The sequence below is a fragment of the Anabrus simplex genome, chromosome 13, assembly GCF_040414725.1.
Source record: "Anabrus simplex isolate iqAnaSimp1 chromosome 13, ASM4041472v1, whole genome shotgun sequence".
Classification (NCBI taxonomy): domain Eukaryota; kingdom Metazoa; phylum Arthropoda; class Insecta; order Orthoptera; family Tettigoniidae; genus Anabrus; species Anabrus simplex.
Window position 1 is genome coordinate 30,434,997 of NC_090277.1, and position 144,179 is coordinate 30,579,175.

The 144,179-nt window shown below is 40.3% G+C and overlaps 1 protein-coding gene across 1 annotated transcript; it reads left to right on the forward strand.

Annotated features, from left to right (window-relative positions):
* The first annotated feature begins 27,985 nt into the window (after positions 1–27,985).
* LOC137502904 (uncharacterized) lies at positions 27,986–106,175 on the forward strand. Its single transcript, XM_068230095.1, has 5 exons — positions 27,986–28,112; positions 80,281–80,361; positions 98,432–98,514; positions 105,850–105,956; positions 106,091–106,175. The coding sequence occupies exons 1-5, from the start codon at positions 28,047–28,049 to the stop codon at positions 106,117–106,119; spliced, it is 366 nt and encodes a 121-aa protein (XP_068086196.1). The 5' UTR covers positions 27,986–28,046; the 3' UTR covers positions 106,120–106,175.
* Positions 106,176–144,179: the final 38,004 nt, after the last annotated feature.

The following is a 144,179-nucleotide window of genomic DNA, read 5'->3' on the forward strand; positions in this document are numbered from 1 at the left end:
TCGTTTTTCTTCTGATAACACTGCAGCTTGAGCAATAGCCTCCCAAATCTCAGATTTTTCGCAGCTTTCCTCCTTAATTGCAATGATCTCCTCGATTCTCATGATCAATTCCGGCTTTATTTCTATGCTAAGATCCTTTTCTTCTAGTCCATGGCTCTCTCCGTCCAATAGATCCACTTCCTTTCCCACGATCTTCAACCATTCGTTCCCTTCAAGCGTGTCATTAAGTTGGATTCTTTCCACGGTTCTATTTCCATCATTTTCTACTACCGGAAATCGAACTTCACATTTTTCCATATCAATCGTCATCCTTGAACTTACCGTGAAGTCTATCCCAAATATGATGTTGTATTTTATTTTTTTTCATAACCATGAACGGGTGCTCGAATTCGTGTTTTCCGATCTTTATACTTAAGTAAGCTTGTATCTTGCACTCTACTGACTTGTCCGGAATGATACCTCGTATTTTTACGCCAGATACAGGTATGGTCGGTATCTCTATTTTCTGGCTTAGTTCTAGGAATAAGGTATGTGACATCACACTTATGCTGGCTCCAGAGTCCACTAAACAGTACAGCCTGATGTCAAACACTCTCACGACTATTACTGGTAACTTGAATGTAGGTTGGGTTTCATGACAGGTATCCTCTCTAATTAAGTCCTCGGGCTGGATGTCCCAGTGATATATCTGAGCTACTACCCAACTGCGAATTTTGACAATATTTTCCAATGGTCCATTATTTACACTTTCCTGATTCGTTAATTCGCCATCGGCGTTTATTCCCGCTCAGATGGCTGGGAGTTGTCTGTGTTCCCTTGGCTCTCAGTCTCCCCCAGCCTTCTTCTTGTCTCCTCCGTTTATAATTTTGGAGCTCCAGACTTTCTGCGCCTTCGGGGTCGCCGTTTATATCCTTGTCTTTGATGGCTTCCTCCCATCGGCTCCTACTTTGTCTTTGCTCCCTGAGCTCTTGGATATAACGTCTATTCTCTTCGTTCTGATTATATTGGGCTGGTCCTCGCCTCTCATTGTATCGCCTCCTGTTCCTGTGGTATGGTCGACTTCTGTCGGTGCCATTACGAGTATTATTCCTGTACTGAAAGCTATTTCTATTTCCTATTTGCCCACATCTTCCATGCTGCTCCCCACTGTACTGGCAATAACATCTCCTCGATTCCTTATCTTGGGCTCTGATACAATTTTCTGCCCTAATCTCATCAGCCTTATCTACTCTGCGGTTGGTGATTTCGGGACTAATTGTATTTATCGCCTCGATTTGCCTATGATTCCTGGGGTTCCTCTCTATTAGACACGTTGACGTTAGGTCAATCTGCCTCAATCGTTTCTCCATGTCAATGGCAGTTTGTATGTCAGAGGCCGCTAGTAATCTCTGTACTTCAAGTGGCAATTGCCTCTGAATGGTCTTAATCGCTTGCAGTTCACTAGACGGAGAGTCTAAGTCTTGAAATCGATGGAATTGGAACGAAAAGAAGTCGCTGTAGCGAGTTTGGCCAGCAGTTGAGAACTTCCTCGAATACAGCTCTAATCTTAGCTGTTGCTGAATCTCAGGACACCAGAACTTTCTCAGGAAGGCTACCTTAAACTCATCATAGTTGTGTAAGGTACACTTGAAAGCCTGGAACCAAATGTTTGGGTTCCCGTCCAGATGTTTTTCAATAATACGCAGTTTCTTTTCTTCTTCAATTTTTCCTTCTTTAATGTATTCCTCAATGTCCCTAAGGAATTGCTTCGGTGAGTTCTTAGGCGAGCCGTCGAAATGTTTCGGGCGGTCATCGTAGTTTCTAATGATATTGATTATTGTGCTTCCCTCACTCTGGTTACTTCCGTTTAACATTTCGATATCTCTCCTAGTTGGGTCACTTATCCCTGAAGGTGCGTTCTCTCTCTCACTAATTTGTACTTCAATTGCTCTTTGCTGTCGCTAGAGTTTGAAGCCATAGATTTCGCTGAGTGTGTTTCCACCTTCATCTCCTGTATTTCCTTTCTAATCTGTTTCATCTCTTCTTCTGTCGTCTCGATTTTCCGTTCCGATTCAACCTTGTTGTCTTCTATCTTCTGTTTCAGTTCGTCTACTTTCTGAGCTACTTTGCTTGCAGCTTGGTCATATTTCTCATCTAAGTCTTGTTGCCTTAGATTTAATCCTTGCATGCCAGTTGCTAAATCATTTATCTTCTCTTCTTCCAATTTTCTGATGGTTTCTGGCTCTCTGTTACCTTTTCATTTATCTTATTTATTTCCTCGCGCATCTCTCTATTTCTATTTTCCACGGTTTCGGTCAACCTAGTCTGCATATTTTCAATTTCGTTCTTAACTTCATAAATTTCCGATCATGTTTTCGCAGTTTCTTCAGTCGCTTCTTCTTGTTTCTTGTTTAATTCTTCGATCATCCCTTTGTGTTTATCTTCTATTTTCCTAACGAATTCTTCTAAAGATTCCTTCTGTTTCTGCTGATCTTCTCTTCTTTCCTCTCTCATTTCCACGATGCATCTCTGGAATCTTGATTCCCGTTCCTGTTCTTTCTCCTCTTCCTTCTGTTGCCATTGTTCTTGTTTCTTATGCAACTCTTGCATCAGTTCATAATGTTCCTTCCTTCTTTCCTCGCGTTGTTCTTGTTGCCATTCTTCTTGTTTCTTTTCTTGTTCCTTTTGAAATTCCCTGAACCATTCTTGTTGTTTTCGTTCCTTTTCTGTCCGTCTTCTTTCCTTCTCTTCTTTCTCCTTCTGTCTTTCTTCTTCCAGCTTTTTCTCCTTCTCTTCTTGCTTCTTCTCTTTCTCTTCAGGTTCCTGTTTCTCCTTCTGTCTTTCTTCTTCCAGCTTCTTCTCTTTCTCTTCTTGCTTCTTCTCTTTCTCTTCTTGCTTCTTCTCTTTCTCTTCTTGCGTTTTCAAATATTCTTGGAACCATAATGGAGCTTCATCCTGCTTTTCTTGAGCTCTTCTCATTTTCTCTTCCTGTTCCCTTCTAGTCTGTACTCCTCCCTGTGTTGTCATCTTTTTGTGGAGTTCAAATATATTCGGTACGATCTATCTAAATTCCTAATAAGTTCTCAATTTTGGTAAAAATTCTCTAATTTCCCTAACATTTCTCTAAGTTCATAAAATATTACATATAATATCACACAGACAACAATTTCTTAGTCTACTAAGTTCAAAACAGTTCAAAGTTTCCACCTTCTGCACTAGTTTAAAATTTTTCTTTTGCAATGAATGATAATATGGATGGACCTTCCTGGAGATCGGCACCATCCCACCAGATAGACCATCGACAACCGGACCACGAGTTCAGATTTATGATTTTGATCTCATTTCGGAATATGTTACGAGAAAAGGAGAATAATTCTGCATTCTTTCTGTTGGTAGTTTAATGTTCCTCGTGAAAGTGATCCTATTCACCCCATTTTACGGTGTGCAAAATGTTTGTTCGCAAATTTATATACAGCCTATACCTTATTATAGTGAAGAAAATATATCTCCTATGTAGGCTAAATCAGTCGTAGGAAAGTACACAATAACCAGTTCCCAATTAAACAACCCTATGTACGGCGTACACGAGTACAGGCCAGAGTTTGCTGTCTCACTCTCTGTCAGCACTCCGGTTCACTACTTCTTACTCGCTACTCTAGTTGACTTCATCACGCGCATATGTGTGCCACGACTTTCCGTCTCCAATAAAAATAATAACAGCCGAGAGAATGAGGATGATTCATTTGCAGATTTGTTTGGAAAAACTAGAGGTGAAGGGTTGGGTCCTTGTTAAGTCTGCTGGAGGTCAAATCCACCAGTTTCGTCTATTAGATTTCTATTCAAGTTAAGGAAATGAGGGAAAGGAAATTGGACACACGGTGGATCTCCAAAAACACAAAAAGCAGATAAAAGTGCGCAAAAATATTTTTTATTATTGCACTGGTGGAAATAAAATACAAAAAACCGAGATGGGGTTCCATAAGAAACTTAATGTCCACTGAAAATACAGCATAACATTTAGGGTTCAAAAAACACACGAATATGAAAATTTGTGACAAACTATATATACTTAATATACCTATCTGTTAATAATACTACTAAAAATGAACATAACAATTATCAGTAACGGAAGCAAAATGTAACACGTAAGTAACACTTAGAGAAGTCCCAACTGGTCACATTCTATAGTTTGTTCTGCCTTTATCAACAAATCACTGTAAATCTGGAATTAGCAATTGCAATTCCGTTGTCTTCTTCTTCCTGTCCTTTAATAAATTAGCTGTTGAATTGAAGATTACTCTTTATCACAAAATCGTCACATTCATCACTGTAGATCCTATTTACCGAATAAATGAACGCCGTAAGAGCTTCGGAACTTAAACCACAGGAAATAACCTTCTCAGCGTCTTGGAGAGAATAAGGTACGGCAACGGTCGGGACGGGCCAGAGAGACCATCTGGCACTTTGCAGAAGTGCTAGAAAAAGACTAACAAATAAAGCTAATAGATAAGAGCTGCATTGCATTCCCATCGCAATTACCGGAGGGTACACAGACGACCAGCCCTCGGAATGCTGAGGCCTTGATGTAATTGCAAAATGTCATACTGCTGAGTCTCAGGGGCCACGCCTGAACATTGTAGGATTAATAGTTGTCAAACAAGATGAGACTTCAGACATAAGCATATCTACATGATCCTCATTAAGGATCTTCCGGATTTCTCTTTTCGTGGTTGGCAGGTATGCATGTATTTTCTGTCCTGTGGTCTGAGTGTGATGAGTGGTCTTGGTTGTCCGAGATGTAGGGATGGTCTGCGACGGAGTCGCGAAGAGTCGAGACTGCTACCTCTGGAACCGACACTCTCAACTCCAGTGTCGACTCCACTGATGCACTAAAGCCATCTAACAACTATCGTCGGAACTGCTTGGAATTATAGTTCCACGTTCCTCCCTTGATAACTTGCGATACGATGAATACAAGATGATTATTAGCCAGCAAATATTAAATATTGTTTCAGGATTTTATCATCGTTAGTGTCAATGTTGTAGGTCTATTTTGGCGACGACGATGATGATGACAATAATAGTAGTGATAATAACAATATGACAGTATACTTTTACATAATCGCCAATATTAACTTCAACAAGTCCAGCCCCGCGGTGTAGGGGGCAATTGCGTCCGCCTGTCACGCGTCGGACCCGGGTTCGATTCCCGGCCAGGTCAGGGTTCTTTAATTGTAAGTGATTAAGCGCATAGCCGACTACAGTTACAAGCTGGGGTCATGTAAGTTTGGCAACGTCTAGTGGAGGCCAAGGTGAAAGCGCGGATCTATCCGTGTATGTTGATGTCTAGTGAACTTCGTTTCGTGTTTCGTTTAATTTTTCACGAATATGTTCGAGTGCCTATATATAACACATAAGTGATAGAACAAGCATACGTAGAGCCTGTTATCGAAATAATGTGAAGGCTATGCAGGGCTGTAGAGCTGGCTTTCTAAGCCCAGCTCAGTCCGGTGGTATTTGAAGGTGCTCAAATACGTCAGCCTCGTGTCAGTAGATTTACTGGCACGTTAAAGAACTCCTCCGGGACAAAATTCCAGCATCTCGGCGTCTCCCAAAAACCGTGAAAGTAGTTAGTGGGACGTTAAATCAATAACGTTATTATTTGTGATGGTGCGGACTAAATTTAGCTTATTAATAAAATATTTCGTGTATTTGCAGATGCCCAGAAAATGTTGTGTTCCCGTGTATCGTAACAACTATAGCGTTAAAAAGTGTTTTTTTACCTGGTTTAGTTTTCCTTCAGGCGAGGAATTAAAACAAAAATGGATTTGTCATTTTAAACGGGATAATTGGGAACCTGGGAAGGATTCAGTCGTATGCATAAAACATGTCGCACACGAAAGTTTATCAACAGGGGAAAACATTTGTGACAGTAAAGTAAACGTAACTATACTACCGCCTAAACCTAATGAGCTTCTCCCTGATGCATTCCAATTATTTTCCCAAATTTTCCAAAATATTTATCATCGAAAAGTGTTAAAAGAAAAGATCCTGAAGGTAGGAGCCTGTAAATATAGAGTACGGTAAACAAGAAAATGGATGATATGCCAAATGCAACCCATTTACTCATAATTCTCCACGATATGAATGTCACTGTATATGTTATCAGGTGTTGGTAAAAGAAATGACATGCTTAGCAAATGGTAAAATATCTTCTTTTTTTGTGCTATTTGCTTTACGTCACACAGACACAGATATGTCTTATGGTGACGATGGGATAGTAAAGGCCTAGGAATTGAAAGGAAGCGGCCGTGGCCTTAATTAAGGTACAGCCCCAGCATTTGCCCGGTGTGAAAATGGAAAACTACAGGAAACCATCTTCAGGACTGCCGAGAGTGGGGTTCGAACCCACTATTTTCCGACTACTGGATACTGGCCGCACTTAAGCGACTGCAGCTATCGAGCTTGGTGGTAAATTGTTAAAGTGGTCCCAACTAAATGCATATTTATTAAATTATACAGTATAATAACCACTTCTTGTAGTGTTAATGTTAAATGTGTACAAATACACATCTATTAAAATGCTACATTATCTCATAGAGTAGCCTATCGTGAGGTAAGAAGTGAAAGCACACTCTTTGTCTTGCCTCATATGTTTATTGGAACAATTCAACTTTCCACTAAAAGGTCCGGGGTGAGTGGCTCAGACGGTTGAGGCGGTGGGCTTCTGACCCCAACGTGGCTGGTTCGATCCTGTCTCAGTTCGGTAGTACTTGAAGGAGCTCAAATACGTCAGCCTCGTGTCGGTAGATTTATTGGCACGTAAAAGAACTCTTGAGGGGCTTGCAATTTGGTGTCTCCAAAAACCACAAAGGTACTTATTATTATTATTATTATTATTATTATTGTTATTATTATTATTATTATTATTATTATTATTATTATTATTATTATTATTATTATTATTATTATTATTACGGAGATATCCGTGGTAGTAAGAGGTGAAAGAAGGTGCGGGCAGGAATAGGTCTCAATACAAGTCCGAAAGATGAATTTAAAATTTGAATAAAGGTTATATTTTCAATAGACAACAAGGTGTAACAATTTTCACAAGGTGAAATAACAAATCAGGTACACAGTAATATTACAAATCTGGTTTACGATCCCCACAATTATAATCCTTGAGCCATTAGCCCAGCTTTACCAGAATTAGAACAAAGGGGCAGAAAACAGAAATCAAGGAGCCCTTGCTCCAAATTACAATGTCAAGCCTCCTAGAGGCACTTTTCAAAATACCAAAAGAGCAAAATCGCCCTCAACCTAACAAGCCTATCAAAGGCCGCAACACAATTTTCTACGGATTGCCATCAAGGCACACTTACAAAACAGGGGTAGCATGTACCCAACCTACAGGGCCTTCGCATGGAGGAAAACAAAAGACAACAGGTTAAGTTACTGGCCCAACATACCAAATTGAATGCAGGCGTAGCTTGCACTCCTAATACACCTTTAAAACCTACTTGGCTCTAGGCCGATATACAGGGGCTAATCCCAAGCTAAGGAGGTGACCCGTATGAGAAGACTTTAATACATTAAAATTGAGTAGAACGGTTACGAAAACGTGGTCACCTTAATTCCAAAATGAAAGGGGAGCTCGAGAGGGTGAAGCACTCTCTATCCCCGATTTACCGTGAAATATGTTTGTAGTGTTTACATAACCAGAAGAGGAATTTACATTTTAAGGTAGTGGGTTACATATAAAAGGGTTTCGAACCCTCCCCGAGAGTTAAACTGCTGAGCTAGCGAAGACTAAAGATGTTAAAAGTCTATTACCTTGTAGAAGAACGGCTGCTTGAAGAAAGAGGCGCTTCCCGCCCCCTGCTACATATTCACACACTAAGAGAGATGTTACTGAAGTGGCACTGAGACAAGAAAATCAGCAGTTTTTATACCCTCGTGGAGAGTTCGAGGCTTTTCAGGAATAAATAGACACACCCACACGCTTTTATTGGGTAGCTAATAGCAGCATATCCATATCGAAGAAGACATACATGATTGGCTGAAAATTAATTAAAGAATTTTGGGATTGGCTGAGTTCAAACTTGGCGGACTGAAGGATTAATATAGCCAACCCAAACAATAAAAGAAAGAAATTTAACAAAGAACAAACTTATGAATACAAGGTTTCTTCAAGAGAGTACATTCCTTTACACCAGAGTGCGTTATCATAGATCTGGTAGGGACATCTGTTAGGGAATGTCCAAACTTCTTGATACGGAGCAAACAAACACAAATCGAAATAAACACAGTTCAGAACACTTCGAAATTACCAGATTGACAGTGGTGACATCTTCCGAGAAACTGTTGAGTTAATACAGTTTATTAAAGTTCAGGTTTTCTCCTGGAGAGGAGTTTCAACTGGCGCAATATTTGAATTAGCGGCGTGGAGGTGTACCGACCGGTACAATTATTATTATTATTATTATTATTTGCACTAAAAGGAAAAAGAGTTAGGCCCTACTCAAAAAGTTTCGTTTGGAACTGTGAAAGGAAATTATTTACTGTCAAGAAACTTTCAAAGTGATAACTTAGAAAGAAGGATTAGTCAGTACTTATAGCTTATTGGTTGTAACTACAATGTTACTGCACCTCAAGTCCTAGAAAGTAAGATGAAAATTAGGATCAAGGATGTTCTAGGGTTGCGGTGGTGGTGATGGTATCGAAAGGTGAGGTTTGGCTGTAGCCAATTAGAGATGTCTGATTCCATCAAAACAGATGTTATTGGGCTCAATATAGAAACAATAAATAAATTAGACTGCTATTTATCATGTGAACGTTTTGGTGGGCATTTTGAGATATCAGAGATAATATGCTGTACATTTCTGGGTATACACTAAGGACAATATCCAGAGCGATAAGCTGTGGCACTTGTTTAGGTCTCCTGCAGAGTAATGAAACAGGTGATCCCTATTTTGAAGAATTTCAGAGAGGTGGCTTAGTGGTGCCATCACATTGTATTGTGTGTGTCTGCAGAACAGTGGTATGCGAAGACCATCTGGGTTGTGAAAATTATAAAGAATTTCTGTTCTCTCTATCCTGAGCTGCTTTAGGAAGAGATAACAATCAACAGTTCTGGTTTGAACGCCGTCATTGTGGGCGTGACAATAATGGTACGATAGATTGTTTATTGTCTACATTTGTCTTAAATAAGTGCTGAAAGCAGATGAAGAACACGAGTTATGTCAGCAATGAGGATAAAAACACTAAGCGGAGGAAGCTGTCAACGCTCCAGAATAATCGAGATTGTGAGTATTGTTCTTAAAGTGTTGTGTTTTTATTCATGTAAAATGTGTATATGTAACTTCAGTGAATGTATTTTCTGATGTGTGTGTTTCTTAGTACCATTTTATGAAGTGTGTGCATTTTTCACAATCATCGTATTGGTCTAAATGTAGTGAATATGGGTGAAGTCATTCAAAATCGAACACGTCCCCTTTTCTTTCGGCCTCCGCTTGACAGATAAGCGTACCTTGCGGCTTTAATTGTAGATGGCTCTGCTTAAGTGGAAAACTTTTAACAACACGCGCACGCGTAACAGTCTTGAGACATAATGAAAAAGGACGGCAAGAGGGGGAGAATTATAAACAATATTAATACAAGTCAAATACAGTAGAAACTCGATGCATCGTACCCGGAACTGTCGTTTTCCCGTATTCATCGTTGAATTGTCCGACTCCATGGCTAAATGGTTAGTGTGCTGGCCCTTGATCACAGGGGTACCGGGTTTGATTCCCGGCATGGTCGGGAATTTTAACCTTAATTGGTTAATTCGCTGGCACTGGGGCTGGGTGTATGTGTCCTCATCACGACGCGTAGGTCGCCTGCACCTGGCGAGCCGAACTTGTCCTCGGACACTCCCGGCATACGCCATTTCATTTCATTTTTCATCGTTGAATTTATTCGGTCCCAAAAATGATCCATATAAATCAATATTTCTCGAACTATCGTTTTATCGCATCGATCGTCAAAAAATTATTTGTCCTCGGTCACAATTTTCCCGCATGATCGTACGTAAGAAAAATATACGCAAAAGTTGTTTTTGAATTTAGAGGGACTGCCCAATAATCTTAGCATAGAATGTACCAGCAATGTATTCGGAGTTGCTAGTCTTGAACAAGGATTTTGTAGGCTGGAGTACTTTGCGCAGGTTATTCACGCGTAACCTCACTACGAGCCTCGTGGTGCCACTAACCGACCCCTAGAAATATTCTTATTTACAAGAATTAAAACATAGACAGCGTAAAACTCACATTTGCCACCATTTTCCGTGTTCGTTCAAAAAAAAAGATAAGATCACGCAGTGCGCCAGATAAGTTTTAAGTAGTCACAGGGTGATTAATCGCGTCGTACCTTGTGGAGTGTGTGTGACCGCTTTGTTGCCCTCTGCCCGATAGCCTTCTTACAAGGCAGGTTATCGCTGTAATATCCACGTATATCTTCAATTTGGAATAACAGAACTGAACTTCAGGGTTTTCAATGATTATGAAATGTGTAAAGAAAAGTGAAACGAAACGGCGTAAAAATCACGCTTTTTATTTTCACCTCGTAGGCCTATATCATGGTTGGAATATTTCGATACCGTTATGTATAGTATGAGCTATATGGTTAGCACGTGTTGGCCTTAGGTTCAAGGGGTCTCAACTGGGTCGAGGATTTTAACTTTCCTTGATTAATTCCAACGGTTCGGGGGCTGTCTGTTTGCCGAGTTAAACATTAGAATTCATCTTAGGTAGGGCCGCATTTTCATATGAGCGAAGATCGCCTGCACACGGCTCCGGAGGCTAGGCGCCATTATTGTTGTTCTTATAATAATAATAATAATAATAATAATAATAATAATAATAATAATAATAATAATAATAACAATAATAATAATAATAATAATAATAATAATAATAATAATAATAATAATAATAATAATAATAATATATTTGCATAACGAAAAATGTCCCTGTATTTTATTATTTTGCTTTCAGTGGCGGCTCGAGGCTGTAAAGTATGGTGAAGAGCTATTACCCGTTCGGTTTCGAGCGATAGATTTAGGAACTTCTTTCTTTCCTTCTTAATCTGCTTACCCTCCAGGGTTGGTTTTTCCCTCGGACTCAGCGAGGGATTCTACCTCTACCGCCTCAAGGACAGAGTCTTGGCGCTTCAGACTCTGGGTCGGGGATACAACTGCGGAGGATGACCAGTACCTCGCCCAGGCGGCCTCACATGCTATGCTGAACAGGGGCCTTGATGGTGGATGGGAAGATTGAAAGGGATAGACAAGGAAGAGGGATGAGGGCGGTTGTGGCCTTAAGTTAGGTACCATCCCGGTACCATCGAGGAGAAGTGGGAAACCACGGAAAACCACTTCCAGGATTGCTGCGGTGGGAATCGAGACCACCTATACTCAGTTGATCTCCCGAGGCTGAGTGGACCCCGTTCCAGCCCTCGTACCACTTTTCAAATTTCGTGGCTGAGCCGGGAATCGAACCCGGGTCTCCGGGGTGGCAGCTAATCACACTAACCACTACACCACAGAGGAGGACAAGATTTAGGAACTACGTGTTGTTTTGTACTCGTACCTCGTACCTGTGACTGGCGGAGGGTCCAGCACGTGACCACGATTCATTGAATTTAATGTTTCGTCATGACCACAAAAAGCTAGTTCTTGCTTACTTAAATAGAGCACTGCATCAATTACCAACTGAAGGAAAAGCCTATTTAAATGTACATTTTCACTGAACTGTACAATTACAATATACAGTCGTGCATTTTCCTTCAGGACGTCAGAGATCGTATTTTGGTTTGTTTCCAATGTCTTAAAATCTAGCTGCCGTATTTTATGTTCTGCAGAGTCTGAGTGCTTATGTAAAGAACGTGTTATGTTCAAAAGGGCTGAATATCCTTCTTTATTCCAAACGTTATTTTTATTGATAAAAGGCAAGCAGGCCCAACAAAACAACTTCTGTAGAGCTGGAGAGGAGCACAACCATGGAAATTCCTTAAACCACGATCGTTTGAAACTAAGATTGTAAGATTTACCGGAATGTTTCACTTCTTTTGTAGCACAAATTTGCAGTGATTCAGTAGGGCGATCAAAACGTAGAAATTCATTCTGATCTTCGTTTCTCCAACGTGAAAATGGTGTTTATAATAAAATGCACACTATGTCATAAATAGGATACATATTTAAATAAAACAGCACAACACTACGAATGAACCACGATGCGTAAGTACTCGTACTTCGCACAGGATTACGCAGGGAAGACGAAATATTCCGCTCCTCCGACAACTTCACTAGCACATTCCGCTATGTGGAAAGTACGCGGGTGACGTCACGGTTGTCATGGCAACCGCCAAGGCCAAGCACTAGGAGGGAGCACTTGGGAGGTAGAGGGAGCTCGGAATCTCTCGTCTTCACTCAGTCTCACGCGCCGTACTGTGGCCGATAGCCGGTGCTTTCGTGAGTTCCCCTGGTTCTCATCAGGTGATGAGGTGCTCCAAACGCCGTACAATAAAACATTTTCTTTCCGTAAAATCAACAAATGTCATAAGAAAAATAAATTTAAGTAATTCATTATGGTAAAAATAAGTGTTGAAGTGGCACTTCACCTGAAAAACCGCCCCTGTCTTAAGATAACCTATGTGTACTCAATGCAGTACCGTAGTCTCGTGTCGATTACCATGTGATAAAATGCTTTTGCTACTCCGCTGCAAGTGCGTGTAATTCCGTTGTGCTTCATGTTGTTGAAATTGATTATTTTGTGTGTAGACAAAGTCTATTTATTTACCAGTGCGCGTGTATAATTCCCACAACTGTCGTGTATCATGGAACGGTTACAGTAGGCCCACGTAAGTGCTAGACTGTAAACAGGTTTTTATTTTATTCCTAATGTTTTGAGAGGTAAACTAGCGACATTATTGTATTGTGAACCGTATCTCGCATAAGATCGGACTCGAACAAACATGAGCTCAGCAGTGGCGTATGCTGCTATCACTAGACTTAGGTTACCCATTTTCGATAGTTGGTTTAGTGAACGTCAAGCCTTAAGGGTTTTGAGCTGCACCTAATAGCCATCGGAGAAACCTGCTGTGTTAAGGATGATTCACAGGCCCAAGCCTCTGCTACTGTAGATGGTAGCTAAAGTATCAGCCTCCTCGTACTCTTAATTCCCCTAGCTCGGGGACTGGGTGCTTATGACGTCTTCACCATTCATTTCATCAGGTCACCATCAAGCCTTTCCAGAGGCTATGCATATTATTATTATTATTATTATTATTATTGTTATTTCTTAATGCGTTTGTCCTCCAAGGTTAGTTTTCCCTCGTACTCAGCGAGAAATCCCACCTCTATACTCAAGGCCAATGTCCTGCAACGTGAGACTTTGGGCTGTGGGATACAACTGTGAAGGAGGACCAGTACCTCGTCCAGGCAGCCTTGCCTGCTATGTTGAACAGGGACCTTGTGGGGGATGGCCGAGGCGGTAAAGGCGTGCTCGGTTCGCCCGGAAGGACGTGGGTTCGAATCCCCGTCAGGAAGTCATAAAATTTAAGAAACGAGATTTCCACTTCCGGAGGTGCACTGAGGTTCACTCAGCCTACCCAAAAAATGAGTACCAGGTTAATTCCTGGGGGCAAAGGCGGCCGGGCGTAGAGCTAACCACTCTACTAACAATGGTGGAAGCCTTTACCTTCCACTCCTCCAAGGGCCTCCATGTACGGAAGTGACTTCGCTTGCCGGCCTCGTGGTGTAGGGGCAGCGTGCCTGCCTCTTACCCGGAGGCCCCGGGTTCGATTCCCGGCCAGGCCACGGATTACACACGGTTCAGCCATTCAGATAAACTAAAATTGTTCTGAGATCAACTGAAATATACCAATAATTTCCAACTATAAGCAACACGTAAGATGTTCTGCACATGCAAAAACAAACTCGTGATACTGTAGCACATGGGTGAATCCCATCAATTCGGACACTTCCGGAGAACTTCGAGTCTTTGGGCCTTCTTTTTCCACCGCTGTCTCTCTCGTTAGCGGCGGCGATTTGACGGACCAAAACTGAAGGTTAGTATCCCCTCGTTCCCCGCACCATTCCGATATTCGCCAGCAAGCCTCGCGGGGCGGGTCGAGGGGAGCGGGCCGAAGGCCTGGGCTGCGATATTAGTCTCCGATGCCTTGCTCTCAGAAATACGAGCGACGTTCTTTCACAATGCTTTCAAGTTTTGTAAATGGAAGAATGTGTCAGATGCTTACATTATAGGCTTTAAGGCTTGGGCTTCACTGATAGCCTTGGTAGCCCTCAATATACGCGACTGGAGCTCAGTTATAAATAGCAGGCAAGAACGACATTCTGCAAACTTGGAATTTGATTGTCGTCTTTCGGGGCTCCTAGCACGAACAGAAAACAGTACTCAATGCACAGCGCCGCCGCCAGTTTGAACTAGTAAATGGCATTTTTGAACCGTATCAACGAATTGTTACAAAACTTTTAACGATGGACGATGGAAGACCTCACTATTCCAATGAGAAGAACTGCATGCACTGTATAGTACGCGCACCTTTTAGTGATGCATGCACACCCTAGTGTTGAATCGGTCGACCGCGATTATCTGTCATGTGATAATTAAGACGGCACGCCATTGGCCATTTATTTGCGAGCTTATTTTGTGGTTCAAATGAACGAGGTAGTTCATTTGTGCTGTCTTCATGGAAACAGCTCTCGCGGAAATTCGTTCAATGAGCGAAGTCGTTCAAATGAACGAGGCGCGAGCTAGTACGTACGTTTGGCAATAGATGGTATTTGCTCAGGTCTTCGTCCTCCAACCATAGAGTTAGTAAATAATACACTAGAGGTAGCATTGGCGCTGCAGTCGTGTGCGAAGTTGCCACTACTGGAGCTTCCTGATAAATTGAAGGAAACTGCCAGTCTCCTGTGCAGCTTATGGCTGCATAGATAGGTTCATAAAGGGCAATGGCGTATAATTTCACAGGTATATTCCTTGAAATTCATTTCCGTGCACGTAAAATAATACTTTGCGTGACACTTATTGTCATGTGAATTGGCCTACTTGGGGTGACTTCGCGACTGATTCCCCTGTCGGCGTGCATTAGATTCTTTGGATCTTACCTTGAAGACTGGAATTAAATAAGGGATGACATTTTCCTTTTACTGAATGGCCATGCCTTTGAAAGCGAATACCCAGAAAAATAACGTGCATGATACCGAGCGAGTGGCTGCAGGCTTTACGTCACGTAGCTGTCAGTTTACATTCAAGAGATAATGGGTTTGAATCCCACTGTCGGCAGCCTTGAAGATGGTTTCCAAATCTTACACCAGGCAAATGCTGGACCTGTATCTTAATTAAGGCCACAGTCGTTTCCTTCCCACTCCTAGCCTTTACTGTCCCATAGTCGCCGTAAGACCTATCTGTGTCCGTGCGACGTAAAGCAAATTGGTACAGTACAAGAAAGAGGAAATATGTGCATGATAGCCTGGAATTGTGCTCCGTTTTTTCCTTTTTGAGTGTATTTGTGGTATTAACAGCTATTGAATATATTTTCTGTATATACAGTTTGTTGCTTTCCCTTCGTACAATAAGTGTAGCAGTCCACATTCATACCTTACCGGATTTTACAATTAGAAATTAGATGTGCAACACCGTGTGAACATCTGAGTCTTTTACTTTCGTCAATATTATGATTCCCATAAATGGCATATAGGACTATATACAAACATAATAAATTATTGACCGAGCGAGTTGGCCGTGCGGTTAGGGCCACGCAGCTGTAAGCTTGCTTTCGGAAGATAGTGGGTTCAAACCACACTGTCGGCAGCCCCTAAATGGTTTTCCGTGGTTTCCCATTTCCACACCATAAGCCCACGGATGCTTCCGTCCCACTCCTAGTCCTTTCCTATCCCATCGTCGCCATAAGGCCTATCTGTGTCGGTGTGATGTAAAGCAAGTTCTTTTCAATCATATAATTTACCACTTTCCCTTTCCATCAACGAAAATCGTTTTATAATCTTTTAAAATCTTAAAGCAAATCATACATTTGAGGAAAAGCTAGATAAAAACTCCATTATAGACTGAAATCACAATCGAGTGTTATATTTCCACTTGTATTCACGTTTACAAAACATCGACAGTGATAATAATAATAATAATAATAATAATAATAATAATAATAATAATAATAATAATAATAATAATAATAATAATAATAATAATAATAATAATATAATGGCCATACGTCCTACTAAATACTTGCACGGTTTTCGGAGACGCTGAGGTGTCGGAATTCTTTCCCATGGGAGTTCTTTCATGTGCCGCTAAATCTATCTACAAGAGGCTGACGTATTTGAGCACCTTCAAGTATCACCGGACTGAGCCATGCTCGAACCTGCCAACTTGGGCTCAGAAAGCTAACGTCTAAACCGGCGATGATAATATTTTGTCTATTTTACCCCAAAATCTCGCCAACGTTTTTAGGCCTAAAAACTCGCTCACCCGCTTCGTACGAGAGAGGACATTTTCGGTTGTTGGGCAGAATTATACCAAATTTCTGGTCATTCACACAAAAAAAAAGAGAAATATACGCGCCCTCCTTCTAAACGTATGTTGTTAGAAGACTTAATATAAACAGAAAATTGATTTTGTGTTACTTAACTGCAACTGAACACCGTCCTCTTTTATCACGCATTTAGCTCTGTATTCGTGCTTTATGGGCTTTCTTTTTTATAGAGAGAAACGTCGCAAGTTACTATAGTATCTGAGAATGTTTACATGTAAGAATTTTAAACCTTATCTATATCCACACACAGGGCCGTCGCGTGGGTGGGGCGACCGCGATCGAGGGGGCGCCGCCGTGGGTTAAACATATTTTATGCGTTTGTAGTGCAATTCTATAGACGACTGTATTGGTCTCTGTGTTATACAATAATACAATGGATGCATGGCTGAATCCTCACAAATTCTCTCTATGAATAATGCACTGTAGTAACTGTGTATACTGAGCAGCGCTGTCCGCTGAGTAGCAGGTGGTGAGGGTGGGAGTAGGATCGTGACACATCAACACTCTGCAGTCCGCGTCGGACACAGCTTACACTTGCCTTGGTTGCTTGGTTTTATAGTGACATTGATATAGACACGCCGTCGCTGTTTACGCCAATTGCTAATAGTTTATTCTTCCGTGCATTACGAGCTTTATGAATACAGAACGATGTTGTTGAGAAGTGCATAGTGATAGTGATTAGTAGGAAACTCAAGAATTATGTCGAAAAAGTTGTCAGGGGCGCAAAGGAGAAAGTTGTACAAGGAAAGTGAGTTAGTGAATGAGGCTTTACTAAGTAAAGTGCCAAAACTAAAGTTTTCAAAACTAAAACAACACAAAACGTTGCCGCGGCTGAGACCAGTACGTCTGCACCTAGCTGTAGTTCTTTCTTACAAAGAGTAGCAGTCAAGAGGCCAAAGAAACTGAATTTGTACCTGCACCTTCCTCTACTGATGATACCGTTACAAGCTATCGCGACCACAGTGATCATGATAGTGATAGTGATAATGACAATAAGAGAGTGATAGAACTGTCAACAGACACTGAAACTGAAATTGAATTTATTTCCAAATTGGAGCAGGTGCCGGTGATTACTTTAGATCCTGAAACGTGGCCAGCGCACATTCAGTGTGATGAGTTTATTTTGAAAGGGCCGGCTGAATATTCTAAAGAAGATCATGATTGCCCAGAAAATTCGAAAACAGGCACTTTTCAAAGCAATTTCGGTATCGGTTTATCGAAAATGGAGAAAAAGTATCAAGGCGATTGTTGATTTATTCAGAAAAATCAGATCCTGTCTATGGTTTCTATTGTAGATTGATTAATCCCTAATCGAAGTCACAATTTGGTCAAGCAATGGGTTTTAACAACTGAAAGAATTTGGCAGACTGTTTAAAATCCCATGAGTTGTCACCAGACCATTTTAAAAATATGGCTACATGGTTTGAAGCAGAAAAAAAAATTAAAGGTGACACATCAATCAACCAGCACATCATGAAGCAAATTGAAACTGAGGGTCAGCGTTCAGAAGATGAATTGCGACGGTTAGTGGAAATGACTTTATATCTAGCAGAGCATAATATGGCTTTTCGTGGGTCATCTCCCAATGTTTTCACAAAAAATAATGGAAACTTTCTTGGACTTGTGCAACTTTTACGAAAATTTGATAATGTAGTAATGGAACACTTAAGACGTATAAATAACGAAAAAACACAATTTCATTTACTGTGTCAATACAAAATACAAAATAATAAATATACTAGGTGACTCAGTAAGGCAAAGTATCTTAACGAAAATAAAGGAAGCCAAACATTTTTCCGTTTTCCTTGATTGTACTCCACACATAAGTCACAAGGAGCAAGTTTCATTAACGATTCGCTATGTCACTGAAGATGATGATGGAAAGATCAAAGTAGAAGAAAGCTTTATAGCCTATCGAGTTGCCAAAGAAACCACTGGAGAAGCTTTCGCCGACTTGCTGTTCAAAAAAAATTAAGAGTGTGGCATGAACATGACAAACTGTCGTGGTCAGGGATACGATAACGGCGCCAACATGGCAGGTGTACATGAAGGAGTACAAGCCGGTGTACTGGTCAACTTCCTTTTGGCTGTGTTCATTCCTTGTGGGTGCCATGGCCTAAACCTATTATTACTGATGGAGCATAATCATCACTTAAGTCTACATCTTTATTATGTATTTTACAACGTCTCTTTATTATCTTCTCTAGTTCAACGAAGCGCTGGTGTGTAATAAGCGACCATACTAAAGCACTTGCTTTAAAGCAAGTGTGTGAAACGCGTTGTGAATCTTGCATAAGTGCTGCTCAGGCTGTTAGATACCAATGCGCGGGAGTTAGGGATGCATTGGTTGAGTTAGGCGACAAAATTAATGACCCCCAAAAGCCTCTGAAGCTCAAATCTTTGACTAATCAGATGGAAGACTTTTACTTCAGCGTAACATTGATCTTGTGGAATGACATTCTTTATGAAGTTAATTTGACCAGTAATAAATTCAAGGGAAAGAGGTAGACATCAATGATGGTTCTGAAAACTTCAATAAGTGTTTGGTGTTTTTAAACAGATTTAGACAGAATGGATATGTGGATGCAGTAATCTCCGCTAAAGGAATAGCTGCTGAACTTATCGAACCTGTTTTTTCCCGAGAAAAAGATTCGTAAACGGAACCGCGTGTTCTTTTTAGTCTTCTGAAGAAGTGCAATCGCCACCTCAAGAAACCTTTATGAGAGAAGTTTTCTATCCATTAGTGCATAAAGTTTTGAACTCACTTAAGAGGAGGTCAAATTCGTTGAAAGAACACCAACAAGTGTGGGGAGTTTTGGGTAATGTTGCTCAATTTCCAGAAAAAATAAGATCTAAAACAAAGTTGTTTGGAACTTGAAAGACATTTAACTGACAAAACAAACAAAGTGTCTAATATCAACAGCATTGAACTGTATCTTGAACTTTTACATATAAGTTGGATTTTGGATCATGGAAAGAACAGAGTCACACCAAAAGATGTATTGCATATGATCAAAACCACAAACAGTAAAGATTTGTTTACAAACTCGTGGGTCGTTACTAGCAATACCCGTGACAGTTGCTAGTGCCGAACGAAGCTTTAGTAAGCTTAAGTTTATAAAGACTTATTTGCGCTCTACAATGGCACAGGAAAAACTGAACTCTCTCGCCATTCTAGAAATAGAAAATAACACTGCAAAAAACTTAGGCTTTAGAGAAATTCTGACAACATTTGCTCATGCAAAAGCCACGCGAGTGCCTTTCAATGTTCGAAGTTTGTATATAGACGACAAAAAAAGAGCACCAAAGACAAGAACAAATAATGAAAAATCAAAGACTGTAATTTGTATGTAAATAAATCAAATCTTAGTACATGTGTATCAAATATGTAGTGGAGGGTGGGTGGTCCGTGATGCTGTTATTTATAATAGCTACGGTATCTGTTTTTCCAGTCCGCAACACGGCGGGTCCATAGTGGTGGATAATGGAGTGGCTCTAAAGAGCTAGGGTATCATCTACCCTAACCAAAACTGGAACGAACAGAATTACGTATTTTACCGGGGTTGGGGGGCGCCGATTTAAGCCTTGCCTTGGGCGCCTACATACCACGCGACGGCCCTGTCCACACAGTTTTAAAAGTCCCCTATTTACATTGGTGAGTACAGCGGAGTGAGCTTTTTGCCAAACAGCTGCGATTTCAACATGCTCCGCTCGCTACAGTGATTCTCTCGTAGACGGTGGCGCCAATGCTACCTCTAATGTATCATTTACTAACTCTATGCCTCCAACCACAGCCGTCTCGATCCTCTTATACTGCCTGCTCTATGTCACTATTTTAACACAGGAAGGCGCGACTACCGACATTTCTCCAAGTCGCCGTAAGAGTGCAGCAGTAGACGCACAATCTTCGCTGTTAGTGTGGGTGTAGCACTGTGTTATTGGTGCATGAATATGTGTGTAAACCTGAGTTATTTCGTACAATAAGTAAACGTGTCTGATCACTTTCGTTCGTACAAGAGATATTTTGTATAGAACTGTGAAATGAATTAATCGTGTTATGCTAATAGATATTTCAAAAGTGATTGTAAGGTGTTGGTACTCGTTTCTTTTCGTTTGTGTAAGTCCTATTTTTCGTAGAACTGAAACTTCAGATTCTTTCCCCGAAATATTCAACTGTTGTGTACCATTTTGCCAATCGCGGCAAGGTGGTTCACAGCCAGAAAAGATACGACTCCATGAAATACCGTCTAGAAGGGAATTAAGAGAAAAGCGGCTGTCGGCTTTATCTAGGCAAGGACCTAATTAAGGAAGTAATTGGTTATCCTCAGATTACTCTCGCATCTGTGCCTTTACACCTTATTTCAGAAGGTGATGGAGCCTCCGCGGCTCAGGCGGCAGCGAGCCGGCATTTCACCGCTGGGTTCAGTGGTTCAAACCCCGGTCAATCCATGTGAAATTTGTGCTGGAAAAAGCGGAGGCGGGACAGGTTTTTCTCCGGATACTCTGGTTTTCCCTGTCATATTTCATTCCAGCACCACTCTCGAATATCATTTCATCTGTCATTCATTAATCATTACCCCGGAGGAGTGCGACAGGCTTGGGCAGCCGGCACAATTCCTATCCTCGCTGCTAGATGGGGGCTTTATTCATTCCATTCCTGACCCGGTCGAGTGACTGGAAACAGGCTGCAGATTTTTTTCAGAAGGTGATTCAAGCCGTGGAGGATAGTGGATTCCTTGTGATAAGAATTGTGAGGACAATCATAAAGCAAACGTCTTCATGTTTAGACATTTTGGACAACCTCAGATATCCAGTCGATAATATTCCAATCAAACTAAAAACAGGAAATCAAATCCTAATTTGCGGGTACTAGGTTCATGTTGATGAAGAGAGGATGGGGTGTGCATTTGTGTCAGCAACATCTCATTGCCTAGAGCTTCGAAACCGCTAAATGGAACTGATATGCATCAGGACAGAGTAGAAGTTCGATATTCAAAACCTTGTTTTGTTGCTCTGGTGAAGCATATGCAGGAGTTCGCTGAAGCTGCTGTGCCCTATTGTCTACGTCCTTCAAACGTTCGAGCTTAATACGAGAACTTGCGACGTCTTCCCTTTCAGAATACCGGACGAGTTGGTCGTGCGGTTAAGAGCACGCAGCTGTGAGCCTTCGTCCGGAAGATAGTGGGTTCGAATCCCACTGTTGGCAGCCCTGAAGATGGTTTTCCGTGGTTTCCCATTTTCACAAAAGGCAAATTCTGGGGCTGTACCTTTATTAAGGACAAGGCCGCTTCCTTCCCATTCCTAGGCCTTTCCTATCCCATCGTCGCCATAAGACCTATCTGTGTCGGTGCGACGTAAAACAACCAGCAAAGAAAACCTTTCAGAATGTGTTTTTTACAGTGTGAGGTCAAATAATATCAGCAAACTGTTAGTGATATTATCCTAATCAAGTTCGTAAGACCTCTATTTGTTTATATTGCGTAGGCAAGAACACAAAAAGTACGGTACCACTCCAAGCCTTCGTCCAGGGAAATGTTTAAATTGTGCATGAAGAGGCCAACTGCAACTTCATACAGGTAATTTTGCCGGTATTTAATATTACTGATGTAATTTACGAGCTTCAGTGAACATATGACCATACTGCATAGTGTCGTCATTAGAATAAGTTTAGAACATTGTGCGTCTATGTCTGCCATCTAGCGGAGAAATTTTGTCGCAGCGTAGTCGCAAAAAGGCTCGCATAGAGCAGGCAGTATAGGAGGATCGAGACGGCGGTGCCTCCAACATGCTGAATGCTCGCGTGAACGACCTCTTTCAAGATATTTGAACGAACTCGTACCAGTTCAAGTAAAAGAGTCGTTCAAATGAACTAGTTAGTTCATGAACGAGCCAACACAACCCAATCGTCTCCCGTCTCTCTTTTGGTACTAATGCCATGTATATTCTGTCCTGTGGTCTGAGTGTAATGGTTGGTCTTGGTTGTCCCGGATGACTTCTATCCATGTGCAGTAGTTAACTGGAGATAAGTGAGTTATACCGGGTGTGTATCTATACGGTCGAGGAACGACGCCCTGGTTATAAATTTGTGAGAAGCCCTATTCGGTTTTCCGAATTGTTTTCGAAGTGGTTGGCTTGTCGTTATTTAAAGTTCAATTAATTTGTTTAGTACTGTGCATCTCGGATATATTGCGGCTGCTTGTGCAGGTTTATTCTGTGGATTGTGCTGTTTCTCTTAAGATTTTCTACATCAGGTAATTGAAGAGTATACGTTTTACACCGTGTCCAAAGGAGTCTCAATCTTGTACATATCCACAAAGAACTTAGTATTGTACGTTACGTGATAGTAAATAAGGTAAGCGGCAGATCATTCTGTTTTTCAGCCGACTGTAGGCTGTCTACATTCAATATATCCCAGCTACTATTCTTAGTGATATACATGCAAATTTGTTCCAACATGGTACCGAATTGATTCTGAATAACCTACTCATGCGCAGTAGTAGCCTATACGTACTGGTCCAACAGAAATTCAGAACTGGTTCTGAACGTGGTTTCTGAATTCATGCTGTTGAAACTAAATTCAGAAACATTTCAGAGCCAGTTCCATCAGTTTGCGTTCAATACCAGCGACTGCATGTTTTATACATGCACATTTGAGTTGATCAATAATTGGTATGACTATAGTCCGCGCAGCTTTTAGCGATATTAATTTGTACGGGGGCGAGGAGTAAGGAGGGAGGTCTCCCGGTTCCGGTTATACTGCCAATTGAATGGAAAATGAAATCTGAATTCAATCGATAATATGATAGATCGATATGAATTTTCTAAACATTTATCTTACATCAACAGTATCATACATTATTTAACATTATATAACATTTCTCTATGCGAATCTTGTTCCTAGCACGAATTCTACAGTATGGCTTTGCTGTGTAAACAACAACAGTATTAGTATGCAAAGTGTAGGCCAGATGTCGCACAGTGATGCATAAGCAATACATAGTTTGTGTTTCAAAGGTTGCCAATACGAATCTCGAAGATAACGGTGGTCGACCGATTCAACACTAGGGTGTGCATGTATCACTAAAAGGTGCGCGTACTATACATGCAGTCCTTCTCATTGGAAAAGTGAGGTCTTCCATCGTCCATCATTAAAAGTTTTGTAACAATTCATTGATACGGTTCAAAAATGCCATTTACTAGTTCCAACAAACCATTATTAACGATCAGTCCTGGAAGCATTCTGATTCATGTTTGCTCATTAAGATAGTTTTGAAGGAGTTCATAGCCAATTCAGAACTGTTTGTTGTAACAAACACAATCAGTAGTGGTTGAAACTTTTTGGATAAAGTTGCCAATGTACCAGGCTCTTCTCTATCAAATAAATTGTATGATCAATAAGGAATCTGGCTAAACTGCTACTGAATTCAACATATTGTATGCTAGTTCTTTTAGGGGCTGCTAGCCCAGGTGAGGACTGTGCGTTGAGAAAAGAAGTATGCCTGTATTGTCCCTGTGAAAATTGGCGATCTTACGAATATTCTAACAAGTGGAAAGCAAAAATTTTATTGTCTGCATGAAGCCGCAACACATCACTTGGGAAGTCGTGGCGAGCTGAGAACGAGTTTTTTTTGTCATGCAGAGGGGTGCGATACGTCATCGGCAAGACTGTGCCAAGGTTATAGCAAACCACGTGACTGCCTTCGCACGCGCGACCCAGCTTGTTTCTGGAATAGTCTGCGCAAATTAAAGGAGATCATCAGCCAATTACCGTTCTCGCTGAAGAACACGCCTCCCTGGGCTAATTAGATAAAAGGCCTTACTTCGAGTGAATTGCTCTCTTAATGCTCTTTATGCTCTTCTTAATGCTTGTTCGCTGTGTGAGACATCACATTACCGGACCACGTGGAAGGAAAATTTTCAAGTCAAGTCGACGCCCGTTCTACCAGAATTTAGTCTGATAATTAGTGAATTCTGTGGAATAAAAACGCCTAGGAGCCAAGTTAAGTGTGACAGTGTAGACGAGCTGTTTATATTCTGCGTGTGCTTGTGCAAAATACTTAATTTTGTCATCTCAGTTACAGCTTGTGACCAGCAATCAACGGAAGACGTCTTGGAATTGAACACCTCAAGATGAAGAATTCCGCAATTACCAACATCATTTCATCGAGGGACATCCATCGCGGAGCCTCCATGGAGCTGTAAAAATGTAAGGCGTCTCTGGTAATGGGAAGGAGACTGGCCGGAGTATGCTGAAATAACTGACTGTCGACGGGAATCGAACTCTACAAAAACTTGAGTACCTTTTTAATTTAATTTATCTGTCATATCTTTTGTACAACTAGAGGTCTTTCTTCTTAAGTCGTAGATCTATCAGTTTGCTGTAGTTAGAAATATTTCATTTTCCTACTTCTTAAGGTGTCGTGGTAGACTAGGTACGTGTGAATGAAATTTTGGAATCTATTAGAGTAGACATGTAGGTTGTCTTTGAATGACTTCCCATGCTTAAGGAGTTTCATGTTTAATAATCACTGACCACACGATAAATCTACTTTCTTTGTAATATTGAAAGTTACCGGACGGAAAATTTGCGTGTACATCTTGAGTGAATAGGGTCGAACCTAGTGTCTTTTAAAATCACTTGTTGTTTTTATGATGAAGTCATCTAATTTTACGACATTCCAGGAGAATCAGTAGATGCAATAATCACTTAAATAATAATAATATTGACTAAAGATCGGGTAAAACAGACGTAAACGCTCGTGAGCCATAAAACTACTGTAGAGTTCCTAAATGTGAGATGGAATGTGCTCTGTTCATGAAGGGTCTGGAATATGGCCTATCCTGAGGGATATTTGTTGCATAATTGAGTAAATGATGAATTAGTGGTGATATTGATTTATTCTTGTGTATTTGGAGCGCAAGATAGATCATAATTAGTGGAGCACGTGTTTGCGAGTGTATTTCACAGGTAGGAAGTAAAAATAATGCGAGTAAGGCTCACGCTTGCGGTAAATTCAACCTGTAGCCCACATGATGGTAGTGCTTATGGATTTTACTAGAATCTTCCATTATAATCTCATGAATTAGGTGAACTTGCTCTGATATGTGAAATGTGTTTCTACCAAGTGATACCCATGACTTCGATCACTAGCCACCATAAATGTAGGAGAATTTCTGTACACGGATTATTCTGCTAGACATTACGCGTCCCGACCATCGATAAAAATCATAAATAAAATTGCCAAATCAGGATTCGATGTAAATAGTGTACATAAAAACGTGTTTCCCTAAGTGTGAATGTGTGTGTGTAAATGTGTATATTTCTCTTGTGCCATGTTGATTTCATTTAATTTTGATCTGGTCGCGCACTCGCTGTGACGCGGATCACATTCATCGTTGTGTGTTGCCTTAGGAAATAATTTCATGCCCTTAAGGGAAAGTTTAATTAAATTAAGTCAAGGAAGACTAGGAAGGAATTTAATTTTTTTTTAATTAGCGAGATTTAAAAGGAAAGATCATCTCGTTACTTTGTGAAGGCACTCGATTTGTAAACAGAATTTATTTAACTAGCTCACACGTTGGTAATGTAAAATTTCTAAAAATCTGAAATACTTTAAGATTAATTTGAATAGAAATGAAATGCAAAGATCAAAGGTAGAAATTTGTCAGCCGCATGATTGCTTTGAAACATTGTGAAAATAAGTCATTTATAATTAATTAAAAATCATTACTCTGAAATGCTAATGATGAACATTAGGTAAATGATGCGGTGGAGAATTAATAAGAACACGATCGTGTGACAATGAAACAGGTTAATTGAATGATAAAATAATAATAATAATAATAATAATCAAGATAATAATTAATTAATTTTGAGAATTTTGGAAACAATTTCCTTTGCTACTGAAGTTCATGTTAGTGTCATTAATCAACATTAAATACTGTAAATGACTAATTCAGTTGTGTACATTGTAAAAACCACGTGTTGAGACGACTTTAAATTGGTGAAACTTTGAACACATGTTAATTTATTTAGTTCTTTCAGTCAAATGTTTGGTTTGAAAAGGCAAGTGGCCTAATTACTTCTTTGGTTTCATTTACAGCACAGTAGAGCTGGAGATATGAACACGTGTCACTCTAAATCGAGGAAGAAATCCGATATTATGAAAGCTCTGTTATGTTAAAAGAAAAATATCATCAAGAATATTTTGTTATTTGTCTGCTTATGTGAATAAATGTCAGAGTGTTGTTTTAATATTTCTTTTTATCCTGCTTGGTCATCAATCCTTAACAACCCTTAAATGCCTCTAGAAAGTGATAGCCAACGATCGAACGGTCCACCTTGGGATTCCTCGCTCGATGGCTGGGCTTAGCTCGGGAAAAATGGGGGCAGTATCTATGTTAGAAATTGGCTTATTAATATACATAAGACACAGGGCTTACCCAGTATTGTCATTAACATCCAGGATAATGTACATAATTTGTAAGTGTGATGAATAAGACAGGGCTCACCACTTACTATCGAAAGGTTTGTGGATTGTGAACTAAACTGAATGAACTTTATCAGAACATTCCTAATAGTGACTTTCAAACTTTATATTGTATCTGAATCACCGCTGGACTGTAGTGTTAAGACAGTTAGGTTTATATTGAGCAGTGCAAAATGTACACAGCCGATAGAGCTAGCAGAGGGACAGGGTGTGGGTATTGTGTCTTCACAATGGCTGAAAGCGGATCATTTGCCCTCTAAGTAGAGCAAAAAGTCAATTGTTTGAAGGTTTGGTTGTAGAATTTCTTTTTTAAATAAAATTGGCTTTACATAGCACTGACATATTTAGGACTAATGGTAACAATGAGATGGGAAAGGGCTAGGAGTGGGAAGGAAGTCGCAGCCCTAAATACATTTTTCTATGTTTTCTTATTTTAGCACCAAAGAAATACTGAGACTGTACCTTACTCAAGGCCACAGTCACTTGCTTCCCAGTCCTAGCCATAATGCCATAAGTTCTATCTGTATCAGTGTGATATAAAAATCATAAAAAAAGATTAGTTGTGGTATAGAGGACAAAATGTAATTAACAGGTTAAAGTACATCTGCAGTGTACAACAGGATAGGGCTGTATGGGGAGGTGCATCAAACCAGTCATTAGACTCCCCTTGTAGTGGGTGATACGTAAGTTCCATAGTCACAGGCTTTTCACAAAGGGTTTGCAAATTACTCCCATTCTGTGGGTGTGGAGTGTTCTTTAATTGAAAATGTTTATTTCTGAAGTTCAGTTTCCAGGTAAAACTGAAGGTCCTGTGGCTATGAGGACAATATCAACAGTCATCTAAAACTACAGACTTGACTACAAAACAGCAATAATATTGTTTGTTGCTATGTTTCAGTGTAAGTTCTGTGGAAATAATCTACATCCCAAAACTGTCTATACCTTCGCACACTATTTAAAATGGACTTGGAAGTGAAGATCAAAGAGGAACCAATCTGCCTTGAGGAAACATCAAATACTTCATGCGTAAGTTCATTCCAGGTAACTTTATAGTTATTACAATTACGTAGGTGCTTTGAAAAGTTCTCGGAATGTACTAGAATTAAGTATCTTGCCTCGGTAGAACTGCTTTTATTTTTCATCATAGTCTCCCTGTAGACTAATGCATTTGGTCCAGCGATGTTCCAATGCCTTGATCCCATCTCGAAAATGAGATTCCTCCAGGCCTGCAAACTACCTCTCCAATTCGGCTGTCATTTCTTCCCTTGTAGAAAATCTCCATCCACTGAGGAAAATTTTCAGCATGGGGAATAGATGAAAGTCTGATGGTGCCAAATCAGGTGAATAAGGTGCATGTGGCAACAATTCGTACCCCAGTTCATGAAGTTTTGCCATGGCAATAACAGTTGTGTGCGGCGGAGTGTTGTCCTGATGAAAGATGACCTTTTTCCTTGTCAAACCAGGCCTTGTTTCGCGTATCTTTTCCTGTAGTTTGTCTGGGAGGTTTGCATAGTATTGCCCCATAATTTTTTGGCCAGTAGGAAGATAATCTATCAGCAGAATGCCTATTGCATCAAAGAAAACTGAGGCCATGACCTTTCCGGCCGAACGCACTGCCTTTGCTTTCTTTGGTGGTGGTGAATCAGCATGTTTCCACTGCTTTGACTGCTGTTTTGTCTCTGGGGTATAGTATTGGACCCAAGTTTCATCTGTAGTCGCAAACTGGCGCAAAAAATCTTGTTGGTTGCACTTAAAACGGGCCAGACTTTGTTTGGACATTTCCAATCTGGTGCGTTTATTGTCCAATGTCAAGAGCCGCGGCACCCATCTTGCAGATAATTTTTTCATACCCAATTCTTCGGTTAAAATATAATGTACCCGTTCAGAAGACATCCCTACAACTTCAGCAATCTCCCGCACTTTCAGTCAACGATCGTCCATGACCATTTTATGCACTTTTGCGATAAATTCTGGGGCCGTAACACTTTTTGGCCGTCCACTACGCGGATCATCATCCAAGCTCTCCCGACCAAATTTAAACTCGCTGGTACACTTGGCAACAGTTGAAAATGAAGGAGCAGAGTCCCCCAGTGTGTTCTGAAAGTCGGCATGAATTTCCTTTGCTTTCATACCTTTCTTTATAAAGTATTTAATCACTGCTCGAATCTCAGTTTTTTCCATTGTTATACATAACTACGCGGGAACAATAACAAGGAGTCATCACTACCACACTCCTGCAGCTAGAGCACTGACGCCCCACATGTTCACTCACAAAGGATGTGTGATTATTGCGCGGGAACCTCGTTTCTCTAGCACTGACATCTAGCGGTGATTCTGACAACTTTTCAAACCATCCTCGTAAACCCTTAGCAGTTGTCTGAGTTTGACTGGTTACATAATTCTACTTTTATCTGATGTTCAGGAGATTAATGAGTATCTTGCTGTCTATTCTTAAGGCAGATATATATATATATATATATATATATATATTTGTATACTAATCTCAGATTGACTAAATATATTTTTTGTGATTACATAAATGCTGAATTTACAGTTATGGACCTTTTATTTGGCACATCATGTCTGAAAACTGAGTTCATTCTTTAGGATTTGAAGGAGAAGTGGGTTTCTCTTCATCTCTCATTGCTTTGTAGCTCTTGTCATGAAGAATGGCAGTCTGAGTAGCTCAGGTTGTGGAGGGCTTGCCTTCAGGTTTCAAACTGGTATATTAAATCCTTTATCACCGTGATGGTATTAAAGGTGCTCAAATACATTAGCCTCTTGCGCGAACAATATCCGTCACCTTAGTGTTTCAAAATCTCTAAAGCTAGTTTACATGACATAGAATCAATATGTGTTAGGCCGGTGAGCAGGTACTCCTCCTATGCTTCGATAATTTACAATAAGAACAGCAAGTAATAGCCATGAATTCAAGGACATAACAGGAGGTTTGATCTGCTCCTTCGAAATTCCAGCCCAAGATAGCAAGATTACATCTGACATGGTGTAATGAATTACACGTTTAAATCTTAAGGAGTCAATTCAGTGGTAAACCAGTTCATTCTAGAAAGAGTTCTAACAATAACAAGGCAAAAATGTTAACTTTTGTTGTATAATTGTTAATTTTTTAATAGGCCTATGCTAAGTGAGCTATAACAGAACAAATAGTAACAAGAAACGTTTTATCACTGATTGATTTTTCTAAGGAAGCAATCCGACGTTTTAATACATATTTTAATATAATTAATAACATACGAATAACCAGCTGAACTTTTTATAAGTGTTCTAAAGTGTTCTATTATGTTTTAAAGTGTTTCATTACAACAAATATCATGAAGAAATGGTGATTATGTGTGTATGTGTTAAAAACAATGTTATATATTGATTATGACTTATGTTTAACTGAATAATGTTAGATCTTAAGATATGGGGAATATTGATTTATGGTGTAGAAATTGCTGATGAAAGGAGTTGGGGCTCCCGAAACATGTACGAGTGAAATAATTGTACAAAATTAGAAACTGATAATATATCGACAGGGCAGTCTAAACCATCACCCAAAGTATATTATATGCTGGATGTTATTCATTGTTATTGGAAATAGTGGATAGTTGTTGGCATTTGAACTGTGTATTCATTATCTTTCCCCATGGATAGTTTAATGATTGTTTACGTAACACTAATTATTTTCAGTGTAAATTAACTGAGCATGCCCTATTAAGTAGACAATAAGCACCTTTATCTTACCTACAAGACCTTGGTAAGATTTCCAGTGAGTTTGAGATATCAGTATCTGAAACTTAGGGCTGATTTGGGATCCTATCAGAGCTGTAGACTTTTTCTTTATTTGGCAGAACTACTACAGTGACATTTAGATTAATGTTCATGATAAAATTACTGATTGTGACTGGTCGGTTCCTTTTCACGTAAAGTCATGAGCTGATCGAGTCCATTAATGCAGTATTGATAAATCTATATTATCTTCTTTGGCACCAACAGATTTAAATTAACGTTTGTATGGGGAGCTTGCTCATTATTGATTTTTACTCATCTTTCCTCCTGATTGAAAATATGTTATAACACTGATGGTCAACTTTGATAACTGGATTTTCGACTGTCACTATACTCCTAAGGCTTCCTCAAGTTTTGCTTTAGAGTTTGCACAGATGGATAAATCTAAGAGTATACTATACTTAATCCCTGTTAGGGTGAGGAATTAAAAGGGCTCATGTGGATAGTGAGATTGTTAAATACTCCATTGAAGTGAAAAGTCACCTTATACTGCATTTAAGAACCACTTAATGGCAAAATAGTTGACCACCTCTTTTTCCAACATAATATTACAACACTGGGTGTAGGTACTGCAACAGCTGTATTAATATTCTATGAAATCTACCACATCTGAAGGAATGTTATAACAACCTTATTATTGTTAGAAAGAAATTCCTGCAGGATTTCATTTGTTTAGTTTAGGAGCAAATCCAGAGATTTAGAGTGATAGTGGAGGCCATGATATTAATGTGATAAAAGAATTGTAGTAAATATAATTTCAATACCATGCTCTCTCCAAGACCTCTCTAATGCGTGCAGTGTCCTGCCCTGTTTAAAGACCACCCAGCTAATATAACCTAGATATGCACTAATTACATACTGTAAAACTGTTTAGTTAAATGGTCAATCATTATTTTCACCATAATTACATCGCAGTTTAAATGTTTAGCTGTTTTGCATGATGTCACAAACCCATATGGCACTCCACAGCAATGGAATGGTAATCCCCATTATTGAATGATAATGAATGAGCAGTAGAACACTAGACGTTCAAAATCCTCTATTGTCTTGTTCGGTGTATTAGTATTACAAAAGTTCAGTTTTGCATTTACTGTTACCTGTCTGTTAATATGAATGCCCTGAGGGGAATAAATATAATTTTTTTTTTCATATCCATTTTAATACGTAGTATTCCCCGCCAGGCCACTCATTCCTGATACCCGGCTGACAAAATTTCTGGGGAAAACACTGCAGTAGTTAGAGAACAAACTCTTAGGGCAGGATAAATTAACATGGAAAGCTGCATCATTCTAGTCCATGGAATAATAAGCCATGCATATTAGTAATGACTGTAATCTATATAATAAAAAATTGTAACAACTCTGTGTGTATATATTGATTACTAGCTGATGTACCCGTGCTTTGCTACGGAATTCTACATTGGATAAAGAATTGTAGGTTAGGTAGAGTACACGTTGTGAGCAAGACTGTATTAAATTGCATAGCTCTTAACGTTATCCCCCTGTGGATGGGTGCAGTAGAATAACACACATGGTATACCCTGCCTGTCGTAGGAGGCGACCAAACGGGGCCCCAGGGGCTCTGAACTTTGGAGCGTGGGTTGGCGACCATGGGGTGCTAGCTGAGTCCTGGCATTGCTTCCACTTACTTGTGCCAGCCTCCTCACTTTCATCTATCCTATCCGACCTCCCTTGGTCAACTCTTGTTCTTTTCAGACCCTGACGGTATTACGTATGGAGGCTTAGGGATTCTTTCATTTTCATGCCGTTCGTGGCCCTTGCCTTCCTTTGGCCGATACCTTCAATTTTCGAAGTGTCCGACCCCTTCCATTTTTTCTCTCTGATTAGTATTATATAGAGGATGGTTGCCCAGTTGTACTTAGTCTTAAAACAATAATCACTACCACCACCTCTTAACGTTACCCTAGAAACGCGACGGAGAAATCATCAAACGTCTTTTTTCATATGACGACTGCGTTAGGGAATTTTCATTGTAATGGTAGGCCCACTTGCCTACCATTAGTCAAAATCAGGTTGGGGAATTGAATTGTAATGGCAGACACTTGTCTCTCCACCTGCCTTTTTACATCCTCAGAAAGACTGTCTTAGTATTTTTCCCAACTGAAATGAACATAGGTCATTACAATGACGTCAGTAGGAATGGTGCGAGTATAAGCAATGATTTCACATGAAATACTCGATCAAATGAAAAACACATTTTCTTACTTTTAACGAACAGTACTATGCTGCCGACCTGACAGTCCAAAGTTCCAGAGCTGGAATGACCAGGCCGCAGACAGCTGTGATCCGTGAACACTCTTAGTCTTTTTTCGGGGGCGGGGTCGAATAGTGGAGAGTCCCAGGGCATAAACTATGCCCCTTTACTAATCTGCTTCCTAGGAGTACCCGATGAGTCGGGAAATCTAAATTCACTACACTGGTGGCGGAAAAAATCTATCTGACTTGGAGGGAATAAAATGAATGTAGAATTGAATAAAAGTGAAGAGGAAGGAGCTCTTTTTAGGAAACGGCTCTTCTCAGGGTTGAAATTTGAGTTATTTAGTGAATTATGGTGCTATAATTTCGAATATGTCTAAATTGTAATTCTAGACCAGGTCATACTACTACTACTACTACTACTACTACTACTACTACTACTACTACTACTACTAATACTAATACTACATGATCCTCTGCCTTAAGAGTGCACACTGCTCATTCAAAACTGCGTCAGAGTAGGGATCGAATAATTGGAATACTATGATGAACCAGTGAGTTACGTACCAGCAGTACGGTATCAGAAAATGCATGAACCAGAGGAATGACATGCTAAAGAATTTTTTTTTAACTTCCCAGCTATTTCCTGTCAATATTCAGTCAGACTTGTTATACTTGGTACGCAGCAGTAATCCCATCTATCGGAGTTGAGCGGCAGCATAAGAGACAAAGAACATCACCACAAACAATGGTCAATGTAATGTTATTGTTGATAAATATTATGCGCTTTCAATATTGTAGGCCTTCACATTTAGTTTTCTTCCGATTCTGAAATAGAGGTACGGTAAAATTGAATAAAACATAAATGGTCGGAAATCGTATTATCTATAACTTGTGTTATGTAGTACTTTTCGATAGGACCAATAACATAGGTATTTAAAAATTTAATTTTATGCGCCTTCCCCTAAACTACAATTTCATACAGAGCGAATACAATTGTTTATAACTTAGACTGTATTTCTTATTCTCCGACTCTATATACCGACTTTGATTAAATTATGTTAATCCATTTGCTCGTGGCTCGGCGTTATCCGAGAAAAAGGATAGGGAGGTCCGCAGACGTTGTTTCCGATGTGAAGTGCGAGTTGTAGAGTTGTGATGATAACGACAGCTCCACTTGTCTGCCACAATTCACTATGCGTAACGTCAGTCACATTTTGATGGGTAAATTTGTTTATAATCGGGGCCACCTATATCTAATGATAAAGAGAATCAGGTGAAAGAGTTTTAAAAGAATGCACGCTCACTTGCCTTCTGCTAGTCAAATCAGGAAGGGAATTATGCAATACAATGGTACACAGGCGTTGGAGAACTATCCCATTCCTATTGCTAGTTTAAATCGATGTGAAGAGTACTGATTATAACAGCAGACGCCCTCCTGCTGAGAGTCACTATTGATTTGTAAAGTATTAATTACAATGTAAGACACACCCCTTTCTAGATCGCTACAAATCGACTTAAATTAATAAATGTAGATCGACATGCGGAAGTATATGCATGTTCACCATCATTTACAGAATAACTGCTGATAAACGGTGCATTCATATTGAAAAACGGATTGTATAAAAATACGACTCTGGCCTCATTTAGCTATCTAAATGGCTGGCCCTATGATATTTCCTCGTATCTCATCTATTTAAAGGCAAGATTATTTTAGAAACGTTGAATAGGGTGAAATTTATGTAAGGTTTTCACACAGTGAATTACTTTTTAGATACTTATGCGACAGCTTCAAACATAGAATTTGGCTGGGTGGGCCAATATTCGTGTAGAATTTGATGATCTCATTTTTCCTATGAGTGAATCAAACCATCAATTATACGTGTACAAAGTGCAAAATTTAGGTAAATCCAGAAATAGAAAGAAATTTAACATAAGGGATAGAGATACGACAAAAAGTCGTAGGACCAAAGTTGTAGATCACTCCAAATTGAACGGAGATTGTGCCATCCGTTTTGTGATTCGACTTACCGTTTAGCCACCAAATACCTCGAAAGGAAGGTCTGCACCGTCATTAAAATTGCCTCCATATTTCGATATTTTTTGGGGGTAAAAAAATAAAATTTTTAAACATCTCGCAAATTTTCCATCGGTTACAGGCAAAAAGCTATAATTTTGCTAAATTTCTATTTTCTAACTCGTCTGGGAGATTGTGCTGCCAACTTGATATGGGGGAGAGGGTTAAAAATTAGGACTTTCATGAAACGTTTAAGCCCATGAAACCTATAGGTTATCGTTCAGGATAAATATCACCGACTGTGTTCTTATGCAGATTTGAAATTCCCAACGTGTCCCTCTCAGAGAATTTTGAGAATTTTAGATTTTTCTATGGATCCTGAAGTCATCAGGTTGTCTGGTACCAAGATTTAAGTTTCTAGGATGCCTAGAATGATCTCATTAATTCACGCCTGTTTTCATTTTTATGCCTTAATTTATATATATAGTACAGTATATATAGATCGCGCCGAACTGACTTCAGTTTATTAATATGGATTATATATTTCACCCGCTTCCGAAGTGGTTCTAGGGGCGTCTTACTCCCATAGTACACTGACTGACAGAGCAAAAGCAACACCAAGAAGGAGTGGTCAGAACTTTATGCCAATTGCAGGGTAGACTGACGTCACTGAGGTATGCTCATGATGTGAAATGCGCCGCTGTGCTGCGCACGTAGCGAACGATAAATGGGACACGGCGTTGGCGAATGGCCCACTTCGTACCGTGATTTCTCAGCCGACAGTCATTGTAGAACGTGTTGTCGTGTGCCACAGGACACGTGTATAGCTAAGAATGCCAGGCCGCCGTCAACGGAGGCATTTCCAGCAGACAGACGACTTTACGAGGGGTATGGTGATCGGGCTGAGAAGGGCAGGTTGGTCGCTTCGTCAAATTGCAGCCGATACCCATAGGGATGTGTCCACGGTGCAGCGCCTGTGGCGAAGATGGTTGGCGCAGGGACATGTGGCACGTGCTAGGGGTCCAGGCGCAGCCCGAGTGACGTCAGCACGCGAGGATCGGCGCATCCGCCGCCAAGCGGTGGCAGCCCCGCACGCCACGTCAACCGCCATTCTTCAGCATGTGCAAGACACCCTGGCTGTTCCAATATCGACCAGAACAATATCCCGTCGATTGTTTGAAGGAGGCCTGCACTCCCGGCGTCCGCTCAGAAGACTACCATTGACTCCACAGCATAGACGTGCACGCCTGGCATGGTGCCGGGCTAGAGCGACTTAGATGAGGGAATGGCGGAACGTCGTGTTCTCCGATGAGTCACGCTTCTGTTCTGTCAGTGATAGTCACCGCAGACGAGTGTGGCGTCGGCGTGGAGAAAGGTCAAATCCGGCAGTAACTGTGGAGCGCCTTACCGCTAGACAACGCGGCATCATAGTTTGGGGCGCTATTGCGTATGATTCCACGTCACCTCTAGTGCGTATTCAAGGCACGTTAAATGCCCACCGCTACGTGCAGCATGTGCTGCGGCCGGTGGCACTCCCGTACCTTCAGGGGCTGCCCAATGCTCTGTTTCAGCAGGATAATGCCCGCCCACACACTGCTCGCATCTCCCAACAGGCTCTACGAGGTGTACAGATGCTTCCGTGGCCAGCGCACTCTCCGGATCTCTCACCAATCGAACACGTGTGGGATCTCATTGGACGCCGTTTGCAAACTCTGCCCCAGCGTCGTACGGACGACCAACTGTGGCAAATGGTTGACAGAGAATGGAGAACCATCCCTCAGGACACCATCTGCACTCTTATTGACTCTGTACCTCGACGTGTTTCTGCGTGCATCGCCGCTCGCGGTGGTCCTACATCCTACTGAGTCGATGCCGTTCGCATTGTGTAACCTGCATATCGGTTTGAAATAAACATCAATTATTCATCCGTGCCGTCTCTGTTTTTCCCCAACTTTCATCCCTTTCGAACCACTCCTCCTTGGTGTTGCATTGTCACTGTCAGTCAGTGTATGTTTTCCAGGTAGTAAGTCATACTTGAAAGTCATACTGGAACATACACACGTCTATTACCTTGGGCATTCTTAACAGTTTGTTTTTTCACCCTTTCTCACCCTCTATGCCAAAGGGGGGCATTTTTGACAATTTATTTTTTCACCCTTTCTCACCCTCTATGCCAAAGGGGACTGAAGCTGTACTTTAAAAATCCGGAATGTTACTATTCATTTCAGCGACCCGGAAAACTATGGATTAGGCAGTATATTCGATTATTATTATATCTCACTCCCCCTCGCCCCTAAAGGGGGTTAAACTTTGAATTTTGCAAAATCGGGAGTTTTACTATTCATCTCAGCGACCCCGAAATCTATGGCTTCGACACTATTTTTGATTATTTTTAAATCTGAATCCCCCTCACCCCCCACTAGAAAGGGGGATGAACTTGGACTTGTAAAATATCCGGGGTCTCACCATTCATCTCAGCGACCCCGACAGCTATGGATTCAACATTATTTTCGTTTATTTTTAAATATCACTCTCCAATTGCCACCCACCACGAAGGTGGCTGAACTTTAAAAAATTCCGGAGTGCCATTATTTATCTCAGCGACCCCGAAAAGTATGGATTCGATACTACTTTCGATGATTTTTTATATCTCGCTCTCCGCCCCTAAGGGTTCCTGGAGTGTCCTACCCCCACGTGGTTTGTCTCCTGATACTAAAATTTCGAAGTGTACAATTCACCTGGTCGAAATCGAAAACTATGCATTCGACACTATTTTCGATTAATTTCATTTATCACTCCTCCCTCGCCCACCACCTCAAAGGGAGATGAACTTATAAAATATCTGGAGTCTCACTATTCATCTCAGCGACCCCGACAACTATGGATTCGACACTCTTTTCGATTATTTTCATATATCACTCTCCCATCGCCCCCTACTACGAAGGGGGGCTGAACTTGGGCTTAAAAAATTCCCGAGTGTGACTATTCATTTCAACGACCACGAAAAGTATGGATTCAACACTACTTTTGATGATTTTTGTATCTGAGCCCCCTTGACCCCCTGCCCCGAAGGTTTCTTGGGGTTTATTACCCCCACGTGGTTTGTCTCCTGATACTAAAAAACCGGAGTGTCACTATTCATCCCAGCGACCCCGAAAAGTATGGATTCGACACTATTTTCGTTAATTTCTATATCTGACCCCCCTCACCCCCCGCCCCTAAGGGTTCCTGTGCTGTCTTACCCCACACGTAGTTTATCTCCTGATACTAAAAATCCGAAGTGTACAATTCACCTCGGCGACCCCGAAAACTATGTATTCGACACTATTTTCGTTTATTTCTATATATCACTCCCCGCTCACCCCCCAACGGGGGCTAAACTTGGACTTTAAAAAACCTGAATTGTCACTATTCATCTCAGCGACCCCGAAAAGTATGAATTCGACACAGTTTTCGTTAATTTGTATATCTGACCCCCTTGCCCCCCGCCCCTAAGTTTTCCTGTGCTGTCTTATCCCCTGTGTGTTGTCTCCTGATACTAAAAATCCGGAGTGTACAATTCACCTCGACGACCCCGAAAACTATGTATTCGACACTATTTTCGTTTAATTATATATAAATCCCCCCTCGCCCCCCTCCCAAACGGGAGCAGCAAATTGACTTAAAAAATCGGGAGTGTTACTATTCACGTCAGCGACCCCAATAACTATGGATCCGTCACTATATTCGATTATTTTTTTACCTGACCCCCCTAACCCCCCGCTCCTAAGGGGACTAGAGGTGGCTTACCCCCACAGTGCTCGTCTCCAGATAGCAAAGAATAAGTTTCAAAATTTGATTGAAATTACTCCAGTGGTTTAGGAGGAGATGTGTCATTTACACACATACACACATACATCCATTTTTATATATAGTAAGATAGGATTTTGGCAGCATTTTCTTATAATTATCCATTTCAGGTGTAATAATTGTACCTAAATATTTTTTTTAGCTTTGGGGTTTTGCCTTTCTTTTTGTTGTTGCTTGAGTTCTTGTAGCTGAAAAACTACTTTATGTATTTGAACCAGCATTTCGAATCCTCTTCTCCATGGATATTGTTTAGGTTCAATATCATTTCAACATCCATGAATTGACTGGGGATTTATATGAAGACTGAAACAATGATTTTACTCTCCCAAAAATTATACATGGCCAACTTTGTTTGAAATCTACCAACCTTACTGGAAATCTGTTTGTAAAACTTTCTGCTCATGAACACTATTTTGATAGGAGGATTAATGAGGGAGATATCTTTTGAGAATTTCTTACAGTCTTAATTCCTAAAGTTCATAGCCTGTGAGAAACTTTCTTTCTACCTGAAAGGAACTTCACATTTATTGTAAATCACTTAGATTCAATCAGTTTTTAAATTCACATGAACCAATAGACATGTTGTCATAATACCTCTTTGAGGAGTCTGATGTGTCTGACTGGTCATGCGAGTGAAAACTACTGGGAGAGCTGTCAGCATCCTCCTTCGCATTGTCAGAAGTCACTGATGTGGACAAGTCACCTCACCTGACGATGTTTTCAACCTCACAACTCTTCCAACTCTTTCCCACGGTACACATCCAGCACCCGTGTTAATGGCCAGTCGATCCAGTTCTTCCCATCGGCTGCAACCAGCACCACATCCCCTTCTCCAGTGGTTGTAGACATCTTATTCTGCTTCTGGATCAACTGACTTAGGTACTCTTCTCAAAATCTTGTTGCAACTGTAGCAGAAATCAAAATCTCCTTGATAAGTTCACAGAATCCAGTTGATCTAAATCTAGTATTCCCATTGTCATGTTGGTGATGTGTTTATAGCTCTTCTCAACCATATTTTTGAAACAGCGTTCATGCTGCAGAAATTACTATCATTCGGAAATTGTTTCTGCATTGTATTCCACTGTTACTTCCTGCATGGCTTTGCTCACATTATTTATTTGGTATCATCTTTGTCATTGTGGCTATGGTCATATATTCCTTTAACGTTTTCTTCTGTAATTCTTAAACTTACATTTAGTATAATCTTTTGCCCTAAGTTGTGGTGTTACATTGAAAGCGAGTCTTTCTCTCTCCTCTCTCCTTCTTTGGCCAATCACAGCGCTTGGGCCTTCCTTGTTGGAGTTTCATGCTGGCCCTTCCGACCCCTCTATAATAAGGCAAAACACCAGCCAACATTATGAAACAATAATGAAGAAAGGGACCGCTAGATTGAGAAGATATTAAGAATGCTGCTATTTCTGAAGCCTTAAATTTAAGGTGTTTTTTCTCCTTATCACAGGCTTTTCGCCTGCAGGTTAATTCAGGCTTGGTTTCTCTCAAAATGTTTGCTCCCGCTCTCCTCCTGACCATTTTGATGTGATGGGTTTCCACTAGGATTTTGACAGCGATTTCAAACTGTTTTGTCGTTTTTATAAACTAATAATTTGTAAACTATGAGGTCCACAACCCCACCATGTGCTACTATTAATTGTAGGTGTGCAATGTCATGAGTAATCCCTGGAGTAAGGTGAAGAGAAGACGTGTTTCATTCTTTCTTCTGGATCGGTTTCCGATCTACCATATCGATATGGTATAACCGAATTCTGCATAAAGGATTTAGTCCTTAGGGCTGCTTTATTTAACTTGGGAGAACATCCTTAATTTTTATTATGAATTTAGTAACTACAAGAGAATTCCATTATGTGAGTAATGGATACTAGCATGTTTCTACAAACTCCAACACAGCATGTAAGTCTCTTCTTCATTTCAATCTTGCATCTGCTTCTGGCTGCGTGAAGAAGGATGAGTTGAAATTCATACGTCTTTGGACTCGTCATGGGTTTTGAATTTGTTAAGTCATCCTACTATTCTTTTTAAGTTACCTTGGTTTTCACTAATTTGGATTTCCAAATTGTACTTGTTAATACCTCCAAACTGTTTCTTAAAAAAGTGTGTGGCCTATCTATGTGAGTCACATTGAGTATGTAACCATTGTTCAAATTATGAACTTCCTTAGTGAAAAGCAAGCAATATCATGGTGCTGTTTGGAAAAGGTGGAATTAAATGAAATAATTCACAGATTAATACTATTGGGCAATTCAATGAAACTACCCTGTGCAAAACTTTTAAAAACTATTCGAGATTTTCCTTGGGTACCAGTCTCTTGTTTGGTTTTTATTTCATGTTAACTTCTGTTTCACCTTATGTAATTTGATCTGGTAATTTGCGTGTTTTTTCTTTATTCTCCTGATACCTTGCTTGTTGGAGCATTGTTGTTCTGGTTCGTGTTTTGGTGGTGGCTAAGGTCTCTTGGCGTGTTTACATCACCATAGTAATTGTTGCGATGGTGATAGTCATTGTTTAACGTTGTTTTTGCGGAGTTGTGATTTTTAATGATCTGTGCGAATTTTGTCCTGTTTCTTGGTGATATCCGTCTAGCTATCCTTGCTTTTAAGTAATTTTATTTATTCCTCTTCCTCTCTGGTGCTTATTGTCTGGCCGTCTGTCAGCTTAAGCCCAGTCATTTTCTGATCTGTGAGGCAATTACTGGAGGCCGTGGGGAATCTACGTGGTGATCGTATATTCTGCCTAGATGTTCTTAGATTAATGAAATGTTTGGATAAGTTAATGAAATCTTGTCAGAAGAATACATTACTAGAAGACGAGATGCATGAAACATGTTAATAATTTCACAAGAGTTTTTTGGTTGTTTGGAATTATGCAAATGTATCATTTAATATTATTTCTCGGCCGGTACGTTAAGATTCTAATCACTAGATATAATTGATTGTAATGTTGCCCTTGATGCTTTCAGGGCCTATACTTATAGACAAAATATAAGACTTTTGGGCTTATGCCAGGTCAAGAAAATAAGGTGAAATTCTTTACGTTTTGCAGAGAACTGTGCTCTGCGTCATCCGGAGAAATCTTGACTTTCCACGAGAAAGGCTTCTTAAACAACGAGCTTTTGAATTTAGACGTTATAATAGAAGTGGAAATGGTACGTTCATTCGTCAACAGATGGCTCCCCAGACGTGGTACAGCGCTAGTATTCGAAGCGGAAGCTGACGGAACCATCATAATCAGCCTAAGATTGTCACATAACTTGTGTACGTAACATATGATATTGTCACAAGCCTGGAATGAATCATCTGGTGAAGAGGAACGTGTGAATTTGGAAAACACCGAGACGAAATAACAATAGTGAAGGGACAGGGAAGGGAACTACCTACGTAAATTCCTAATGGCTGGCAACCAGGTATTACTTAATTGATAGCCAGTGTCCTTGTTGAAATTGTTAGGATTTTTACGTATTTCCACAGCTTCCTGTATAATCCTGGACCTGTAGTGTCTAGTGTGGGTAAGAGCTCGAGCATCTTGGAACATGACATCATGACCCGACGATACAGCGTGCTCAGTTAATGCTGATTTGTCTTGCCGGTTGAGACGAATATTACGTTCTTTTTCCTTGATACGGGTACCAATGGACCGGCATGTTTGGCCGATGTATACCTTACGCCAAGTACAGGGAATTTCGTATACCCCTGGATGTAAAGTGGAGACAATTTGTCCTTGGTTTTACCCAGACTGTGAGCAATTTTAGTGGCAGTGCCAAATACGGTTTTTATATGGTGTTTGCGGAGGACCTTGGCAATTCGATGTGTGGTGTTGTGAATGTAAGAAAAGTAGGCAGTTCCCTTCACTTCTTCCCTCTGTGAGCTTTGCTTTGTCGTTTCTCTGGGATGCAGGGCTCTGTAAATCTGCAAATCGCTGTAATCTTTACCCTTGAGCGTGTTCACCTCCACCTGGATATTTGGTGGCTCACAAATTCGTCTCGCCCTCTTGGCGAGTGTCGTGAGAATGCCTTGTTCTTGTGCTAAATGGTGGTGAGAATCTGCATGAAAGTAGCGATTTGTGTGGCTAGGCTTACGATAGACGGTATGTCCTAAGGAGCAGTCCGGTTTCTTTTTTACTAAAACGTCCATGAAAGGAAGCTATCCGTCCGACTCCATCTCCGTAGTGAATTTAATTGAAGGATGTTGCTGATTTAGGTGGTCTAGAAATAGATGAAATTTCTCAGGACCTTCAGGCCAGACCACAAATGCATCACCATATCATCATAGGTTTGACAGGTGCCGAAGCAATAGCTTCATCCTCGAAATGCTCCATAAGGAAATTAGCCACTATGGGCGAAAGTGGACTTCCCACAGCCACTCCGTCCGTCTGTTCGTTGAAATTCCCATACAACAAGAAATAGCTGGAAATCATGCAATGTTAAAATAGCTTAGTAATGTCCTTAGGGAACAGGTGCTTAATGAGAGACATGACCGATTCAATCGGCACTTTAGTGAACAAGGACTCCACATCGAAACTCACCAAAAGTGCATTCGGTTGAAGGGTTATGGTTGACAGCTTGTTGACGAAATACTGAGTGTCCCTGATGTATGATTGGGTTCGTCCTATGTGTGGCTGAAGAAATTTGCTTAGGTATTTAGCCATAGCATACGTAGGAGAAACTATCGCATTAACAACAGGTTTGAGGGGAACATCATTTTTATGGATCTTAGGCAGTCCATATATTCTAGGTGGCACTGCATCCCCCGGAGACAGATGTTTAGCCCCCTCTTGTGGATTTGAAAATTGCCTTAAGAGCTTCACGTTGGCGTTGGACACACGAGTGCTGGGGTCACGTGAGCTCAATCTGTAAACAGGCTCTGACAATATAGCAGAGATCTTATACTAGTCAATGTCCATAACCACTGTCGCATTACCCTTATCGGATGAGGGAATGGTCCGTTCGGAATCACCTCTAAGTTCCTTCAGAGCTCTCCTCTCACCTCTTGTTAAATTGGGTGAGCGTACAACAGCAGACCTTATGAGTCTCACACATTTCTGTCTTAACTCCTCAGCCTCATCCGCAGGTACTTTTTGGATGGCTGCCTCAAAGGAAGTAATTAACTCCTCAGTGGGAATCTTAGAGGAAGCGACAGCGAAATTAAGACCCCTAGCTAGAACTGCCGTTTGGTTCTCGTCCAGGGATTTCTTGGAAAGATTGATGACTTTTACTAGTTCGTGCGGGAGACCGTCTGTTTCTGAGCTAGTCGAAGGGACTTAGATTTCTGTCTGAATGACGCTCGGTTGAAATTTCGTTCGGCCTGTATAGCAGTAATGCGATCGAAATTCAACCACAATTCCTGTTGCTTAACAGCAGGTGTAAGTGAAACATCTCTAGGGAGACTGAGTCCATTATGGAGCATTTTGAGGATGAGGCTATTGCTTCGGCACCTGACAGACCAATGATATAGTGGAGGTATGTTGATGAGGCATTTGTGGTCTGGGCTGAAGGTCCTGAGAAACTTCATCTATTTCTAAACCACCTAAATCAGCAACATCCTTCAATTAAATTCACTATGGAGATAGAGTCGGACGGATGCCTTCCTTTCATGGATGTTCTAGTAAAAAAGAAACCGGATGGCTCCTTAGGACATAACCGTCTGTCGTAATCCTAGGCACACAAATCGCTATCTTCATGCAGACTCTCACTACCATCCTGCACAAAAACAAGGCATTATCACGACACTCGCCAAGAGGGCGAGACGAATTTGTGAGCCACCAAATATCCAGGTGGAGGTGAACACGCTCAAAGTCGCGCTCAAAGATAATGGTTACAGCGATTTGCATATTCATAGAGCCCTGCATCCCAGAGAAATGACCAAGCAAAGCTCACAGAGGGAAGAAGTGAAGGGAATTGCCTAATTGCCTTACATTCACAACACCACGGATTGAATTGGCTAGGTCCTCCGCAAACACAATATAAAATCCGTGTTTGGCAGCGCCACTAAAATTACTCACAGTCTGAGTAAAGCCAAGGACAATTTGTCCCCACTTTTACATCCTGGGGTATACGAAATTCCCTGTACTTGCCGTAAGGTATAAATCGGCCAAACATGCCGGTCCATTGGTACCCGTATCAAAGAACATGAACGTAATATTCGTCTCAACCAGCCAGACAAGTCAGCAATAGCTGAGCACGCTCTATCGTCGGGTCATGATGTCATGTTCCAAGATGCTCGAGCTCTTACCCACACTAGACACTACATGTCCAGGATTATACGGGAAGCTGTGGAAATACGTAAAAATCCTAACAATTTCAAAAAGGACACTGGCTATCAATTAAGTAATACCTGGTTGCCAGCCATTAAGAATTTATGTAGGTAGTTCCCTTCCCTGTCCCTTCAGTATTGTTATTTCGTCTCGGTGTTTTCCAAATTCGCACGTTCCTCTTCATCAGATGTTTCATTCCAGGATTGTGTCAATATCATATGTTACGTACACAAGTTATGTGACAATCTTAGGCTGATTATGATGGTTCCATAAGCCTCCACTTCGAACGCTAGCGCTGTACCACGTCCGGGGGGCCATCTGGTGACGAATGAACGTACCATTTTCACTTCTCTTATATCCCCTAATTCAAAAGCTTATTGTTTAAGAAGCCTTTCTTGTGGACAGTCGAGACTTATTCTGATGACGCAGAGCACAGTTCTCTGCAAAGCATAAAGAATTTCACCTTATTTTCTTGACACGGCATATGCCCAAAAGCCTTATTTCAAGTTTAAATGATTGTAATTTAGTTATTGGTATTTTTCTTTTGCTGGACGTTCCCCTACTAGTAATGGCTTTATTCTAACTTAATGAATTAAATACGTAAATTATGTTCACTGTGAGAAACTTGTTTTCTTTAATACTAGATTAGCAGTTTATTGGCGTGCCAGGGTTTATTTTGGTGCATGGTCTCTGGGTAATTAATTGTCTTACTTAAGGTAAGTGTTTAGGGGTTTAATTTGTTATTACTGTTCTGGTCTTTATATTTTCTTGTGTATGTTTGACTGCTACTGCTGAGAGTATGTAAGGCGGTAGACCATGCAGGCATCGACTTGCAAAATACTTGAAGGTGAAAGTTGGTTGAGATCTTCAGGCTTCTCAGGCAAGAAGGTAAGAGGACGGGAATTAACCATGGCTTCACACTCACACAGTAGGTTCGTCATCTCTTTGTAACACAGTCAAGCTCTCCTGAGGATACATTTCAAATTTCTCTTTACTATATGAATCAGATTTTGCCACCAACCACCCCACCAGCCTGCAGTGGGAGGGTTAATCCTCCACTTTACTCACTGCATTATGGACTCTTTCTGTGTGGTTTTAGTTGATAATTCAAAATAAATTATCTGTACTAGTGAAATTTGTTCCATTGTTGTTGGGGACACTTTTGGTGTTTCTAATCCAGTAAAAATCCATTCATTATCAAATTGCTGACCATTCCCAAGTGCACTGCCCTATACATGGCATAATCCACCCCTTCCGTTTTACATACTTTCAGTATCATGAGTCCAGCAAGGTCTACACCTGTCACCTCAAATACCACAACATCTGTTATTCTGTTTTCCAATAGAGTTCCAGAATACAGTTCGATTTGAGATTATACTTTCTCAAATAATGAAAATAAAGAAGATAATTCCAATAAAAAGATCCGCCTTCTTAGCTTCATGGCGTTTTTAATCTCACACATCTAGAGAGTATGGCCTGGCTGCTCCTTTGTCCTTGCATAACTGAAAATCTTTCTCGCAAGTGCAACAGTAATATGCGAGTGTCAGTGTGTAATGATCTAACATGTTCCTCATGGATTAGAAGTTTCACCAGATGATGTTTACTCTTTAGTACCATAGGACACATGAAGTCCTCACTATCTTTCCTTTCAATGATCTTTGTTTTTACTCACAAATTTCCTTCACAGTCTTATATCATGCAAAGTGACTTCCAGCTGGAATTCCCTTCTCCCCCAGAAATATCTTCATCTAATCAAATGAGTAACCTTCCTGATGCCTGTATTTCATCCATCGTTGTCTCCCACAAGTTTCTCTCGCATTCCTTTTTTGTTATTAGTAAACTGCAACATCCAGGTGACCATTCTGGCCATCTTGATAGAAGAAGATTATTGCAGATACCTAGGAAGCTACCTAGGGGTGACAGCATAAGTCACAGTTTCCTTATCCCTTTCATGATCAACTTCCTCTTCTAACATGCAAATTCTCTGCAAGACCACATTTCTTCTCCCAGCTTCACCAGTTGGATTCCTCTAAAACTCATGCATGTTACAACCTTGTGAAGGCAAATCAGTTGGATAAAGTCTTCCTCATAAATGCTGCCACTCTGCTCTGTGGGAGAAAGTCGGTATTTTCTTCAGTCTATTTTGTATGAAGACACCCTTCTTCACCCATATCAATACTGTGTCCAAAGATAGCTGTGAACATCAACGAGCTTGAGACTGCCTTTTATAAAGGTTAAAATTCATACACCAATATGTCAGGAAAGTAATTCTAGTCGAGGTGTTGTAGTTCTCTTAAATGGTGCTACCCTCCATTTTTTCCAAATATAAGCTGCAGACTGATTTCATTGGGTTGCTTGCTTCTCGATGATACAACTACAACATAAACATACGAGCATCACAGAATATATGAAGTTAATAAGACTTCCTTACAGCCAGCCAAGGTAAATCGTGTCGATATAGCGATACAAGCCTATTGAGGTAATTGTTTATTCCACTTTATGAAGATGCCTTTTGTTTTTAATAGTACCTCAGTGACCCAACTTATTTTCTGCTCCTAACTACCTTGCAACAGAATCTTCGGCATCAGAGACACAGGGCAGGAGAAACCAATGAGGATAAAGATAGAGAAATTACTTCATCTTGTTGCAGGTTTGTTATGAATTTTGCAATTTCTTTCTGACAAGACCTACCAGCCCCAGTACTGGAGAGACTGAGTCTTCTGTCCCTGAAAAATGCGTGCTACTTTCCCATCCACTCAGTGATGACGAAAGACCTTGGAGCTCGTATGAGTATGATCTTCCCACCACAGAAATTGATCAACCTTCTTACTGACACTTGTAGGAATGCCTTTCTTATGTCCGAGAACACACCCCCTGGCCTCTCTTTAAGCCAGAACAGAATAGAGCAAATAAGTTCAATTAAGTTCGAACCTTTGTCATACAGTCATTCAGTGACAATTCCCTCTTCCGAATATGGGCCTAATTCACATAGTTGGACTGCCCTTAAATACACACCAATGAAGTAGAATGTAGCCTTTACCTCTAGCCCCTTCATAATGTCTTTCTTTAACAATGCCATTTTTAGCCCATTCTTGCAGTACAGCATCATACTCTTCAAATTAATTCTCATGAATAATTTTCTCAGTCATAGAACACAATATTTTTTCTGCAACATTGCTGTGTCATATATTACTTTCAACCCCCATTGTTTCTCAACTCTTGTGTCAAGATAGCAATGATGTAGCTGAAATTACCCTTAAGGAATTGGAAAGGATGGTAGATAAACTATATTGTTATAAAGCAGCAGGAATAAATCAAATTAGTCCTGAAATGGTTAAGTATGTTGGGAAGGACAGGTTGAAATGGCTTCATAAAATAAGATTATCACGGAGTGTTAGTATGGTACCTTCAGATTGGATGGAAGCTGCAATTGCACCTACTTATAAGCAAGCAAAGGGGAAGTATTGAAACGATTATAAAGGTATCTTAATAATCAGTATACCAGGCTAGGTGTTCACTGGCATCTTGGAAGGGAGGTTTAGATCAGTGGTTCAGAGGAAGTGAGATTAAGAGCAGTGTGGTTTAAGATCATAAAGGGACTGTCAGGGTCATATTTTCTGTATTTGCCAGAATGTTGAAAAATCTGTTAGTCGTAGTTTTCATAGATCATCTGCTAAAAGGTGCAGGAAGAGATTCAGTAAGGTGAAAATTTAGCAAGCAATCTGGCGTATGCTGACTATTTTATCTTAATGGCAGATTTTGCCAAAAGTATGCAGTCTACTATCTTATAACTTGAATATAGGTGCAATGAGTATGGTATGAATTTTATCCTTTCTAAGACTAAATTGATGTCTGTAGGTAAGACATCCAAGATAATTGAATGTCAGATTGGTGGTATGAAGTTGGAACGGGTGGATAATTTCATATATTTAGGATGTGTGTACTCCCAGGCTGGTAATGTAGTAAGTGAACTTTGAATCAAGCTAATGCAGTCTGCTCACAGTTGCAATCAGCATTACTCTGGAAGAATTAAGTCAGCTCCTGGATGAAACTATCTTTAGATAGATGTGTTTTCAGACCAACTTTGCTTTATGGGAGTGAAAGCTGAGTGGACTCGGATAACTTATTCACAACTTAGAAGTGACAGACATGAAAGTAGCAAGAATGATTGCTGGTAAATACCGGTAGGAACAATGGCAGGAGGGTATTTGATATGAGATAAAGGCCAAGTTAGGATTGAACTCAAGACCAAGGTGATAATGATTAGACTCATTTTCTAATGATTTAAAGATAAGAGATATAGAACCAGTTAAAATAGGAGTTTGTTGTGGTGATTAGTACATTCACAGAGGCTTGCACACTGAACACCAAAAGGAATAACGGTCTAAATGAAGATGTATGTTTATATGTATGTATTCCTTTACCAGGGCATTTCTAAATGTGCTCATGGATTACAATTGCAATAGCACAGTGTCCGTGTTTGCCACTATTGGCAGCATGGTCTGAAGTTGTCTGGAAGACTCCTCTATTCTTTATGAAGTACAAAATACTAAATGCATTCTTACATACAATCAACAGTTTATTGCCTTATTACATGATATACAAAAATGCTATCTGATTTGATTGTTGGTTCACTTTTAGTTCACCTTCTTTTTGGTGATTATTTATGAGTCAGCCCTGTTGAGGGAGAGTCTTGCTCTTAGAATAAGCACGAAACAAAATTTTCAGGAATGTTCCTTCTCATCTTAAATTAGCCATTCATAATTTTGATAATAATAGTGCGCCGTTCCCGCGTCCAGGTCGTGACACAAAAGATCCAGGATAGCTCAATTATAATACCATTTCTCGCTATTCAAAGTTTACGGGCTATGGGTTCCGTGATAGAGAAAGAATCACCGATTTATGCTAGTGGAAAATACCTAACCTACGCAGTGGACGTCTCCTACCCGTATTTCTAGTTAGTTTCCACCTCCTGCTTATGCTATTTTCAAGTGGTTAGTACTTCCAACTAGGCATCTATTCTAGAAATCATCAAGAGAATGGCTAAGTTTTACCATGCACCATTTATTTTAATCAAGAAAGGTCAGACGCAAAAGAAAAGGTTGTCAAGAATTTCTCTTTGAAATGGTTTGTCATAATCATTGATATGTTGATCTTGAAATTCATCTTGAAAAGTTAAGTTGGAAACATTGAATTGAAATAAGATCTCAAATTGGGATGATTAAAAATGAAAAACATTACAATAAAAGACATTAATTGAAAAATACTAGATTGAAAATATCTGATTGAAAATAAAATAAATTAAGTTGAAAGAAAAGAAATTAGATGCATCTAATTAAATAAATGAAATTACATTGAATCACAATATATACACTGTCATAGATTGAGAGCTTTAAATGTCGAAAGCAGCTAGCGTACTTGGTAATGAATAAATTAAAATCAGAATCACATCTTTCATTATACAAATTCTTGAAAAATTATTCCGAACTTCCTACTCGCTTTCGTTTATTATCATTCAAATCCTTGCAATAAGGTAACTTAGCTTGACTCCAACTATTTGTGTCCAAATACACAACTAGATTAACATGAGAAAATGTCTTCAGAAATATTTAATCATTTCAGATGTTTCACTTTATAAACATGTTTTAGATTTCTTGGTATTTCTTCTGCCAGAGACAAAAATATTATGATCAAACATCATATCTAAAAGTTATGCAAACTGTACTCTTATTTGAGAGCATTAATTAATTCAAGTGCACATCTATGTCATGACTTTGTACTATCAAGTGTATCTCACCATCACTCAATCAAACCATACCGTATTTGGGGTGATCTACCTTACGAAAGACTCTACCTACTACCAATAACTCTTAGTTGTGAAGGGTAAGTCACCAACGATGTCGGATAATGCATTGGAATAAACCTCAAAGCTTCCCTAAAATGTGAACAAATTCTTATGATCCGAAGAAATACATGGGCGTAGGTTAATTTCATATCATCTTCCTTATCATGAATCATTTTGATGATCTACAATTTAAAATACCATCATACGGACGTTATCGAGATCGTATCTTACTCTATCTGTGTCTTATTTAAGGATAAGTAGTCGATGGAAGACAAATTATATTCATTAAAATTTCAAAAACACGTAACTTAGAATACTATCTTCATTAAAAACCATGACCTTACTCACGAAGAACAATAATCATCACCAATATTAACCATCATAACTTTATATCATCATTCACATTTAAAATAATAAACCATCACTTCACATTATTCATCATACATACCACTTCTCATCCTAGTAAGCACGTTAATTCCTTCCAACTCGACGTATATCTGATTATCATCCTCGACCGTGTATCTGACTACTCTGTCATAGTCTCATTATTTTAATAGTTCCGTAGAATATTACCATTTCCTACTGTTCATTTAACATATCCTACATACGATCTTATTTCCTCAATTATAGATGTCATAAATTCTCACATAAGTCTATCATTTATCGTAACGTCGTATAAAATTCACCAAGAGATAAAAATTTAACCTCCTTTCCACACTACATTGGCCGCATTACGAACTTATGCTTTATTATCACTGGTTGATTATGTCCTACACATGGATTTGACATTTGGGTTCGATGAATACCTAACATCCTCTAACCTAACTATGGTATCCGTCTTCCCATATATAATCGTTGCACTGACATTAATTAAAATGACACTAGGAAAATAAATAAATTTTCGCTTACAGAATCGACTTAAACAAACTTATCTTTGCTCTGATTTCCCTCGCTGTCATCTCATGTCCGGGTAGATGGACATGTGGTCACAGCTCACGGCATCTCTCTCATCTGTATGGGAAACATCTGGGACTGTCTCGGCTGGTCATCGGTCCTTACAGGCTGGAAACGTCATCCCGTGCCGCCGTCACCTAGGTAGCCTCGCCTTCATTTCCTTAGCACATGCTGCTGGTTTCTCGAGCAATCAGAACAAAACAAGACGTCAGTTCGGTGTATGTCGTCATCGTACGGATATGCTTTTCTACAAACTGAGTATGATAAATGGATGTTGCTCTTAGAAAATTGATCTTGGAGATATTCTATAGTTTGGAATATATAAAATGAATATTCCGATTAAATTATGGAAATGTATGTGTATATATATTCTTCTTCTTTCTCTTCTTGTCGATATTGCAAGTCTATAGCCCTTCAGAATTGATGGTATCGGCTAGTACGTCGTCTTGAATGGATATCGTGACGTAGGAATGTAAAGGTCTTTCTATTTTAAAGTGCAATTTAATTTCGCGGCGTGAAATATTCTCCCGCGCTAATACTTCGTAAAATAGCTGTGCAGTAAGGTTTCGCTCTAGTTGATTGCTAGTATTCTATTAGAATGATGTTTTTCTCTTCCTCTTAAGTATGACTGCGACGTTCTCCTCTATGCGAATCGAATGTAAGATTTTGTTAAATAATTACTCTTAACAATCTTCACACGTCTTTCTTTAGCACCGCCTTCTATGCTTCTTACTCGCCGAGCGCTTGACGAAAACATTACTCTTTCGGCTCATCGTAATATTCTGACGCTTTATTATCAACGTTCCAATGACTTAAACTCCATTTTTGTTCCAATTGGATCTTGTTAAGAACAGTGAAATGGCACATTACTTCCCCTACATCGCTTTAAATATATTGCTTGCGATATATTTACATTATTGTTCTTATTCCTACAATGTGACTTTTCGCTGTTCCTTTACACCCTCTGGCGCATGTTCGTTCTAATTCCTTTAAATGTAATGTCTTGTTCCTTCCATAAGCGGCACCTGTTCGTATTTTCTATGCTTAGCTAAGGCGTCTGACTGCATTTTCATTCACTAATTCCTTGAAATACATTTTCATGTTAGAGGCATTGTGAATGCCTTTATATTTTCCATCCATTTCGCAGATCTCATAAGCGTTATTGTTAAATGACCTGTTTATTACAAATGGTCCGTCAAATAAGTGCATGAATTTTGAGAAAATCCTGGCTGGTACGTTTGAAATTGTTGGCTTTTTAATTAACATGAGATCACCTTTCTTCAGTTTAGGGTGGAACCTCTTGTTTCGGGCTCTTCTTAGTCTTCTCTGAGACTGTTTGTACATCTTTTCTCTCACCTGCTGGTTGATTTCATTCTGACTTAGACTCTGATCGACGGATAATTCGACTACTGCGTCCCATGGTCTTGCAGGGTGTATATTACGGTGTACCATATTCGGTATTTGTCCAATGGATTCGTGTATGGTGTTGTTAATACTATCTTCGATTATTTTAATCACGTCTATCCATTTCCAGTGCTGATCCGAGCAATAAATACGGCAGAATTTAGCTATTTCTTTCATGCATCTCTCTACCGGGTTAGATGCAGGGTGTCTTACCGAAAAAATGATGTGTTTGATGCCAAGTACCGTCATCGCTTCTTTAAATTGAACAGGTGTGAACTGTGTTCCCCTTTCTGATAACAATCTTTCGGGTTTTCCCATATTCGGCAATATATATTTGCCCAAACGTTGTAACACTTGCTTCGAGTTTGCTCGCTGTATCGGTTGAAGTGATACATACTTAGAAAATACGTCCATAACCACGACTATAAATTTATGTCCCTTCCTAGCGGTTAGTAATTTGCCGAATATGTCGATAGCATAGATTTCCCTGGCTTTCTGTGGCAATATGGCTTTGGGTTCGTGTCTGACTATACAGTTTCCATGCTTAACTTTCTGGCATATATCGCAAGTCCTTACTACCTTTTTCACCTTCTCCGTATTCCTTTCCAGGTGAATTTTTCCAATATAACCTGAGTAACTTTCTCTATGCTTCCGTGTCCCGTAATTCTGTGTGCGTGCCAGATTACTTCTCTATGCAACGTACAAGGTAACTCAGTTCGCATTTTTCCTTGGTATTTGCCCACCGTAGCCATTAACATCCCCTGTTCGATGCTATATACTCTTCTTATACTTGCTTTCACTTCATCCTCGCAATTCTCGTTCTCCAATCTGTCCACAATTTGTTTTAGCTTTCCATCTTCACGTTGTAAATTTTTTTAGTCCCGCAGCTTTTCCAGTAACTCTTCATCCTGTGGGATCAGTTCTATTTTATGGATTTCCTCTTCTCTTTCAACAAGATTTCGGCTTAGAGCATCTGCCCACACATTATCCTTCCCTTTGATATACTCAATCTTTATTTGGAATTGTTGAGTAAACAACATCCAACTCGTTATCCTTTCGCTTGTCATCGCGACCTTCAACCCAAATATCAGTGCTTCGTGATCCAATCTCACTATTATTGGATAACCATAGATAGATTTCCTCCACTGTTGTAGAGCATAGACTATTGCCAGCAACTCTTGTTCTGTGGTCGTGTAATTCACCTCTTGACTTCTTAATTTTCGACTAGTAAAAGCCAAATATGTCCTTTTCTGCGGTTGGTCTTTTTCGTCCTGGTATAGACATGCCCCTATACCTATATTGGAAGCATCTGATTGAATTATGAATTCTTTTTCGTAGTCCGGATAGCCTAATTTTATGCTTCTTGCCAACAATGTTTTCATTCCCTGAAATGCCTCTTCTGCCTTCTTGTCCCATTTCCACCTGTTATTCATTTTTAACAGATCTTGTAAGGGTGCTGCTGTTCAAGTATAATCTTTGCAATGGTTGGAGAAAAACTGGGTCATTCCTGGGAACTGTCTAACTTGTTTAATCCGTTTCGGACGAGGAAAATCGCATATGGCCTTAATGTTTACAGGGTTCAGTCGTACACCCGTGCCATCAATCATGTGTCCGACGAATAATACCTCTTCCTTACAAGATTTAGACTTTCCTATGTTTATTTTGAATCCTGTTGCCCTCAGATTCTCAAATAGTTTCGTTAGCTTGTCACAATGATCTGGGAACATTTTGGTTGCTAAAATTAGGTCATCCGCATAATAAGTCAAGAATTCTTTCACTTCTGATGTCAGTTTCCTATCCAAAGCTCTTACTAAAACTGCACAGCTATTCTTGAGTCCAAAAGGAAGCCTGAAATAAACATATATTTGATTGTCGAACATGAATCCTGTCAGCAATCTGGATCTTTCTTCTAAGACGATGTGATGACATGAGGAGGTGAAATCCATGGTCGTAAAGTACTTCATGTCTCTGAATTTCTTAATATCTTTAATCTTTGGTACTTGATTGTATTCTGGTATTAAACTTCCGTATAGCTGGCGAGCATCCAAACGTATTCTGTTTCCCGTTGCTTTTCATTACTATAACCAATGGGTTTAAATATGGATTGGATGTTTTAGTTAATATACCATCATCCTCCATTTCCTTTATTATTTTCTTAACTTTTGGAAAGTGTTTCTCGGGTATGCCATACAATTTGCCTTTATAAGGTGTCCAGTCATTCACCAATAGCTTATATCTGAAATTTGGAATCTGTCCAGGCTTGTTTTTGAATACATCGGAGTATTTTTGCATGATTTCGTAAAGTTTAGACTTCTCCGTAGGCAAAATCTTAGCACTGGCAACTGCCTCTGTAATGTTTGGCGTATCGTTCTCCTCTTCCGTGACCATGACCTTCTCTATACCGTTCAGTATCTCTTCCTGTGTCATACCTATCTCCTTCTCTTCCGTCCCAATACCGGGGTGTCTTCTTGACTGAGGACCTATTTCTTCTTCCTCTATTTTCATGCCGTCAACTATGTCTACACCCTCATTGATTTTAATTATTTCCTGTACATTTTCTGCGTCTTTGCCATACCCAGGAAATCTCACTTCCTGCTTCTCCATATCTATTGTCATTCCAGTCACTGTCATGAAATCTACTCCCAGTATTATATTATACTTGATTTTATTCATGACAGTGAATGGATGTTCGAAAATCCTTTTCCCAATGCTAATCTCGAGGTATGTCTCTACGTCGCACTCTACCGTCTTGTCCGGTATTATCCCACGTATTTTGATCTTTGATACTGGTATTGTCAACAATTTCATCCTCCTGTTCATGTCATGGAATAATTCTTTGGACAACACACTAATACTGGCGCCTGAATCTACGAGACAGTGTACCCTTAACTCACCGACTCTTGCCACTATGACAGGTAAGCGATATCTTTTTTTCCTGGGATGTACCGATAAATCTTTCATTAAATATTCTGAGTCTATTTCCCATGAATCTACCTGTGTGATAAGATAACTGAGAATTTTGTGGTTTGCTGCGTCCTTGACATTTTCTATCTCTGCCTCTATCCTGAAATTGGCGTTTTTTGCTTGTTCTGTCGTCCTCTGTCCTACACTCAGTTTCTTTGGTGTTTGATTGAGTCTTTGCTCCTCTTGCTTCCTTTTCTTGTAGATTTGCAGTTCGAGACTCTCTGCTCCCTCTACGTTCTTCATTGACGTCCTGGTCTCTTATTGCTCTTTCCCATTTGTTTTTGTCACCTCGGGCTTCTCCTAACTCTTGAATGTACCTTCTGTTATAGTATTCTTTATCCCGATTATCTCTGTCATTCCTTCTTTCGTATCCAACTCTTCTTCTAGGATTATACCTTCCTCTTCCATCTCTAAATTGATTACTATACGGCATATAGGGTCTGTGACTTCTGTTCCCGGTATATGCTTCCTGGTTATAGGAAATTTTACTACAATTACATCTTTCTCCTTCTCTCCTCCTATCTTCTTGATCATTCCATTCCCTTTTTCTAATTATTCCCTTCCGTTCATCAGATATATTCTTGCTCATGTCTTCCTGAGTTAGTATATTAACGGTTTCCTCCCCATTGGTATTCCTGATTATTCTACTGGTGTGTGGTACTGTGCTCATGTCTATTTGCCTCAAAGTACACTGACTGACAGAGCAAATGCAACACCAAGAAGGAGTGGTCAGAACTTTATGCCAATTGCAGGGTAGACTGACGTCACTGAGGTATGCTCATGATGTGAAATTCGCCGCTGTGCTGCGCACGTAGCGAACAATAAATGGGACACGGCGTTGGCGAATGGCCCACTTTGTACCGTGATTTCTCAGCCGACAGTCATTGTAGAATGTGTTGTCGTGTGCCACAGGACACGTGTATAGCTAAGAATGCCAGGCCGCCGTCAACGGAGGCATTTCCAGCAGACAGACGACTTTACGAGGGGTATGGTGATCGGGCTGAGAAGGGCAGGTTGGTCGCTTCGTCAAATCGCAGCCGATACCCATAGGGATGTGTCCACGGTACAGCGCCTGTGGCGAAGATGGTTGGCGCAGGGACATGTGGCACGTGCGAGAGGTCCAGGCGCAGCCCGAGTGACGTCAGCACGCGAGGATCGGCGCATCCGCCGCCAACCGGTGGCAGCCCCGCACGCCACGTCAACCGCCATTCTTCAGCATGTGCAAGACACCCTGGCTGTTCCAATATCGACCAGAACATTTTCCCGTCGATTGGTTGAAGGAGGCCTGCACTCCCGGCGTCCGCTCAGAAGACTACCATTGACTCCACAGCATAGACGTGCACGCCTGGCATGGTGCCGGGCTAGAGCGACTTGGATGAGGGAATGGCGGAACGTCGTGTTCTCCGATGAGTCACGCTTCTGTTCTGTCAGTGATAGTCACCGCAGACGAGTGTGGCGTCGGCGTGGAGAAAGGTCAAATCCGGCAGTAACTGTGGAGCGCCTTACCGCTAGACAACGCGGCATCATGGTTTGGGGCGCTATTGCGTATGATTCCACGTCACCTCTAGTGCGTATTCAAGGCACGTTAAATGCCCACCGCTACGTGCAGCATGTGCTGCGGCCGGTGGCACTCCCGTACCTTCAGGGGCTGCCTAATGCTCTGTTTCAGCAGGATAATGCCCGCCCACACACTGCTCGCATTTCCCAACAGGCTCTATGAGGTGTACAGATGCTTCCGTGGCCAGCGTACTCTCCGGATCTCTCACCAATCGAACACGTGTGGGATCTCATTGGACGCCGTTTGCAAACTCTGCCCCAGCCTCGTACGGACGACCAACTGTGGCAAATGGTTGTCAGAGAATGGAGAACCATCCTTCAGGACACCATCCGCACTCTTATTGACTCTGTACCTCGACGTGTTTCTGCGTGCATCGCCGCTCGCGGTGGTCCTACATCCTACTGAGTCGATGCCGTGCGCATTGTGTAACCTGCATATCGGTTTGAAATAAACATCAATTATTCGTCCGTGCCGTCTCTGTTTTTCCCCAACTTTCATCTCTTTCGAACCACTCCTTGGTGTTGCATTTGCTCTGTCATTCAGTGTATTTTCCATCTGCACTGCAGTTACTGCGTTGGCAGCAGCTAACAATCTTTGTACTTCCGGTGGGAACTGTCGCTGTATCGTTTTAATTGCATCTAGCTCGCTAGGTGGCGAATCAAGATCCTCGAAACGATGGAACTGATAGGCAAAATAGTCACTATACCCAGTTTGTCCATTTGACGCGTACTTTCTTGAGTACAGCTCTAGACGGAGGTCTTGCTGCACCTCAGGATTCCAACATCTCTGTAAGAATGCCGTCTTAAAATCGTTATACTCGTGGAATGTATACCTAAAGGCTTGGAACCATAGACTGGGATTTGAGTGTAGGTGTCTTTCTATGACTTTTAATCTCTTCTCCTCGGGAACGTTATGATCTTTAAAATAATCCTTTTGGAATCGTTTAGGTGAGATGCTGGCCGTGTTTAAAATGCTTTGGCCTGTCGTCGTACGTTTTAATTACGTTGTTAAGTCCTTCTTCTGATTTGCACATTCTCTGATCCAGCTCTCTTTGTTGTGCTTGATTTCGTCCCTAATCATGGTTATCTTGCTACAAATCTGTTCACTGGCTTGTTCATATTTCGCCTCTATCTCTACATTCGTCATTTGAATTCCATCACTCAACTTATCGATGTTTTCTTGACACTGCTTCCATTTTTCTTGAGAATCAACATTCAACTTCTCCATGTTGTCGGTTAATTTCTGTATTTCATTCTCTTTCAAACTCTGGAGGCAGTTTTTACTCTCTCTCATTTCTCCTCTAATCTTCTTTATCTCTTCCTGGATCTCTTGGTTCTTCTCCATTTTCCGCTCATTTCAGCTCTTAATTCACCCATGTTGCTTTTGATTTTGTCCATGTCTGATCCTATTTTCCTGATCTCTTCCTTTATCTCCTGCATCGGTACCTTCTGCTTCTTTTCTTGGTTTCTAGTTATCTCTTCCATCTTCTCTTGATGTTTATTCATCTCCTCCATCATTGTCTTCTGCTTCTCTACAGGTTTTCTATTTATTTCTTCCATCTTCTCTTGGTATTTATTCATTTCTTCTCTCTGTTCCCGCTGACCTCTCTTTATTTCCTCCTTCATCTCCTGTTTCATCTCTTCCATCATGGTCTACTGTTTCTCCTCTTGTCTTTTACTTATTTCTTCTATCATCTCCTGCCTTTCTTTCCTTGCTTCTTCTTCACGCTTTCTAGCTTCTTCATCACGCTTTCTAGCTTCTTTCATCATCTGTTGTAACTTCTCTAGCAATCCTCCTTGCTCTCCTTTCACCTCCTTTATTGCTTCTCTTCTTTTCCACTTCTCTTCTTGTTCTCTCTGATACTTCTGCTTCTCTTCTTGATCTCTCTGATACTTGTACCTTCATGTGGCTCAATGTCGACATGACTTATATATCGCTTTCAAATTTTCTATTAACCTGGCAGTACTCTAATATCTCCTCAAACTCTCTATAAGTCAGCTCCTTCAGCAATATCCTTACAACTACTTTACGCAAATGTGTTTATGTATTCAGTAAATAGGCTTAACTCCCTAGATTAGGCTTTACGAGTGACCTTGTCCCATTTTTGCCAAGAAATCTGAAACATGTAGCTTAACAGCTGTGATTCTAATTGCATTTAGCTCTCAATCTCGATTAATATTCAAAAGAAATTCAAGTAACATGATTCCCTATAATCTATTTCCTATATATACATTATTTCTTATTAAAATTGTAATTAACATACTGTTATTAGTCTCTAAATAAATTCTTTATCAGTCATAATCATAATTATGAACTATCATATTCTATCCTATTTGGATCTCCTTTCAGTGTCGACTGGTTCTTCCTGCTGCTGACTTCTTCTTCCTATCATTCATCTAACTCTTCTCCCTCTATTTCCATTACTATCGGACATCTACTTGTTTCCACAGTCCTGCCGCTTATCTCTCTGTGTTCTCTCTGACCTCATAATCAGTAATTATCAGGTCGCATGACAACTTTCTCACTAGACCCAACTAAGTCTCGCGGTGTCCTTCTCTTCAATTGCTCCACTGTGGTACTCCAAATTTTTTTATGCCGGTGTCCTCCTCTTCAATCGCCCCACGTATGGGAGCCAACATCTTTATGCGCCGTTTCAGCGTCCAGGTCGTGACACAAAAGATCCTGGCTAGCTCAATTATAATTCCATTTCTCGCTATTCAAAGTTTACGGGCTATGAGTTCCGTGATAGAGAAAGAATCACCGATTTATGCTAGTGGAAAATACCTAACCTACGCGGTGGACGTCTCCTACCCGTATTTCTAGTTAGGTTCCACCTTCTCCTTACGCAATTTTCAAGAGGTTAGTACTTACAACTAGCATCTATTCTAGAAATCATCAAAAGAATGGCTAAGTTTTACCATGCACCATTTATTATACTCAAGAAAGGTCAATCGCAAAAGAAAAGGTTGTCAAGAATTTCTCTTTGAAATGGGTAGTCATAATCATTGATATGTTGATCTTGAAATTCATCTTGAAAAGTTAAGTTGGAAAAATTGAATTGAAATAAGATCTCAAATTGGGATGATTAAAAATGAAAAAACATTAAAATAAAAGACATTAATTGAAAAATACTAGATTGAAAATATCTGATTGAAAATAAAATAAATTAAGTTGAAAGAAAATACATTAGATGCATCTAATTAAATAAATGAAATTACATTGAATCACAATATATACACTGTCATAGATTGAGAGTTTTAAATGTCGAACGCAGCTAGCGTACTTGGTAATGATTAAATTAAAATCAGAATCACATCTTTCATTATACAAATTCTTGAAAAATTATTCCGAACTTCCTACTCGCTTTCATTTATTATCATTCAATTCCTTGCAATAAGGTAACTTAGCTTGACAACAACTATTTGTGTCCAAATACACAACTAGATAGAAATGAGAAATTGTCTTCAGAAATATTTAATCATTTCAGATGTATCACTTTGTAAACATGTTTTAGATTTCTTTGTATTTCTTCTCTCAGAGACAAAGATACCCTTTTTAAGTCAGTATATTCTTTAAAATATTATGATCAAACATCATATCTAAAAGTCATGCAAATTGTTCTCTTATTTGAAAGCATTATTTAATTCAAGTTCACATCTATGTCATGGCTTGGTACTATCAAGTGTATCTCACCATCACTCAATCAAACCATACCGTATTTGGGGTGATCTACCTTACGAAAGACTCTACCTACTACCAATAACTCTTAGTTGTGAAGATAAGTCACCAATGATGTCGGATAATGCATTGGAATAAACCCCAAAGCTTCCCTAATATGTGAGCAAATTCTTATGATCCGAAGAAATACATGGACGTAGGTTAATTTCATATCATCTACCTTATCCTGAATCATTTTGATGATCCACAATTTAAAATACCATCATACGGACGTTATCGAGATCGTATCTCACTTTATCTGTGTCTTATTTAAGGATAAGCAGTCGATGGAAGACAAGTTATATTCATGAACATTTCAAAAACACGTAACTTAGAATACTATCTTCATTAAAGTAAACCATGACCTTACTCACGAAGAACAATAATCATTACCAATATTAACCATCATAACTTTATATCATCATTCACATTTAAAATAATAAACCATCACGTCACATTATTCATCATACATACCACTTCTCATCCTAGTAAGCACGTTAATTCCTTCCAACTCGACGTATATCTGATTATCATCCTCGACCGTGTATGTGACTACTCTGTCATAGTCTCATTATTTTAATAGTTCCGTAGAATATTACCATTTCCTACTGTTCATTTAACATATCCTACATACGATCTCATTTCCTCAATTATAGATGTCATAAATTCTCACATAAGTCTATCATTTATCGTAACGTCGTATAAAATTCACCAAGAGATAAAAATTTCACCTCCTTTCCACACTACATTGGCCGCATTATGAACGTATGCTTTATTATCACTGGTTGACTATGTCCTACACATGGATTTGACATTTGGGTTCGATGAATACTTAACATCCTCTAACCTAACTATGGTATCCGTCTTCCCATATATAATCGTTGCACTGACATTAATTAAAATGACACTAGGAAAATAAATAAATTTTCACTTACAGAATCGACTTAAAGAAACTTATCTTTGCTCTGATTTCCCTCGCTGTCATCTCATGTCCGGGTAGATGGACATGTGGTCACAGCTCACGGCATCTCTCTCATCTGTACGGGAAACAGCTGGGACTGTCTCGGCTGGTCATCGGTCCTTACAGGCTGGAAACATCATCCCGTGCCGCCATCACCTAGGTAGCCTCGCCTTCATTTCCTTAGCACATGCTGCTGGTTTCTAGAGTAATCAGAACAAAACAAGACGTCAGTTCGGTGTATGTCGTCATCGTACGGATATGCTTTTCTACAAACTGAGTATGATAAATGGATGTTGCTCTTAGAAAATTGATCTTGGAGATATTCTATAGTTTGGAATATATAAAATGAACATTCCGATTAAATTATGAAAATATATGTGTATATATATTCTTCTTCTTTCTCTTCTTGTCGATATTGCAAGTCTGTAGCCCTTCAGAATTGATGGTATCGGCTAATACGTCGTCTGGGATGGATATCGTGACGTAGCAATGTAAAGGTCTTTCTATTTTAAAGTGCAATTTAATTTCGCGGCGAGAAATATTCTCCCGCGCTAATACTTCGTAAAATAGCTGTGCAATAAGGTTTCACTCTAGTTTATGGCTAGTATTCTATTAAAATGATGTTTTTCTCTTCCTCTTAAGTATGACTGCGACGTTCTCCTCTATGCGAATCGAATGTAAGATTTTGTTAAATAATTACTCTTAACAATCTTCACACGTCTTTCTTTAGCACCGCCTTCTATGCTTCTTACTCGCCGAGCGCTTGACGAAAACATTACTCTTTCGGTTCATCGTAATATTCTGACGCTTTATTATCAACGTTCCAATGACTTAAACTCCATTTTGGTTCCAATTGGATCTTGTTAAGAACAGTGAAATAGCACAATAGTAGTAATTCTGGTCTGTTGCAGATTTCTTCAGGTGACACCTGTAGGAAATCAGGTACGTCTAAGCACTGAGACAATGAACAATAAATGTGTCAAATCTTCCATATTGTGCATCTCAACCATGATGCTAAGAAAAGGATATGTTTCATGTAGACTCATTACACTGCACCAGTCCACATATGTCAGTGATTGTGCACTACAAAAGAATTATACGTTTTTAGGATTATATTAGATCTCCATAATCAATAGAAGATATGAATTGCATTAGTGCAGTGTCCGTGATTTCTCCTATTGGCAGCAAGGTCTGAAGTTATCAGTTAAGTTACCTGGAAGTTTGTATTGATTAGGGGGATGTAATAAAGTACCGTAAGGGTATAAGTCAGTAGTGCCAGTGTGGATATGAAACTGATACTATGTAACACTGCAAAAGATGCAAATACTGCACATATTTAATTGATTTAGTGATATATTTTACACGCTGCTGCAATAAAATCAACGTATTCACTATATAAAGAAAGGATGGCGTAACGGGTGAATTAATCTTGATCAAGTCTTACACAATCCATTTCTTGTTGAGTTTTCTGTACAAGACCAAAGTTCAATAAAACAGTACCTTTCAAAAACACATATTTGAATTACAAGATTGATCGATCTGACTAGTGACACAGTTCCTGTATGCAGCATTGAGTTGACCAGAATTTTATTTCCATCTCTGTTCCTCACACATGAGAGGATGAATTCCATGAGATACTGGCTTAACCTCCATGTGAGGAGGTATCTTAGTACAGAATCCTCTCCCGAGATATATGTGTCTGCAAGACATTGCACACTTAACAAATCAGAAATTCATTGCTGTTATTTTCTTAGAGTTACCGAGGGATGAACCATAAGTTACCAGAATAATATTAGGATAACTTATGCATTTTTAATGTCAGTACAGATTTTGGCCTTGTTGGAATATCTGTTTGCAGCCCTGGTTCATTTACCTGTAAGATGGCATGAATTTATGAAGTCAAATGCAAGATTTTGGAACATGCAAACTGAATGGTACTTTCACAATCAGTAAACACTTCAAGATCCAGAATTACTGCAGGTTTGTTGTCCTAAGGAAACATCTTCTGCCTTACCCACTCTAAGTTCTTTCCCCTTAACAGACTGCGGACCGGATGCTCATCAAACTGCTCAACCCCTGCACCCGGCCATTTTCTGTGTAACTTATTGCTACAGCGCATGCATATAAAAGAATGTGTTTAGCTTCACTAACCTTGTACTGATTATGGTGAAATTTACTGGAGACCTTTTTTAGTAATGTTTCCTGGTGTGGTGGGCTGTGTAGCAATGACCTCTGTGGAGGGGCACACAACAACTTTTGCAAGTATACCTTGCACTTCGTTTGCCGTTCCTGGAACACACTCTACAATTTCTGGTTGGATTTTGTTTCATTCCTGTAGCTGGAACTTCGACTAGAATATCTTTTTTTTCTAGTTGCTTTACGTCGCATGGTTCATGGTGTGGGTTACTGTAGTCGTGTCCTAGTTCGTGAACCGTGGGCAATGGCTGAGTGGCCTAGAAAGTGGTCCTGAGAGTCGGGGTACCAGTTGCTATGGAATGGGAGTGGGCATCTCGGATATATTCTGAGCCATGGCCCTCCTTGTGCTCAGGCAGCTAGGACTAAACAATTCACCAGTGGTCCATAACCCGTTAGAGGAGAGATCCTCACTTGGACTATGTGCAAGTAGGGCAGCATCATGCTTCATAAATTTACCGACCTCAGAACATATTAAGCAGGCCTCGGACCTATGGAAGCAACGGAGTCCCACTCCCATTTGACAGGCGAGGGACTCCTTGGAAACAACTTGGCGAACAAAATGGAATTCGATGGGGAGCTATCAATATTAATTCGGATTATGGAAGAAAGAAAGTAGAACTGGCCAATTCAGCTAAGACGATGCATCTGAATTGTGCTAGGAGTAAGTGGTATTCAGGTAAGGGGAGGTAACGGGGAAGAGATAGGAGATTATAAATTGTACTTGATGGGTGTTAGAATGGGAAAGGGCAGAGTCTGGGGTAGGGTTCTTTATCAGGAATACCATTGCACGCAACATAGTTTCTGTTTGGCACGTAAATGAGCGAATGATGTGGGTAGATTTGTCAGTTGGATGAATTAGGACGAGAATTGTCTCCGTGTATTCACCATGTGAGGGTGCAGATGAGGGTGAAGTTGACAAGTTTTATGAAGCATTGAGTGACATTGTGGTCAGGGTCAACAGCAAGGATAGAATAGTGCAATTGGGGGATTTCAATGCAAGAGTTGGAAATAGAACTGAAGGATACCAAAGGGTGATTGGTAAATGTGGCAAAGGTATGGAAGCTAAGGGTACCAGATCCGTAATAGACTACATCTCAACCGACTTCGAATTCAGGAAATCTGTTAGGAATGTACGAGTTTTCCGGGGATTTTTCGATGGTGCAGACCACTACCTGATCTGTAGTGAACTAAGTATCTCTAGGCCTAGGCTGGAGAAAGTGAAATCTGTCTGCAAACGAATAAGGGTAGAAAATCTCCAGGACGAGGAAATTAGACAGAAGTAAATGGATATGATTAGTGAGAAGTTTCAAACAATAGGCAGTAAGCAAGTTCAGGATATAGAAAGTGAATGGGTGGCATACAGGGATGCTGTAGTAGAAACAGCAAGGGAATTTCTAGCAACAACTGTGTGTAAAGATGCGAAAAGACTAACATCTTGGTGGAATGAAGAAGTGAGAGCAGCTTGTAAACATAAAAGGAAGGCTTATCAGAAATGGCTCCAATCAAGGACCGAGGCAGACAGGAATTTGTACGTAGATGAAAGAAACAGAGAGAAACAAATAGTTTTTGAATCAAAAAAGAAGTCATGGGAAGATTTGGTAATAACCTGGATATGCTAGGTCAAGCAGCAGGCAAACCTTTTTGGACAGTATTACAGATTCTAAGGAAGGGAGGGAAAAAGGAAATGAAGAGTGTTTTGAGTAATTCAGGTGAACTCATATAGATCCTAGCGAATCACTGGAGAGGTGGAGGGAATATTTTGAACATCTTCTCAATGTAAAAGGAAATCATCCTGGTGGTGTTGCGAACAGCCGAGCTTATGGAGAGGTGGAAAATAATGTTGGTGAAATTATGCTCGAGGAAGTGCATAGGATGGTAAATAAACTCCATTGCCATAAAGCGGCAGGAATAGATGGAATTAGACCTGAAATGGTGAAGTATAGTGGGAAGGCAGGGATGAAATGGCTTCATAGAGTAGTAAAATTAGCATGGAGTGTTGGTAAGGTACCTTCAGATTGGACAAAAGCAGTAATTGCACCTATCTATAAGCAATGGAACAGGAAGGAATGCAACAACTATCGAGGTATCTCATTGATTAGTATACCAGGCAAAGTATTCACTGGCATCTTGGAAGGGAGGGTGCGATCAGTCGTTGAGAGGAAGTTGGATGGAAACCAGTGTGGTTTCAGACCACAGAGAGGCTGTCAGTATCATTTTCAGTATGCGCCAGGTAATTGAAAAATCCTACGAGAGGAATAGGCAGTTGTGCTTATGTTTCGTAGATCTAGTGAAAGCATATGACAGGGTACCGAGGGAAAAGATGTTTGCTCTACTGGGGGATTATGGAATTAAAGGTAGATTATTAAAATCATTCGAAGGCATTTATGTTGACAAATGGGCTTCAGTGAGAATTGATGGTAGAATGAGTTCTTGGTTCAGGGTACTTACAGGGGTTAGACAAGGCTGTAATCTTTCACCTTTGTTGTTTTATAGTTTACATGGATCATCTGCTGAAGGGTATAAAATGGCAGGGAGGGATTCAGTTAGGTGGAAATATAGTAAGCTGTCTGGCCTATGCTGACGACTTGGTCTTAATGGCAGATTGTGCCGAAAGCCTGCAGTCTAATATCTTGGAACTTGAAAATAGGTGCAATGAGTATGGTATGGCAATTACCTTCTCGAAGAATAAATTGATGTCAGTAGGTAAGAAATTCAACCGAATTGAATGTCAGATTGGTGATACAAAGCTAGAACAGGCCGATAATTTCAAGTATTTAGGTTGTGTGTTCTCCCAGGATGGTAATATAGTAAGTGAGATTGAATCAAGGTGTCGTAAAGCTAATGCAGTGAGCTCGCAGTTGCGATCAACAGTATTCTGTCAGAATGAAGTCAGCTCCCAGACGAAACTATCTTTACATCGGCCTGTTTTCAGACCAACTTTGCTTTACGGGAGCGAAAGCTGGGTGGACGCAGGATGTCTTATTCATAAGTTAGAAGTAACAGACATGAAAGTAGCAAGAATGATTGCTGGTACAAACAGGTGGGAACAATGGCAGGGTGGTACTCGGAATGAAGACATAAAGGCTAATTTAGGAATGAACTCGATGGATGGTGCTGTAAGAATAAACCGGCTTCGGTGGTGGGGTCATGTGAGGCGAATGGAGGAGGATGTGTTACATGTTATAAACCTCATTTTAGGTCCGTATTGAAATTTTTTTAACAGTTCAACAACAATAAAGGTGTTTTAATTTATTCCACCTATTCAATACTTATATTTTCACTTATAGTTGTTACATAATTAAATTCTTAGTTACATGGGACATGTTTCGCCCTCAATTAAGGGCATCTTCAGCCTAAATACAATAATCAAATATACAAAAATACAACTAAATTAAAAGTGGAGGTTAAATACAATCATCAAAAATACAACTAAAATAAAAAGTGGAAGTTAAAAGTTTAGTCTGTTATTAAACTATTTACGTTTAGTAAATTCACCGAGGCTTGCAGACTAAACGCTGAAGGGCATAACAGTCTATAATGATAATGTATGTATATTTGTTTATGTCGCACTGACACAGATAGGTCTTACAGAGACGAGACTAGAATATCACAGGGGCAATCTGAATACTTATCTGCGTATAATTTAAATCTCGTCTGCGTCTAAGCTCGTGTTCAGTCTAGGAAGCGCCATCTTATCCACCTCATGGCTCCTTGAATGATGTAAACATCAGGTCAGAAAACTTAGCAAATGATTCATAAAACAGATGAAGAACGTAAAGCAAAGCTAGCATGGTATAAACAAAAGCTTCAAAACCGAGTTTCTAGTAACCTTGTCCGCAAGCTAGTTTCAGAAGTTTCGACAGATATCACCGAATGTATGAGTCCCGTGAAGACTAGCTCACTTGTCTCCCGTGCGCAACACTCAGCCAGCCAAACACGAGTTAACTCATCTCCCATCCACATTGTGTTAATCTGAAGCCACTGTTCAGGCCTTTCACTTCCTGTAATAGTACCAAGCCTTCAAGGTATTCCAACTCAGTAATGTTTTCTTGGCCTGGAGCACTACAATCTATGAGAACTTGCTTTTCTGCTAGGGAATTCATTGCAAGTTTTATATTGTGAGCAGCATCAAGGAAATTTAATGCATTTTGCTCAAACTCTGCTGGATGAGGAAAAGAACACTGGGAGTTCAGTCCAACACACTTCATTCCTAATGCCATTAGTCCCAATTCCATCACAGCTGCTGACTATATGATTTTTTTATGGGCCCTCCGCTCACCGATATTTTTGACCTCCTATTCAATGATGCCACCATTAAGTCTAATGCTTCCTTGGCCAATTCATACTCACCAGTCTATACATATCCATGACCTAAGTCAACATAGAAACAAAACTCTTTATTGCCCCACACCAAGTCCTTCTTAACAGCCGTTTCATTAAACATCTAAGATCCGAGGATTGATTGTGAAATAGCCCTAATTTTCTCTTTCTTTTCAAAACTCTCCTCTGTAAAACCTGGACTGCCATCAGTAGATGTTGCCCGGTGACAAAGATTTTGAATATGTGATGATGTAAAAATTTTCTGAGGTATCAATAGGGATGCTGGGGATATCGATGCACTGTTGTGTTGGCCTGATACCTGACAAAGTCTTGGATCATATCTTAGAAAAAGCTACCCAGAACATTGAGACGTGAATCATTATGTTTCCTGTGAAGACCGTTGATGATTTCTTGCTGATGGAAGACTTTCCTCTTGTTCCTCTTTGTTTGCTTTGCCATGATTTTAACCGTTTTATTTTCCTGGTAGCATGCACCAATTGCTGCTTTAATTTCTTAGGGATGGGACAAAAGCTGTAGTTTTGATCGTAGGTTTGGTGATTTAAAAGATAAAATTAAAACAATTTAAACAATGTCAACCAGATCACTACAATTTTAAATTGCATGATAAATAGGAGCAACAAATGGGTAAGACAAAATAATTTAAAACTATTTAATAGTCTTCACTTTATATACTTTAATTTTAAAAGGTTGTCTCTGGTGGGTTTTCTTGGTTATGTTTTATTGTCAGTGAGCACTCTTATATTCTTTGTTTGCAAATGTGAGGGAAAATAAAATGCTTAGAACCATGTTTGGCAGTAATAGCCACTGGTCATTTAATACATGTACTTATCATCAAAGTGTGCACAGCATAAATGACTGTATTGGGTGGGATCACATTCGTCTATTTTCATTGTCACTGTACCGGGCGGTACACCTCCACACCGTTTATTTAAAAGTTGCGCCAGTTGAAACTCCTCTTCGGGAGGAAGTCTGAACTTTATCTACGGTCTTAATTTCCAAATTTCTCAGAAGATGTCACTACCTGGAAATTTTTGAGTTTGTGAACTGTGTCATTTTCGACGTACTTTTGTTTTGCTTGTATTAAGAAGTGTGAACTTTCTCTTCTAGAGGACACTACTGAAGATCAACAATAGTGCACCCTAGTGCGGAGTCAAAGAACTATTTTGTTGGAGAAATTTTTATTTCAAATGTTTGTTCTTTGCTAAATTTCTTTCAGTTATTGTTTAAGTTGGCTGTATACCGCTCCTTCTTCCCCTTGTTTTGAATGTATCCAATCACGAATTTCTTCTATTAATTTCTGACCAATCGGGTGTATCTTTCCCCAACTTGAATCTGTTGCGGGGTCCTACCCAATAAAGTCTTTGTGGGAGGGTGTTTTCTTTCCCCTAACGCCTAGAACTTTCTGCGAGAGTATTTAAACTGCTGATTTTAGGGTCTCCGGGCCACTTCTGTTCCATCTTTCAGTGTATTAAGTACATAGCAGGAGGCGGGAAGCGCCTCTTTCTTCTCCAGCCGTTCAACACCAGGTAATGGCCAATTAATAACTTCTTTTCTTGCTAGGTCGGCAGTTTAACTCTCGCGGCGGGTTCTAGGCCTTCCACCATGTAACTTTCCTTTAAAATGTAAAAACAACTGGTATCTATTCTATCTTTCAAACTAAGTATCGGGATAGAGAGTGCTTAACCCTCTCGAGCTCCCACTCACATCGTCTCGAGGTGAACTTATTTTTCTCAACTAATTCTTCCGTAATGTAATGTAAATTGTTATTTTCTTAAGTCACCTCTGTAGTATGGGATTAGCCCTTGTATCAACGGCCTAGTGCCAAGTAGGTCTTAAGCAAAGTGTATTCGGAGTGTAAGTTCGCCTCCTCTCAAATTGTATTTTAGAGGTCATGTATTAACCTTCTTGTCATTTAACAGACCTCAGTAGGTTGGGTATTTTACCCCTGTGTATATGTCCCTTGAGGACTGCTTAAAGGTTGAATTCGGAGTGGCCTATGATAGGCTTTTATTTTAAGGGCAAGTAGCCCCTTTGAAAATCGTGGTTTCTGCCTCGAGGAGGCTTTTCTATGTAATTGGAAGCAAATGTTTCTGGCATAATTGGGGGTTTTCGGCCCCTTTGTTGAATGGTGTATATTGGAAAGTTGGGCTCATTGCTCAAGACTTATGTATCTGACTTTTGAAGCCCCCAATGGGGTATCTATGTAAATGCATTTTCAATTGTTTTTCGGCTACTGAGTACCTGTTTTATTGGTTGTTACTTAATTTTGAAAAGAAAATATAACCTGGTTAAATTTTACTTAGTTTCTCTTCCGTAGCTTGAGACCCGTTCACGCCCGCACCTTCTTTCTCCTCTACCTACCACTAAAACACGGTAACAAGTGGTAGCAGAGCGTGGTTGAATGGGTCTCAATTTAGCCCCTTTTGACGGCTTGACATTGTTTTGATCCGAACTCTAACCATTTTCTCAGTTGCTGGAATTTTTTGATTTTTTTTCCAAATTGTTCTGTCATCATGCCCGGCCCTCGCGATGTTCTCCTCCTTAACTATTTGCGCAAAGAGGAGTTGATCTACGAATTAACTATTAGAAACGTGCAATCTGGAGGCACGGTTGCTATCGACACTAACAAGCTTAGAGACTCCCTTGATTTGCCCATTTCCATCCCCAATTTGGGAGAGAAAGAAATTGATGACTCTCTTTCCACGATCGTCGAGAACATTACTGGGCTAGCATCGGTCGTTAGTTTCTTTGATGAAAATGATCCGTCTCCTAATCAAATTAAGCGTGTGCAAGGCAGACTATATCACTTTTCAAATAGAGTTAATGATCTGTTGTCTCTAAAGGTGAATGACGTTCAGAGGAAGGAAGCTAATACGCTCCTTGAAACTATTTCTGAATTGTCTAGTAAGGTCACTCAATTGTTAACTGGCGAAGTTCCTCCCAAAACTGATCAACCCGCCACGGTGAACGTAGGTAGTGATGAAGAGCCTCCTAAGGGAGAAGGCAATAGGAAAACCATCGCTGCTCAAACTATCTCTGCCCCATTGGACAATGAGTCTGAACGCCGTGCATCGTTGAGTAACATCCGTTCTGAATTAACTTCCTTGCCTTTGAAACCCTTACCTACTATGTCACCCGGGTTTAGCAGCTTGCCTCATCCATTGGCAATGTTGCTAAGAGGTATCTCTAAGTTTTCTGTCAACACCACCAGTGAAGTTATTTCATTTTTAAGGTTTTTAGTTGAATTTCAGGATCATGCCCTCGTTTTTTCTCTTTCGCCATGTCAAATTTTGCAAATTATCTATCCTTATGCAATTGGTATTCTTTCTGATAAAATAGTAAGAGCCATAGCCGAACAGTCATCTATCGAAGATTTCCATGCACATCTGCTTGCAACTTTTATTCCTGCCCGCGCGAGGTCATCTCTGATTCAGAAATACTATTATCGGGTACAGCGCTTGGATGAAAACTTGGCTGATTTCATACAGGACATTAAGTTTTATACTAGGGTGTTTGCCCTTCATTTTCCTGAAGATCAGATTGTACAGGCTATTGTAGAGGGAATTTCACCTCCCTATAGGTCATATTTGTGTTTCGCGGCATGCCCGCAAACCTTCTCGGAACTTGAAGCATTGGCCGTCTCAGCGGAAGGGGTCAGATACGCCGATTCATTGCGTGTCGCGAAAGAACCCCCGCCTTCTTTTAGTAATACTCGGCCTCCACCTCGCCGATCAGTCACCCCTCGTAAATGTTATGCTTGCGGGTCGCCTGACCATCTGCGAAATAAGTGTCCTCTGATCAAGTCTAGTAGGGCAAATAATGGAGCTGGTTCATCACAAGGCTGTTTTAAATGTGGGGCTTTCTCACATATCGCTAAGAATTGTCCCAATTCGAATAGCACCCCCTCCTGCTCAACTTCTGGTGTAACTTCCAACAATAATCAAAAGTGACTAGTGGCTTCGGCTGAGTCAACTAATCCATCTTCCCGAGGCTCAGCCCCTGGTAAGCAGATCGAAAATTCTGGGAACGTTCAATCTGCTAATCTGTCCTTTGAATGCCCCAAAGAGTGTCTTAGGATTGCGGCGGATACCCCCGCACCTGTTCCTTTCCTTAAGATTGAGGTAAATAACGAACCTATAACAGCTCTATTAGATTCAGGCAGTGTTTGTTCCATTATTTCGGCTGAATGGTACTCGAAATTGAAATTCGTTTGTAAACTACCTGTCTATGCCTCTTCTCCTGTTAAATATGTTTCTGCTAATACATCTCCATTAGAAATCCTTGGATCCTTATATGTCAAAATTCGTATTTTTAAATTTACATGGAAAATCAAACTGTTTGTGGCTAAGCACTTGTCTTGCCCCATCATACTGGGAGCAGACTTCATTTCTCACACTGGTCTTGTGCTCGATCTTCAGAGTAAGTCGTGCACATTCAAATTTGCGTCCAATTGTAAAATTCCCTTGTTAAAGTGTAATTCTGCATCATGTTCTTCTATTTCGCCTACCCAGGATGAGATGTTGTTAGACCTTAGACATCTACCTGAGGAGCAGGCTGATAGTATTCGTAAATTATGTCAGTCATTTCCAGAGGTGTTCACTGATACTCTTGGTGTTACTGATCTTATTGAATACAAAATTGAGGTCACGGATTCGATTCCTGTCCGTTTTCCACCGTATAGGCTATCTCCACCTAAAATGAAGGCTCTGAAAGAAATTATCGATCAGATGTTGAAGGATGGTATTATTAGGCCCTCTAAGTCGGCGTATTCATCGCCTATTTTTCTAGTCCCGAAACCCCAAGGAGGCTTCAGGCCTGTAATTGATTACAGGGCTCTCAATCGGAAGGTGGTGTTGCAATCTGTGCCCCTTCCCGACCTTCATTCTTGTTTTTCGTGGTTTCGTAAGGCCAAGTTCTTTACTATCTTGGACTTGAATCAGGCCTATAATCAAATTCCCCTTGCTGAAGAGTCTAAACATCTCACAGCGTTTGCCACGGACTGGAATTTATACGAATACAACCGCGTGCCTTTCGGGCTCCCCACGGGGGCAGCTGTACTCACTAGGCTACTAGATAGGGTCTTCTCCGACATCAAATTTGAATACTTATATCACTACTTGGATGATGTCGTCGTGTTTTCGGAGACCTTCGAAGACCATCTAGATCATCTGCGAGAAGTTCTGAATCGCCTTCGTAAGGCTGGGTTAACTGTCAAGTTGTCCAAGGTCGCTTTTGCTAAGCCCTCTATGTCATTCCTAGGGCATATTGTGTCACCCGATGGTGTAGCAGTCGATCATTCTAGAACACAGGCCATCCGTGATTTTAAACCTCCCAAGGACATTAAAGGTATCGCCAGGTTCATTGGTATGGTGCATTTCTTCAGGAAGTTCATTCCTAACTTTGCTAATAGAGCGGCGCCATTGAACCTTCTTCGTAGGAAAGGCATCAAATTCGAGTGGGGACCGTCTCAACAAGCCGCTTTCGAAGATCTGAAATTAGCTCTCTGTAATGCCCCTGTACTGCTATGCCTGATTTCTCGAAGAAATTCATCGTCCAAACCGACGCGTCGTCGTCAGCAGTAGCTGCAGTCCTTCTTCAAGAGACTGAACTAGGGAGGCGACCCATCGCCTATGCGTCTAGGACATTGTCGGCTCAAGAAGCCAAATATTCCATCTATGAGCTCGAATGTTTAGCAGTCTTATTCGCCTTAGAGAAGTTCCGTCTCTATCTGGAACATGTCAAATTCGACCTGGAGACAGATAATCAAGCCTTAAGCTGGGTCTTAGGTAGGCCGCGTCGTACTGGTCGTATAGCCCGTTGGGCCATCCGTATTTCTGCCTTCCAATTCAATGTCAGGCATATCCGAGGTACCGAAAATGTTGTCGCTGATGGACTCAGCCGTATGTTTTCAGACGACGTTGAGAACCATGAACAGGTCGACAGTTCATCACCTCCCGAGTCCATGCTATCTGAGGTTAATGCCATCTTAACAGATGCTCCCATGCTCTTTAGGGATATCGAGAAATACCAACGTGAAGATCCGACGCTGGCTCCGATAATGGAAACCCTTTCTTCTGGGGAACATGTTGTCCCTTATGTTCTGAGGAATGGTGTTCTATGTTGCCCTTCGAGGCATGATAAGATGATGAAAGTTGTCGTTCCAGAGGTTCTTGTACCAATGATCTTCAAGTATTATCATGAGACCCCATTAGGAGGGCATCTTGGAATCTTTAAAACCCGTGAAAAGATTCGTGAAAGGTTCATCTGGAAAGGTATGGACGGTGAAATTCGTGAATTTGTAAAAGCTTGTAAATCTTGTTTGCTCAGTAAACCCACCATGTCCACTAAGGTAGGTCTTTTGTCTTCTCATCAAGCGTCGCGTCCCATGGAGCGCCTGTATATTGATTATGTAGGACCCTTCCCCCAGTCAAAGGGGAATGCCAACAAGTTCATCTTTGTATGCGTAGATGGTTTTACAAGATTTTCTTGGTTATTTCCGACTAAGCTGGCTACCGCTCAGTCAACCATTACTTGCCTAAATTCTATTTTTGCTTCGTTTGGTCCGTGCCAATACATTGTCTCTGATAATGCTAAGGCGTTCACATCAAATCTTTTTCGTAAATTCTGTTTTGACTTGTCCATCTCTCATGTAACTACTTCTGCTTATTACCCTCAACCATCCCTGGCTGAACGGGTTAACCGTAATCTCAGGTCCGCACTTATTGCCTATCATCATGAAGATCCTTCCAGGTGGGATACGTCCCTGCATTGGATAGCTTTTGCTTTGAATTCGGCGGTTCATGAATCTCACAAGTTCACTCCAGCTTCTTTAATGTTCAAGTTTGTTCCCAACTCGCCGCTCTCTAACCTCTGGTCTCTGAGTGACATTCTGCCCGAGACAATAGATCCGGACAACATTAAAGATCTTTGGAAGAAGGCTAAAGCCAATCTTAAAGTGTTTCATGAAAAGGTTAGGGAAAGATATGATCGTGGACGGAGACCCACCCCTTTGAAGGTAGGTGACCAAGTAATGGTCAAGAATTTTGTTCCCGCGGGCAAGCTTGCCCCCAGATTCCATGGGCCATGTATCATTTTAGATTTCCTTACGCCGGTTACATTGTTAGTAAGCAATCCAGCCACCGAGAGGATATTTAGGGTTCACCTGTCCCAGGTGAAACCGGTGTAATTTCTGTGTTAACTTGCTTCATATTATTTTGAAAGGATATGAAGGTTATTTTTTTTTTTGAGTTTCACTTTTAGGCATTCTGCCCCTTCTGTAATATTTTGGTTTTAGATGTAAGCCTTTTGTAAAACCCGCCCCGATCCGTTAAACTGCCATCCTGTCCTTGCCACGGCCATTACCACGCTCCCGTCTCCTGCTCTACCTTACACAGTGGCTTAAATTATGACATGGATATTTGCACGCCGCTGGCCCCTCATTCTCTCCACAAGCCTGTACCCTCAAAGAAGACGATGGTCCAACACAATTCTGCCGCCTAGCTTTAATGTTTCAGTGCCCCCGCAGCCGCGCAGCGCCGTGCAGCAACTGGGGAGGGGGATGGGCCCCCTCCTCTCCAGCGAGGACGACATGTGCACGGCAAGCCGGAGCTCTCCTCCCGGCCAAGGCTGATGTGCGGCGCACGACCTGCTACTGGCCCGCAGCCGGTATATGTTCACCGCGGGCGCGGCGTGTTTCAACACCTCTGCTCCCCTCATAGTGCGGGCGAGCGGTATCTCAGGGTACTTGAGGGGTCCGAGCGGCCTCCGTTGGACGCAAGCTGCAACGGCCGGTCTGGCCATCCAACTCAATCTACATCAACTACATGGACAGTCACTATAAGCAATAACTACACTTGGGAATTCAACAGCAATATCTGATGGACATTGCAAATTTTTCCTTCACTTTTAAGTATTAAAAGTTTATCTTCAGAAATTCAACTTCTACAAACATAAAGACTTTACTTCACCTGCAACAACAAAATTTTGGAACCGAATTAAGAAATTTCTCTAATACTTCTGCAAGTTATCTTAATATCAACATCAAAACTTGGAACTTATTTTCAAACAAAAGTTTATGTTCTTCTGTGTTACCCCTTGGAGGAACTTTTGGGGGGGGGAGGTCTGTACCGGGCGGTACACCTCCACACCGTTTATTTAAAAGTTGCGCCAGTTGAAACTCCTCTTCGGGAGGAAGTCTGAACTTTATCTACGGTCTTAATTTCCAAATTTCTCAGAAGATGTCACTACCTGGAAATTTTTGAGTTTGTGAACTGTGTCATTTTCGACGTACTTTTGTTTTGCTTGTATTAAGAAGTGTGAACTTTCTCTTCTAGAGGACACTACTGAAGATCAACAATAGTGCACCCTAGTGCGGAGTCAAAGAACTATTTTGTTGGAGAAATTTTTATTTCAAATGTTTGTTCTTTGCTAAATTTCTTTCAGTTATTGTTTAAGTTGGCTGTATACTGCTCCTTCTTCCCCTTGTTTTGAATGTATCCAATCACGAATTTCTTCTATTAATTTCTGACCAATCGGGTGTATCTTTCCCCAACTTGAATCTGTTGCGGGGTCCTACCCAATAAAGTCTTTGTGGGAGGGTGTTTTCTTTCCCCTAACGCCTAGAACTTTCTGCGAGAGTATTTAAACTGCTGATTTTAGGGTCTCCGGGCCACTTCTGTTCCATCTTTCAGTGTATTAAGTACATAGCAGGAGGCGGGAAGCGCCTCTTTCTTCTCCAGCCGTTCAACACCAGGTAATGGCCAATTAATAACTTCTTTTCTTGCTAGGTCGGCAGTTTAACTCTCGCGGCGGGTTCTAGGCCTTCCACCATGTAACTTTCCTTTAAAATGTAAAAACAACTGGTATCTATTCTATCTTTCAAACTAAGTATCGGGATAGAGAGTGCTTAACCCTCTCGAGCTCCCACTCACATCGTCTCGAGGTGAACTTATTTTTCTCAACTAATTCTTCCGTAATGTAATGTAAATTGTTATTTTCTTAAGTCACCTCTGTAGTATGGGATTAGCCCTTGTATCAACGGCCTAGTGCCAAGTAAGTCTTAAGCAAAGTGTATTCGGAGTGTAAGTTCGCCTCCTCTCAAATTGTATTTTAGAGGTCATGTATTAACCTTCTTGTCATTTAACAGACCTCAGTAGGTTGGGTATTTTACCCCTGTGTATATGTCCCTTGAGGACTGCTTAAAGGTTGAATTCGGAGTGGCCTATGATAGGCTTTTATTTTAAGGGCAAGTAGCCCCTTTGAAAATCGTGGTTTCTGCCTCGAGGAGGCTTTTCTATGTAATTGGAAGCAAATGTTTCTGGCATAATTGGGGGTTTTCGGCCCCTTTGTTGAATGGTGTATATTGGAAAGTTGGGCTCATTGCTCAAGACTTATGTATCTGACTTTTGAAGCCCCCAATGGGGTATCTATGTAAATGCATTTTCAATTGTTTTTCGGCTACTGAGTACCTGTTTTATTGGTTGTTACTTAATTTTGAAAAGAAAATATAACCTGGTTAAATTTTACTTAGTTTCTCTTCCGTAGCTTGAGACCCGTTCACGCCCGCACCTTCTTTCTCCTCTACCTACCACTAAAACACGGTAACAGTCACAACCCATTGTTGAGTTAATTTCTTGGTCTTTAAAAAGGAAATCAGAAACATGATCAAATGAATAATAACTGTGTCTCACAGTACTTCCTCTGTTTAAACATTAAAATGGGTTTAATATCGAAAAGGAAACAAACAAAATGTATCCTTGAATTATTACACTGATTAGTGCAGCCATATGCTGAACATAGGGCTGGCACCCTTGAGACAACAATCTGACCTTTTCCTTCTCAATACATATGAAGTCCAGTCACAATGCACAATATATCTGTATTGAGCAAGTGGCCCTGCAGTTAGGGTCGTATATTTGTGATCTTGTATTCAGAAAATAGTGGGTTACATCCACTCTTGGGAGCCCTGAAGATGGTTTTCTGTGGTTTCCTCTTTTCACGCCAGGCAAATGCTGGGGCTGTACCTTAATTAACGCCACGGTCACTTCCTTTCCACTCCTAGGCCTTTCCTATCGCATCGTTGCCAAAAGACCTATCTGTGTCAGTGCAATGTAAAGCAAATTGCAATATCCCTGTCAGCTGACGATATGTACTCATTCCTTCACAAGGTGCACTGATGTCACTCATACAGGCCCTGTATGATATTGTAGATAACCTAGAGCTTATGTCCTTGATGACTTCCTTTCCAAATTTCATATGAGGTGGCCCGCCCTAATCCACCTCTGGTGAGATACTGTGTGCTCAATGCCTGTTGTCTTCTGGATAGGCCCAGAATAAATTTGTCACTTGTATTTTGGGCCTCAGTCACATCCTTTACATTTATGATATGAAAGTGACTGAGATATGAGCAGTATGTGTAACACCATTCCTAATACAGACAGATCCTATAGGAAAGGGTGTGATATTCATGTTCATATAGGTTGTCTGTGTGTACAGTTCAGTGAACATGAGAGGCTGGTATGTAACAGCACTGTCTGGCTGGAAGATGGTAGCAATGGAAAACTACCTTCCTCTTCATTTCCTTAGTTTCCCTCCTCAGTCACAACTAGCTATTTATGGCAGCTGATGGTAGAGCTGTTGAGGATCCTCCGCACCTCCAGACTGAGCATTTCGTATACAGTAGGAAATATTGAGGATACATATTTCCTGTTGAGTTGTATTTGTCGGTACAGGATGTGAATGATAACAGTGATAAATTGTAAAGTTCTAAATATTCCAGAATTGGTTTGTTTTTAATGTGAAGATTATTTGTATGTATATCTGTATATTTTTCTGAACATTTGGTGTTATTTTAGAAGGTTTCATATTATATAATTGTTCTACTCTTCAAAAATATATCTGAGCATTCAAACAGGACCTTCTTCCACTCCTGGCAGATTCTCTTAGTTGTCATGCTTTTATGGATACTCAACATAGAAATTTTCTGCCAAATGACAATGAAGGTTTGAAACTGAAACTCTCTCCTTTACTAGGAAATGATGAATTGTTAATTCCACTCATATTACTACATTTCACAATGTGTCAGACAAATTGGCCTAATATATTAACTTTTCCACAGGACAATTACAAAATTATATCAGAAGAGATGCATTTGAAAGAAGAACCGAAATTGGAGTTGGCAGAGCCAAGAGAAAAACAGGTGAACACATTTGAAGTAACCTAATATTTTGTTGACATTTTTGTGATTATGGAAATTGTAACAAACTGCTGAATAGAATTCACTGAGCAACTCCTCATTTTAAGGCAGACATTTTGAAGATCCTCGGAAAGATGTATAGTTAGATTTCCAATATTTCAAAATGATTTTCTTCATATAGTACAGAATTTTATGCTAGGTAATATATAGCAGCTATTATTGTTCAAAGTCCCTCCACTGCATGGCATCTGGTGGCTGGTTTGATCACTCCAACTGCTTTCTTCAAAATATTGATCCAAGATGCCCGTCTTCTTGTAAGTCCTCTTTTGCCTAAATTTTCTCCTCAGAATATTACTTGTAACAGACTGTCCTTTTTAGGAGTCCTTATAATGTGATACACATATTTCAGCTTCTTGAGTTTAATTGTCTTGCCAAGCTGAGGTCAACAGCTCATTGTGTGGGGTGCCACAGCTGCTTCCTTTCTACTGCTAGCCCTATCCTTTGGTCGGCATATGACCTATCTCTTGTTGTGACATGAAAATAACCCACAGAAATTAGACAATTTGCCATTACATATCCAATCTTGAAAGTTTGGATTCTCTTTTCTGTGGTAATAAAATATATAGGGCCATACAGTATTTAGTAGGGTGGAGAGGGCACAGCACTTAGTTTTTCTCTTTTTGAGCTTTACTCTGAGATCGTTTCAAGATAGGTGTTGCCACATGCTAATGAAGATGGATTCTGCTCTGTCTATACAGCGTTTGATATCAGCGGAATGGTCCTATGTTACTCCCTAGATAAACCATTTTTTTAAACCTGTCCGCCTTTATGCTGTACATCAGAAAGATTTCAGGTTGTGTAGGTTTCTTTTTTACATTGCTTTTGTTGTGTTGAGGACAAAGTCAGCATCTTTATGTATAGCTTATGCAAATTGTGGAGAACACTCATTTAAGTGCAGGACAGGAAGAGCGCTGTAGTGGAATGTGACAAGACTAGGATCGAGCATACATAGGAGGGTATAAGTGAGGATATTTTACAATGCATGCCTTATGAAACATACAATCTTATCATAAATTGTAGTATTCCTGTTAAGAAAATTTCACAAATTCTTCCAATAATTACACACATAAATGCGCATTACACATAACTAAGTATTTTAATGACTTGATAGAAGGATAGAAGACTATGGATCATTCACTGTCACTATTGCTAGGCATAGTAAATCTATTAGAGAATGATCCTCCCACTGTTTCATCATTTTCTGTATCGTTTTCCATTTCACTTCTGCTGGCAGTGTCTGTCATTTTAGTATCACTTTCTGTTGTAGTTTCAGTATTGCTTCCGTCACTGACACGATTCCTATCCATTTCACTTCCCATGTTTTTGTTTACCATGGTCCAATAAACCTTCACTTGAAATTATTGATTTTCAAATTTATTTAGTGCTAACAAATTTTACTTCCAGTCCTCATTTGTAATAGAAGCACTTTGTTCACCATAAATTATTGTAATGCTTTCATTCTGAATATCTCATTATGTTCATAAATGCCATTCTTGACACTTGCCCATATCAGCTTAATGGGATTCATGTCTGGGTGATATGGAGAAAGGTGTAATACAGAATGAGCATGTTTAGCTTAAATACAGTCTATTTTATAAATGCACTGGACTGGCTTATTCATCTTGATTAATGAATATAACCAGGTTCTCAGCATGTCCTCTTGGAAGGGAATTGCAGTCTCTGTTAACCAGAACACAATTTCTCACTTGTTAGAGTCATTAGTTCAAAGACTGGTTTGTTGCTGCCCTTGATGCGACCCTATCCTGTGGTATCCCTTTCACTTCTAAATAACTACTACATCCTACATCTGCTCTGCTCTGCTTGTCATTTTCATATCTTGGTCTACTCCTACTGTTCTTACTGACTACACTTCCCTCAAAAATGAACTGAACAACTCCTGGGTGTCTTAAGATATGTCTCTTCTAGTCAAATTTAGCCAAACTGATCTCTCACTAATTTAATTCAGTATCTCTTATTAGTTCTTGATTGAATCTACCCAACTCACCTTCAGCATTCATCTTTAGCACTGTATTTCAGAAGTTTGTAACCTCTTTTTTTCCTGAGCTAGTTATTGTCCATGTTTTTCTTCCATACAACACCACGCTTCAGAAAAATGTGTTCATAAACATCTAAGTAATCTGTTTATAAATGTTTGAAAGGTGCAAATTGGTTTTCTTAAGAAAGGCCTTCCTTGCTTGTGCTAGCTTGCAGTCTGCATTTTATGTACTTGTTACTTCTGCTGTCGTTAGTTTATTTACTACCCAAGTAACAATATTCATCTACTACTTTCAGAAGTTCATTTCCTAATCTGATTTTTCCTGCGTCAGCCGACATTGTTCTACTGCACTCCGTTACTTTTGTTTTGGATTTATTTATATTTTCATCTTGTACTCTTTCCCCAAGACTCTGTCTATACCATTCAGGGATTTCTCCAGATCTTCTGCAGACTGAGATTAATAATATCATCAGCAAACTTCAGAGTTTTGTATTTCCTCTCCTTTAATTGCAATACCCTCTTCAAATTCCTCTTTGATTTTCTCTACTGCCTCTCTCTTCTATATGAACATTCTGAAGAGGGGAAACCTGCAGTCCTGTCTCACTCCCTTATGGAATACTGATGCTTTCTCAAAGTCTTCAATTCTTATCGCATCAGACTGATTTTGGTGCAGATTGTAATTCTTCTTTTTCGGTATCTGATAATGAATGGCTTTTGTTGTTCTATGAACACTATATATATGTGCTTGTCCTTCTTAATTCAGTCCTCGAAGATAAGACGTAAAGTCAGGATTGCTTCATGTGTTCTTACATTTCTTCTGTAGCCAAATTGATGTCCTCCAAGTCAGTTTCAAATTGTCTTTCCATACTAAATTAATGCTGCGATAGTTTTCACACCTGTCAGGACCAGCATTCATGGGAATAGATATAACATGATTCTGCCAAAAGTTGAATGCCAATTCTCCTTTTTCTTGCATCTTGCACACTAAAGGGAATAACATCTCCATGCTGGTTTCTCTTAAAGCAGTCAGTAAATCTGACGGTATGTCATCAGTTCCTGGTGCCTTGTTTATGCTTGGGTCAGTCAAAACTTTCTCAAATTTTGACCTCAAAATTGGGACTCCTATTTCATGAACATCAACAGCCTCTTATTTTTCCACAACCCTATCATCTAATTCTTTACCTTGATACTGGTGTTGGATATGTTCCTGCCATATTTCTGCTTCGTCTTTTTCCCCTAGAAGTTTTTCTATCTGAGCTCTTGATGAGGGGATTTGCTTGGATACAGTGAGAAAGGTGCACATATGAAATGTGCCCAAGCGTTGGACTACAGTTTCATAGGTTTATCAGCAAGCTGTTGACTATGTTCCTCCATATCCAATCCATCGGCACTGACATATCACCCTTCACTACTCTTTCTTACCTAGTTTTCCTTTCTCCAAAAGCTTCCCTGATTTTCCTGCATGCTGTTTCTACCTTTCCTAGAACCATAAGATCTCGAACATCCTTGCACTTCTCTTTCAGCCATTCTTCCAAAGGTGGTTTTCTGTGGTTTCCCAATTTTAAACCAGGCAAATTCTGAAACTAAACGTTAATCAACGCATTGATACCTGACTAATAGTCTAACCTGCAGGGACAAAAAACTCTATTTACTTTAAAAATTGTGCTTTAATTTTGTTTGTTGAGGATTGGTTAAAATATGGCATTATTTGAAAGCTATATACATCACTGGTCAGTACCTAACTGTTCTAACTGTTTCTCAGTCTTCAGTAGTAAATCATTGTGTGATATTTTTTGAAGCAGCTCTCCAGTTGGTGTGGAACACCACATTTTTCACATAGCCACCTCACTTCGGACCTTATTTTATGACCTTGCAAATTTTTCAGGTTCTAGAAGGATGTTTCCTCCTTTCTGTTGGAGGAATAGGCACTGGAAGAAGTGCCCATACATTTGCCTGAAGCCGAGGGTGGCTGTCTTAAGTGGTTGTTCTCCCTTTTATTGTTCTAGGTGAGAGAGTAACCCTCTGCAACAACTGCTTGGCAAATGCTGTGAGATATTATGCATAATGCAGCTGCCTGCCAGTAACCTTCATGAACACAATGTATGAATTGAAGATAGCCATATCCAGTTGATACAGCATTATCTTTTTATAACCCTCGATAGTCCATCGCGTTACGGGGAAACATGCAAGGACTTGTTCTTGATATACTACATTCATTTTCTGTTTGTATCTTCCAATACTCTTGGGATTTTTTACTACTTTCTCTCCTCCACCTCGTTTTCTTTGAATTTCCACATCAAAGTCCAAGTCCTCATCAACAGTTGAAAGTAAATGCACATCCTTTCTGTCTTTCCATTTATGGCGAGAATATTATTAGCTTTTGTCAGTTTTACTGTGCGGAACTCTGGAGGCCCGTTCTTTCTGTTAGAACATACGGTACCCACAGCATGAGTTCCATTCTCCAACAAGGTGCAAAAATGTTCAGGGGAAACATACCAGTTATCAAGATACAGTATATGACCTTGGTTCAAGTTTACTTCCATTAGTTACAATACTGTTGCTTTTGTTGCTGGTATAACACCCTGTTTGCCTTGTCTGGTATAAATATTGAACTGGGAACAAAATCCAGAAGCACATTCAGAGAGTTTATAAATTTTAATAACTAACCTGGCTTTTTTGGAAGGATTTTATTGTGCAATTGGGAGCCTACCTAGAAATTTCATAACACTGTCATCAGTATCAATATCTCTGTCAAGATTGTATATATTCTGAATCTTTGTTTGCAAATATGAAATAACTGGTCATTTGGATCTGTAAACATGTCATCAGAGAACTGCAGAAATCGTGAAATTTAACAGAATAATTCAAATGTCATTGTCTCTGGAAATATTTTTCTTCAGACGTGTGAAGTCTCCCGATTTGAGCGGGAGACTCCCGATTTTTCATCGTTCCTCCCGATCTCTCGATCGCCGGGTCCGATCTCCCGATTTTCAGAGCAATATCCGTAATTTTTGGATTATTTTTAACTCCCGCGGATTTCCTCGTTCTATCGATATATGGCTGGTCGATAGTAGTTCTAATAATGATACCAGATGGCAGTACAAGGCACAGTGGCCAGTCTATAATACAGTCATTCTCTTTCCAAGCGAGTCAAGCGAGTAATATTCTCTTTGGAGTAACCTAACCTCAGAAGTAGCACACCATAGTCGTTCTAACCGGGGCAAGACCTGCAGAAGTGCTTGTGTTTTGTCCTAATATTTGTTTTGGCCAAAATGTCAAAAAAGAAATATGATGCAGTGTTTAAAAGTGCTTATAGGGAAGAGTTTCTGTGTTTGAGTGAATCCAGAAAGGGACCAACGTTCACATTCTGTACTATATGTAGGTGTGATTTTTCAGTTGCACATGGCGGGAAATGCGATATATTCAAGCATATGTAAACGAAAAACATAAGGAGAGTGTCCAGTGTGTAGGAAGAAACCAGAAACTGAACCTTTCATGTAAAAACCAAGATGTAAATCCTGTGACGAATACCGAGGTGCTATTTACGTCATTTATAGTAGAACATAACCTGCCTGTAAATTGTGCCGATCATGCGGGACCTTTGTTTCGCAAAATGTTTCCTGATTCGGAAATCGCTAAACGATATGGGTGTGCTAGAAATAAAACAGCTGCTATCATTACAGAAATGTGCATGGAAGAAAGGGCGAAAATTGCATCACATTTGCAGGTGAATGCATTTTCTGTTGCTACTGATGGTAGCAATAAAAGCGACTTGAAGATATATCCCATTGTTGTAACATTTTTTAGGCCTGAACTCAATGAAATTCAGAGTTGTCTACTTTCTGTGCCCAATTTAGAAGGGGATGCTACTGGAGCTAACATTGCCAATCTTTTGCTCTCAACTTTTTTGGAATTTTGCATTCCATTAAAAAACTGCATAGCTCTTGGTGCTGATAATGCTCCAGTAATGGTAGGATTAAAGAATGGTGTGGCAGGATGCTTGAAGCGGGAAAATAGTAACATAATCATCATAGGCTGCTCATGTCACCTAATTAATCTTGCTGCCGAGAAGGGTGCAGCGTGCTTGCCCATAAATGTAGATGAAAGTATAATAGATATATTTTATTATCTGGAAAGGAGTGTAAAGAGGAAAGAAAAGTTCAGAGAATTTCAGACTTTACACAACACAGAGATCAGCAAAATTCTGAAGCATGTGCCTACTCGATGGTTATCACTAAGAAGGTGTTTAGATAGGATTTCGCTTCAGTGGGACCCTTTGGTTACATTATTCAGGAGGGAAATTGTGAGGAACGATTCTCAGATGGGAACTTTGAAGACTTACAAAATTTCTAAGCATAGTTTAAGTGTCTTGTTTGTCTGAAAACGTTAAGGATTGTCATAACATTTCGCCTCACTCCTCAGTTAAAAGGAAAACCTAGTCATCAGTTTCGCTAAAAAGTGAAACTACTTGTGACACTAAGAACCATGCATTGTCACGTGAAGAACGACTTTTCATGTTCCTTTCATCAAATTTACATAAATCTTTTTGCCTTTTTCTCTCAAGTTTTATGGATGTCTTTGAGAATCCAAACGTAGCTCTTCAGTCAAATATGCCGTACATCCACTTATTGAGGTCAGTTTTGGAGGAACTATTGAAGAATGTGATGGCAAGGTTTGTGAAACCACACGTTATTAAAAGATCCTCCTCTCTCCTTGATGTAGATTATCATACTCCAGAAAATCAAAAGGATGATTTTGATCTGATGATAGGGAACTCTGCGTTTGTTTTAATGAACACCTTGAAGTCTGAGGAAAAGTGCATATTCTTTATGTCTGTTAGAAAGTGTTTCTCTTCATTGTGTGACTACATGGTACACAAATTTCCATTCAAAGATGAAGTTTTAATTAATGCAGAAGTTGCAAATATTTCTGCTATAAGTAAGGCATCATTTTCTAGCCTTAAATTTTTCATTAACAAGTGTCCGAACATTTTGACTAGTAAAACGGAACATTTGGATAAAGAAACTGATTTTCTGCACTCCCAGTTCTGTAACTTTCAGCTCGAAGAAACAGACCTGGCAAAAGGAAGAATTGATGTTCAATGGGCATTGCTAGGTCAGATGAAATCTGCTGATGGTGTACTTAAATATGACAGACTCTCTAAGGTGATGGCTATTTTATCAATTCCACATAGCAATGCAGAATGTGAAAGGATTTTTAGCAGAGTCACAAAGACAAAAACACAATTCAGATCCTTGCTGCCTGAACAAACTTTGGAGAAACTTTTAACTTTGAAATCAGTTCAGCAAGGCAAGTGCTTTGAGCAAAAATTTAGTTCCGAGTTTCTGAAGAGGGCTAAGTCAGCTACCGGTGTGTGGAAAAACAATTAGTCGTAAATGTGATCACCATGTTGAAGGATGAGAAGTCACATGGTCCTACAGTTCAGGTATGTCCAGTATTTAGTATTCACATGTAAATGATGTAATATATATATATATGGGCAAATAGAATTGTCAATGTATTGAATTATAATGAATTTGTACATGTTCTGCCATCAGTGATGTGTCGTAATACGTCGCGATTCGCTGCGAAATTACTCCTAATTTTTCACTTTTGAAAGTTGCCATGTCTGTTACTTTCTGTAACTTTCTGTTAGACCAGCACAACTTGAGTTTAGGTTTTCTTACCTGTCTCATGAGAATCATCAACAAAATTAGGCTTTTATCTCATCAATAATGCAAGGATACCATTTACTCTCACATTTCAGATTTTTCTCATCAAATTATTCGCCTGGAAAGCAGCATAGTCATTGGTTCCTATCGCAATCATTTCCCAGAACTCATCCCCAAGGAATTCTGAACACACATCTAATACTCAGTCTCCTCAATACAACGGCACTGAGACAAGAAACACCAGTGAATGAAATTGGTTTCGGTGTATTGGAAAACATTGACCAAAGCAGTCATGCCACCTCGGTCTTCGTTTACATCGTCCATGCAGTTGTCATCACTAGAATCGTTTTTTCTAACACTATCATTATTAGTGTAAGAAATAGCACTCTCTTGTGAAGAAAAATCATTCTCATTATCTTTTTTTAACCACTTTAAGGTATCCACATAATCATCAGCCATGTTTGTTTACTAACAAGCACAAACAGATAGCATTTTGTTTTTATATACAGTATTCTGTGGTCTAAGAAGCGTGGATTCCATTTAGAAGTTTCACTGAACTTCAGGGAGTAATCTACATGTGGTGCAAGACTTATCACTTGCTAGTAACTGAAACTACAAAGATTTATATGTTGGTACGGAACAGTTCCGTATGATATATATGTTGATTCCCATAGCGAACCTGAAATATTTGTCCCAAAAGAGTAAGTTTATAATACCAACGTAGTTGGTCCGTTATTGGACATTATAGATTTTCCAGGTAACTTATTCCTGTTTGCCAGTGTTTCGCGCCAGTGTGCTAAATTGGGCTCATCAGTTGGTAAAAACCACATCTACCAATACACATGGTTGGTGCATATTGTGGAGCTCGTTTTTTTTTACGGGGGGCCCCCGTAGCCCGCTCCCCCTCCGTGGCAATCGTCTCAATCTACATTGCCTCCGACATGCTATTAGTTTCTAAGTAGAAAAGAGATAGCAGGGAAGAGTGGGAAGTGATACAAGGAGTAGCTGCCGGTTTCTGAGTTAGACTCGCTACCACGGCAAGAGTTTGTATTCGTTAGGTGGTGTTGAAGGGTCAGGGGAAAACCACATAGGCAGAAAGAAGAATGAACCTACATGTAAAACCTGATATCATGCGATTGCACATGCAAGGATGTGGGTTGGTGAGAAGACCAAAGGTTGTGTTAGTTAGGAATATGTGTCATGCAATCATAACCATTTCCTTACCATTGTCTGTTATTATGGGGATCAGTCCTCCTTGTCACTGCCGGGTCGGCTCGGGTGCGCTAACGTCTGGGCTTTCGGCCACAGGTTCGTCCCATTGTCCAGCAGCCAGCAGTCCTTGGTGCCAAGTCTCCTTTTGGAGAGGGGTATTAAGAGCCAAGCCTTACTTGGTGCAAGGGGCTATCATCTTCCGCCTGTCTATGTCCCTCTATGCGGTGTTGTTGGAACACACTTGTTACTGCTGATCTGCAACTATGCTAAGGTTATTTGTAGTATATGTATATATACAGGTGCTCATTGGAGTGCTGGCTTGATTGCCGGTTCTCATGTCCAGTGTTCTGCCTAAATAACAGTGAGACAACATAATAAATAAGATAGTGCGTAGGCTGTTTTTCCGCTCCCATGTCTCTGTCGGGGGGTGGGGGTGGGGGGTGGTTTGATTCGTCTTTTGGCCGTCTGGCTGCATTGCCATCGTCTTCTTAAGTTGTGCCTTTATCAATCTTTCCTCGCCTGGTCCCTGGAGATAAATACAATACTAGTAGCCTCTTCCGTGTGCACGCTAGTTGTGGGTGTTGGACTGTGATAGCAGTTGCATCAGCGTAGAGGTGTGTGGTAGTGGGCATGTCATTTGTATATAGAACGAAGAGGATTGGGCCAAAAAGGGACCTTTAGGCTACGCCCGCTCTAATCCTTCGCGTGCTTGATAGCGTGTTGTGTACGTCAACTTGGAACTCTCGGCCCTCCAGATGGGATTTGATTAGCCTTATATAGCCTGGCTGGAATTCGAGGTCTATTAGTTTCACTAGTAGGCCATCGTGCCAGACTTTGTCAAATGCTTTCTGTATATCAAGGAAAACCGAACCTGTGTCCCTTCGTTTATTGAGACCTGTGGTAGCTTTTTCTATGAATCGTGTGAAACCCTGAAGTCAAATTGCTCGTTGCGAGTTATTCCTTTTTCCTTGATATTCCCTATTAACATGTTCAGTAATATTTTCTCGAATATTTTTCTGAGGGCGTCCAGGAGGCTGATAGGCTTGTAATTGTTTGGGTTTGACTTGTCTGCCTGGTTTTCTAAATACGAGTATCCTAGCCCTTTTCGGTTGTTCAGGGTAGTATTGTAGTCTGAACATTGCATTGAAGATGCTGGTAAGTAGTGTTAGGGCTTTGTGTGTTAATTTCTTAATTATAATATTTTGTATCTCGTCTGGGCCAGGCGCCTTGTTGGGGTTAAGGTGACCTATAATCCACTTAATTTTGTGTATATTTGTCCTCTTAACCTCCGGCTTAGGTGCGTTTTCAAGGAACTCGGCTACCTTTGCCGCGGTTTGCGTGGTGAAGGCGGGGTCAGATGGTATTTCGTTCGGAGTGAATGCTGCCTCGATCGAGTCCGCTATGACTTCTGCTTTGTCACGGTTCTCATATACCGGACCGTTAGGTCCCTTAATATTAGGGATGCTGTGTATTTTGCGAGTGAAGTGTCTCGCTAAGTTCCACACAGGCCTGGTGTTTGTGTCGAATAGACAGAGTTTATTGTTCCATTCTCGCGACCTGCATTCCTGTAGTTTTGTTTGTATTTCTGTGTTTAGTTCATTTTTCATAATGCGGTCGTAGCCTCTGTGGTGTCGTGCCCAGTTGCGCCTGTGGCTGTTGCGCTTGCTTATTAATTCCTTAATGTGGGCTGGAATTTCGAAATGAGGGTATTCTTTGTGTTTGCTTACTGGTATGCTCGCTGCTGCGGATGCCTGAATTGCTTCTACGGGAGTTTTGACTGCTTCGTCAATTTGGGCTGTGCTGTGTAATAGCATGCCCTCGCTTCCCTGTATGAGTGTGTCTAGTTTGTGTTCGAATTTTCCCCATTTGGCTGCTTTATAGTTGAGCCTGCAATTGGGGTTGTTTTCATATTCCTCTGGGTTCGAATTTAGTGTAAATATCACTGGTTGGTGCCTCGACCCAAGGTCCTTTACTACCGTTATGCTATGCCCTTGAGGAATATGTCGCAGTAGGGCTCTCTAGTATATCTGAGACCTGATCGTTTGGTGCTAGGAACGTAGGTTCGCTGGGGGCTGTTACCACATAGTCCTGGGATGCGACCCCACACGTGTGCGAAAAGCGGTAGGAAGAGAAGAAGCATGTGGTTGTACAGCCTTGTGCCTTCTGAGTTAGGTCTCAGGCAGCCCCAGCTGGCGTGTTTCGAATTTAGGTCGCCTCCTAGGCTCGTGTTTCGACTTAGCCTTAGTACTGCTTCTGTGTCTTGTGTGTTTAGGCTTTTCGGTCTGGAGTATGCCGCTATGACATTTATGAGTGTTCCTCGGACTGGCATGGCAATCCCGCATGCCTCCAGTTCGACCAGCTCTAGTATGTCCACCTCCATATGTTTGATGCCCTTTCTTACCAGAACTGCCACCTCTGCAACTCCATTGACCTTACCGCTTCTGTGTATTTTGTAGCCTCTAACGTTGAACTTCTTCCCCAGTGGGAGGAACGTTTCTGTTAGGATTGCTACATGAATAGTGTTCGCAACTAGGAAGGATTCGAGTTCGTATTTCCTGGACCTGACGCCCTGGCAATTCCAAATTAATACTCGAAGCCCCTACATGTTATTATTGTTATTATTTTTATTTTCATCCTCGTTGGGTTGTTCAGCCATCTTGGGTTAGGAGTTCGTAGATCACATTCGTCAGGTCACTCAGCCAGGAGAAAGGCAGCAAGTTGGCTATCATAACTGCAGAGGTTATGATTGCAGTGAGGTTCAAGTTCGGGAAGATGGTTTTCAGGATTTCTTCTATCCTTTCCTTGAACGTTCTCCCTGGCATGTCCCCCTCGCGCTGTTGCACCTGGTTTGGTGATATGTGTGTTGGGGCGGGCATTGGGGGCGGTACCTCGGATGCTGATTTGTTAGCGGCAGGTTCCCTGCTGGGGGTGGAGCTGGCCTGGGGTGGGCCCTGGGATAGCTCGGGGGCAGTGTGCGTGAGCTTAACCTGCCATGAGTTAGTTTTAGGGGGTAGGGCCTGCACTTCTTTCTGTTGTTTTTGGTGGTCTTTCCTTGAACGATGGTAGGGGGTGCTTGGGCTTAGGTGCCGGGGTTGTGTGTACCCTCTGTCCTTGGAGGTTGCAAGTTAATTTTGCCTCCACCTGATGGGTCTAGTTTGCCTGATTGGCCTTGTTTACGGCCCTTTGTGCCTGAAGGGCCTGCAGGACCTGAAGGGTCCTTTTTGCCTGAGGGGCCTGTTTTCTGCTTGCGTGAAGCGCGTGTGCCTGAAAGGCCTGCTTGGGCTTTAGAGTCGCCACGCTTGTTACCAGTTGGCCCTTTTTGTGTTTGCCTCCGCAGTTAGCGCACTTAGAGTACGCGGGGTCGTTGGCATGGGGGCAGTCGTGAGACAAGTGGGAGGCGGCGCATCTGCAGCATCTGGGATCCAGCAGGCAGGCCGCTCCTGAATGCCCATGCCTCTGATACACTCCGCATTAGGGACCAGTGGCTGGGGGGGGCGATACGGCTCAACCGTCACCAGCATGTTCTTTAGCATCTGCATTCTCCGGAGGTTGTCTGCTGCTGGGGTGTCCGCCACGGCAACTCTGGCTGGCCTGTTCCCTGTTCGCATCCGATACACTGTGAGAGCGTTGATACCCTGGGCTTGCATGGCAAGCCAGATATCACCCGGCTCTTACATGTTGTTGGGTGTTCTCACTACGAATCGCTTAACTGTAGCATTGGGCAATATCTTTACAAATTTTATATTAAGCCCGTTCAGCACTTGTATGGCAATTTCATAGCTTTCGAAGCTAGACACATGTAGCCGGACTGCTTCGTGCGCATTTATTCCCGGCTTAGAGGAATAGTAATTTCTCTGCTCGTGTGTCAGATTTTGAGAAGCTCGATTTCAATCTGCTTAATGTTGTTGGTGTAGACCGTAAGGGGTGGGGTTTGCAACCCCTTACGGGTGGCTGGTTTTGTTGATTGTGTTGGTTGAGGTAGTTTCTGATGTGTCTGCCTCATGTTTGTGTTTGGTGGTGGCATAATCTTGTCAGATTGTAGTGTCCGTGGAGCTATCGGCCTGGGTACTCGGGTTTCGACCCCCGCCTTTCTGAGGGTAGCGGCTCAGGGGCTGGGGTTCTTTGCCCTTCCCCTTCCCCCTCTTCCTCCCTTCAGCCTCCCGATAGTCGTCCCCCTGGTCTCCCGGCTGGGTGGCTGGGTCCACGGTTTCGGTCTCCCCGCGCTCATGCAGCTCTTCTCGCTCCAGGCTTTCAGAGTTGGCCGGGCTTTCAGAGTCGGCCTCTTGGGATGAACTTGATATGGCCATCACCAGCCTGGCCTCGTCCGAGTCGGCGTCCAAATTGCCAGCTTGCACAGGGGGGGGGGTGTTGGACTTTAGATGGCGCCATCCGCCGAGCCCTCTTCCTTCCCTGGGGGGCCGCCTTTTTGCTCGGGTTGGTGGGACTCAGTCCCACTTTCCCGGTGTCCGGCTGGTCAACCACCAGTTTGGGTAGGAGTGGGTGGGTTGCGTTGGACGGAGAGGTGCTCTCCGTTTAGGGTTTGGGCTGTTGCGCCACCGGGCCGGGCGGCACTTTGACCCCAGTCTTCGCTACGCCAGCTGCCGGTTCAACTATGCAGCGTTCGGCGCTGGCCGGCATGGGCTGGACCATAAGGTGCGAGCCTAGACTCCGGTTCGCTTTAGCGGCCATGTGTGAGTTAGTGTTTGTGTCTAGCTTGTGTAATATGTAGTGTTTCGTGTGTGAAACACCGTCTGTCACATTAATTCCCTGCTCTACGGAGTCATTGTCCAGAGCGAGAGTCATTTGTGACCTGTTGGGGCCGCGCGTGGCAGGGCAACTTGGGTCAGCCTTAAGAAAGGCTGGCTCGGTGCGCCTGCCAGCGACCATTGCTTTGAGCCTGCCCTCAAACCCTGTCCACGGATATGTGGTATTGAGGTTGCAGCGCTGTGAAAACAGCGTCGCCACAGTCGAGTAGAGAGGTGAGGGTGTCTCACTCTCCGCCGTAGAATTGGCGACTGCTGGTTGGTCAGAGCACTGTGATATTAAGGGCTCTTCCCTCTCGGTCGCCTCTGGACGTTCTGGTTACTTGGCGATTGTGTCTGTAGTGATCCCAGGCTCGCCGACAAATTGCTCTTTCCGAAGCGAATTATTGCTCTTTCATGAATTGCGAGCCTGGTTCCGTGTGTGTAGATGAGGGGACATTCTTTATCGAGCTAGTGGGCGCGGGATGATTCGTTGTTAAGCGGGTCCATGGACCAGAGTTCCCTATCTAAACCTAGGTACCGAGAAGTGGTAACCGGTTGGGGCAGGTAGTGTAGTCTCTCGAAGGTCTCGGTGAGAGGAGAGGGACGGCTAAGTGAGAGGCACGTATGTGTTCTCGCTAGCACTGTCAAGCTCATCCTCATACTGTGGAGGCCATTGCATAGTTTACTTGGAGCCACCGGCAGTGCCAATGCACTATGAGAGACTTTGTCTCATTTCCAAAATTGATGCCTGCCTGGCCTTCAGATGATATATACTGTATGTTGATTCCCATAGAAAACCTGAAATATATGTCCCGAATGAGTAAATTTATAATACCAATGTAGTTGGTCCGTTATCGGACATTATAAATTTTCCAGCTGATTAATTCTGGGTTGCGAGCGTTTCACCCCAGTGTGTGAAGTTGGGCTCATCAGTTGGTAAATAGTACACCCACCAATACGTATGGCTAGTGCATAACGTGTAAGCCACTGCATAGGATATAATGTCCAATAACGCACCAACTACGTTGGTATTATAAATTTCCTCATTCAGGACAAATGTTTCAGGTTCTGTATGGGAATCAACATCTATATCATCTGATGGCCAGGCAGGCATCAATTTTGGAAATTAGACAATGTCTCTCATAGTGCATTGGCACTGCCAGTGGCTCCAAGTAGCCTATGCAGTGGCCTCCAGTGTATACACTAGCCATGCATATTGGTGGATATGCTATTTACGAACTGATGAGCCCAACTTAACACATTGGGGCAAAACGCTGGCAACCAGGTATGAGTTAGCTGGAAATACAGTCCTATAACTGACCAACTACATTGGTACTACAGTTCTGTATATCGGTGCTCGGTTCAAATACCCGGCGTAAGGAACAGTTCCGTAAGTCGGTGCCAATGAGTTAATGCCAAGGCTGGTTCCTTCCCACTCCTGGCCATTTCCTATCCTGTCATTGCCATAAGACCTATCTGTGCCGGAGCACTATGAATCAAATTGTAAATAGAAACTTACTGGACATATACAAGGGTTGGATCTTTAATAGTAGCAAATATTCAATTACAACTCATACAAAAGATATGAATGTTCTACCAAGATTTAATGTCCTTCACAGTAGTCATCAGCATTGTGTATATCTTGTTACCGACGATGTGGACGTCATAGGATATCTCTTGCAGCACCTGTTACGTTGATAGCTCGAATGGAGCAGTTTACTCACTGACCAATCTCTGAAACAGTTCTGGAGCAAAGGCCCCAAAGTGGTTCCTTCATCTTGCGAATCAATTCAAAGTCACAACAGCTTAACTCTATGAATTATAGTATATGGTACAGCAATTCCCAGCCCCATCGACCAAACAAATCAGCCACATTTGCACTGTATGCAGCCAAGCATTGCCGTGGAAAATGATGGCTAATTCGCTTTGACGGTTTGCTGTGGAGGAACACAGTGTGTTAGGATAAAACCATTACAGTCATACATGAGTATAACAATAACTTTCACATGGTTGGGTTTCTCATGAACTCTCAATCTTTGTGGTTTCCCGTAATGATGCCATTATTTCGATCAGGATTTCAGCTGTTGCTCATACAATTTAGCCCATGTCTCATCCAGCGTAATGATATGGCATAAGAATGCCTCTTCTTTGTACTTACAGTACTCCTAATGGCTACAGTTAGCATCATACCGTAATCATGTCTGCATTTTTGTTGAATCATGCAGAACCCATTTTGATGAAATGTTCCTCATGCTCAGCTTAGGTGTTCCTTCTAATGTGAAGCACAGTCGTATTCGCTAACGCAGTGTTTCGGGCCAGTACCATATCATATGACATCAACCAGTGTCAACATGGTAAGAGATGACCTGACTGACGCATGTCTGCCACTTATTGGCGTCCCTGTTTGAAGGCTTTTGCCCACTGTGCCACTGCCCTGTAAGGCTATGCAGTCTCGCTGCAAGCTTCTTGTGGACCTTAAAGACACTGTCATGTTGTCCGACCTCTGGCACATTCAGTCATTACCCAATTCCATTGTTCATGTTTCAAAAATATCGTGACAACACTGTCCGATATTGCCAGCTTACCTGAGGCTGTGTTCAATGTGCCAGTTTGCATGCGTGTGATGTGTGAAGGTATGCCCTGAGGTGAGGCAGGTATGCAAGTAACGTGTGTTCTCAGTGACATTATTAAATTCCGTTGCGTGTCTTCTCTGCAGCAATGTTGTCACTATTAAAGTTCCAATGGTCTTATCTCCACATACTTCAGTTCACCTTCATTTTCTAGAGCTAATTGAAAATCATTTTTGTTTTCATCCACCTGTGGCCAACTTAATCTTCATATGACCAGTCCATTTAAAATATTTTATTGATATATCTGGAGAATCGCCTGTTTCAAGTATGTTTATTCTCATGAAGTTAGTATGGGTTGTTGTTTAAAGCTTTGTTGTTGTGAACAAATGAGGTAGCCTTTATGGTATAAAATTTTACATTAAAGTCAATATAATTCTACATATGCTCTGTGGCATATCCATTGATTCAGCCGATCCTGAAGAGAATCATCTGAGAAGAATTGAGCCTGGAGATTTTCCAGGGCCGTGTTACCCATGCGATTTGGATCATTGATTTCTTTTTGCAGCATTTGCAATGGGAGTTTCTTCTCTTTTGCTGGTTCTTAGTTTCAAAATATACGACATTAGTTATGAGTTTCAACTTTCATTAGTAAGGTTTAAATTGATGAATTAATTTGAATATCGCTCTATTGATGAAGTACTCAATGACATTTAACTAAATTGAATCCTTTTACCTTTGTTAGAACAGTGGAAAGTTCGCTTGTGAGGAAGCAAATTGTAAGGTTTCTGTCTTTCAAGAAACCCGAGAGATAACATTAATGTAACATTGCATACAATGTCAAGTGTAGACAACATTAGTTGAATGATGATTTTTAAAAATGGTAGGCCTCTCTGCTCATGTCTAGGAAACATATTTGGTAGTTTTATACTCCCTGGACCGAGTCATTTTAAGACCAAACCAAAACCTGCGGCTCTTCAGCTCTAATGAGCATTACTCTGCCAAGTGACCGCTGCTCAGCCTGATGGCCTGCAGTTTATAAGTCAATGTGTGATGAGCCCAACAGAATTTCTCTGCCATTTTTCTTCCCTTTTTAGACTAAGTACTCTACCTCTCTATCAATTAAGACCTTCTTTGCACTCATATAGCCTGACTGGACCAGCAACTAGCCGTCAGATTCTGGTAATATTCTCTGACTTGTCCGAGAATCAGTTCTGTTGCTTTTGGGAATGTGGTGTACTTGCTATCCATAGGAAACACGGCTAGCATTGTCCTTTAAAATCTGAATGTAAATGTTTTAAATCTATATTGATACAGCCTTCAGATTGTCTAGAGTCCATGAAAATTCCAACAACTGACTATTTGTTGTACGAACATGAACATGATATGTTAAGATCCAATGTATGTCTGTCTAACAATCAGAGTCATCTGTGGGAACACAGGAAACAAACAAGTGACCAGTCTTTTAACAACACATAATAGGATGAACACGATGAGAGGAAGTTGTTGGAAGAGAAAAAAATTGCAGAGATTATTGTTGTCCTTCAAGTTTTCTTCTTCTTTTGCTCCCTCTTCCAGTTCTGTCTTCTTCATTCTTTCATGAGTTCCTTTTCTTGTTCCTGTTCTTCATATAATTTTGACTTGACACTTGTTTGTTTGTTTCCTTTTCACATTCAGATAATAAATTTATATTTTTATATTTTTATTGTGCAACTATGCAGTTTATTTTGTCAGGTATGTCATGTTTATTTATGAACTTTTACTTTAGTTACCTGTTTACTTTCCACATCTTACTTTGTTTTGCATATTTGTTCCTTACAGCCCTCCACCAATATTAAGGATGAAATATGTGTTGATGAACACACAGTTGGTCAGTTGGTTGCTTGTTTCAAAGAAGAAGACAGGTAAGTACTCTTTAGCTTAATTAGATTTTACACCCCTAAACATCAACAATATGGAATTTGATATTTATATGTTCAGCAGCTCAAACAAGAGGTGGAGTGAAGTCCTCGATATCCCAGTATCTTGGGTTCAAGGCGAGCTCTGGTCTATACAGATCATTCTCAAATTCTGTCTCCTCTATTTCACTCATGGTCTGAACTTGTTGGTTTGATCGTGGCTAATGAGAAAATTCGACAAAATTAAAATTAATCAGCCTGTAGTATCTAGTGATCATCAGGCCACCTAGTTGTCACCACTCTGTATCTGATCCAGTACAATGATTATTAATATTACCATCCCAGTTTATTTCTCCATATTGTAATAGGTGTTCCTGGGGTGTCTGGTTGACCTTGACCTTGCTCTTCACCATTCCTGCAACGTGACCAGTCCAGAGAATCACCCTGCAGTGAATTAGGAACTTGATTCTGTCTCTTTTCATACCTCTGTAAATCTTTGCATTCTTCTTTCAAAACCACAGTTTCATTCATTAGTGACACTTCGCAGATACCTTCTTTCTGTGATATCGATATATCTACTGTCACCTACAGTGGCTTGTTAAATTTCAAAACTATTAAATATAATGGCTCATATGATGGCATAGTATATTTCTATCTTGGTGTTGTTTCAGATGGAAGAATAACATCAGACACATCCTTGGAATCTTTCGTATATTTCAAGGCCTGATTATTTACGGTTGGATGACCATGTTCTGATGTACTCAGTTTGCTTTCAGTACTCAGAATTTATTCTGACCTTTGAAAATTTGATCTTGGGATCCAGTGGCTGAAAATCCAGCAATGACCCACAGAGGCTGGTGTGTTATATTCTGTCATCTGTATTTTGTTTATTCTTCTTCACCTCTATCACCTCATTATAAACACTGCTCCATGCAATTTGGAGATATTTAATTGTCTAAATGTCAAGTCTTTATTGCTCTCAGACATTTAACTAGGCTTCCTGTTGGTCATTCACAATCCTTGTTCTTACATCAGACCCTCTAATTAGTAGCTGATTTCTTTTCTTTTTGCCATTTGCTTTATGTCGCACGACACAGATAGGTCTTATGGGACGATGGGAGAGGAAAGGCCTAGGAATGGAACGAAAGCGGCCGTGGCTTTAATTAAGGTACAGCCCCAGCATTTGCGTGGTGTGAAAGTGGGAAAACACGGAAAACCATCTTCAGGGCTGCGAACGGTGAGGTTCGAACCCACTATCTCCTGGATGTGAGCTCACAGCTGATTTCTGCACAATCTGGTGACCATGGGCAATGTATAGTAGAAAAGCAAAACACTACTCACTCACTCATCACAATATTTCAAGAACTACTGCATCAAATCAATAAAACTGGAATATGGTCGTGAGTAACAGGTAAGCTACCTATTTGAGAAATGCATCCTGGTAGGGTTAACTTAAGTGAGTAAACAAAAACAAAATTGGGGGTTGATTGAGAGCGAGTGGTTGGCCTTGGCGTCTTCAGTGTTCTGGCAGGTGGTGAGATATTCTGGAATGTTAATGTTGACAACACTGCCTCTTGTCTGGCTCTGTTGGAGGAAAGTGAAGGAGTCAAATGTTTGGTTTGGCAAGAATGTTATTCTCGAATATTTAAATCTTCAGGTCATCACAACTAAATAACCTGAAAATAGTCCAGTATCGTGGCAAGCAGCTCCGTATTGTACCAGGAAGGCATAGGCCCTGGCACATACGAGTTATAAATCTTTATTCATGAGCGAATGGCTAAGTTACAATGCACAAACAGCTGTGCGAGAGAAGGTTCTCGTTCTCATTGCACTGCGTGAGGGAGACCGCATGAGTGGAGCAAGGTCAAGTGACGTCAGCACTTCCTGTAGCTTACCTCCCCTTAGAATTCTCTCGAAACCATTTTTAAGCTTCTCAACAACGGGATCAACAAATATGAGACGAACACTAAATTGTAACACATATTTTAAAAGTACAACCCTGCAAATCTGAGATTAATCCGTCCTGTGGTTTCCAAGATATAACAAGTTGAAGTTTGGGAAGTGTTATCACCCCTTCATCACCTGACTCAGAGTGCTGCTCGCAGCCGGATATAAATAGGTCAACGAACCGAGCGCCTAGCCAGTGTGTTCTACTATTATGACAGAACGACAGTATGCTCCGTCGCGATCCGCGAAGACGTAGAAGTCACACTCGTGCACTTTGAAGTTGTGCGAAGACGTCGCAAGTAAAGTTTCTACCGCGTCGTGACGAATGAAATGTTATAAAATTTTCTCCGACTAAATCGTCATTATATAATATTTATGAGTATGTTAACCAAGTGAAGTTACAATAGAAATTGTGAATTGAAGTGTAATTGGAGATTGAAGTATTTCATTTACCACTTGACGGTGTTGTGGACTTTGTCATTTTCTCGTAATTTTGAACTTTGTCATTGACTGTGACAGTATTCTAAGACATGGCATGTGATAAAATAAACTTCTGATTTGTGACCATTTTAATGATTCTGAGACACATTTCTCCTATACCAGTACAATTGTGAACTGTGTGTGATACTATTCCACTAAACATTCAACCAATAACAGGGATAAATGTGACTATATTTACGTGCATTTTCTCGAAATTTCGATCACTACCACGAGAAACTAACTGAATATTAAGAACTATTTATGGCAATGTTAAGTCGTATGGACTCGTATTATGCAAATTCATTTATAAAATCTTAATCTATGAACAGTATTATTCCAGAGACTGTTGTAGAGACTGTTATTAATGACAATTTTTCAAGTGTTGTATGGACTGTAATGATTATTCTACGGTCGAACCTAAGACATAATCAGTGACTGTTATGAACTGTGACAGTGTTAAATCCCTATTCTATAAACTGTGTGTGTGAAAAACTGTGTTTTCCGTAGGTCATTACTTCATTAATCTGACTTACGAACCATACTGTAGCATAGACTGTGATGTTCTAAGTCACGTATTTAACACCGTAAAACAAACGTGAGAATACGAACTGTGCATCGAGGCTTGTGTCAGTGTATAATACTAACCTTAATGATAATTGAGAGCTCTATAGTGCCAATGGAACTTTCCGTGTTCCAACATTATCTCTAAAAGAACATCGGAAATCTTGGCAAAGTGTTGTGAGATTCTGCTGCATCGAACGTCATTTCCAGCGTGGGGTTAACGTGGTTTCTTCAATCATGATACCCATGGAGGGACGTCGACGAGGGTTAACAACGTGGTATCTTCATTGAACGGACTTGTCACGCTGCAGGTGCTAAGTTCAAGCCGTGACTGCACGCTGCAGAAAGTTCCAGTCACCAAGCCGCAGGACAGTTCTTCACCAACCCTTATAAGCAGATTCCAGGTGGTTTTCTTATATTTGGAGTGACTAATTACACTTAGACACTAACTAACTTTTAACAAAGCACTCAGTTAATCATAGTGCTCCAACAACAGAAAAGTGCTTCGTGTGAATTTCAGCTTGCTATTCATGATAATTCAGGAAGGCTTCATGTCTTGCTTTTGAACTGTAAATTCCTCTTTAAAAGCTTTTATTACTTGAAGTAATTTCACGTAGATGAACTCTAGGGTCTGCAAGTGCACTACTTTATTTTTTATAAAATCAACTTAGATGAACTGTAGAAGTATACAGCAAGACATTGAAAACTTTTATTTGAAGAGTGTTAATTATGTTTAAAAATATTAGAAAAACTGTAGGTTTGCATCACAAGTGATGGACTTAATTTTTACGCAGCCTAGAAATTTGGTTAAGTGAAATTTTATGTGCAAAGTGTTATTTTGGTATTTAAATCCATTTATGAGATCTTAGATGGACTGTAGAGTATTTACGATCTCTAAAAAGTGATATTTATTTCGGACATTTTTTAAAGTGGATGTCTCAGAATACAACAGCACCGATATTTTATTTTTGAAAATATTGAGTGAAAATTTAATTTTGATGATTCAACTGCAGGGTGATTTTCATGAATATTTTAAATAAATATTGTCAAAAATATTTTACCATCTATTATTCGCCCTGCAAAACTATCCATCTCTGTACCTGCTCCAATAAGTAGCCGAACACTACCTGAGATCCTTCCCATGCTCTGGCCCCATAATCATTTTCTGGTACAGTATTGATATGAGTTCTCCGAGTTTGTGTCATGTTTTTATTGGTATTGAGTGTAATAACATCTGCAAAAATAGTATCAAAGTACTCCTTGACAAACAGATAATTGTATACGGATTTAGAAATGAATAAGTGCTTATTAGTTGTGTCTAAGTGTGAGATTAATTTTTGGGCATGGTGTAGAAGTGAAGGTCTACCGTTCACCACAGGAATGGGTATCAGACGTTTGGGGGGTTGGAGGGTTGCTGGAGGGACCAAGTTGCCAAACAGCTGTATCATTTCCCCACCTTGTCATGTGTTCGGTTGCTGTTAGTGGAGATGTGGAATTGAACCCAGGACGAAACTCAGAATGCTCATTCAAATGCCTGTGTAACATGTGTAATTCTAAAAATCATGTGAATCAGCTATTTGTGATGTGTACATTTTTTACTCACCAATCCAGAGAACATGTGCCGAAGATACAGACATCTCAATATCATTTTTTAACATGACATCAAGCAGTGTAAATAGTGATGTTAGCAATTCAGAATATTAGACTGCACAAAACAGGACCGTTACTGTGTTTTGATTTAATGCTGACAGCCTGAAATATGTGAAGCGTAAACAGGCAGTTCTGGCCACGGTTGCTGCTTTAGACCCACCAATTGTGTGCGTTAGTGAATCCTGGCTATATTTGTCAATCTATGACATAGAAGTGGTACCTCAGTCATACACAGTATTTAGGAAACCTCAGTCTGAGGAACACTTATTGCCATGAAACCCAAATTCAACCCTGTGCGCTTTGAGCATATATGGACATAATGGAGGTCGATCTCAATGTCTCAGAGCTGAGCGACCACGGAGTCACTCACTTGTTGATTCTAACTTATTGGACTTAGAAATTTGCACTTTAGAGACTTCTAATTACACACCATAATGTTTTTAATTATTATTTTTTATTGTAAATGTTATTTGTTTGGGACGTCGACCCATGTGGATCTTTTGCCCCTACTGGTATCATATTGTATGAACCTGGATGTAATTGGAATGGCAGTATTGTGGAATGTGTTATGTGAGGAAAGGAAGATTAAGGACGTCACAAATACACAGATCCCAGGCAAGGAATATTAATCATTAAAATTAAAAAACCCTGACCCGGCCGGGAAACGAACCCGGGGCTGCCGGGTGACAGTCGCACGCGTTGCCCGTACACTGTGGGGCCGGACTACCATAATGTTTACATCACTTAGGGATTAAAGGCTTTGGTTCAGAACTTAAAAAATATATTTAAGGATAGCTATCAAGTCTGTGTAGAATAACCTAGACTGAGCAGCTCAAGGAGCTGAGTGCTAGCTTTTTGCGTCTTGAAAACTGCACTGTCATCAGTCTAAAGTGCTGATCTAATGATCACTGTACAGAGGTGATGTTGAAACATAGCAGAATTTCACGTCTGTGTAGACTAACCTAGGCTGAGTACCTCAGGTGGCAGAGCTTTTTGTGTCTTGAAATACTGCATGGCCATCAGCCCTGAAAGGCTGATCTAGGAATGACAGTCAGAAGTAGCATATCAAGTTCATATAGACTAACTTAGGCTGAGACGATGTCATATAACTCTAAATATGGTACAAATACCCACCCATCTTTCAAGTTTGGTAAACTGCCTAGGTGAGGGGTAAGACTGTTGAAAACTGTGTGGTCATCAGCAATGAGCAGTTGCTAATGAGCAAGGGTCAGTTAAGCATGACTCAATGAGCAGGGTCTAATAAGCAATTCAAAATGATCACGGGGCAATTGAGCAATGGATTCTTAACAGTTACTAATGAGTGCAGGCTAATGAGCAGTGACTGAATAGTGTGGATTAATGAGGTAGGCATTACAATTTATTTTCTTTTTACATTTTATCCAACTATTTTCTTAAAACTCAGTTAAGTTTGTGTTCATGAACATCTGTTTTGATATAGCCTGTACAAAACTCAAAACTCAAGTTCGTCAAAAAATTAATAGAAATGTTATGTTTTACATCTTTAGTTATGACCTATTTCTAGATTCTCTGCTTGATACTTTTTGTAATGACAATCTTGTTCGGCTCTTATCTTTTACAAGTGTTCTACGAGTAGGTTGGGATCTTACATCTACATACGGTAACAGAGGCTTGTTGTTAACATTTTGGACTACGTGCAGACAGTTGATATGTAGAAAACTATTTTACCTGGTTTGTTGGTAAAAAGGCGTTGAGGCCTTCTCGGTCGTCTTCTTTTTCATTGCCTTCTTTATTTTGTACCTCATCCTGCTGCTCTCCTTCTTTAGATGTTTGCACTGCGATAGAACATTTAGTAGGCTTAGGCAATGAAATAAAATTAGAAATTGTAATGGTAAATACCATTGAGATCTTTTTTTCTTCCTCTTGAAGTGTGAGCATAGGAACAAAACTTGTTGTAAATCTAGACAATTAAGTAGAGTTTGAAATCTTTTAAGTTTACTATTTATAAATAAATTATTATCTGGTAGAATACGTTTGAGCTCTTTAAACTTCTTTCTGGTTGAAACTACACTACAGGTTTCTTCATGTTTGCCGTTGAAAGGGGTCTTGCACAGACTTGTACAGTGTTTGCATCAAAGAATTGCACTACACAAGATCTTATGACACTCTTGTTGTATCCCCAGAGGAAGGTTCTTCACAACCTTTGCAAATATAACCTGGGGTAGGTTGTTTTATGGTAGATATTTTCCTAATGACGGAGAGAGGCAAAGAGAGATGAACCAATGGTTTTATTTTAATAGTTACTTCATTCTCCCCACTACGGGAGTGAGCCATCAGTCTAACAAATGGACTCTTTGGCCAATTACATTTACAGTTATTTGTTTTAATTATGGTTGTGTGCTTAATTCACACATTTTATGGAAGTAAATTAAAAACATTTCTTCTGTTTTTGTAAAACAAGTTGTCAGAAATAAAAATAGTTTTCTTGTTTTATTTTTTACTTAGATACATTTATATATGTTTTAAATTTAACTATACAGTCAATGACATAAAATCATTAACCAATTCCTCTCCATGTGAAAAAGCCAAAAAACCTCACCCAGAGATGTGTGATCTGTATTTGTCCGTAATTCCATTTTTAGTTTAAATGTATCTATTGTCTGTCTTGGAATTGGGAAGTGGTGCTTGGTAGGTTATGTGATTTGTATGGCTTTTAATCCCCAGGTCGGACCTAACAGCCAGGGGAGGAGGTGAATCCTGTGGGATGCCTTTTTATAAATTTGGTCCGGATGTACATTCCATTGAAAATGATTTTGAATCGTTATGCCTAGGTATGTAAGTGTGGTCGTTACAGCTAGGTGTTGATTATTTAAGGTTAGAAGGAGTTTGTTAGTGGGACAACATCTACAATTATGATTAGGACAAAATTAGAAATTTTTTGCGTAAATTAATTTTGATTTTTCAGAGATTGAGCCATTGTTCGAGTTCATTTAAATTGGTTTGGAGATGGGATTGCAAGAACCAGTTATTGGATTCTACAGCCTCAGGACATACAAAAGTGGTGACAGTGGGACACCTAGAGGTACTCCTGCTTTAATTGGAAAGGTGTAGGTAAATGTGTTATGGATACTGATTTTGGCTAGGAAATGGGTGATTCCCGATTGTCATATGAACTGGAAGGTGATGGAGTTTATATATCAGTCCGTTGAAAGACATTCTCAACATCAAGACTGTTAAGGGCTGCACATTACTTTTGTAGGTAAATATTCGGTGATGGATACAGAGATATGAAAGACATGGTCGTGTATGGGGTGCCTAGGATAGAAACTGGTTGTTACTGATGTATGAGATGGAGGGTGTCGAGGTAGGTGTATATACAGTGAGGTAAGATGATTTCCAAGATTTTAGAACACTCTTTTAGAAAACACTCTTAGTAGACTTATGGGACGATGTGAATTTAATTGGGATGGTAGTTTCCGTGGTTTTCAAAATAACAAGATTTTTGGCATGTACCCAATTTGGGGGGGGAAGGTATTGGAAGAATCCAGTATGTTGAATCATGGCGTATACTTTATTTTAGAGTTGTAGGAAGGGATATGGAGCTTCTTTTATGTGTCGGTAAGAAATTTGATCTAGTCCAGGGGCAGTGTTCTTTTTAGTCCTGAGTGTGTCTTATATATCTTAGACTGTAATAGGAACATTTAGGGGATGCCGAGAGTCAGTAGCTGGAGGGGATTAAAAGGTAGGGCAAAGAGTATTTTGTGTGATACCCGAATATTCCGATATTTCATCGAGGTTAAGATGGTAGATATTGGGATCGGAAGATGGCGAGAAAATTACTTTATAATCTGCAAAATGTCGGTCTTTGTTTCATTATCACAGAGTGCAGATTTGTTTTGTATTATAACATAATAGGGTTAGGATTGTTTTTGTTTGTCAGTTGTTTTAACTTGATCCGGTATTTGCGAGCGTCAGTTGTGTTGGATAATTCAGTGCAACTATTTGCACATGCTTTTCTTTTAATAGCTTTGATGAATGATCAAGCATCTCTAACCGTTTTTCCAAATATTAGGGTCACAGGATGTTGATGGGAATATTTTAATATTTGGAGAGCTTAGGGTGGCAGGGGTGGTTTGGGGGGATGGGAAGTGTGGTGAGGAATAAGGAATTGGTTGACAATACTTATTGGGGATTCTAATTTCTTAACTTTATTGTGTAGTTCGTGCTGTGAGGTAGGTAGCTCAGCATTGCATATCATGTCTAATGTTGTTTGTCTGTATGCTACCCAATAGGCTCATGTATACCGTATGACTGTTGGGGGATGGTGGTTATGTTGCTGTGAGTTTGTTAGTACATTTATCATGGTTAGTAGGGCAGGGACATGGTCATTTCCCATTGAAGGTAACATGGCAATGTTACAGTTCGTTGCTAGGTTTGGGCTGAGGATCAGACATTCAGGGCTCGTATTTGATGTAGGGCAGATTGGGGAAAGGGAAGTGTAAGTCAACACCCTGGATATCATGTAATAGTTGATCGTGAATAGTTTGTTGTTGTTGTTGTTGTTGTTGTTGTGGTGGTGGTGGTGGTGGTGGTGGTGGTGGTGGTGGTTATGATGCAATTTTAAAATCAGTGATTGTAATGTATTTACTGTATTTACGATTGTATATTCTACAAATTTCTGAGTAGCCAAGAGGTATATAAATTGTTACTAAAGCTATTAATTTCCTTCCAATTGTAATTTATATTTTTAAGTTTTCAAATAGTGTTTTTCTGGAGGGATGGATTTATGAATACTAATTGGTACACCTCCATTGGGGCAGTGGTCACTTGACCCTTAAAGAACACACATTATCGTAATAAACTTTCATTTAATACAAGAGTGGACTAGGATCAGGGACAAATAATGCACAGTGCTTTCACGTCCCAGAGAACTTCCCGTCAAAGTGAGTCTGGAAGATCAGTCGTGCTGCTAGCTGGATCTGATACAGAACATCAGGACGTTGGAATGGGAGAATATTCTGGAGCTCCATACTGATGATTTGCAGAATGTTCACAGTAGAAGGAGGGGAAGAGTGGAAGGGGAGGGTGGGGTAGGTATGTCAGTTGGTGTGATAGGTAACACTTTTTCTGGCTGAGTGGGGGAAGGTTGATGTTTACCGTTGCACTTTACTGAGAAGGTGGATGATCTTCACTGCAAGTGTCGTATTTTAGTGATCCCTTTTTTGTGCAAGGACTTGAGGTGTGTTGACCACTACAAATCGCACATATATTTTGAAGAAAGTAATAGTAGGATATACATAGAATTGGCAGTGATTGCAGTGTCTGCGCTGTTGTCCAGATGACCATGAGGCTTCCTCATGACGTCGTTTCACGTAGATCAGCGAACCATCGCTCAAGCTGGTTCATTTTTGACATATTCCGGGAGAGGATACGCATCAACGAGGTGTGTCGGTTAGAATTCAGGTACTGAATGGCCCGGAATACTTGAAGTCCCTGTTTCCGGGAATTTTTCAGCAATAACATCGTCTGTGTGGATGCTATCAACTCCATGTGCCACCGCTGACCATGTGGAGGCTGGACTCAAAGGCGGTTAGTTGCGCCTGGTTCTCTGCTGCGGCATATGTCCAAAATGCGCCAGTCTTATTTTGTTGACTAGGACTGTGTAATAATTTTTAGAAGTTTTGACGGTGTGGCCTACTTTGCTGTACTGAATTTCTAGGAGATAATCTCATGTGGCATTCGGCAGAAGCTTGGTGATAATATTGTAGATTGAAAGTGAGTGGTTGATATCCGGGTTCAGATTTCTCATCTTCAGTATTTAGAATGGGGCAAGAAGACCAGTGTTTGTTGCTGTGCCACTGCGTTGTTGTACTTTTTCTGACCAGTGTGGCGTTTTTTGCTGCTTCTGCTTAGCTCCTGATATTTAATGGCAAAAATACCAACGAGTAGTTCGCAGCTGGTAAATGGAACTGTGCTAGAATATCACTTTGATGTTGAAAGGTGATGTGCCGCCCGATTGAGAGTGGTGTGTGTGTTCGGCCAGTCAATGCAGGTGGGATTTATTCTTCTGGAGCAACAGCAAGCTACATGCAATGATTTGGTGTTGGGGAATCACTGTCTTCAAGGCTCCTAGGCTGCATCCCCGCGTTCTCCTCTATTACAATTTGTTGTCCTCATGGTGGTGGTGGTGGTGGTGGTGGTGGTGTATAATTTCCATACACCATGGAAGAAGCTTGTCCTGCTGGTGCTATATTTCTTACTGATGGTGCTCTTTGTTGGTTCTGTTGAAGTTGTTATGTCGCAGCTCATAGTTGCCTTGTCATACTACTCAATATCATAGGATATAAACTTAATGGTTTTGATCCATATTGAATTGAGGTCACAATAATAATTAAACTTATATTTTAATGGTCCACCTTTTCTATACTATATAGTCTATACACATTTCATAATATAGGATTGAAAAGGTGGACCATTAAATAATAAGTTTAATTATAATAGTGATACTACTCAGTAGTAGCCCCTGAGGCTCAGGCGGCAGGATGTCGGCCTCTCACCGCTGGGTTCCGTGGTTCAAATCCCAGTCACTCCATGTGAGATTTGTGCTGCACAAAGTGGAGGTGGTACAGGTTTTTCTCTGGGTACTCCGGTTTTCCCTTTCATCTTTCATTCCAGCAACACTCTCGAATATCATTTGATGTCATAAGTCAGTCATTAATCATTCCCCTACAGGAGTGCGACAGGCCTCGGCAGCCGGCACTATTCCTATCCTCGCCGCAAGATGGGGCCTTCATTCATTCCTTCCCTGACCCGGTCAATGACTGGAAAACAGGTTCTAGGATATCATTCTTACTACTCAATAGTCGAATCTCGTAATGAACCGATTCTCTGTCAATAGATTATATGAATACCAATTTGCTAACTGAATACGAGTGTTAACACATTTATCTGGTATGTAATTTGTAGTTTCTGGGCTTCAAATCTCTCTCTCAGAAATCAGAGATTCAGGATTTAATTCTTAATGGTGGTGGTGAGGAAGACATTTATTTTAATCTGAATGAATGAAGTATAAATTTTAGCAGCAATTCATTTAGGTCTATTCGATAAAGATATAATTTTGATTGCTCTTAAGAGGTCCGAGAAATATATCTGCGGTTTGCTAAACTTTGTAACAGAAATGAGTAGTCAGTACTCCATAAGGAGGAGGTCAAGTGTTACTAAGTCTTTGAGGAGAAGGAGTTTCACACTACAGTGACGTTATGTTAAGCAGCTTGGTATGAAGATACGAATCCAGTTCAAAACTATCTTCTGAGCTGCAGATTCGAGCTTACCATCTTTTGAGTGGATTTTCTTGGCTATAGGACCTAAAAGTCATGTAGCAAACTTGCTCTGTCGAGGAGGAAAGCACGCCGACTCCTGAATGCAAACAGGCTGATTCAGCATCGTGCGTTGAGACTCCAAGCTAAGTTGTATGTTCTATCCTTAAGTTCTTTCTAGTCTTACCCTGCATAGTGAAGTCATTAAAGCATTGTCAACGAGATCCACGGATTGTTCCGAATTCATGCTAATTTGTCATCGTAATTCACTTTATATTCTTGTCAACAAATACATGTTGAAGTTTTGACTATCATTTCATGTTGTTGCACCTCATACCAGTAGGGTCTGGTACCTTGCGGGTAGGCCCCTTTAAGCAAGAAATATCGTCATCATCATTGATCTAGTCGGTGACAATGTTTAGTTCCACTTTGTGTGGAACACCATCGGTCTGCATTGCTTGTGAATAGTTCCCTAAAATGGGTAACACCATTGGTCTGTGTTACCTGTGAGTGGTGCCATTATGTGTGACAGGCTATTTGCCTATATTAACTGTAATTAATACCACCATGCAAGAATTGCCATGAGTAAGGTACCTGTGATCAGTACCGGCATAGGAGGATGTCCATGGTTCTGCTTTACCAGTAATTAGTACTGTTGCAGCTGATTCCTGCTCGTGGTGCCCCTGCATTGAACTTCCGTTACTGAACTGAACGTCAGCATTCATTAAAGTTCTATCTGAAATGATTCATTCTAGTAGGGAAAGGCTCTTATCAGAGCCCAATTTAACAATTATTTATCTTAACATTGAAGGACTGTCTTCTTGTAAAGAAGAACTTTTTCATGAAATATCCCTAAAACATAACTGTGATGCTTTATGTATACAAGAAACTCATAGGGATGTTAATCAATGACGTCCGAAAATCCATGGAATGAGGTTGGCAGTTGAACGTCCTCATGGCCAATATGGAAGTGCCATCTTCACTAAACCAGATATCAGGATTATTGCAACCTCCATCACAGATGAAAATGACATAGAAATTATTGCAATAGAATTGAGTAACTCTATCATTTTTTCCATTTATAAACCCCCAAAGGTAAGCTTTTCATTCAGACAACCTGATAATCTGAATTTGCAGAAAGTGTCCATCTTCGTGGGTGATTTCAACAGCCACAGCATTATATGGGGTTATCCACATGATGATGAGAATGGAGAAGCTGTTATGTATTGGGCAGAATTATACCAACTGACCCTCATTCATGATAACAAACTTCCTTCATCCTTCAGCAGTGGAAGGTGGATACGTGGATATAATCCAGACCTTATTTTTGTGAGTGAGCGGATTGCCCTTCGGTGTGTTAAATCTGTCTGCCTTCCTATTCCCTTTTTTATTGCAAGTTGCTTTACGTCGCACCGACACAGATAGGTCTTATGGCGACAATGGGATAGGAAAGGGTTAGGAGTGGGAAGGAAGCGGCCGTGGCCTTAATTAAGGTACAGCCACAGCATTTGCCTGGTGTGAAAATGGGAAACCACGGAAAACCATTTTCAGGGCTGCCGACAGTGGGGATCGAACCTACTATCTGCCGAATACCGGATACTGGCCGCACTTAAGCGACTGCAGCTATCGAGCTCCTTCCTATTCCTAACACACAACATCGTGCCATAATGTGCCAGATATTAGCTGCAGTCAGACCACAGAGTGTTTACTTTAAGAGAAGATATAATTTCAAAAAGGCTAAATGGGAATGTTTCACTTCCTCTTTAGATAAAAAGATGAGTATGATCAGTCCCGTACCAGAGGAATATGACCAAATTGATGCCATTAGATTGTGTTCTAAAGAAGCCATTCCAAGAGGATGCAGATCTAATTACATACAAGGTCTTTGCCAGGAAACATCTGCCCTACTGAAAAACTACTTCAATTTGTATGAAAGGGATCCTTTTAGTGATGAAACTATTGCCAGTGGACAACAACTTCTCTCTGCCATTTCAGAGACTAAACGAGAACAGTGGTTAAAATTGATGGAAGAGGTTAACATGGATAGGAGTAGTCAGAAGGCCTGGAGGCTACTCAGGCGTCTCAGTAATGATCCTAATAAAGCATCATCTGTTTGCAATGTATCTGCAAACCAAATTGCTCACCAACTCGTCCAAAATGGCAAGTATGTAAACTCCAGTTCTAAAACAAAAGTGGATGCTCCTAAGACAAAATTAATACCAGTGACCAGTATGCTTTCTAATCCCTTTACCATGGCAGAACTGAATGAGGCTATAAATATCAGTAAAAACGGAAAGGCTCCTGGTGTAGATGAAATCTGTATTCAACAAATCAAGAATTTTGGACCTGTTACTAGGGAATGGGTACTAAATCTATTTAACAATTGCATTCGAACATGCAGAATACCCAAAATTTGGAGGAAATCTAGAGTTATAGCATTCCTCAAACCAGGAAAAGATCCACATGGTCCTAAACATTACAGACCAATTTCCTTGCTCTGTCATTTATTCAAGATCTTAGAACGAATGATTCTGGTGAGGCTTACGAAAATAGTTGAACCACTTTTGATCCCAAAACAAGCTGGTTTTAGAAGAGGCAAGAACTGCACATCACAAATCCTCCATTTGACCCAATATATTGAAGATGGTTTTGAAAATCGGAAAATAACTGGAGCAGTCTTCATCGACCTAACTGCGGCCTATGACACAGTCACCAAATTCTGTTGAGCAAACTTTATAAGATGACAAAAGACAAGGAGCTGACTGAATTTCTTCGATGTCTTGAAAATCGAAGATTCTTTGTAGATTTCCAAGGGCGACATAGTCGTTGGAAGAACCTCAGGAATGGCCTACCCCAAGGTAGTGTTTTGTCTCCAATATTATTTAATATTTACACGAATGATCAACCCTTGCCAAAAGGAACAAAAAGCTTCATTTATGCAGATGATCGAGCTATTGTCACCCAGGGTGATCAGTTTGAGAGTGTTGAACGGAGACTAATGGAAGCCTTAGATGAACTGAGTCCATACTACAGAGAAAACCATCTAAAGCCTAACACCTCAAAAACGCAAGTTTGCGCTTTTCACTTAAAGAATATGCAGGCAAGAAGAAAACTGAAGATTTTCTGGGAAGGTGCTCTCTTGGATCATTGCTCAACACCTAAATATCTAGGGGTGACTCTGGATCGTGCACTCGCATATGAACAACATTGTCTTAACACGAAACGCAAAGTATCTACGCGAAATTCCATTCTTCGCAAGTTATGCGGTACCAGCTGGGGAATGCAAGCTCAAACAATGAGAACTACTGCTTTAGCACTGAGCTACTCTGCAGCAGAATATGCATGCCCTGTTTGGTATCGATCATGTCATGCCAAACAGGTGGATATTGCTTTAATTGAAACTTGCCGGCTTATAACTGGTTGCCTAAGATCTACACCTTGTGATAAGGTATATTGCTTGGCTGGCATTGCTCCCCCAGATATTAGACGTGAAGTAGCTGCCAAACGTGAAAAATCTAAAGTAGACATTTTGCAAACACATCCATTACATGATTATCAACCTGCTCAACAACGATTGAAATCGAGGAGAAGTTTTCTTCATTCTACTGGGTGCCTTTCGGAGTCACTTCAATCATCAAGAATAACTTCCTGGAGATCCAGAAACCTTCATCTCATTGGATGGATGGATCCTTCTGAAACTTCCAGCCGGTTATGAAGAGTCATGGTCTACATGGAAGAGTCTGAACAGGCTACGGTCTTGGGTCGGTCGATCTAAGAACAATATGAAGAAGTGGGGTCTATCTGAAGAGTCAACCCTCTGCCTGCGGAGAAGAACAACCATGGCGCACCTCCTTAGTTGCAACTCCTGCCCTCTTGTTTGCACCATGCAAGATTTAGTGAAGGCCACACCAAATGGTCGAGATCTTGCCAAATTCTGGTCCGATAGGGTATAATTGTTATTTTGAATGTACCTCTAGTATGTTTTTTTAACCAGTTAGCCTATTTAATTTCTCTTTTAACTAACAATTTATATGATGTATTGCTTCTGATACGAATAAATAAATAAGTACTATTGCAAGGGGCAGTGACACGGATTTTGGACCCATTTGCACAACATGCATTATCTCTGAAAATAAGACATTGTGAATTGGATTCACTGATTGTTTTGGATTCGTGCTAATTTTCCATCATAATTCACTTTAGATTTTACTTCACAAGACCAAGAAGAGCACCTCCGTTAATTGTAAGTGTTGCAAACTTGATAATCATTGCAATTCTGATTGTACAAATTTCAAACAAACAAACAAACAAACAAATAAACAAACATTATTGCCGCAAGTTTGTGAGGGAAAATAACCTTTTGTCTCTATGCTTTTGCTTCTCATTTATCTAAACAGTGTATGCGATACAATTGTCCCTGGTGCAATGGGCCCCGCACCTTATTCGTTTGTAATGACCAAACAATTCACAATAATGATATAAATGTTAGAATTCCTGCAATGGTGTCAACCACTAAAATATTTACTTAAGCACAGCTTGTGTAGCAGTGTGTTCAGGAGGGATTGTACTAGTTAAAGATTTTTTGGACTGGGGGAGTCATTTATTCTTAGTGTCTTGTAGTCTTGTCACAAAGCTTGGCATTTGTACTAAGATTTGTTCGCTACCTATATTTGGTATAGGCAATACTGGAAGATCGATATGCAACCTTGTTTCATTCTCTATTGTGTCAGATTATACATTGAAGTTGAACTGTGGAGTCGTGAATACAACCGCAAGCCAACTTCCTGCACAGCAAATTGGATGCTCCAGTTGGTATATTGCTCGTGATGTCATTTTAAGTGTTAGTATGGTTAAGCAGCATTCTGCTATTAATATCATACAAATAGCTTAAGTCTACTATGAAATTTTGTCTTCTAATACCTCGCATAGAAAAGGTTATCCCACCTTGGTAGATGACCTAATTTGCTTGGGGAATGTGAGGCACCATCCCTGAGTTTTGTGTTAGGAATAACGCCTAGGTTCGGTGTGCCAGGTTTATAAATCTTCATTCTCTGTACACAAAATTGCAAAGGTTTTGGAAGCTTGAAAAACTCCATGAATCCTTTCTTACTCCTGAAGAAAGGGTATGCAAAGAACATTTTCTTGAGTAATGATCAAATGGATGATTCTGGCGTGTTTGTTGGCAAATTTCTTATTCGTCCTGAAGTGTCACCTATAGCCCAGTCTAAGCATGATGCTGTTAAAACGCTCAAACACATTGAAAATAAGTTTGATGCATTTCCAGATTTGAAACACCTATATGTAATTTTCATGTGTGAATACGGTGAAATGGGACACATGGAAATTGCACTCCTTGAGACTTCTAACTCATTAAGCTTTTATATGCCCCTTCGTTGTGTGCTCAAAGATTCTAGCATGAAAACGGAGCCAAGAGTTCAGTTTGACAGATGTTGTAAACCTTGAAATGGGATAGCTTTGAACTCTTTGTAAATGGTTGACCCTGAAATTCAGCCTGACTGCTGTCTATTGTTTTAAGTTTCAGAACTTATCTTGTACTCCTTCAGCTGATATTGCTAAGATATACAAATTTGTGTTTATACATCCCGGACACTGTGGTCTTCTGAATTTTGCGAGGCATGAATCCTCTGATGAAGAGATCAAGGACTGCCATCTTACTACTCTTACAAGTTCTGTCACATTTCATGCTCCTAGATTTTAGTCATCTTGCTGACGAACGCGCAGAATCTCACCCTATTTACATCTTTTTTGTGTTGACAACCTATTGACAGGTACTGGCTCATTTGCAGTTACTGAGTAGTTTCAGGCAGAAAACTTCCTATCATTGTAGTACACATTTGTATCTCGGAAATTGGACGTCAAATTCTCCACAAACCCTTGTCAATGTCCCTGTAGATGATAGAGGAATCTTGTCACCATGTAACCGCACTATGCTATTAAAACATTAGGTTAAATTTGGCATCCAAAATGCAATGAGTTTCAGGTACAAATAAACTTGAAGAATTCAAATAAGAAATCACTAAGAGAAGCATTCTCACAATCACTGCTTCCATATTGGATCCCCTTGAGTTGTTTGGATGTGCTGTAGTTAAGTGCAAACTTTCTATTTGGCAATTGGAAATTATGTGGGCTTATCTGTTAGGGCCTTTATCTGAAATTATTTTGATTTGGAGTCCTATGTAATGTGATAGGAAGCAATTTTGGTACATATATTGCATTTGCTTTTGGAAATTGTATTTGGTTTTTCTAATCTTACTCGCAAAATGTATTAACTTTTGGTTTTCTGTTTTCTAGATTCGAGAACGTTGCATTAATGACCGAAGGTCCAGAGGGTTCATGTAACAGTTCCTGCAAGATATTGAAAAAAGGAAGTGACGTAGTGTGCAGTTTGCCCACTCATAATGAATGCAACCTACACGTGTTCTCCGACTCTGAAGGAAGCTTTATCCATCCCATTAGACAATGGGCATTCTGTTGTAATGAATGTGGTTCAAAGTTTTCACGAAAGGCGGATCTTCAGAAACACTTTACGACACATACTTGTGAGCGTGCACAGTTGTGTGCCTATGTTCGTAATGCTTTCAATCACAAGTCGCAATTCGGGCAACACCCGCTTAGAGATACTGGTGAGTGTCGATATTCCTGTAATCAATGTGATAAGATGTTTAAACGCAAGTCGTCACTCCAGCGGCACCAACTTACACATACTGGTGAGCGTGCATTTTCTTGTGATCAATGTGGTAAGAAGTTTCTTCAGAAGTCACATCTGTACCAACACCTGCTTACACATACCGGTGAGCGTCCCTTTAAACATTCATGTGATCAATGTGGTAAGAAGTTTACTCACAAGTCACATCTTCGGCATCACTTGCTTACACATGCTGATCTGCGTCCATATTCTTGCAAAGAATGTGATAACGAGTTTTTTGAGAAGTCGAACCTTCGCCAACACCTGCTTACGCATATCGGTGAGCGTCCCATTCTTCATTCCTGTGATCAATGTAATAAGAAGTTTACTTACAAGTCACGTCTTCGACGTCATATGCTGACACATACTGGTGAGCGTCCGCATTCTTGTAAGCTATGTGGTAAAACGTTTACTCAGATATCGAATCTTAAGCAACACCTTCTTGTACATTCTGGTGAGCATCCATATTCCTGTGATATATGTGCTAAAAAGTTTGCTGGCAAGTATAATCTTCGGCAACACCTGATTAAGCATACCAGTGAGCGCCCATACCAATGTTTTCAGTGTGGTGCTGCATTTCCGCGCAAATCGTATATTCCGCGACACAGTTGTACATATACGAAGGAGCGTCTCTCCTCCTGTAAATAATGCGTTGATGAGCTTTATTGGAAGTCACATCTCCAGTAATAATACCTTTCACCCACTTAGAACGTTCACATTCCTGTGATGACTGAGGGGAGAAGTTTTTCGTCAACATATGCTTACCCATACTGGATCGCGTCTGCGGCCATCAATGCGATAATTAGTATTTTGTCAAGTGGAGTCTTCGAAAACATCTAGATAAGATATATTGAGGCTGGCCGAAATTGTTGAGAATTAAGTGTGTAACAGTTTTGTTCAAAAGTCTGAGTTGAATATGCACTTGGTTGTGTATATCGTATTTGCGTGAAAAAATGACATTGCTGGATGGACACCTCCGCATTAATGCGTTCAGTGTGGTAATATTTCAACCAAATGAAATATTCGACAACGCAGTTTTCAGATTATTGAGGAGCGCCTATATTGTTGTAATGGATGTGGTAAGAAGTTGCTTTTAGAGTGTGAACTTATATACAATATACACTGTAAAATATGTAAATATATATATGTGAAAAACAATTTAAATCATTAATAACATTGCCATAAAATTAAAATAATGAAATACGAATAAAATAAAATATTTAATAGCCCCAAGCTGGTCACCATTTATAATATAATATTAATAATTAACTACATGAATATGTTGAAAATTAAACTAAATATGAAAAAATTAATCGCGTCAAATGAGGTCTATCTGAATAAAATGCTAATATAATAAAAATGAAATAATATACCGAAATGTCCGTAGTAGTTGCTCCGGTGTTCACCAGAATGGATCCCTCGAATTTTGATAGAGCATGGTACTTCCTTCTTTCCCATGGTGTCTACATAAGGCTGCGTACTGGTACATCTTCAGGCCTTACCTTACCTGAATACGGCTAAATAGGTAGGGCCGGCACTTAGGTTCATCAATAACTCCACTGATTCTAAAATAATTAACTGTATTCTGAAGAATATTCGTTCATGGGCACCTAATCAACACACCAAAATATACATAAAAGACACTCACGAAATATCGCTGGAAGATTCCATATTTACACAATAATAGACAACAAAAGCTCTGAGAAACCAAAAGAGAGGACCAAGCGACCATTAGCAGTCAGTCCGGGGAACAATGGGCATATATGTAGATAAGTACCCTTCACTGTCTCTGTGTATCCACACAACTTGCATAATCTCATTATTGGCACTTGTTATATCCCCCAGATACTGTACCTTTAAAATACTGTGTTCACTGACTCTAACACTTGGTTTAAAGATACATCACTCTAGCAACACACGTTTGCTGTTCCGGAACATAAATTACGGAAAGTCTGAAATGCAGCACTCCATAGCTCTCACCAACATATAATACTAAGCCGCTACAAGTGGTAAAATACAAATTGCCTAAGCACTCCACAATTGTAGGTTATTACCATACTTACCAAACACAAAAAACCAGGTTCCACAAAAGTTACATTTCCTCTCCTCCGCTCTTTTAAGTCAAGTATTATCCACTAAACTTCTAAGTCCATTCCAGTATGAAGCCAAGTCCAGTATGCTTCACGCCGTTTGAACATGTAACGTACCGAAAATCGAACACAAGGATGACAAAACAGCTGACTGCACAAGACCGCAAAAACTCGGTTCGATTGCCAGTACTGCCACAAGGTAGGGTAGGCCTCGATCAAATTACAAGACACAGGACTGGGAAGCGATGGAATCTAAGCAGAACCAAAGGTTAAAAGGAACCCCAACAGAGAGTGGATCCAGTGGAATAGGATACAGCAATTCATGTGTAATACCATAAAATACTAAATCATTTTACCACATGAAAATTTAATATTTAAAAAAATTTAAAAAGTTGAGTGACACCCATAAATAGTTCATAGAATAAAAAAGAAATTAAATTAATAAATTGAAAACAATAAGGAGAAATCAATTCATTCACTGAAACCATATTAAATCAAATCGATTTAATTTTTTTAATATTCTGCAGTTCACTTTTGGTAAGACCAAACCCTTTAAATCAGTGGTCACACGACTAAACCAAATCCAGTAATGTTAAGACATACATTATATAATAGGTAAGAAAGTAAATCATTAAGCCCTTCTGTTATTTTGGACTACATGGATTTAAAGAATATAAAGCTAAGGCAGAGAAACAATTTTCTTCGAAATATACATATTTCTGATTGTTCGACACAAGAATGCCTGATCTCAGCCTCTTGCGCACTCCTCCAGAAAGATAGATGTTAAGAACTGCTTTAGTTGTGTACAGTTAGTGTTATTTGCGAAACGGTGAAGATTAAAGACGTTAAAGATACGTGATGCAGTATGTGATGTGTACACGCTTTGAAACATGGCTATTCTGTGTGCTTTAAGGTCATGCGTATAGGTTATGCTAAGATAGCAGCACAATCTAGCGGAAGAAGTTTAGTACGAGCCACGTGTTTTTTGACAGCTGTCTTCTTGACGGACCCTAACCTCATATTTAAGGACAATAGAGCGTCGCTAACCTCACTGCTGCCATCTTTACGGCGGTAAACCTCAAGGCTACCACCTTATGCATGTTATAGCGCGGAATTTAAAATCCAACAACAGAACGTCGCTAACCTCACTCTTGCCATCTTGATGGGCTTAAACCTTACTGTTGCTACCTTGGTTATACGCTTTTGTGTTAGTTTACTGTTAATCGCTAAGCTGTTCGCATCATCGAGGTAGAGAGTAACAAATGTCATGTAGATTCAAAGAAGAATATGTTAGCAGAAGATAAAAGTCCGTCATGGAAAACCTATTTCTAGGTATATTTGCGAAGAGTGTGGAAAAGCATTTTCCCTAAGCTATCACAAGAGACGTCATGAGATATCATGTAGGACAATTATTCAATGCAAACATTGTAGAAGAGAGTTCAAGAACGCATACAACGCTCAGCGTCATGAGCCGCGTGTAATGTAGCTTCATCGGGAACAAAATACAAAGAGCTCAACCATATTGAAGCGAACACTGATTTATGTTTAAAAAGTACACCTCTGCGATAGATTTTTAATTCTCCCTTGTTGTCCAGGCCTGCTACAAGTTCTGTTACTAAGCACAAACTTCAAGCTAAAGAGAGGCAAGATCATGATTATGATAATAAGGATAATCATGTTGATCACAACAGTAGTAAAGGGAAAGTAAAAGAAGAAGAAGAAAATCTTAATGTTTCATTGCCATTACAGCTTGATGATTTTACTTCATTTCCTAAGCCTACTACACATTCTGTCGCAGTGCAAACATCTCAAGAAGAGATGCAAGGTAAAGAGGAAGGAAATTTCAACGCTTCATCGCTATCGAAACAAGTTAAGTTTGTACCTAGAAACGCTACTGCTGAAGCACGTATTACATCAAAACAAGTCCCTACACATCAACTGTCAGCATATAGACTCAAAGTTCACAACAAGCCTCTGTTACCCTATGTAGATACAAGATGCTGTAAAGATCCCAACGTACTCGTAAAACGGTTACAACTGCTGAGAGCCTATCATGATGCTGGTTACACACAGTACAAAGAGGATATTTTTGAAATAGAGTATGAATTACGTCGTGTAAGTATTATTAAGTAAGCGCTTACCCTCACCGAAGTCATCCATCTGTAGTATATAGTCGATCGAGTAGCTGTATTCATGTAGATTATTTCCCAACATTCTCCCTTCCTTAGGGTGTTAACTCCGCCTCTAGTTGTAGAGCCGGTCTCAAGCCCGGATAAAGAGAGGAGAGGCACCCTAGCCCTTTAGCCATTTTGCCCATTAGCCCTTTAGCCCATTAGCCCTTTAGCCTATTAGCCCTACAAGGAATGTGTGTTAATCTAATCTTCTTAGAACAAAGGTATCCCCTGACATGTTCTAAACACATGTTGTATCGAGTACAGTGTTCTATTATAGCTTGATCACTTATTTAGTGTTCTAAACACTTCAATCAATGTTCCGATAACATGATAAAGTTAACGGCGTAGAGTGCAGTGTTCGATTCTTGTCTTGTTATGTTTCTTTAGTGATTTGCGAGTCTAAACATGCATAATGACGTCATCACTGCAGCACGTGCTTACTCTAGCTATCCCGATGCAGGTTTAAACTTGTCCGATAGAGCTATGCCTTGACATAAGAGGAGGCCTTAACAGCTTATGTATAGCCGCTATTGTTTAAAGATAGCTGCTGTTAAAAAAACAGCACGTAGAATTTTTCAAATTACCCGCCACCACATTTCAAAGGTATGAGGTTTAGTGCTGTAAAGATACCTGCACGATGCAAAGCTAGCTTTCTTCCTCAGAGCAGCCACCATCTTGTGTGAGCACCTCTAGGCCGTATCATAAGGAGCTGTGTATAGTCACCGTCTTGTCGCTGCTACCTTGCGCAAGCACCCCTAGGGCGTCTCATAAGAGCAGCAGCCATCTTGTGCAAGCGCTCTTAAGCTGTCTCATAAGAAGCTATGTCTAGCCGCCATCTTGTAGAATTAGATAGCTGTCAATGCCAAAGGGCCTAAGTAGGAATCGAACCGTCGATTTCATCATTAGACTATGTTTTTCTTATGCTATCATGTTCCTGATACTGCAAACCTCGGTATGAGGTAGAAAGATTTGGTCCGTTTTGCTCTACGATGCACCGTTTTCGAGATATATAACATTTTGCATTTAAGCCCCAAATTTAATGAATCGAACCTGCACGGCACGTTATACTCTCTACCATAGCTAGACCTCATCATGCTACGAAGGCCTGCTTCAATACAAGCTAAAACAGAGCGAATGTCAAAGGGCCTAAGTGGGAACCGAACCGTTGATCTCATCATTAGACTATGTTTTTCTTATGCTATTATGTTCCTCATACTGCGAACCGAGGTACTGAGCAGAAAAAGTTCGCCCGTTTTGCTCTATGATGCACCGTTTTCGAGATATTTAACATTTTGCATTTAAGCGCTAAATTTAATGAATCGAACTAGCACGACACGTTAGCCTCTAAGCTAGCTTTCTTCACAAGAGCAGCAGCCATCTTGCGCTAGCACCCTTAAGGTGTCTCATAAGGAGTCGTGTATAGCCGCCATCTTGCGCAAGCATCCGTAGGGCGTCTGTAGCCATCTTGTGCAAAGGACCCTTAAGCCGCCTCATAAGAGCAACCGCCATCTTGCGCAAGCATCCCTAGGGAGTCTCATAAGGAGCCTTGTATAACCGTCATCTTGCGCAAGCATCTCAAGGGAGTCTCATAAGTACCTATGTATAGCGGCCATCTTGCACAAGCACCTTTAAGGAGTCATGTATAGCCACCATCTTGTGCAATTAGCGTCGAGAGATGGCTGATGTAGAATTTTTCTTTTTAAATTATCCGCCACGATATTTCAAAGGTATGTACCTAAAGAGTGTAGCACTGAGGTTTGCGATGTAAGATGGCGGATGACAGCTGACAAAGGGCGCGTGAGTTTGTTTACTAAACAAGAGCACGTGGAATTTATCAATTTGCTGCCACCACATTTCAAAGGTATCTAGCTAAAGATGGCAGCACGGTGCTCTCTTGATTAAAGATGGCGGATGACAGCTAACAGAACTTTTCAAATTGCCCGCTACTACATGTCATAAAGAGGGCAGCACGGTGTTCTGTGGATTAAAGATGGCGGATGACAGCTGACGAAATTGCCCGCATGATAGCAGCACAGTGCTCTATTGATTAAAGATGGCGGATGATAGCTGTCCAAAAAGCACGTGGCTTTGTTTGCAAGCAAGAGCACATAGAATTTTTCATTTTGCCGCCACCACATTTCAAAGGTGTCTAGCTAAAGACTGCAGCACTGAGGTTTGTGATGCAAGATGGCGGATGACAGCTGTCAGAAAAAAGCACGAGAGTTTGTAAAGCACATGGAATTTGCCACCGCCACAAAGAGGGCAGCACGGTGCTCTCTTGATTAAAGATGGCTTCCGTCATGTGGAATTGCCTGCCACCACAGGTATCTAGCTGAAGAGGGCAGCACGGTGCTCAAAGATGGCTGCTGTCAAAAAGCATTTTTCGAATTATCCGCCCCCACATTTCAAAGGTAAGTAGCTAATGAGGGCAGCACTGTGCTCTATAGATTGAAGATGGTGGATGACATCTGTCAGAAAAGCACGTGGATTTGTTTATCTCGCGCTAGTGAGGTTAAGTTGGTAGCACTAAGGTTTAGGCCCACCAAGATGGCAGCACTGCCGATGACAGGTGACGGATTTGCAGCTACTGTGGTAAAGAGGGCAGCACGGTGTTCTTTAGTTTAAAGATGGCGGATGACAGCTGTCAAAAAGCACGTGGATTTGTTTACCTATTCTAATCTCGCGCTAGTTAGGTTAAGTTGGTACTACTGAGGTTTTGGCCCGTCAAGATGGCAGCAGTGAGGTTAGCGATGCGTTGTTGTCTGTCAAAAAGCACGTGGCTGTCAAAAAACACGTGGATTTATTTACTTATTCAAATCTCGCGCTAGTTAGGTTAAGTTGGTACTACTGAGATTTAGGCCTGTCAAGATGGCAGTACTGAGGTTAGCGATGCGTTGTTGTCGATGATAGCTGTCAAAAAGCACGTGGCTTTGTTTACAAATTCAAATTTCCCGCGGGTGGTGGAGGAGACCTCTGGGAGGCCTCTGGCTGTGGTGGTGGTGGAGTAGGCCTCTGGGAGGCCTCTGGCTGTGGTGGTGGTGGTGGTGGTGGAGGAGGCCTCTGGGAGCCGGTGGTGGTGGTGGCGGCGGCAGAACCCGGCTATTATACTACTTGCATGTTGGAGTTACGTGGGACAACGAGATAAGAAAGCGCTAGGAGTGGGAAGGGAGCGACCGTGGCCTTAATTAAGATAGAGCCCCAGCATTCGCCTGGTGTGAAAATGAGAAACCACTGAAAACTATCTTCAGCTCTACCGTAAGTGGAAATCGAACCCACTAGCTGATGGCTACGCAGTCACTACGATGTTCCTGACAAGGAGGAAGTGTTCTCTCTTTCACAACATTATGCATGAAGAATTATCATACGTATTAAATGTGTTGGACTGGTGTTCGGTCCTGTGTTGTTGATGCACTGAAATAATTTTCTTTTAGAAAAAAGTGACATAATATAAAAAGTTGAAGCCAACTCGATTCGAAATTTGAGCTTCACTATTATGCTACAGACCCACAAACTATGCAGGTAACGTGAAATATATGGTACCCTCAAGTTTGAATTCATTAAGAATTCAATATTTGTTAATATAATTGTTCTTGATATTTGGTAGATTTCTTGATCTAAGGGGGCAGAGAAGGTAACAACAACACAAGTGGGAGGTCATGCATAATTTAAATACTTGCAGTCCTTATCAGCTCCCATGTCATTATCTCGTTGTGTAATTTGTTCAACGCGGAACACTTTTCTTGAAATATCACTGCAGAGTTGTGACAAACACTAATAAATTATATACAATTAGCCAGTACGCCAAGATCATACCAATGGCAACATGCTATCGCAGAGTTGACCACACCGTCTCCTGTAGATTGCAGCACTATCGACTTTTTCACTGAAAAGCGGAAGCTCTCCGGTATAGCTACAGTAAAGTATTTGGTACCAATGTCAAATAACAACATGCCTGCGGCTCCGAAACCAAGCTGGATTTGATGAACAGTGTTTCCAACAGATTACTAACCCATGGTTGAGGTCGTTTCTTTCATGTTTCCGAAAGCAATTACTGTATATTTGGAGACACAGTGTGTCCCAGATTTTAAACACCGATTTCTTTCTTATAATGACAAGTTTGTAGGTAACCAGCGAATTTGTAGTCGCGAAATATTGTGAGGTTACGGTTAGCAACAGTGCGATACGGCAGCTGAAACTGAAAATTGAATTTGTACGGAAGCGGAATGAAACTGTAGCAGAGAATCGCAGCTTAAAATCATAAATGAACGAGTTTCTAAAAGGGAAATAAGGAGATTCAAAAGTCGATGTGAATATTCTACTCGATGAAAATACAGGACTGTGAACAAACGACGAGGAGAAGGAAACGAGGCGAGAAACAGAGGAATTGAAGCAATATTTTTATTTATTTAATCAGTTTACCGACCAGAGTTAGTCTCAGCGGGGGATCTCACCTCTACCGCCTCAAGTGCAGTGATCCTGGACATGAAAATTTGGTCGGGGATACAACTGAGGACAGTGGCGCCGACTTTTGCTGGTGGTGGTGGTGGTGGGGGCGGGGGGGAGTGATTTCTGCCTCCCAGAAATGATCAGTGTTTGTCGCTACATTGCGTGATATTTTAAAAAAAATTCTACGTTGAACAAATTACCCAGCAAGATAATGACATGGGAGCTGATAAGGACCGCAAGTATTAAAAAAAAGTCATGACCCCCCCCCCCCCACCTGTTGTCTTCTTACACTTAAACGTGGAGTTTGGATCCCCGACTCGAGGATTCCAGTGTAACAAGGTTTGAAAGAAAGTACCAAGTTTGGTTCTATCATGTCTGCCGCGGGATGGGTTGAGCTGCGCTGATGGGATGGGTGTGTCGCATAGTGCCCAGTGAGCTCTCACTAATGAACACCTGACATTCCGTCCCAAATAAAAGAATGGGACGTATTGCGAGTACATTACGGCCGTATTTAAGTCTTAAATATGCGATTACAGAATATTAAGTTAGTCATTCAGAAGAGAAAATGCCCTATACACCATAGGGTACATTTACCGTTACCGAGGTCCCAGAGACGGTGTTCTTGGTAATCTTTTGGTGGCATCAATAATGTTGAATACTTTTCTCGCGAAAACGGCTGATTTAACTCTTGTTAAATTTTGCTTGGCAATAGTGTTGGTGATTTAGAAGGTCCATATCGATAGAATTTTTGAATAGTTAATTTGTTGAGAATTAATGATAAAACATCTGGAAGTGACGCTACCGCATGTAAAAATAAGTGCTTATGATGGGCTGAACATGGATAAAACATTTTTTTTAGAACTGTAATTAAGTCCTGTACACCAGATTCTTTGCTATCCAGGTTTTAGACTGACACAATGTCAATGTTTATGTATAGTTCATAACAATTGTGGCTTGTTTTAGAGAGAGAGGGAATCCACAAGGGATAGCTGCCCTAGAGCAAGGGGTACCGTACGGTAACAGCATCAAATTATTATCTATTTTCGCACTATTTATATTAGAATAGATCCTCGCGCACCGAAGAGTAACCCAATCACTTCCCAGCAACTGGCAGGTATGTGATACTTTTCTTCAAAGTACTTAAAATAGGGTTCGTAGTGTCTCTTCTTTTCAGAATCAACTTCTTTGGCCGGTGAACTGTTACTCTCACACCTTATTGTTGGATCAATAACAACGCCGATGTTTCTCTGTCTGCACGTTTACTAGATCCATCACTAGAGATAGAGTGCACTTCTTCAAAGACTTCTAATCTGCCAGATTTTTTTAGAAGTTCTGCAATACTACTCCTGATCCTATGGTGCCTGTTATTTCTCAATAGTTCCCCTTTCGAGCAGAAACCAAGAACATGTTCTATGTTTTGGTATTTTACTTTGATGTCATTTAATGTTTCTTGGCGTTTTTCTCTCCAAGGAGCAGGTTCATCAAGTTCTCTCAAGCGGGAACTCATACCACTTCATTATTCAGACAGTTGGCCGGGCTGAGTGGCTCAGACGGTCTGACCCTAACTTGGCAAGTTCGATCCTGGCTCAGATATTCAAATACGTCAGCCTCGTGTCGGTAAATTTACTAGCACGTAAAACAACACCTGCGGGACTAAATTCTGGCACGTCGGCGTCTCCGAAAACCGTAAAAGTAGTTAGGGGACGTAAACCAAATAACATTATTATTAAACGGGGAGAAATTGCCATCCGACGTTTTATATTAATCATCTGACATCAAGTGCTACGGGTTGAACTGGCGTAAATGTTTGAGGATTGTGGAAAAGCCATTCGCAGGTAGTTAACGACCAGCGAGATGTCCAGAAATTCAAGTGGTACGGAATGTTCCTGGTACGAAATATCCGGACACGCTCGCGAATGGGATTGAGAAGAGTCTGGTGATGGTGGTGATCATTCTTTATGGGGAAGTTCAACTAATAACATGAATCATAGGGAAAAAGTGGAAGGGGTCTGACAATTCGAAAAATTAAGGTATCGGCTAAAAAGGACAACAGCCTCAAAGGACGTGAGAATGAAAGACTTTCTAGGCTTCGGGAAACTAATACTGTTGGGGTCGTAAAAGAACAGGAGTTGACCAAGGGAGGTCGGATGGGATAGATGAAAGTGAGTAGCCTGACACAAGTGGAAGCTATTCCAGGATTCAGCTAAGGGCCCTGTGGTCGTCAACCCATATTCCCGAGTTAAGAGCCCATGGGGCCTATGTGCGTGGGAGTATATTCCTTGAAATGCTGGTTGAGTGATGAGTTGACAGGCTCTACGACAGCTACACGTACTGTACCTGGACTCCACGGAATTTCCGTACAAGTAATCTGTGCAAAAAACATGTTATCAATGTACAGCCGAAAGAGGTGCAGAATTGCGAGTTATAGCAAAATATTAATTGATGATGATGCTTGTTGTTTAAAGGGGCCTAACATCGAAGGTCATCGGCCCAAAATATTAATTACGTGAGTGTGAGTTAACACAACGCGTCCAGAAGTGGAGGTATTCGAGCAGCTCATGTTCAGCACATTTATTTACGAATGGTAGTAACTTCCATTATGTGGGTCTCACAATCATGAACCATTTCGTACGATCATTCGAGAATTTATTTTGAACAGTGTAAACAGTAAGGCGTGTGTCTAAATTTGTGAACGGCATGGGCGCCCATTTGACAGTTTGTAGGAGGGTATGTTTTATTTTTAATATTTTGGAAGACCAATGGCGACTTGTATTCCACGGTAGAATAACACCCTCGGTATGCCCTGCCTGTTGGTGGGGCGGTACTGCCACTTGTACGTAATACCATTAAATCATTTTGTTGAAAGAAAAAACCTGACTACATTAGATATTTTCCTTTACCTGAGAAGTAGGTATGTTTACACTGTTCAAAATAAATTCTTTCGGCCCCGGCCATGGGCGCTCTTGGTGAAGGGGCGAAGAATTTGCAGAATTTCATTCACCCACTCCGCCTAGAAAGAAGGAGATTCCTAATCGGTATGTCGATTCCGATTATAATGATTTTCAGCAGAGCAGTTTGATTCGGTTGAACAAAGTTCAGGTGTCTATTTTTGCAATCTTAGACAACAGTGTTAATTGTTTGGCTTCCGTTTTTGACACATCTTACAATTTCTTGCTTGAAGTCGAGGAGATTCTACTCGGTAGTGATGCAAACAAAGACACAGTGTTACAGTTCCATAAAGATAATGTAGACTCGAATCGTCCTTTGCTTCACAGAGGAATGTTTCATGAGTCGCTGCCGAACGAAGTAAAAATAATTATTAATAGGACATTTCAAGAGACGGCAGTTAATGATTTGCTTCCAAAACAGTTCAGCTTTCTGAAAATAGTGATGACAATTCCCCTGACAACTTCTACTGCTGACAGGTCCTTCTCAGGCTTTAAAAGACTTAAGCCTTATTTGCGTACAACTAATAAACGTCACAATGAAATTCATTGAGCTTTCTGCATATGCGCAGGGAGACTGCTAAGGCGTTAGACCCGGAGAGAGTGGCGAATGATTTTATATCAAGAAATGAGGTCGGGAAGCGGGTATTCCTTCAGAGAACTACATTTCCCTATGGAGACTGTTAAGATAATACATCTGCTCATAGAGCTTTAATGAGAAGAAAATTTCACAGATTGTACTTGTGAAGCAATTATGATCATTTTTGATAGCTCCGTACATTACACATCGCTAGTAGGAATCAAGTTCTATTTTTCTATTTACTTGTAAATATTATTGAATACTTCGTACTATTATTGGTTAGCTTTTCCTCGTATTTGTGAATAATTTATCATTATTATATAGGAATGCTTACATTAATAGTTGTTCATCATTCCACATGCCTGTGTTAACGTAAATCATGCTCCCACCCTACAATACGTACCAAAAGTCAGCGCGCTTGACTGGGGAGAAGGTGGTCATTCAGCTATGCTGACCAGTGGCCTTGTGGGGGATAGAAAGGGATGGGCAAGGGAGAAAGAAACGGCCGTGGCCTTGAGACGAAGTGGAAACCACTTCGAGGATGGCTGAGGTGGGAATCGAACCCCTCAGCTCAAATGATCTCCTGAGACTGAGTGGATCCCGTTCCAGTTCTCGTACCACTTTTCAAATTTAGTGGGGGAGCCGTACATTCCGGGGTGTCAGCAAATTATACACCAGAGGCGGCCGAAACAGTGTTCGAGGCGAAGTAATTTACAGGTGTACTGCATCTGTGAAGTGAAAGATTAAGGTATTGAAGATAACATCACTTCTCTGGGCGAAGCAATTGACACGCGTTCAGAAGTGTCACACAAATGTAACACATAGGTTTCCGACACGCAACTACGTGATACCGCGACCCATGGTTCGTAAACGTGCCAAAGGATGGAAGAAAGATAAGGTTCTTCAAAGACATAAATCTTTCAAAGTAAAGAACATCAAGCGTAACATCCACATATCGAAGCTGCAAACACAAGATTTACATTAACGAAGAAGCATAACGGCAAACTTGTATGCGAGACAGCGTATGAGCATAGTGGTAATTGGCGGTGTACGCTTCGGATTCCCATTTTTCTCCCGTCTCCCTTTAGGTACGCTCGTCATGTATTTTCTGTCCTGTGGTCTGAGTGTAATGGTTGGTCTTGGTAGTCCCAAACGACTTATAACTTCTATGCATGTAAAGTACTTGTTGTTGAGTCATCAGCCCATAGACTGGTTTGATGCAGCCCTCCATGCCGCCCTATCCTGTGCTAACCTTTTCATTTCTACGTAACTACTGCATGCTACATCTGCTCTAATCTGCTTGTCATATTCATACCTTGGTCTACCCCTAACGTTCTTACCACTTACACTTCTTTCAGAAACCAACTGAACAAGTCCTGGGTATCTTAAGATGTGTCCTATCATTCTATCTCTTCTTCTCGTCAAATTTAGCCAAATCGATCTCCTCTCACCAATTCGATTCAGTATCTCTTCATTTGTGATTCGATCTATCTTCTCACCTTCAGCATTCTTCTGTAACACCACATTTCAAAAGCTTCTATTCTCTTTCTTTCTGACCTAGTTATCGTCCATGTTTCACTTCCATACAATGCCACGCTCCACACGAAAGTCTTCAAAAACATCTTTCTAATTCCGATATCAATGTTTGAAATGAGCAAATTTCTTTTCTTAAGAAAGCACTTCCTTGCTTGTGCTAGCCTGCATTTTATGTCCTCCTTACTTCTGCCATCGTTAGTTATTTTACTACCCAAGTAACAATATTCATCTACTTCCTTTAAGACTTCATTTCCTAATCTAATATTTCTTACATCACCTGCTTTCGTTCGACTGCACTCCATTACTTTTGTTTTGGAGTTTTCTTTCATCTTGTACTCCTTACCCAAGACTTCATCCATACCATTCGCAAACTTCTCGAGATCTTCTGCAGTCTCGGATAAAATAACAATATCATCGGCAAATCTCAAGGTTTTGATTTCCTATCCTTGGACTGTGATTCCCTTTCCAAATTTCTCTTTGATTTCCTTTACTGCCTGTTCTATGTAAACATTGAAAAGTAGAGGGGACAAACTGCAGCCTTGCCTCACTCCTTTCCGGATTGCTGCTTCTTTTTCAAAGCCCTCGATTCTTATCACTGCAGACTGATTTTTATACAGATTGTAGATCATTCTTCGTTCTCGGTATCTGATCCCTATCATCTTCAGAATCATAAATAGCTTGGTCCAATCAACATTATCGAATGCCTTTTCTAGATCTACGAATGCCATGTACGTGGGCTTGTCCTTCTTCATTCGATCCTCTAAGATCAGACGTAAAGTCAGGATTGCTTCACGTGTTCCTACATTTCTTCTGAAGCCAAATTGATCTTCTCCCAACTCAGCTTCAACTTGTTTTTTCATTCTTCTGTAAATAATACCGTACGTGTTAAAATTTTGCAGGCATACTAAACTAATGGAGTGATAGTTTTCACACCTGTCAGCACCGGCTTTCTTGGGAATAGGTATAACAACATTCTGCCGAAAATCGGATGGGACTTCTCCTGTCTCATACATCTTGCACACTAAATGAAATAACCTTGCCATGCTGGTTTCTCCTAAGGCAGTCAGTAATTCAGAGGGAATGTCATCAATTCCAGGGGCCTTGTTCCTATTTAGGTCACTCACAGCTCTGTCGAACTCTGACCTCAAAATTGGGTCTCCCATTTCATCAGCATCAACAGCCTCTTCATGTTCCAGAACCAAATTATCTACATCTTTACCTTGATACAACTGTTTGATATGCTCCTGCCATCTTTCTGCTTTGTCGTCTTTCTCTAGAAGTGGCTTTCCATCTGAGTTCTTAATATTCATACACCTAGATTTCCTTTCTCCAAAGGTTTCCTTGATTTTCCTGTACCTATGCAGCATCTACCTTTCCAAGGACCATACAGCCTTCGACATCCTTGCACTTCTCCTTCAGCCATTCTTCCTTAGCTACCTTGCACCTTCTATCCACTTGATTCTTTAATTGCCTGTATTCTTTTCTGCCCTCTTCATTTCTAACATTCTTGTATTTTCGTCGTTCATCAATCAGGTCTAGTATCTCCTGAGTTATCCACTGATTCTTAGTTGATCTTTTCTTCCTTGCTAACATTTCTTCAGCAGCCCTACTGACTTCATTTTTCATGATTCTCCACTCTTCCTCTATAGTGCTTCCTTCAGCCTTTTCATTTAGTCCTTGTGAAACATGTTCCTTGAAACAATCCCTCACACTCTTTTCTTTCAACTTGTCTGGATCCCATCTTCTTGCATTCTTTCCTTTCTTCAACTTCAGATGGCATTTCATGACCAACAAGTTGTGGTCAGACTCCACGTCTGCTCCTGGGAAAGTTTTGCAATCCACCACCTGGTTTCTGAATCTCTGCCTAATCATAATGAAGTCTATTTGATACCTTCCAGTCTCTCCAGGTCTCGTCCACGTATACAGCCGTCTTGTGTGCTGATTGAACCAAGTATTGGCAAGTATCAGCTCTTGAAATAGCTACCCAAAACATTGAGACCTGAATCATTAAGCTTCTTGTGAAGAATTTCAATGATTTATTGCTGATTGAATACTGACTTCCTGTTCTTCTTTGTTTGCTGTACCATGATTTCAGCTGTTTTATTTTCCTGGTAGCTTGCACCAATTTCTCTTTAACTTCTTAGGGCTGGGATGAAAGCTGTAGTTTAATCATTGGTTTGGTGTTTTAATAGATAAAAGTAATATAATTTTAAAACAATGTCATCCAGATAACTACTGTACATTTTATATTGCACGATGAATAGAAGTAGCAAGTTATTAGGAATAAATAATTTGAAACTGTTTAGTAGTCCCCTCTTTATATACAGGATAATCCTCTTCAGTTGCCTCTTGTGGATTTTCTAGGTCATGTTTTCTTGGCAGTTGGCATTCCATTTTCTTCATTTGCAAATGTAAGTAAAAATGAAATATTGTTGGAAGGGCATTTGGCAGTAATTGCCGCTGGTCATTTGAATTATGTACTTATCTTCGAGGTGTACTGAGCATGTATTGGTTGAGATATCATGTGTCTCTTCTCATCCTCACAGGAAGGAATTCAGAAACATAATGAAATAAATAATTACCTTGGCTCCCAGTACTTTCTCTGTGTAAACATTAAACTAGGTTTAATTACAAACAGAAATTACAAAAACAAATTGCAGTTATAATTCAGTATTACTTACTTAAAACAAAATGTATCCTTGGTTTAGTGACACTGATTAATGCAGCCATATGCTGAACCTAGGGCTGGCAACCTTGAAGGCGACAATCTAACTTTTCACTTTGTAAAACATATGAAGTCCAGTCACCGTGCACAATTTCTTTGTCATTTCATCATGTGTTCTCATGCTTGCACAAGGAGCGCTGATGTCAGACATACAGCCCCTCTATGATATTGTAGCTAGGTGTGGTTCAGATAACCTATGGGAATAATGTTATTGTTTATATGGTTCATGTGGTTTTGGGCTTACGTCCTTGATGACTTCCTTTCTAAATTTTATATGAGGTGGCCTGCCCTAATCCATATCTGGTGAGATACTGTGTGCTCAATGTCTAATGTCTTCTGGATTCACAAGAGCAAGTTTGTCGCTTGTATTTTGTGCCTCACTTTCATCCTTGACTCTGACGTGATGAATGTGGCTGAGATTTGAGCGATGCTAGTACACCATTCCTAATATAGCCAGGTCCTGTAAGAAAGGGTGTGAAATTGACCTTCATATGGTTGGCCCTAGTGTACATTTCAATGAACATGAGAGACTGGTATTGCCCCCATCATGCCGGACTCAGCTCAGCCGGTGAGCGAGAGTCTTACGGGTAGACCGTTCGCTTATCGGCTGTGCAGAAAATTTTAAAGGCAGGGATAGATTAAGGACTAGCGACAAATAAGAGGAAGCTAAAATAGGTTTTACACATTTATTAAAACTACCACTCTTCCAAATAACAACAAATTTTTACAAAATCTAGGTACTGTTCTTATAATTTCTTCTCTTCGTGCTTTCATCTACAAGGGATCTTGGTCAAATTAAAGGTCAGCAGATATTCGTATCTGCAATGATAATAGAGAATATTAGTTTACTGTTATCTTGATTATAAAATAAAATTAATATATGAGACCACTTCCTCAGATAATGATAATTAAATTATTTGACAATCAAAAATATTCCTTCTGGATCTCGCCTAATTTTACTAGAAAATGATCATTTTCTTTCTCTTATTAAAATACTGAAAAATTTTTAATTCATGAAATTATTCTTGATAAGTCTTCCTTAGACTTTCATTTTGTCAATAAATTCATTTTTACAATTATTTACTGGATAACCTCCTCATAATTAATTTATATTTGACGTCATGTTAATCTGAACGTTACTCATTTTTATACGATAAATGATTGTGCAATATTTACTAATTCGATCTCGTGATATCGATCCACTGACATGGCCTTTACTTATTCATTTTCTTTTAGTAAAAAAGATCATAATCTACCTTAAAATGTATTAAAATCTACTAAAGATTGATATTCCATCAAATTACAAACACGCGAAAATGATATAAATTGGCCAAAAATTGACGCGCATAGTGGAGAATATCATCACAAAAACAGTCAGGAAAAATCACAATCTCATAATATGGTCAAATTACACATCACACGCTCACACACAGGTACACGACAATATTACAAAATATTTACACGAACACTAACCCTTGATTATAAATTTTTAAATTTTATCTAAGTCAGGGAAATTATTCTCAAGATGACGATATCATGAAAATTCCATGTTTCGACTTGGGATGTGATAGAGTCGAGGTTATCACTTCTATGCAGAAATTAATTATACAATGATGTTCAAAGGAATATTATGAACAGAAATCATCCGAAATCATCAAGTGAAAATGTCTATAGCACAGGTCAAAATATTAGAATACGCGCTTACTATAACGTGGTTCTCAATTAATCTGCGCACATGCTCGAAGAAATTATGTCCAGCAACATATTTTCTTCCCAAAATGACTCTAATGGATGCATAAATTATTACTCAAATATAATGTCCATCTACAAGTCAAATTCACTATAATAGCACAGTAAAATATACACAATCTCGTAATTTGCTCCGACCGGATGCTGTCATGTTCCAGGCCTACTTTTACGCAAAGTGAGCACAAATTAATTCCATTCAAGAATAAATAATATTAGAGCCATGACCTTACTCAAGTTTTAGCCTGTAATTAGATTTATTTATTTTTATTTATTATTATTATTATTAATATTACTGACCGCGCCTGGTCACACTTGCAAAGGCTATCGTACGATAATATTCAGATGACTCTAATGAAATTCAAGTCCACAGAAACGTCGTATAATCGTAGAATGAAATTTGACACAATGAAAATTACTGAATTACTGTCCTAATTTGCTTCAATTAAATTATAAAATATTTCAAAATCATTCAAGATTAACGTGGAGGTCATTTTATTTTTTATTTCTCCTGCCGTGCTGAATTTTAGGACAGTCGAAATCTCTCTCGATGACACTCACTCAGATATCTACTAATAGAATTAAATACACGTCCATTCAGGAACACAAACTACCTCCCACCAAGGAAAGAAGAATGAAAAATCAACCTACAACAATACTAATAGAAGTAATCTAAATGAATAAGTAAACGCTACGTGCACAAAAATTATACAGAAAGACGGAAAGATAAATTCTTAAGGGGTACTCATGTGGCTGACGACGGCTGGATTCTGGCCGATGACCTAGTACGTGGTCTCCTCAACCTCCATCGAACTGAGTCCCGTCCATGTCCGATGCCTTACATGATTAGTGGTTCATTGAGGATGTGAAGGTGCACAGGAAACAACAGAACTCATCTTGGGAAAGGATAGACCTTCCTTCTTCTGAGTTCTCCTCGTGGAAAAGCTGAAACTGGTAAAAATTCTTAGCAAAAGTCCAGGACACACGCCCGATGTTTAATGAGTTGCAATAAGACACTTATCTTTTGGAAGTCATAAATTAATCGTAGATAAATATTTGGAATGTCTGAATTGCAGTATGATAAGTTCTCAGTGCCCTCTATGATATAAAGTCTCCCAGTGAAGCAAAAGACGTCCAGTCTCGACCGTAGCTGCATTCAGAGTAATGCTCAGATAAAGTGTTCAGAAGTAGAAACCCAGAATAAAATTTCCTTCGGAATTACCAGTAATTCACTTTCTTAAGACGGAGGTGTGCCCCTTAATTATGCCTAATTGGTTGATCCATTGCATTCCTGTGAAGGTTGACGTTTTTATTGGCTGCCATAGTTTCACGTCAGATGACCTTGGTATTATTGATCGCCAACAGTCACACTGCTCGTCTAGTCACGTGGCACATAAAGCTGTTATGAAGGACACCTAACAGGAATTCCAGCCTGCTTCCTCGCTCCCTTGGCTCGATGGAAAAACCGGTCCGCAGGTGGCTTGTTCATGCTGGCTCGGAAGTGTAGCAATTCACCCTCCTGGCTGTCGAAATAATGTTCCAACTCAGTGTTGTAATCAATCATTCTCCTTTAATAAATATTACCACTTTTGAAGGGGACAGTATGTAACAGCACTGTGTGGATAGGAGAGCAAAGCAATAGAAAACTACCTCACTCTTCATGTCCTTAGTTTGCCTCCTCAGTGACACCTAGCCCTGTATGACACCTCATGGTAGAGATGCTGAGTATCCTCCGTGCCTTCAGGCTGAACCCTTCGCAGACAACAGGAAATATGGTAGATACGTATTTCGTGCCGAGCTGTGTTTGTCGATACAGTATGTGAAGGAAAACAGTGATATATTTTCAGTTCTGAATATTTCAGAATTGGTTTGTTTGATAATATATTTGAGTATGTCTATGCATTTTCCTCATCATTGAATGATATTTTAGAGGGTTTAATATTACGCGATTGTTCCCCATTTCAAAAATATCCCTGAGCACTCAAACAGGACATATTCCCATTCCTGAATGTCTCTTTGTTGTATGTTTTTAAAGATACTCTGCATGAACATTTTCAAAAAAAGCGAGAGTGAAGATTTGAAACAGAAACTGACTCCATTTACTGGGAAATTATGAATTGTAATGCCCACTCATATGTAACTAAATTGCCAGGTGTGTCTGAAGGATGTGACTAATATATTATCTTTTCCACTGGACAACTATGAACTTACATCAGACTAGATGCATTTGAAAGAAGAAACCTAACCAGTGTTGGCAGAGCCAGGAGAAACACATGTGAACACATTTGATGCAATATGTTATTTTGGTGACCTTTTTTTTTCTGGTTATGGAAATTGTGAGAAATCTACTTAATAGATTTAGATTAATGACTCCTCATTTAAAGCTGAAATATGGTATTTATAGTGTAATTGCAATTGTTTGGAAGCAATATTTATAGATCTCCATGTATTTAAAATTTTATGCTACCCCTGTGGGCGTGAGACGAAAATGAAGAATACACCTGCAATATCCCCTTCCTGTCATAAGAAGCGACGAAAAGGGGTCCCAGGGTCTCTCAACCTGGGAATGTGTGTTGGCGACCACGGGGTCCTTAGCTGATCTTGGCATTGCTTCCACTTACTTATGTCAGGCTCCTCACTTTCACCTATGCTGACCTACCTCCCTTCGTCAACACCTGTTCTTTCCAACCCCGATGGTATCGATGCCTAGGGAGTCTTTTATCTTTTATCTTGTTTACAGGTAAGATGAGGAAGATTTCGAAAGACCCATGATTTAGCCTTCAAATCATGAAGTTTTCAGAAGGCTGATTTTGTCTCATCATGAGTCAAATAAACATGCTGGTATTGGCTCCTTAGTAAGCATCCTACGAGAGCGTTACTGGATTCTAAATGGGCGAAAACCAGTAAGGTCTGTTATATATAGGTGTGTAGTGTGTCGAAGACACAGTTGCTGCACCACTTCCAGAACCCAGAATAAGAAATACAGCTGTCTTTGATGTAACCGGATTAGATATGGCTGGCCTTCTGACCCTTAAAAGTAATGAGAAGGCTTGGATATGTGTCTACACTTGTGCGGTCTATCATGCGGTGCACCTGGAGTTATAGACATCACTCTCAACAGAAACATTTTTGTTAGCTTTATGAAGCGGAAGATTCTCTATTATCTACTCAGATATTGGCACGAAAATTCCGGGAGCTGCAAATAAACTGAAATCGCTAGATTGGAGTCTAATTGTAAAACACAAAACTGCTCATCATATTGAATGGAGGTTCAATACCCCAACTGCTGCTTGGTGGAATTGTTGATGGGAGAGAATCATTAGAATCATGAAAGACTTGTTAAAAACATATAAGGTAAAGCATATCACTAAGCTATGAATAGATGGCTACTACCCTTTGTGACTGTGAATCCATAATTAATTCTCAACCTTTAATATACATTTCGGAAAAAGATTAAGTATTGATTCCTCTAGGTCCGGCATTATTTCTGCAAGATATGAAAGAAATTGTTGTACCAGATTGTGATGAATTCGATCATCGTAGTTTGTACCGAGGAGTAAGATATGGAAAATCACACCAGAGAGACCTACGAAGGAGATTCCGAAGCGATTATCTGGGACAAGTGATACAAAGAGTTAGGTCTAAGAAGAGGAGTCAACCCGCAGTCAGAGTAGGAGACATCGTCCTTGTTGACAGTGATTCCGTGAAGCGTCTGGGTTGTCCTGTTGGGAGAGTCAGCAATATCATCCCTGGTCGAAATGGAGTTGCGAGAGTGGTCAAGCTGCAGATGGCTAATAGAGAAGTGACCCGACCTGTACAGGTATCCACATCTGACGACTTGAGAAGGAGCTTTTTTGAGAAATCTCCCAATCAAGATGAAGAATGTAATCGTGTTGTTGATAAAGCTGGTAGAAATGAACAGGAAGCATCCGGTTACAGAACAAGAAATGGACGTTTGGTTTAAGTACCGGAGAGACTAAATCTACGATCTATTGAGAATGTTGTGTTTTTGCATTTTGAATGCCATTTTTTTGTTCGCAATTTAGATGGCGGATCTCGTGCAGTATCGGTAAATAACTTTCAAGTGACTGAATCGGTGTTCATCGTATTGAATGTAGTTCCTTGGTGTGTATTAAATGTTTTGAAACCTGCTGATGTGAAGTAATCATACAACCTAAAAAGGTGGATTATAACTACAGGAGCGAAGAACAGCAAGTAGAAGACAATATAAAGTCGCCTGGGTAGTAGCAGAATTACTACGGCAACCATTACATCACTGGCTCTAATCATTGAATTAACATGTTATCCATGTACAGCCAAATGAGGTGCAGAATTGCGAGTTATAGCAAAATATAAATTTCGTAATTTTGAGTTAATACAACGTGGCCAGAAGTGAAGGTATTCGAGCAACGCATGCTTAGAAATTTGTATGTACGAATAGCAATTTCCGTTATGTGCGCCTAACAATCACGAACCATGTCGTACGATCAATCGGGTATTTATTTCGAACAGTGTAAAAAGAAAGGTGTTTGTCGTAATCTATGGACGGGCATGGAAGTTGCATAATTTCATTCACCTACTCTGCCTAGAATGAAGAAGATATGACGATTCTGATTACGAGTACCAAATAAAATTCAGCAGAGCAGTTTGATTCAGTTGAACAAAGTGCAGGTGTCTATTCATTGCAATCATAAACAACACAGTTAATTGTCTGGCTTCCTGTTTTAACACATCTTACAATTTCTTGTTTGAAGTCGAGGAGTTTCTACTTAGTACCCCAACAAAGACAATTTTACAATTCCATAAAGAACCCTAATCGTCGTTTGCTTCACAGAGGTTCGGTACGTTGGAGTCGGTGCCAAAGGAGGGAAATTTAATTGTTAGAGAACTCATCAAGAAGTACTTCATCTTAATGATTTTCTTCCAGAAGCGTACAACTTTTCAAAAATAGTGGTGACAATTCCCGTGACAACTTCAACTGCTGAGAGGTCCTTCTCAGGCCTTTAAAGACTTCAGACATAATTCCGTACAACTAATGGACAGAAGAGGTTAAATTCATTGACCCTTGTGCGTATACAACAGGGGACTGCTAAGGCGTTAGACCCGGAGAAAGTGGCAGATTATTTCATATCAAGAAATTAGGTTAGAAAACGGGAATTCCTTCAGAGAACTGCATTTCCCAATGGAAATCTGCTGATAGAGCTTTACACATTTAATGTCATGAAATGAAAACTTCACAAAATGTTCTACACTGTTCACTTATGATTATGTTTTATAGTTCCGTACCTACATAAGACATTAAGGTATGCGTTTATGAAGCAAATTCTATTTTTCTATTTACTTGTGAATATTATAGGAAAATCCGTACATAACTCTATTTGAGGAACGATTACTATAATTGGTCTGTTTTTCTCTTAGCTTGTTACTGTATAGGAATGTGTGCATTAATAGTATCATTCCACATACCCGTGTTCAAGTTAATCACCACCCCGTCCACCCCCGAAAGTTCCATGGAAGTCAGCGCGCCTGACCGAGGAGGAGACGGTCATTCTGCTTTCGTAGAAGTGCCGTGGCTACAGGGGTGGTAGCTAATTACGTCACAGAGGCGGGCGAAGTAATATTCTGGATGAAGTAATTTAGAGGTGTACCGGTACTGCTTTCGTGAACTGAAAAATGAAGGTACTGTTGATGCCATCATATCCCTGGGTGGAACAATGGACTCGAGTTGAAAAATGACACATAAACGTACGGTACCGTAACACGTAGGCTTCCGGCAGGTACCGTTATAACGCGGTACCGCGACCCATGGTTTGTTAAGTCTGCCATCAAATGGAAGAAAAATAGGGCACTTAAAAAAGAAGTCTTTCAAAGACCATCAATAATAATTGCAAAGTTTGGGTTGGGGAGGCTTGGGAGAAAGGAGACGAGCTGCTCGATTAAGTGGTATGGTCGAGCTGTGGGCGTTGAATGACATTAGTAGACGAATAAGTTTGAGTGGTGTCTTTAAAAGTAGGAAAGATCACAATATGAAGACAAAATTGGAATTCAAGAGGACAAATTGAGAAACTATTCTTGTATAGGAACGGGAGTTAGGGATTAGAATAACTTTTCATTCATTCATTCATTCATTCATTCATTCATTCATTCATTCATTCATTCATTTATTTCAATTAATTCCAACGAGCCTGCAGGCTCATACATAGGAATTGTACAGGACATTACATACTGGCGGGCACTTACACATCAAAATATAGTTTGTGTATATAAGGTAATCAGTAAACGGTTGAGCATATAAACACATACAATATATGAAATATGTACATCATCAATATGAGGATTACAGAGAATTATTTCTGACTGTATTTACATTTACATAACATGAAAGTTGCAAAGGTACAAGAATGGATTACGGAGTATTTACATTTACATAACATAAGAGTTGCAGATGTACAAGAATAGATTTCAGATTATTTACAATTACATAACATAAAATTTGCAGACGTACAGGAATTGATTACAGAGTATTCACAGTATATATACATAATACAGAGTTGCGGAGGTAGAAGAACAGATTACAGAGTATTTATATTTGCATAACATAAAAGTTGCAGAGGTACAAGAATTGTTCCGGACAGTTTGCAAGATTGTTTGGGAGAATGTCTTAAATGACAACTGATATTTTGATTTAAACAGCACTGTACCTTTCCCAAAAATAATGCTTGACTCTTTGTTTGAATTTTGCCAAAGTTGGTGCCGTTTTTATCTCCACAGGGATGTTATTAAATAACTGGATCGCAGAGAACTTCAAGCTGTTTATACCATATTTATAAGAGCGAACATTGTGTAAGGCAAAGTCATTTGCATGCCTAGTATTATATGGATGGTTGTCAGAATTCAGAGTATATGTAGTGTTGTGTTGTATAAATTTATGTTTTATTTTATACATGAGTACAGCTGTATTGAATTCTGCACTCATGCTTAGGGGTGGTATTTTAGCACTTAGGAATAGATATTTTATTGACGTTAAGTAGGGAAGATTAAGTTATTTCTAACAGCTCTGTTTTGTACTACCATTAGCTCATTCAAGTCAGACTTCTTACAGCGCATCCAGATTACATTCAAATATTGTAGGTGACTATGAATTATAGATTTGTTTTAGAAGATGTGGGATAAGATAACTAAGTTTCTTTAAAATTCCTGCAACAGGTGTGATCTTTTTAGTAATGTATTCAACAAGGTCTGTCCAGTTCAAGTTCCTATCAATCACCAACCCAAAGATATTTGACAGTACTAACCAGTTTTATTTCAGTATTCTGCATATATATTTTACTGTGTGGGATTTCATTCTGAACTTGTTTTGTCATTATCATATAATTAGTCTTTTGTACATTAATAGTTAATTTATTTGCTTGAAACCAAAAGCACAGAGTATTGAGGTCTTCCTGCATATCTTTAACAATGGGTCTATATTGCAACCAGTATAGAACAAGTTTGTGTCGTCGGCATACAGTGTGATACGTCCTTTCAAGCGGTAAGTTGCAATGTCACTGATGTAGACTAAGAAGAGAATCGGCCCTAATACTGACCCCTGTGGAACGCCATGGGTTACCCAAATTGCTGAGCTCCTGCAGTTATTCAGCACTACATACTGCTTTCTATCAGACAGATATTTATCAAACCACTTCAAAGCAACACCACGAACTCCTGCTCTGTCTAATTTAGCTAACAGTCTTTCATGGTACACTGTATCAAAGGCCTTCTTTAGATCTATAAACAACCCACCAGCAAAACTATTAAAATCTATTGACTCTAGCCGCATATTTATGAGATCTACGGTTGCTATGTCAGTGTTAGAGTTCTCACGAAAGCCATATTGTGCATTGTAAAAGAAATTATTTTTGTTTAAAAAAGTGAGAAGTCCCTTTTTAACAATAGTTTCTAATATTTTGGATATTATGGAAAGAATACAGATAGGCCAGTAGTTACTAGGATTCCTCCCGTCCCCACCCTTGAAGACAGGAACTACTTTAGCGATTTTTAGCTCACTAGGTAATGTACCAGATGCCAAGGATTCGTTAATGATATCTGTTAGCATCCCACTTAAAGAATCCTGGAATTCTTTTAGAAAGTATTCAGTTATACCATCCTGCCCACAGCTACTCTTGTTTTTTAGATTTGATATTATAGATCTTACTTCTGTTTCATCGGTTGGATATAGGTAAAATGAGTTCAAGTAACTAGGAACCTCAAGTGTTTCAGTGCTCTGGGGAGGGATTGCTGAAGCCAGGGTTTTAGCAATATTTGTAAAATATAAATTTAATGATTCACATATTTCCTGACTGTCTGTAATTACCTTTTTTATCTATTTCTAGAGATGTACAATTATCGACCTTTGTTGTTTTTCTGTTATGTATGATTTCATTGATTAAAGGGAGATCTTCAATACATTTCCAAATTCCAAATGTTGGGAAATCAACATATATGCCATCTGGACCAGGGGGGGGGGTGAAAGTCTAATAGGGCTTTTGGTTCCAATCTGTAGCTAGCTTCAGGTAGTTTCAGACCCTTTTTTTAGATGGCGCTGGAGGTCATTCGTAACGTGTAGATAGTTATGTACAGGTTCAGTAGATGGCACGCAAGTAAACATGAAATGAGCGATGTTAATAATTAAAGGCAGTTTGTTTCGAAGTGAAGTATTTCAAGTCTAAACTCATTCAGTGGGGCCTTCTAACAAATTAATTAGTCATATAACGTCAAGCATTGTGGAAATAAGATTGCTGGATTGCATCG

Bases quoted from the DNA above. Each gene is read 5' to 3' on its own strand.
- LOC137502904 (XM_068230095.1), top strand. From the start codon at position 28,047: ATGGACTTGGAAGTGAAGATCAAAGAGGAACCAATCTGCCTTGAGGAA. The intron at 28,113-80,280 runs GTAAGTTCATTC...ACTTTTCCACAG, and splicing joins AAACATCAAATACTTCATGC to GACAATTACAAAATTATATC. The intron at 98,515-105,849 runs GTAAGTACTCTT...TTTAATCCCCAG, and splicing joins TGTTTCAAAGAAGAAGACAG to GTCGGACCTAACAGCCAGGG.